The sequence below is a fragment of the Trachypithecus francoisi genome, unplaced genomic scaffold, assembly GCF_009764315.1.
Source record: "Trachypithecus francoisi isolate TF-2019V2 unplaced genomic scaffold, Tfra_2.0 Lachesis_group16, whole genome shotgun sequence".
In the NCBI taxonomy this organism is placed as follows: Eukaryota; Metazoa; Chordata; class Mammalia; order Primates; family Cercopithecidae; genus Trachypithecus; species Trachypithecus francoisi.
The window spans coordinates 84,823,107-84,934,970 of NW_022681461.1; the positions used below are offsets into that span (position 1 = coordinate 84,823,107).

General features: G+C 39.0%; 4 protein-coding genes and 3 pseudogenes across 13 annotated transcripts; 4 read left to right on the forward strand and 3 right to left on the reverse strand.

The window, feature by feature from the left end:
- The first annotated feature begins 20,828 nt into the window (after positions 1–20,828).
- On the forward strand, positions 20,829–36,209 carry ALDOB (aldolase, fructose-bisphosphate B). Of its 2 annotated transcripts, none has more exons than XM_033237944.1 (9): positions 20,829–20,942; positions 25,755–25,876; positions 26,687–26,898; positions 28,111–28,165; positions 29,139–29,299; positions 30,142–30,225; positions 31,145–31,319; positions 31,744–31,943; positions 35,171–36,209. In XM_033237944.1, exons 2-9 carry the CDS (start codon positions 25,765–25,767, stop codon positions 35,264–35,266), a joined length of 1,095 nt encoding a protein of 364 aa, XP_033093835.1. In that variant the 5' UTR covers positions 20,829–20,942; positions 25,755–25,764; the 3' UTR covers positions 35,267–36,209. The 2 variants fall into 2 exon arrangements, with proteins under 2 accessions (XP_033093835.1, XP_033093836.1); XM_033237945.1 differs by lacking the exon at positions 35,171–36,209 and adding an exon at positions 33,990–34,034 and having other exon boundaries at positions 20,830–20,942; positions 31,744–31,961.
- An 8,077-nt stretch (positions 36,210–44,286) lies between these two features.
- Positions 44,287–55,876, reverse strand: ZNF189 (zinc finger protein 189). 7 transcript variants are annotated; one of them, XM_033237952.1, is made up of 4 exons: positions 55,436–55,875; positions 55,153–55,224; positions 54,611–54,695; positions 44,287–47,015 (listed from the first exon to the last, which is right to left on the reverse strand). In XM_033237952.1, the coding sequence occupies exons 3-4, from the start codon at positions 54,642–54,644 to the stop codon at positions 45,295–45,297; spliced, it is 1,755 nt and encodes a 584-aa protein (XP_033093843.1). In that variant the 5' UTR covers positions 54,645–54,695; positions 55,153–55,224; positions 55,436–55,875; the 3' UTR covers positions 44,287–45,294. The 7 variants fall into 7 exon arrangements, with proteins under 7 accessions (XP_033093843.1, XP_033093842.1, XP_033093841.1 ...); XM_033237951.1 differs by having other exon boundaries at positions 54,611–54,692; positions 55,089–55,224; XM_033237950.1 differs by having other exon boundaries at positions 55,089–55,224.
- Positions 55,877–55,933: 57 nt separating this feature from the next.
- Positions 55,934–64,586, forward strand: MRPL50 (mitochondrial ribosomal protein L50). Its single transcript, XM_033237956.1, has 2 exons — positions 55,934–56,125; positions 63,691–64,586. Exons 1-2 carry the CDS (start codon positions 56,034–56,036, stop codon positions 64,073–64,075), a joined length of 477 nt encoding a protein of 158 aa, XP_033093847.1. The 5' UTR covers positions 55,934–56,033; the 3' UTR covers positions 64,076–64,586.
- A 2,778-nt stretch (positions 64,587–67,364) lies between these two features.
- BAAT (bile acid-CoA:amino acid N-acyltransferase) lies at positions 67,365–96,539 on the forward strand. 3 transcript variants are annotated; one of them, XM_033237955.1, is made up of 5 exons: positions 67,365–69,747; positions 87,372–87,888; positions 90,084–90,286; positions 95,753–95,897; positions 96,057–96,539. In XM_033237955.1, the coding sequence occupies exons 2-5, from the start codon at positions 87,423–87,425 to the stop codon at positions 96,338–96,340; spliced, it is 1,098 nt and encodes a 365-aa protein (XP_033093846.1). In that variant the 5' UTR covers positions 67,365–69,747; positions 87,372–87,422; the 3' UTR covers positions 96,341–96,539. The 3 variants fall into 3 exon arrangements, with proteins under 3 accessions (XP_033093846.1, XP_033093844.1, XP_033093845.1); XM_033237953.1 differs by having other exon boundaries at positions 95,753–96,539; XM_033237954.1 differs by having other exon boundaries at positions 67,365–69,474; positions 95,753–96,539.
- On the forward strand, positions 79,510–81,178 carry LOC117099266 (annotated as a pseudogene).
- A 442-nt stretch (positions 96,540–96,981) lies between the features above and the next one.
- Positions 96,982–103,893, reverse strand: LOC117099267 (annotated as a pseudogene).
- Positions 103,894–103,939: 46 nt separating this feature from the next.
- On the reverse strand, positions 103,940–111,356 carry LOC117099268 (annotated as a pseudogene).
- Between the last annotated feature and the right edge of the window lie 508 nt (positions 111,357–111,864).

Below are 111,864 nucleotides of genomic sequence, written 5' to 3' on the forward strand. Positions count from 1 at the left end.
AAAGTGTTTTCATTAGTCAGGATACAAAGTATATAAAAGGGACCCCAAAATACCACAGCTTAAACTAGGCCAAAATTTATTTCAATCTAATTTAACATCCAGTAGACAGGCAGTCCAGGGCTTCCGCCATCCAGAGCTGACTTTATGAGGGTTTCTCTTGTGCAGTCACATAGAGCCCTACAATCAGAAGGGTCTGATGTGTAGCTTGATGCTCTGCTGCTGCCATCTTGAAATTCTTCATAATTTCATCTTTGAATTTGTATTTTGTAAGTCAAATCCAATGGGACAATGAAGCATGAACATAAACAGAGGAATACACAGTAGGTGCATCTGTCCTTCCTTTGTGTGACACCTGTCATTCACAGTAGGTATATCATGTCATGCCACCATGTTTGAATGTAGTAACGGCAATGCTGTCTGACCACAGAATCCCAGTGGATCCACGATGCATGGGAGTTTAGGGAGACTCCAAGTGAGTACAAGTTAAGTGTGTTATGTCTATGACTAAAGAAGGGTCTGGGAGAGAGTATGACAGATCCCAAAAGGCCAAGCTTTCCATTCAAACTAGACTTGCTTCTGTTCCAGAAAGAAAGCAATGGCATTGTAAAAAACATGAACAACCAAGAAACCCCATCACATCCTTTATTACTTGTGCTACTTGCCTGTATCAGCCAGCCACTTCTTTGAAAATGATGACACAGAAAGAGAACAATAGAGTAACCTGTAGTTCCTTTTCCTGTCAGTCCTTTCTTACTCATCAGCAGGTGGAAGACAGAGAATGTTGATAGAATGTATTTTATCAAGCAGCGAAATAGAAACAGTTGATTTTTTTGTGTGTGCATTGTTCCTATTCTTCTGGTAAGAATGAACTACATATTCATGTATGAACCACAAAACGCAAACTGTAATTTTTGTGATTCTACATGAGTTAAATGTTCTTATATCTGCATTTAAAATGGGTGTGGCACAATATAAAAATGAAAATTTATACTGATTCAAACTTTTAGTTTCCTTTACTTAAAACGACATTAAAAAGTAACGAAAATCTGGTAAGAAATGAAAAGAGCTTGGAAGAAAGATAAACTTTGTATTTTATTACCTTTAATGGCACTTCCCCCTCTTTTTTGAACAAGAGGGCTTATATTTCCATTTTGCACTGAGCCCCACAAATTATGTAGCCAGCCCTGCTATATTTTCCACTTGTGGGTTCTGTGTCTGCTTCAGCTTTTGCTATCTTCTCACCAGTAAAGAGCTGGGGAAAAAACAACAATGATGGGCAATTGAAGCATAATTCTTTCTGTTTGTTTGTTTTTGTTTTTTGAGACAGTCTGGCTCTGTCGCCCAGGCTGGAGTGCAGTGGCACGATCTCTGTTCACTGCAACCTCGCCTCCTGGGTTCAAGTGATTCTCCTGACTTAGCCTCCTGAATAGCTGAGATTATAGGTGTGCACCATCACAGCGGACTAATTTTTGTATTTTTAGTAGAGATGGGGTTTCACCGTGTTGGTTAGGCTGGTCTTGAACTCCTGACCTCGTGATTCTCCCACCTCGGCCTCCCAAAGTGCTGGGAAAACAGGCATGAGCCACCGTGCCTGGCAAAGCATAATTCTTTAATGGACCCACATCATTACACTCACATCTCACTAACAAGACTTCAGTCACACAGGCACATCTAGTTGCCAGGCTGGCTATATAGAAATATTATTAACGATGTAGCTATGGACCCAGCTAAAACTCTACTACTTTAGAAGGGGAAAATGGACATTGGGGAACAATTTGCAGTTGGCCACAGAATTAATTCAATTTGATCTAATATTTCTAGTCTTTGAAGTGTATGAATGAGAAAAGCAGAGGTGTATAAAAAGCTTTACCTATAAGGTTATTCATTGCATCTTTATGTATAATAACAGCAAACAATTAGAAATAAGCAGACTTCCAATAACAGAAGTTGGTTTGTTACAAGAAAAACTTGGGATTTTAATGTCCCCTCTAAACTGAGAAGGAAGGAAGACACCAAAGAATGACTTGAACAAGTCCAGCTTAATGAGTAGCTGAGTTTATTAGGACTTATGCACAGGGCACTCCTGGGTGGTGGCAGGACAGCTCTAGAGATCCACACCACCTCCCATCTCTGAACTGCTTTTAAGCTAATTTCTGGCTCTTCGCCTGCTGTGTTTGAGCAATGAGACTGTTTTTCTTGGTAGGTTCTCAGATACTCTCCAGGATATTTGGGTTTTCAGGGACACTTGTTTGGTTCTCTGCTGAGCATCATGACTGTGAGTCACTGCCCAGCCTTCAGGGTTCAGGCAGCAGACATATACCCTCAAGTAACCTGGTGGGGGACTTGTCACACTACCAGTCAAATAAATAAAGGCATATCTATATCTTAGAATATTATAGACCTATTAAAAATTACATTGTCAGAGACGGTTTTCCTGTGATTATGTCATAGGAAAATGCTCAAGATGTAATGGAACACGAAAAAGCAGAATGCAAAACCCTACATATAATGCAATTTAGTGGCACTTTTTCAACTATGAGGGTGGTGTCTGGGTTTATCCAGGGATCAAAAGGACAAGACTACAGGCCTCACAGGGTAAATTTCTCATGGCATATGGTTTGAACTATAGCCCTGCAGCATCAGAAGCTGGATTTTATTTATAGGCTCAGAACAGATACATTTCTCAAAGTGAATCATCTTAACCAGGATCACAAGATAAAAACATAGATCCAGAAGACTAGTTATTCATTTACAATAAGGTGTAATAGTGACATAAACTGTGTGTGTGTGTGTGTGTGTGTATTAGTCCATTTTCACACTGCTGATAAAGACATACCCCAAACTGGGCAATTTACAGAAGAAAGAAGATTATTGGACTTATATTTCCACATGGCTGGGGAGGCCTCACAATTATGGCAGAAGGTAAAAGGACGTCTCACATGGCAGCAGACAAGAGAAGAGAGAACTTGTGCAGAGAAATTCCCCTTTTTAAAACCATCAGATCTTGTGAGACTTTAGTGAATAAGAACAGCAACAGCATAGGTAAAGAACAGCATAGGGAAGACTTGCCCCCATGATTCAATTACCTCCTACCAGGTCCCTCCCACAACACATGGAAATTCAAGATGAGACTTGGGTGGGGATGCAGCCAAACCGTATCATTCCACCATGGCCCCTCCCAAATCTCATGTCCTCACATTTCAAAACCAATCATGCCTTCCTAACAGTCCCACAAAGTCTTAACTCACTTCAGCATTAACTCAAAAGTCCACAGTTCAAAGTCTCATCTGAAACAAGGTAAGTCCCTTCTGCCTATGAGCCTGTAAAATCAAAACCAAGTTAGTTACTGCCCAGACACAATGGGGGTACAGGCATTGGGTAAATACAGCCATTCCAAATTGGCCAAACAATGGGGCTACAGGCCCCATGCAAGTCCAAAATCCAGTAGGTCAGTCAAATCTTAAAGTTCCAAAATGATCTCCTTTGACATCATGTCTCACATCTGGGTCACACTAATGTAAGAGATGGGTTCCCATGGTCTTCGGCAGCTCTGCCCCTGTAGCTTTGCAGGGTACAGCCTCCCTCCCGACTGCCTTCATGGGCTGGTATTGAATGTCTGCAGCTTTTCCAGGTACACTGTGCAAGCTGTCAGTGATCTACCATTCTGGGGTCTGGAGGACGGTGGCCATCTTTCTCACAGCTCCACTAGGTGGTGCCCCAGTAGGGACTCTGTGTAGAGACTCTGACCCCACATTTCCCTACTGCACTGCCCTAGCAGAGGTTTTCCATGAGGGCCCCACTCCTGCAGCAAACTTCTGCCTAGGAATCCAGGCATTTCTATACATCTTTTGAAATCTAGGCAGAGGTTCCCAAACCCCAGTTCTTCACTTCTGTGCACCTGCAGGCTCAACACCACATGGAAGCTGCCAAGGCTTGTGGCTTCCACAGTCTGAGGCAACAGCCCAAGCTGTACATTGGCCCCTTTTAACCATGGATGGAGTGGCTAGAATGCAGGGTACCAAGTCCCTAGGCTGCACAGGGCAGGAGGGCCCTGGACCCAGCCCATGAAACCATCTTTTCTTCCTAGGCCTCCCAACCTGTGATGGGAGGGGCTGCCGTGAAGCCCTCTGACATGCCCTGGAGACATTTTCCCTTTGTCTTGGTGATTAACATTTGGCTCCTCTTTACTTATGCAAATTTCTGCAGCTGGCTTGAATTTCTCCTCAGAAAATGGGATTTTCTTTTCTATCACATTATCAGGCTACAAATTTTCTGAACTTCTATGCTCTGCTTCCCTTTTAAAACTGAATGCCTTTAACATTACCCAAGTCACCTCTTGAATGCTTTGCTGCTTATAAATTTCTTCTGCCAGATACCCTAAATTATCTCTCTCAAGTTCAAAGTTCCACAAATCTCTAGGGCAGGGGCAAAATGCCGCCGGTTGCTTTGCTAAAACACAACAAGAGTCACCTTTGCTCTAGGACTCAAAAAGTTCTTCATCTCCATCTGAGACCAACTTAGCCTGGATTTCATTGTCCATATCGTTATCAGCATTTTTGTCAAAGCCATTCAACAAGTCTCTAGGGAGTTCCACACTTTCCCACATTTTCCTGTCTTCTTCTGAGCCCTCCAAAGTGTTCCAACGTCTGCCTGTTACCCAGTTCCAAAGTCATATTCACATTTTTGGGTATGTTTTCAGCAGCATCCCACTCTACTGGTATCAATTTGCTGTATTAGTCCATTTTCACACTGCTGATAAAGACATACCCAAGAGTGGGTAATTTATACAAGAAAGAGGTTTAATGGACTTACAGTTCCATGTGGCTGGAGAGGCCTCACAATCATGGCAGAAGGCAAGGAGAAGCAAGTCACATCTTACATGGATGGCAGAAGGCAAAGAAAGAGCTTGTGCAGGAAAACTCCCCCTTAGATAACCATCAGATATCATGAGACTTATTCACTACTACGAGAACAGCATGGGAAACACCTGTCCCCGTGATTCAATTACCTCCCACCAGGTCCTTCCCACATGTGGGAATTCAAGAGGAGATTTGGGTGGGGACACAGCCAAACCATATCTCTGTGTGTGTGTGTGTGTGTGTGTGTGTGCATATCTATGTATATATAATTATATACATCATCCCATATATATGACATAAATATATAGAGATGATAATACAGCATGGCCAAGGAAATTTCAGTCCAACAAAAAGATGGATGGTTTTATTCTTAAGGAATTATCCAAGAGGATTTTTTGAGAAAAGCAGCCAGAGTGAGACAACAACCACATTTCTTAGAGGATCTTAACTTCTCTCTGTAAAGAATTACAGACAAATGGAGGCATAGAGCTTCTATGTCCTCCAGCTGTTTTCAGGACTCCTGGTGCAGCTGGTGAGCAGAAATACTAGTGATGGATTCCATCTCCTGTGGAGAAGAGATGTGGTGTGGCACAAGGAACGAGTACTGAAATTAATCTGTTCTAAAGACTTGTCTTGGACACCTTTGGAAGAGAGGAAAGGGAGGGTGTGAGATAGTGAGAGACTCTGAAGTATTTACGGAGTGAAAAATCAAAGAAAAGTGGGTATAAAGAAGTGTTACTGTGCTTATGAATCTGATCTTTGTTAATGTCCCTTGAGAAACACAAATATGCTTTTAAATTATTTTTTCATTACTTCTGATTACATGTGTTCATGGCAGGACTGAATTCCATGGGACACTGGTTTATAATCAAGTAATATTCCAAGGATACAAATGATATAAAGAATTAATGATATCAAAATCTTAATATTAACAGTAAAAAAACAAAAAAATTATTTGTAATGGCCCCAAAGACTTTGATAATACTCAACATCTGTTCTTTTTTTTTCCTTTTGACAGACGAAACATTTAAGATATATATCCACTGAAAGAAAATTATTAAGTACCCTTAAGACGGCAGTCTTCAAGCTGGGAGTGGTGGCCCAACCCTGTAGTCTTAGCTACTCCAGAGCCTGACTCAAGAGGAACACTCAGGATCACTCCTGAGCCCAGGAGTTTGGGGCTGTAGTGCACAATTAACGTGTCTGTGAATAGCCACTGCACTCCAACCTGAGCAACATAGAAAGCCCCCATCTCTAAAAAAATAAAAATAAAAATAAAAACCTGCAACCTGCATTCTTTTCAAAAATAATTTTGAGAGACTATATACACTTTTGCACTTTAAATGAGTATCTATGCTTCATTATAAAGGTAAATAATTCCAAAGGATGTCATATCCAGTATGTTTTAACAATGGTCACCCTTTTAAGTACAAATCATGGAATCTTAAACAAGATAATGATTAAATACCCATTAAAGAAAATTACATGTTAAAGTTCAAAACATTTACATTATTCGGTTCCACATCCCTCACAGAACTTTATATAAATGTAATATATTTTTAGGCTTGGAAGTTTTATTGATAAACATATTATACTTTTCTACAACAAACTAAAAAACTTCCTTAGTTTTCTACAACCTTAGAGGTCTAACACTGCACAGTTCAACACTCTTGCCACTAGCAACACATGGCTAGTAGGTACTTGAAATGAGATTCAAGTGAATACGGTACTACATTTTAAAATTATATTTAAGTTTTAAAATTAAAATGGTTGTCTAATTTTCTCCATAGAGATCTTACCTATTTGCTAGGTTTATGTCTAAATATTTTATGCTGTTTGATGATTTTGGAAATGATTTTTATAAAGATGCATTTTCCGTTTGTCGTTGGAGATATTTATATATGTCTGAGCACTTGTTCTTTGCTTGGTAATATGTTGCTTTAATACACTAAGGTGACACATTTTATTGTACTTGTAAGGTTAGTTCAGCAGACTATGCTGTTGCCCAGAATTATGGTTACTTATGAACTATACTTTTTAGTAAGCTGCCTGGTTTTTATGTTGCTATTTCTCTTTTCTGGAACATCCGCCTGGGATTTGCACAGGACAATTGTGCTTGCTCTTGGAAGGTCACAAGGATTTGACTGTAACTCTGCTCACTGATGCGCAGCAAGTGTTGGCTCCCGCTGTCTCCAGGAGCCAACTCACTGGACACCGCTGCCTCTTCGGCCACCAGGTACCCGCGCGCCGCCTTGTGACGGGTTTAGTGCGGGCGTCGGGGACTAGAAAAGGGTCAGTCCGCTCCCTGTGGAACTCTCGGTTCTGTGCGCTTTGTTTCTCCTTCGCAGCCGCTTGTTCCTGACAGCCGGACACAGCGGTCGCCCTCTTCCCACGACAGAGACTTGGTCGAGATAGGGTCCCCGCCCTAGCCCTGCACCCCCGGCCCTAAACAGAGAGCCCACCTCCGCCCTGCATGCCCGACCCGGCTCTGACGGTGTCCCAGCCTCCAACCTGGACCGCCAGCATCTCCTGCAGGAGCCTCGCGCCGCTGCCTCGCACCGGCCGGAGCAGCTGCCTCTGCAGCGGTTCTGCTGTTATTAATGTTTTCAGATTGTCAGTCGCCTGCCTGCCTGCTCCCCCCCCCCCCCCCGCTTTCTTTCTTTCCTCTTTCTTTCTTTCTTTCTTTTCTTTTTCTTTTCTTTTCTTTTCTTCTTTCTTTCTTTCTTTCTTCTTTCTTTCTTTCCTTCTTTCTCTTGCTTGCTTGCTTTCTCTTTTTTCCTTCCTTCCTTCCTCCCTCCCTGCCTTCTTCTCTTTCTTTCCTTCCTTCCTTCCCGTTTTACTTTTTCTTTCAACTTTCTTCTTTCTTTCTTTCTTTTCTCTCTTCCCTTCCTTACTTCCCGTTTTACTTTTTCTTTCAACTTTCTTCTTTCTTTCTTCTTTGCTTGCCCTTTCTTTCTCTCCCTTCCTCTCTCCTTCCTTCCTCTCTTTTTTCTTTCTTTCTTTTTTTGTTCTTTCCTCTTTCTCTCTCTGTTTGTTTTGAGACAGTCTCACTCCATTGCCTAGACTGGAGTGCAGTGGCGTGAGCCCAGCTCACTGCAGCCACACCTCCCAGGCTCTTCCCTGCCTCAGCCTCCGAGTAGGTGGGGCTACAGGCATGTGCCACCACGCCTGGCTAATTTTTGCATTTTCAGTAGAGACAGGGTTTCATCATGTTGCCCAGATTTGTCTCAAACTTCTAGGCTCAAGCATTCCTATAATAAAAAAAAAAAAAAAAAAAAGATTTTCCAACAGCATTAATAGATTAAAAATATAATAAGAAAATGTCCAATTTAACATAACAGAAATCTTCTTAAAACAAACTTAAGACGTGCACAGGGCCAGTTGTCAAAAGAACTACAAACATTTAGTGAATTATAAAAATTAAGATGTGAATAGAGAAGCATATTATTTTTCTTGATGGTAAGTTTCACTAACATATCAATTATTTCCTAATTTGTTTATAAGTTTAGCATAATTTCAATCAAAATATCAAATTGGAAACTTCATGAAATCATTCTGAACTGTGTTTAGAAAATTAAGAGGTAGTGAGAGCAATAAATGTTGGAAGGAGATTGTGAGGAATCTATTCTTTCAGATGTCTAAATGCATCATAAAGCTACAATCAATAAAACAGTGTTAAGAATAGCACAACTATTCCTAATTTTCCAATCAGATGGGGATCTCTGAGCACTTCATAAAGAGCATAGCCTATAAAGAGATTATTGGACAATAGCTGTTCCTCCAAAATTATTCCAGTAGGAAAAGTGTAGGCACAAGTATACAAGGTTCTCATTCTTGATACCTCTGAGATCATTCAAACTAGATGGACTGCATCTTCTTCAAGCAATCCTCCCCTAATATTTGTTTGCAGTGATTGTTTGCTAAATCATTAGCGAACTGGAGGCCAAGTTTATAATCCTTTGCTGTGGAATAAAGATACATGTATATATACCTATATATATGTGTGATTCATATATAAGATACATATGTATATAAACAATCAAGATAGGTGAAAGACAGGTACTTTCAAAGGCCAAGGGACACACAGGCTACTTCCATACTTTTAAGTTTCCAGCAAGTATAATAAAAGCGAAGAAATGGCAAAACCAGAGTTACCGAAACTTGTGGTATAAATTGGATTTATACATTTAGTAAAGTAATGCTTTAAATCCATACATAAAGCAATAACTGTATGTAAAACTCATTTGGTGATAACATCCAAAATGAATTTTAGGCCTCATATGATTTGGATGTGTGACCCCTCCAAATTTCATGTTGAAATGTTATCTGCGATGCTGAAGGTGGGGCCAGGTGGGACATATTAAATCATGGGGTAGATCCCTCATGAATAGCTTAGCACCACTCCCTTGGTGATGAGTGAGTTCTCACTTGGTTAGTTCCCTCAAGATCTGGTTATTTCAGTCTGGGACCTCCCCCTGTTCTCTCTTGCTCCCGCTTGACATGTGATATGCTGGCTCCTCCTTTGCCTTCTATTATGACTAAAAAGTTTCCTGAGGCCTTCACCAGAAGCTAAGCTGATGTTGGTGCCATGCTTGTACAGCCTGCAGAACCATCAGCTGAAATAAACCTCTTTTCTTTATAAATTACCCAGTCTCAGATATTCCTTTGTGGCAATTCCTTTTAGCTGTGTCCCCACCCAAATCTCATCTTGAACTGTAGTTCCCATAATCCCAACGTGTCATGGGAAGGACTTGGTGGGAGGTAATAGATGGCGGTTACCCCCATGCTGCTGTTCTCATGATAGTGAGTGCATTCCCATGAGATCTGATAGTTTTATAAGGAGCTTTTCTCCCTTATGCTTGGCACTTGTCCTTGCTGCCGCCATGTGAAGAAGGACATGTTTGCTCTTCCTTCTGCCATGATTGTAAGTTTCCTGAGGCCTCCTCAGCCATGCTGAACTCTAAGTCAATTAAACCTCTTTTCTTTATAAATTACCCAGTCTTGGGTCTGTCTTTATTATCAGCGTGAACACAGACTAATACACAACCCAAACAGATTAACACAAAGCTTTCTTGAATGTGAAGCTCAGACTCTCCCCTAGCATTGGTCTGATGACAGTTAAGGAGCCAGACCATTCAGCCTCTACTCAGCAGACAACCACACACGTGTGGAAGCCGATACAAGTTTACTCCATTTCAAAAATTGTCTTTACTTTATTTCAAATGAGTGCCTAAAACACCAGATATTTATTGTCTGTATATTACTAACCAAGAAGCTCTAGTCTTGGCTAGATTTCCTACATGCCTATGATAAAAACATTGATACATACCTAATTTTAAGCAGTGTTATTCTTGGTTTTAGCAAGCAAATGTGTAAGTGTCTTTTCCTGTGTGGGCTTTGAGTTTTACAACCCAGTTTAAAGAGGGTGGATGTCTATTTAAAAAATAGCTTCAGATTCTAAATCACCTGTATCTTCCCTCGCCTTTCTTCCTGGCAATGATTAGCTAACAAGGCCAGTGTCTGTTCTGGTTTTGTCTAGCTCAAGAAAATGAAATTACATCATCTGGGTATAAAGGAACACTTATCCTTTGTTAATTCTTCTCTGGTGTTTTCTTGTCTATTTCACCCCCACAGTAACAGAGCAAAGGGGCAGGGGAGAAAACAGATACGTAGAAGGACTGCTCCTCATCACAGCTCAGCATCCAACTCCATCCTCCATTTCTTACAAACAAACACACCTGTGAGTTCTATCTCGGAGCAGAAACACTCTACACATTCCCAACTTGTTTGCAGTTTCCTTATTTTGATTCTCTCCTGCAGTCTCAGAGGAAAAGAGTCTGCCTTTTCTCTGAACTCATTTATAGCACTCCCTTTTGCCTCTCCTGTGGCCTCACAATACAACCTTGGAATATACTTAAAAGAGAAACTAAAATTGTGATGCAATACCAAAAGTGCCTTTTAAGGAAGATGGAACGTGTTAAAGGAAGAAAACGGTTTTTGTGAGCCAAGTTGTTGCTAGCAGAGCAGATAGCCCTGTCCAATAGGCCAGTGCATTGATCTGTTTGGAAATATAAAGTTTAAAGATGAGTTGAAGACTGCTGCCCAGGGGAGAAAAAGTAACTCAGATCTCCAAGTGAAATAGGTGAGGAGGAGAGATGAGAAAGGAGAGAAGAGAAGCAGAGTTTGAAGCAGTGAATGAAACACACCATACATGGTGTCTCATACATGGTGGGGTATTTTAAAGGACTTCTACAAATAAGGATGACTAATGCTCAATTTTATTTATTTTATTTCTTCTTTTTCTCTTCCTGTGATCACTTGACAGGATTAAGGCTCAATTTTCAATGGATCTATTGCCACCATGTAATTCCCATTTCTCTTTGTAAACTTTTAGTTATGTCTATATAAAGGCTTATTGAAAGTGAAATTTGTTTGTTTGTGTTGGGGTTTTATGGAAATCGAATAAAGGTAGCCAAGTTTCCCATTATGGCACTGGCAGGGCTGGTACAAGGGCCTGCTGTGATGAGCCAGGTACTTGACTGAACTGAGTCAGTGAAATGAGAAGCTCTGAGCCAAAGTGACTTTAATATCGTAACTCCCTTGGGAAGTTCCCCCAAATTAGGGGAAGGCATTGAACTTTCTGAAAGTTGTAGAATGAAGATTGGAGCCAGCCCTTTCTGGATCTAAAAAGGCAAGGAGAACCCAGCTGAGATCTGAGCTATACATACCTGTGTGTGATCCTGCCTTCTCTTCCCTATTACACCTGAGTCAAAAGCGACCCTCACTTTTGCAGAATCTCTATATGCAGCTTCCCTCCTAGGTCCAGGATGGATAAGGGAGTACATGCATCTTGAGAAAGAAGATGTCAGAGACCATGCCTTTGGGGTTGGAGGAGGGGAGAGGGCACTGGAGAAATGACTGGCAAATTCAGCTTCACACACTGTGAGCAAGAGGTAGCTGCTTGTTTCCTCTGACTACAGCATCCCAGGATATAATTATTGTATTTTCACTTATTCATTTATTTAACAGCTGTATGAGACATAATTGCAATATCATAAAATTCATCTATTTAAAGCGTGAAATCCAATGGTCTTCAGCAGATTTACGAAGTTGAGCAAGCATCTCCACTATCTAATTTTAGAAAAATGTCATTCCAAAAGAAACTCAGGGTACATTAGCGGTTACTCCCCATTTCCTCTGCCCTAACTGATCTAGGCAATACTAATATATTTCTTGTCTCTGTGGATTTGTATATTTTAGATATTGTATATAAATGGAATCATGCAATATGTGAGTTTTTGTGCCTGGATCTTCTCACTTAGCATAATGTGTTCAAGGTTCATCCATGTTGTATCTTGTATCAGTGCATCATTCCTCTTTATGACTTAATAATGTTCCATGGTATGGATATATCACATTTTGTTTATCCATTTGCCAGTTGATGAGCATTTGTGTTGTTTCCACTTTTGGGCTGTTATGGATGATACTGCTATGAATACTAGGGTGTGTGTTTACGTGGATGTATGTTTTTATATCTCTTTGGTAGATAGCCAGGAGTGGAATTCCTGGGTCATATGGTAAAAAAAACATAATTATTTTTTAATAAATGACTGCCTTTCCTTTCTTCCCATTTTTTAACTGACAGTTTTTCCATTCCTTCCTAGGATCAGAGGGTCTCTGTTCTTACTTGGCAAATGACCCAAAGAAGAGCCATTAAAAGAAGTGGCAAAAAGGGCAGGCCTGCCCTGGGACTGGGGTAGGAAATAAATTGAAAGAGCATGAATACCCTCCTTTTCTCCCCTCCAAGGAAGCCAGGACATCTGCTGCCTGGTCATGATCACTCGGCATACAGCCTCCTGCTGGAGTGCCAGCAATTGGGCGAATTTTCCTGGGCTCCTTGCCACAGAGATAACTTGTTCCAGCCTCTTATTTACACCTCCATCTGGCACCCCAGTGGGGGATCTAGCACGCCTAAGAGTCAGCTGTGCCACGGAGGACAGGCGTGCTCTGGGCAGGCCAGCCACGCACCTTGAATGATGTGGTGGAGGGGTGCTAACGAGGTCAGCTGTCTGCATGCCTGGCAGGTTGGGTCTTCCAGCTGCCCAATCTGCTTCTAACTCAGGAAACATGGGTGTAAGGCCTTATCTCTTTATTCATCTTCCCTCCTTCATTCCTTTTTACACTTTCCACAAATAATATTGCCATTTTCTCTATTTTCCTCAAACCTGCTTCTGCTTCTCTCCATCTTTTCCGAGTGTAAGTTATACCCACCTTTGGTTGATGTAACAGGGGATGAAGTCTTTATTTACAGCTCCCCACTGTCTTCTACAGGGTTACTCTTCTTGGATGTGAGTACACAACCTCTGAGATGAACTCAGGGTCCAGCTTCATTTTCTACATAATAAATGGAGAAATCTTTTGAGGGTGGAAGTGAGATGGGGAGATTCCAGATGAAGGACACAGGAGATAATGAGATTGAATACTGTGGGAGCAAAACTTTTGAAAGGACTTCTCTCTTTTTTTTTTTTTTTTTGAGATGGAGTCTCGCTCTATCGTCCAGGCTGGAGTGCAGTGGCCGGATTTCAACTCACTGCAAGCTCTGCCTCCCGGGTTTACGCCATTCTCCTGCCTCAGCCTCCCGAGTAGCTGGGACTACAGGCACCCGCCACCACGCCCAGCTAGTTTTTTGTATTTTTTAGTAGAGACGGGGTTTCACGGTGTTAGCCAGGATGGTCTCGATCTCCTGACCTCGTGATCCACCCGTCTCTTTTGCCTCCCAAAGTGCTGGGATTACAGGCTTGAGCCACCACGCCCGGTGAAAGGACTTCTCTTTAGTGACAGAGAGGGAGAAAGGGATGTGGAGAATGTGAAAAGGAGAAAGGCATAGTGACAGTGATCATCACAGGACCTGTTATTTATATGGAACTTACCTTTGCTAGGCATATGCTTAATGCTTTGATTCATTATTCAACCCAATCTTCCAGCAGTGTTGTAGGGTTTTATTATTATTTTTTTGCTGAGGAGGAAACTGAGGTTCAAAAAGGTTAGAGAACTTTTCCAAAGTAACCCAGCCTGAAAGCTCTGGGCTGGAATTTGAAACAAGTTTGATCTGACTTCAAAGTCCACATTCTTAATAACTAAATACTATTGACGCTCCAAGAAGGTTTATAGCTGGACCTTTTGAAGGGCAGAGAGTTGAATTTACAGGTGACTGGATTAATAACCTGGGAAGTGGAGTGGCTCCATTCTTCACTTTGTGTGAGAGCAGGTGGCACTGAGGTGGCCACTGACTGGCCTGCCACCTGCACACGCTACTGGCTGCTTGCCCCTTGCCAGTCTGGGACTTTTAGCCAGCTCTCCAGGAAAGTGTAGTTCTGGATTTGGTCAGGCTGGCATTCTTCATTCCTAAAGCGTGCTGAACTGTGATGCAGGAAATCCAAATAGCTGGGGAAAAAGAGGCAGGATTTCTTCCGTACATGCCAGCATTGTGAAGATTTCTAAAAGTCAAGAAATAATCCATACAAACAGCACTTCTCAACAGAAACATTTCTTATTATTTATTTATTTATTTTATTATTATTATTTTTTAGACGCAGTCTCATTCTGTCACCCAAGCTGGAGTGCAGTGGCCTATCTCTGCTCACTGCAACTTCTGCTTCCTGGGTTCAAGCGATTCTCCTGCCTCAGCCTTCCGAGAAGCTGGAACTACAGGCGTGCACTACCACACCCAGCTAATTTTTGCATTTTTAGTAGAGATGGGGTTTCACTATATTGGCCAGGCTGATCCACCCACCTTGGCCTCCCAGAGTGCTAGGATTACAGAAGTGAGCCACAGCACCCGGCCTGAAAACATTTTATCTTCTAATCTAAGTTTATTATATTACTGTTTAAAATTATTTTCTTTTTTCTAGAGTAACCATATATCTCAAAAACAGCAAAGACTATAGAATATCATAGCTAGAAGAGACCCCTGTTTTGCTGTATAGATAAGAGAGTTCAAAGCCCTGGGTGGCTTAAGAGTCATAGATCTGTGTTTCAGTCCCTACCCTGCTGCTTACTAATGGTGGGACCTTGGGGAAGATACCAGATCATCTCCCCCTTTCCAAAACCATGCCTACCCTGCTGAGGTAGTGAAGATTAAATGACACATTCTCGAGCCCAGAAAAGTCTCCCTAACAGTACGTGCTCAACTAATGGGAATACGCTCCAGTGGGCAATGTCATCAAGGCAAAGCTAGGGCTAAAACCTTGTTTTCTGATTCTCAAACTTGCATATGCATCCATGTGTGCATGTGTGCAAGCATGCGTATGTGCACACACAGGCATCAACTGTGTGTTTATAATGTTTTACACTTATGTAGGTCTTCATAGTTTTCAGAGCACTCATTTACATGATATTGTTTGACCATCGCAGCAACACAGTAAAATTAGGCAGTAGTGGTATTATCAGGCCACTTTACACATTAGGGAAGGGAGGCGGGGAGAAGCTGACTTTATTCCGCCCCATGGCCAGTCAACAGCAGAACCGGATGCAGCACCCAGACACCTCATGCCTCCTTATCTAGAGGTTTTTTCCTCCCTGGCACAAGGCCATCTCACCTTAATGCCAAAGAGTTTTATGAAAATTTTATGAAAGAGTTTATGAAAAATTGTTATAAGGAAGAGTGAAATAAATACTGTGTTGGAGGTCATAAATGACCTAGGTAATTGACAACCTGATTAGATAGGGAAAAACTGAACTTTGAGATGATTGAGCAAAAGGTAAACAGAAAACACTGACAAGGCAGTTAACAACCCAATTCAAAGAAATATAGGGAAATGGGGGGTTGGTGGACACTTCAGACCACTGTGTAACTCTTTCCTGTCAGCTAAATCCTCGTCACTGAGTGTGAAATTATTTCCTGTTCATTCTGCCTCTGCAACATCCAAACTGCACATCCAAATTTCCTCAGACAAGGAAATACTCCAGTTCTTCAACATACTTCAAGCATTAGCTTTACTCTTTATTCTCAAAGGGGTATTTTTAAGCCCCAGAATTTGGATGCTCTTGAATTTACTTACCCTGGATACTTGAATACACAAGGCACTCTAGTGTTCCTAGAATACACAGAGTTCAAATTTCTTAGTGATGAAGAGCATCTAAAAAAATTGCCACAAGGAAATGAAATGGGACCCATGGCTCTTTTATTCTCATATCTGCTGCAGTTGCTCCTGGACAACTGTTGCCTGTTGCTCCTGGACTTCATACTGGTGCTTTAAAACTATTTATACCGTCAGATTTGGAGCATCTTGAAAAACCTACCACATCTCTCACAAACTGACATCTAATACTCTGATTCTATGAATAGACTAAAAAATTATTGAATTGCACATTTTAAATGGGTGAATTGTATACTATGTGAATTCTATCTCAATAAAACCATGAAATAATTGAAAGCAGAGTCTAAATAAAGATATTTATACACCCATGTTCATAGCAGCGTTATTCACAATAGCTAAAAGGTAGAAGCAACCCACGTGCCCGTCAACAGATGAATGGATAAACAAAATGCAGTATACAAGAGAATATTATTCAGCTTTAAAAAGGAAGGAAATTCGGACACACACTACAACATGGATGAACCTTGAGGACATCGTACCAAGTGAAATAAGTCAGACACAAAAAGACAACAACTATATGATTTCACTTACGTGAGGTACATAGTGTAGTCAAATTGTTAGAGATAGAAAGCAGAATGGTGGTTGCTACGGGATGGTGGGGAGGATGAATGGAGAGCTGTTGTTTAATAGTATAGAGTTTTAATTTTGCAAGATGAAAAGAGTTCTGAAGATTGGTTGCCCAACAATGTGAATACACTTAATGCTACTAATCTGAACAGTTAAAAATGGCTAAGATGGTAAATTTTGCGTTGTGTGTTGCACCAGAATTTGCTGAAAGTAGGGAGGCTGTGTTTCTTGTGTACCATTGCAAGGCACTACAGCCTGGATGCCTGTGAAATTCCAAATGAACAATGATAGAAGAGCTTTCAGAACCTAGTTTAGTTTTAGAAGAAAGAAGTGTTCATACTCTACTTATTATTTATTTCAAAGTTCTCTGGGATGAGAATTATAAGCCAGTTACTCTAGACTTTTCTGAGATTGATACTAATATACACCCATATTGATACTCATATATCTACTGATTCATTTATTCCACAAAAGTTGATTGGGTGTCTAATGTATTCTAGGCATGGGGCTGGATAATGAGGAAGCATTGGTAAGGCATTACTACCCCAGACCCCCGTAGGTCTTACAGTCTGACAGATTGAATCAATTGACTTGGCCTTGTAAAAATTCTCAAATATTTGGGTTTTTCATAGGACTTTTCTTTCATGTTACTTCACACAGTCATCCATGAATGCTGCAATAACAACAGCAGCAGCAACAACAACAACAATCTCTGGGTGTTTTTATATACATTTTTGTATTTGGTTTGATTTGATTTGGTTTGATTCTCAACTTCAATCTTCTCTTCCTTTTAGAATGCAAATTTCTTGAGAATAGGCCAGTATTATTCACCTCATATCCTCTAAAAAGTCTCCATAGCTAACAAAATGCCTTATACACATAACAGCAAAACACTTTTAAGAACCATGCTGAGAAAACATAGCTCTATCTCTAGACCAAAGTAATAACTACTGATTTTGGGGTCCTGAAACTATTCCAACCACCAAAGCAGATTGCAATATGATAAGGAAATATCTGTACCACAGTTTGGAAAATATATTTTAAAATGCCAACCGCGATCCTTCCTGTTGCATTGTGTAATGCAGTCTCTTTTTATGGAAGTTATTTCTCTATACTATTGCTAATTCTGCAGTAAGTGTAACTCTATAATATGTGAGATTTATTTGGATGTACAAGTTTGCTTATAACTCAGACCTCATGCTGTGCATTAATAACACATTTATCTCATGGCCTGTGGATTGACTTTTATAGATATCACATTCAAACCAGAAGAAATATCTAGAGTTGGGCAGGCAGTAGAGAATAAGCAAGGCCGTTGTTAGAAGGATTGACTGTAACGATCATGAATAGTATTGTTGTCATACTGCCTATTAAAAGATCCTACAATCAAAGGCCTGTAAACCAGAGTTATGCATTCAGATCTAGCTATTTAATGAAAACCTATTCTGAACAAAATACCACTCATATATTATTTCATTCATGCTTCATAATACATTTCTGATGGAGGCATTCCTAGTTCATTTTACAGATGGGGAAACTGTGGACCAATGTTGAAGAATTTCCCAGTGTTTCACAGCCTCCAAGTCCAATGCTGTTTCCACGTATAATACTCAATTTTGAACATTTTATTGTGTTAGGAGACTTTAAAAAAAAGTAAAAATAAAAACAAAAGCCCTGCAAGCAGTGTGTGTTGGTCAAGAGTTGCTGTTTCTCTAAGGTGCAGTAAATCCTTAGCTTTGTTTTCCTGAACTTTGACTTTCGGTTGCACGTCAAGCCCCAGAGGTGGGCAAACGCTGATGCTACAGAAACAGCAGCAAGTGGCAGCATTTGGGGCAGGAGGACTCATGCTGTTCGGACATTCCTAGCCAGGCTGTTGTTCACGTGGAGCCATGCCCAGCTCACCAAGGACACCTACGTCTGCCGACGCAAGTCATTCCTCCCTGATTATGAAAGTGTAATGTCCAAGGTTATAAACTGCTGAGAAGGCAATAGGGAAAGAGCTAATTTATGAGTCTGTAGTTACCAAAATGTAAGCAGCTCTGCTTTACATCACTGTCTTGGAGTGAGACAGACTCTCCAGCTACCTGTAATGTGACTCTGGACAAGTTACTTGCCCTCTCTGAACGAGAGTTTCGTTATGCATAAAATGGGGATAATAAGCCTTTCTTCAGAGAGGCACTGATATTGGAGATAATTTATGAAAACAACCAGGTACATCATAGGCTCTCAAACAAAGGATAGCTATTATTGTTGTATAACAAGAACAATTAGTACTAGTAGCATCTCTCAGCAGGTAGAATGTTTTAGCTATGGTACTGATCACCCTCACCCTGACTCCCAAGAACTTTCATTACACCTACTCTCTATTCTTTCATCACCATCCACCTCTTGTTCCTCCATCCTCCTTTACCAAAAATCATAGAGGATCACATAGCCCCAGAGCTGGTAACATGGGTCTGATGAATCAGGTACCAGGAGCTTCAATGAGCTCAGCTGAAGTTGGGGAAACCAGGAAACATACCATCAGATAGTAAGTGGAGTCAAGGGAGCTGATAGGACCTTTCCCTGGTCTGTCCTTCTACTATCCTCAGGAGAGGCCTTGGTCAAAACTTCCCTAGCCAAATGAGCCTCAATATTGTGTTTCAAATACTTCAATTTCCTTCAATATTCACATTCAATGATGAATATTTACCACTCTTAGAAGCTGACTAAATCTAAACTCTTTTTAGATCACCTAGTTCTGTTTATTTTTTCCTTCATTTTGTTGACATTTCACCTTTTCATCCATAAATTCTAGTGTTACACTGTGCAACATCAAGCATCTTGGTTTTGTTTTCCATTTTATGAATTATTCCAAAAGAACGTGTTCATGAGAATTTACCCTTTTTTGACCTTACGGTCATTCCATCACTTTTAGATTTCCCTCATTTACTTGCCTCATTCTTCATTTGCCTCTGGAAGCATATAATATTTTTACTCTTCTCTGGAATTCAATTTGGATTTCATACTTAGGAAAAAACCCTGCAGAATGAACCCATATCCAGACAGTACCATATATAGGGGTGCTGATGGCTTAGTTCAATCTCTTTGAGTTTAATTCTAGTTTTTACCAAATTTGAAGACAAAAGTACAAAGATTGCAAGAGAATGGGAATAAAAGACAATGATTTCTGGGATCAAATACATCAGAAAGCCCAGCTAGGTTTTGGAGGACTGGAGAAGATAGGAGAGACAATGATTTTTAAAAACAGAATATTTTATTTCCCATCTGGACAAAATTAACACATGGGAAATTCAAGGATTCAGAATCAATTTATTTTATTGAAAGATTATTTAAATTTAACTATAAATTATATAATAAATTGTTGGAATTGGCTACTAATGATATATTGAGGAAAAATAATAAAAATATAGCATTGATTGGGCGCGGTGGCTCACACCTGTAATGCCAGCACTTTGGGACGCCGAGGCGGGTGGATCATGAGGTCAGGAGATCGAGACCATCCTGGCTAACATGGTAAAACCCAGTCTCTACCAAAAATACAAAAAATTAGCTGGGCGGGGTGGCGGGCGCCTGTAGTTCCAGCTACTCAGGACGCTGAAGCAGGAGAATGGCGTGAACCCGGGAGGCGGAGCTTGCAATGAGCTGAGATCGTGCCACTGCACTCCAGCCTGGGCAACAGAGAAAGATTCCATCTCAAAAACAAACAAACAAACAAGCAAACAAATATACATATATATATCATTGATTGTCTAATTTGGAAATAATGATTCTTGAATGCCTACTGCACACAAACCCTATACAAACTCACTTAATGGTACTATGAAATCAAGATCCCACTTTACAGAGAAGAAAATAAAGGCTCAGACAAGTAAAAAACAAAACCAAAAACCCTTCACCAAGTTCATGTGTTTTGTAAGTGTTACAGTTACGCTAACAGCCTTCCTACTATCATTTAATGGACCCTAGAGCTCCGTCATTGACTAGCTGCATGACTTAGGGGAATCTCCTAATCTTCCTTGCCTCAGTTTCCTCATCTGTGAAATGGAGAGTCTATATTAGGAACTCCATGGTCTAAAGACATTCCTTGCAGCTTTAACATTCTATGAGTATAAGGAGTGTATGGGCATGATTTCAAGGATTGGTTGTTTATGAGCCAATCGGAGGTGTTGAATAAACACCTCCCTACTTACTAGGTCAAGGTAGAAAGGGGAGGGCAAACATTGGGGAAAAAAAAAAAAAACAACTTTAATGAGAAGTCTATAAAAATTGTGTGTTACCAAAGATGTGTCTTATTTGGCAATTGCTGCCTCACTCACAGCTTTTGATATCTAGGAGGACTCTTCTCTCCCAAACTGTAAGTAAAAAAGCTTCCTTTGTATACCTGGACTGCACCAGTGAATAAGGGGTTAATAATAGCACTAAGCTTATAGAAGGGAAGATTGGTTTGCCTCTGTTTTCGGGAAAAACTTGACGGTGGCTGAAAACGTAATGGCTCTGCTTGGAGGGAAATCCTTGTTTTCCTCTCTCTAAGCATAAATGCTCATTCACACCTTTCCTGGCTTTTTGAGAGGTGGCAAAATGCCCAAGATTGATTGCCAGTTACATGTGTTACCTGAATGAGGCCCTTGTGAGTCTCTGATCTAGGAAAAACAACTTGAACACTCCTATCGTTAGGTTCTAATCAGTTTTTGAGATTCCTGTTCATTTCAACTCTCAACCCTCTTTTCATAACAACGACTTATTTTAGCGATTTATTTACATATCAATTGCCTTATGTCATTTTCTACATTCTCTTCCCACACCTACTGGTACTGACACTGAAGTTTCTTTGTCACAGAAACAAACTCTTAGAGTGTTTTACCCTTTGCCTTCACCCACTGCTCAAATGAGGAAATGCAACAGGGTTGGAAACTTCACAGAGCATAGTCGTCATTTGATTATGAATTTCCAAACCCTTCATGTCTGAAACTTTCCAGAACATTTCCTGCTGGCCCCAGACATTGTGAAGACCCTAAAGCTTAAGATAGTAGGAATCAAAAAGTTGTGTATTTTGATACATTTGCTCTACTCTCTGAAAAATAGGCATTTGTGAGAATATGTTGCCTTTTTAAAAAATAACTTCTCTTTAAACAGTTACCTGGGGCTCCATTAGACAATTTGGATGCACCAGAGCTTGAACTCTGCTGCCCTGCTATTCATCACTTTAGCTAAGGCACATCTGGGTAGCACCCAGGCCCAGGTTAGAGCCAGAGATACTGGGGCAGGGAATAGGGAAATGCTGAATAGCTAAGAAGTCCTTTGGCTTCAGTCCAAGTTTAGAGGAAAGAGCACCATTCAGGACTTGTTCTGGGCTGCTCCACCTGTGTTGAAGGGCACTGGAAATCAGGCTGTCCTAGGGCTGCCCTTGATCATTCCACTGCACTTGTCACTGGGACACTGGAGTGGATAATGAAGCTATGGGCATCTTTATGCATCATATACAAAAGTGTTGCATGCAATGCCTAGAAATCACAGGCTTTCAATAAATAAGCCTCCTCATATTTGCCTTAAAAATCCATTTGTCTTGCACATAGAGAAGCAAATGAACTTTCTGCTGCCTTCTATTGCTCCAGGAATTAAATATCCATGTTACAAATAATTATGTTTTCACAGAACGTCTTCAAGGAAGGTAGAAGGAACCATACTATAGGATTCTATCTGCTATTTTGCTGAAGGATTAGAAATAGAATTCCAAGTCATAAGCCAGTAGGATGTAACTTGCAATACTAGAACATCACAACTTAGAAGGCACATCAGACAGTCTCTCTGGCTTCAGTTTCCTCATCTCTAAAGTGACAGGGTTTACACAAATATCTCTGAGGTCATTTTTAGCTCTGTTTTTCTGTGGTTACCTTCTGTTGTTAATACAACTTTCCTCCAGATTTATATACATTTTACCTGTTACACATATGTAATAAAGTGTGTGATAAAAAATGTATACAATGAAATGTGGCTGGGTGCAGTGGCTTACGCCTGTAATCCCAGCACTTTGGGAGGCCAAGGTGGGAGGATCACATGAACTCAGGAGTTCAAGAAAACCCTGGGCAACATAGCAAGACTTTGTTTATACCAAAAAAAAAAAAAAAAAAAATAGCTGGGCATAGTGGCAGGTGCCTGCAGTTTTCAGCCGCTTGGTGTCTGAGGTGGGAAGATCTCTTGAGCCCAGGAGGATGAGGCTTCAGTGAGTCATGATCATGCCAATGCACTCCAGGCTAGGTAACAGAGCAAGACCCTGTCTCAGAAAACAAAAAAGAAAGAAAGAAAAAGAAAAGAAATGTGAGAATCTCTCCACCCTACCGCATTCTTCAGAGATAACTCCAGAGTTGTTACTCTTTCTTTCCATAGACACACAAACAGTATGGGTATATATCATTTTTTAATGAAAAAATAGGAGGATAGTATATATTGCATACTTCTCTGAAACTTGTTTTTCGTTTAATAATATAATGTGAACAACTTTCCATCACACTGAAAAAAGTTGGCTTGAGACCTCAGAGAGCAGAGGCTTAGGAGTACTGAAATTGTTCCGTGTCATTACCCATCCCAGGCTGGCCTCCTGTCTCCCTGTGGTGAACATTGGCCTGTGACTCTGTTTTATGATTAACAGAGAGGTGACATTTGTGCTAACGTGGTACAGACCTTTAATCCCGCTGTGAAAGTTTAACTCCCTGTAAACAGTATTAGTTTGAATTGACCTTTTCACTGTTATTCTGGTTGAGTCAGCACAGCCAGATTGAAGAAAATAGTTTAGAAATAGGTAGTAAATAGAAACATAGTGGCCCCTGAGGTGACTTTTTTTTTTTTTAACTAAAAAAAGAGAATTAGTAATACACTGCATTTTATAGTGCTTTGTAAAGCTTTGTCATGTTTATCATGCAATTTAACAAACATATTTTGAGCAACTACAGTGAGCAAGGTGTTCACAGCTTGTATTTGCATTACCTGGCAAAGAGACAACCAGAATAGTGATTATCACCATTTAATCCATAGTAAACTGAGACTTAGGAAGCTGCTTGACTTGCCTGAGGTTCCAGTTAGATTAGGCAGAGATGGTCCTTAAACCTAGTTCTGTCTGATCTACTAGCAGCAAGCCTCTACATGAATGTGTCAGATGTTTATGAATAAGTAATGTCCATGGTGTAATCACCCACAGCTTAAGGTACTCTGGGGTGTCATCAAGGATGTTAGGAATCATCCAAAGGCCATTTTTTTTTTTCATCAAACTCACTCTTTCCCTTGAATGGAAAGGAGTGCTGCTGCTTATCTCAACTTGATGCTTTATTAGCTATTTGTCCTTGGACAAGTAATTTACACTCTCTTATATTCTTTCCTAATCTCTTAAATGGGAGGGAAAAAGAGCCCAACCACCTTCTGGGATTATTTTGAAGAAAAATTATATAGTGCATGTAAAGCCATTAGCAGAGTGCTTGACAATACATGATCACTTGTTATTATTCTTATTGGGCTGATTTTTTCTTTTGTTTCATTAAGAAAACATCTTTCTTTTTTGGTAATTGTCAACTCCTTTGTGCAAATGCCTAAACTGAGAAGTTTGCACCTTGCTCTGAAGATCACCCCCAGGTTGGCTTTTTTCAGCATGATGATCTAGAGGCCAGGTCCAAAGCTAAAAATCTTTTACTCCAATATTGGAGGCTAATATATAAATAGGGCAAAGACACTCTGTTGGCGGCTGGAACTTAATGGGCCTTGGAAGGTCACCTTCTCTAGAAATCCTTACCCACTAGCTTGTCCTATTACCCCAGTAACAGCACTGTAGTTTCATTCTTTTGGATTAAGAAAAGAACCTCTGTTGAAATGGAGAGGCAACAATGAGGTCATCAGTTATACCTTCTCATGAATTAGTTCAGTGGCCACTGACTCTTTATATCAGGGGACAGAGTACTGACAGCCTACCCCAAAGGGATGCAGAAAGTGTGGAGAAATACATTTGTCCTGAGGATAGGACTGGATAGGGACTCTGCTTCATCCTAGCTGGGACCTTGAACAAGTCAGTTAGCTTCTCTAAGTCTTAGCTTGCTCATTAATTAATGAAGATAATACCTGCTATAATTACCTCATTGCCAGTGGATCAAATGAGACCTGAGGTGTCCCTGGGCTTCCCGGAAGTAATATGTAGACATGCACCCTGTGCTGAGTGTATTGGAGGGAGAGAAGATGAGAGAAAGGAGGAGACCCCGGGATTAGACAGGAGGGTACCCAAGATAATCTTCACTACCATTTTTCCTTTGGTAGCCCAACCTATGCAAAAAGCACTCTTTGTAACATCCAAAGTGAGGGCTCTTTGAGCTTGCATTTTCAAGATTAACCCAAAGTGGCAGCCAAACAGGGGCAACGATCCCCTTCAGAGCACCACCAGTATGGAGACTGCTTGGTTAGGGGGTCTTCAAGCCAGAGTCTCCCCTTGCTAAAGCGGTGAAGCTGGAGCAGGGACTGCCATACAACTTTAGCATCCTCATAGGCAGTGAGAAACCTGAGCCCAGAGGCACTTAGGAAACATCCTCTCTGGTCTGCCCCAAGTGGTTTCCTGGATGGTTGAATATAAGGAAAAAGAAACTTGCACCCAACCCTCTGTAGTCCGAGGTCAAAGGGAAGTTAGCTTCAAGACTATGTATAGATTTATCCTTTCAAACTTGTTGCCTGGAGAATAATCTGTTGGAACTACAGACTAACGGAGCAAAGTGGAGGATAACTGCAGAGGCCAAGAGGGTCATTGTCCTGGCCTCAAGCCATTATGGAAATACAGTGGCACCAGGAGTCCACAGAACAGAGAGACAGTCCATTACTGCAGTTCCCTCTATTAGTCGTATTTTAGTGGGTCACTAATTAGTTCGTTCAGTGTTTGGATTAGTGATTCCAAAGGTCTCCTGGAAAGCATGCTGTCTAGGATCACCATGAACATTCAGCATCCCACCTTCATTCGTTGTGGCTAATTGCAACTAATAAGTGACGGGGGAAAAACACACCTCATTTGTTTATCCAGCTGTGGAAATGGGCCAGAGGTGTCACAGCAGTCTGCATAGCATGTCTGCACCCCCAACTGTCTTGATCATGCAACCATCCGAGCCACCCATGGTTCTGTGCACAACTCTCCTACACTCTTTTCCAGACCTGTCGCGATGGCCCACCGATTTCCAGCCCTCACCCCAGAGCAGAAGAAGGAGCTCTCAGAAATTGCCCATAGCATTGTTGCCAATGGAAAGGGGATCCTGGCTGCAGATGAATCTGTAGGTGAGTGTAAAAAGGAGTCCCATCATATAACAACATATTATTTTTTCTACACTTAGCAAAAACAGCTTGATAATCATATTCTTTACGGAAGTAAAGGTTTATGTACACAGGAGTGGGAGCAGAAGACTCAGTAAGCATAGAACTTTTGAGTCCTGTAAGTAGTAGGCACATTCCTGAAAGCCAAGGAAAGAGGCTCAAGCCCTTCATTTTAAGGCCCTTTGCCAGGGGTCATTTGAATCCAGCCTTGTAGTAAGGCCAGAAACTTAGCAACTAGCGTAAAGTCAGATACACAGGCATCTGCTGCTAGTGAGAAGTCAGTTTAAAGTCAGTCCAGTCAGGAAGGGCAGGAAAGTATCTGCATCTGGAATAGGACAGGGCTTATGGATGGGAGAAACTCAGGATGGCACAAGGGAAACCTGTGGCAGAGTTGCACAATCTGCCATAAAACAACAGAACCCTGAGAATCAAGAGCATGCCCCATCCCTCCTTCTGTATGTACATCCAGAGAGACTGAGGACTGGAACAGGGAGGCTAAAGAGGCCTGAGGGCCTTACATATCCACCTGGACCTGATGGTGGCTTCCACCCTGACCTCTATATGCCCAGCCCACACACTCCCTAACCAGCAACCCGATAGCAACCAGGGTCTTCTCCCTGGAACACAAAAAATTGAGGCAAGAACTTTGACTATCTGAAAAAAGAAAGGGAGTGTTACTTTCCACTGTGGTGAGGGTCTCTGAGATGATGTGGAGAAGGCTGACCGGAAAGCCCTGGCTTGCTCCTTATGCTGCACTCGGCCCTCCCACCATAGGTACCATGGGGAACCGCCTGCAGAGGATCAAGGTGGAAAACACCGAAGAGAATCGCCGGCAGTTCCGAGAAATCCTCTTCTCTGTGGACAGTTCCATCAACCAGAGCATTGGGGGTGTGATCCTTTTCCATGAGACCCTCTACCAGAAGGACAGCCAGGGAAAGCTGTTCAGAAACATCCTCAAGGAAAAGGGGATCGTGGTGGGAATCAAGGTGAACACCTCCATTCACACCTCACATCTGCTTTGTCCTAGGAAAACTCCCAGCACACTGGCAAGAGTGGGGCCAACACTCTGGACATTCTCCTCATCTAATTTCTCTTCTCACCCTTTTCCATCATCGTCTTCCCACAGAGAACCAGATCTTCTTCTAGATTTTTCCTCCAGTGCCCTTTTCTTTCACTCAAGTTTTCTACACATTCTTAATCTCTTTGCATCTCAATCTCATTTCTTAAAATGGGAATCTACCTCATGATGTTCTTACAGGGATGAAATGACTAAAAGTTTCTAGGCTGGACATGGTTACTTATGGCTGTAATCCCAGTACTTTGGAAGCCAAAGGCAAGAGGGTCGCTTGAGCTCAGGAGTTTGAGACCAGACTGAGCAATACAGCGAGACCTTGTCTCTACTAAAAATAAAAAATAGCAGCCAGGTGTGTTGGTGCATACCTGTAGTCCCAGATACTCAGGAGGCTGAGGTGGAAAGATTGATCACCTGAGCACTGGAGGTTGAAGTTGGAGTGAGCTGTGGTCATACCACTGCATTCCAGCCTGGATGACAGAGTGAGACCCTATCTCAAAAAAAAAAAAGAAAGAAAAAGTTTATATTGCATAATTATTAATGGTAACTATTATAATTATTAAAGCATTTACTATTCTATCTTATAACTAGGTCTTCCAATAATGCCTAAACTTCTCAAAAGTGAAAACTAGTATCCATTGAATAAGAGTGTTTACCATTCCAAGTACTCATTTAATTCTCATAACTTCTGGTAGTAGACTCAATTATCACCCTTATTTAGAGATGAAGTGAGAAAACTGAACTACAAAGAGTAACGTAACTTGCCCACACAGCAAGGCAAGGTCAGAGCCAGTTTATGCAAATTCTTGAGCTCATGACTTTGACTTTTGCTATGTAGAGAATAGAGGTTGTATCCTTAATTCTCTTTACCTCCTGTACTAACACAATACCTGGTGTATGCAGGTGCTCAATAAATGTTAGAGTAGACACTCTCACATTGTACCTTCCAGGTAACTTCCCTTCTGCTATGGACTGAACTGGGTCCCCCACAATGACTAATACACTTTCCTAATTCAACTCCTTGGTCTGTAAAAGATGCAAACTATTAGTTAGTTCCAAGAGTTCTGCTTGTGTTTTCCTGACATCTGACACCTGTTAATTATTTGTTAATTATTTGTATCCACAGTTAGACCAAGGAGGTGCTCCCCTTGCAGGAACAAACAAAGAAACCACCATTCAAGGTAAGGATATTGCCCACTGAGATAAATCATGCCAGTATAAGCTAGAAATGAAGGCAAGTAAAGAAGGAAGCAAGGGAAAACAAAATACAACTATTACACTGGTCTTCGAGCCACACATACCTGATTTTCAATACCAGCTCCTCCATTTAACAACTGTGACCTTGGGCCAGTCACTGAAATATTCTGACCCTCAGTTCTCCTATCTCGAAATGGAGTAACTGTTGTGGGGATTAATTTACACAATGAATATAAGGTGCTTACCACAGTAGCTTGGATAAAGAAGATTATACTCTGCACCTGGAAGTATTACTTTTATAAAAATATTTAGCAGCAGTAGAATGGAAAGGTCGCACACTTTGAGGTCAGACACACCTGGGTTTGAATCCTGGTTCTATCACATGCTACCTAGATAATTTTGCAAGTAGACAAGCCCAAGTAGACAAACATTAACTCACAACATTGTGTTAGCTAAGCAGAATTTGAATCCCAGCTCTGTCACTCTTCAGCAGTTCAAACTTGATAAAGTCTCTTAACCATTAGGAGCCTCAGTTTCCACATTTGTAAAATGAGTATCATATTAACTATTGGTTTCTTCTATCTAGATATGGAGTAGATAATATGTATATCATACATATATAGTATGTATATATATAGTTTTGATATAGTATGTATATCAAAACACTATTTATAGTATGTATATATAGTTTTGTATGCATATACATAGTATATATAGTATGTACATATATAGTATGTATATATAGTTTTGATATAGCATATATATCAAAACACTATTTATTAGATCTAGGTCTTCTGGTTCAGTGTTGTGATTAATGCCGATATGCTTGGCTGTTTTCAGTCCTCAAGCTCAGTGGATTGAAAGCTTAGCCAAGGGAGAACTCCTTCACTTTATGAGAGACCCCATGAATCTGTTACAAAGGTGTGAAGAAGCCTTTCTCTCTTTCGTGACTTGCAGGGCTTGACGGCCTCTCAGAGCGCTGTGCTCAGTACAAGAAAGATGGCGCTGACTTTGGGAAATGGCGTGCTGTGCTGAGGATTGCCGACCAGTGTCCATCCAGCCTCGCTATCCAGGAAAACGCCAATGCCCTGGCTCGCTACGCCAGCATCTGTCAGCAGGTGCTCTGCCTTCCCCTTGGGCTGAAAAACAGTAGGCTAGAGTTTTCTTCAGAGCTTTTCTTTTCAATTATACTGTAACTACACATGGACCTCCTTTTTTGTCACCAGTATATCCTAGTGGCATTTTTCACAACGGTTGCTATAGCCAACTGTGGTAGGGAGAGATTTGGTTCCAGAAGCCAGTAGGAGTCCAACTAAGCTATGAGTTCAAAGGATAATGTCATCAACTGCTGCCCTCTGTCAAAGTTCCAAAAGCTGTCTTATAAGTGATAGGGCTTTTGAGGCCAGGGAACTTGGTTGTCTATACTCCGTAACATCCAAGACATGATCCTCTTAGATTCCTAGCTGAAGAGTGACAGCTCTGACCGAGTTCCAATCCAAATAATTCCATGGAGGATGGTGACCAGATGCTAAAGTTTCTAACACATACTGAAATGTCTCTGGGTCCAAGTTAAGTTTGATTTGCTTCTGTGAGTACTATGTTGGGGTTACTAGAGTTGTGGACAGCTGAGATTCCCAATTAGAGCTATAAACACTGCTTGAATTTCCTCACTAACCCACCTTAGAGACATCTTTCTTAATGACTTATGCTTAGATGCCCCAAAAAGGCAGTAGCTAGGTTCTGAGGCACCTAGAATAGTTTCTAGAAAGAGATACAGAAATTATGGGTTTGTATTTAGTTTTTACCCCATTCTGAAAAATTCTACTGCCTTTAAGTCACCTATATAGTATTTCTCTATAATGGCTTCAATTTATACCAATTGCAACTGTTGAATCTCCTCCTAAGGAAAGGATAACAGTGAGCACAGCTTCACTTTTGCTTCCCTAATTTTCCTTTTTAGAATGGACTGGTACCTATTGTTGAACCAGAGGTAATTCCTGATGGAGACCATGACCTGGAACACTGCCAGTATGTTACTGAGAAGGTAAGTTTTAAATTTGAAGTTCCCAATTCTAGCTAAAAAAATCTTCGTTTTAGGTAACAGCTGTTACTTAACATATAACAGCTGTTATATTTGAAGTAGTGTTTAGGATGGATAGCACTGAGAAGGTAGGGAGGTGCTCATAAGCCCTTCACTTTTTTGGTACATAGTATGCTCCATATAGAAAAAGCGCAGGAGTTGCAGTACCAAGACTTGCGTGGGAGAATCCACGTTTCCACTTGTGGGATCTTGGGCAAGTCATATTATCTCTTTTGACTTCAATTAGATTACATGTACACAAAGAAATTTTCAAATAAGACACATGGGAAGATGTAATTAGAGAGTACTTTATTCCATCTGACTTTCTAAATTAGCCACAGTATATCTGAAAGAGGGTGGTTCTATTCACACACTGTGAGAAAGTAGGAGAGTCATAATGTCATCTGACCTTAGTTTCCCTACTTGGAAAATTATGTGCACTGAAATGCAATCTAAAAGCACTTGCACCTCTAAAATGTATGCTTATATGACTACTCAGCTTCTGTAAACATGGACAGTGGAGGCCTGTTTAGATGACCCCAAATAACTGAAGCAATGCAGTCTCAATAAGGAATGACATTGACCATGGGAATAATAGAAAGAAAGGAATGAAGGGCTTCTAGGAAGCAGAGCCATGCCCGTCATTCATGCAGTGAATGAGAAGCTAGATTAGGGGTGATGAAGACAGGCCAGTTTGGTTGTGCTCAGTGGCTATGGATTGCAACACATTGGTCTGATGAGGCCTGGAGGCTGGCTCAGAAGCTTTTGCCAAGCAGCAAATGAGAATTCCTTCATCCTGCCTCCCTGCAGTGTAAATGTGCCAACGTCAGGTGACTCTAAGTCTAGCTTTGAGTTTCACCTGGTGGGACCTCTTGTCCTTCAGGTCCTGGCTGCTGTCTACAAGGCCCTGAATGACCATCATGTTTACCTGGAGGGCACCCTGCTAAAGCCCAACATGGTGACTGCTGGACATGCCTGCACCAAGAAGTATACTCCAGAGCAAGTGGCTATGGCCACCGTAACAGCTCTCCACCGTACCGTTCCTGCAGCTGTTCCTGGTAAGGCCTTCTTTCTTCTCTAACTCAAGGTCTTAGCCCTCATTCTTTGGAGAGCTACAAGCTTTGTGTTTGTCCAGAAATCTGCTTCTATTCATGAAACAAACCTCTGTTATCTCACAGGCAGCCAGCACTTCTCCTCACACTTCAGAATACCAAGCATCCCAAGTCTGCCCAGATGCCCACAATCCATGTATTTCTTCAACATTTCACTGCCTTCCTTATGTATTTCAAACTCTTCTCTCTAGCCCAACTAGCTTCAGCAAAAAAAAAAAAAAAAAAAAAAACTGATTTCTCTGACCCGGTTCAGGCAAATTAAGCAGAGAAAAGACTGAGACATTACTTTTCTGGTAGGTTCATTGCTTGCTTTCTCAAGCAGGGTACATAAGGTGGGACTAATAGAGTGAAATGGCTTCTCTCCTACCAGGCATCTGCTTTTTGTCTGGTGGCATGAGTGAAGAGGATGCTACTCTCAACCTCAATGCTATCAACCTTTGCCCTCTACCAAAGCCTTGGAAACTAAGTTTCTCTTATGGACGGGCCCTGCAGGCCAGTGCACTGGCTGCCTGGGGTGGCAAAGCTGCAAACAAGGAGGCAACCCAGGAGGCTTTTATGAAGCGGGCCGTGGTAAGATGCTGCTACCTCGTATCTACTTGATGGTGTTCACATTTGGGGCTTGACTTTCTGACATGGAGAAGCATTGTTTTCTTAGGGCCAAGAAGGTATCTACTTCTACTAGCGTCTATTAGGCATTTGAAAATGTGGCAGTAGAGGTCAGTATGAGGATTGAGGCTAGAGAGAGTTTTGAATTATCCACACTGGTAGTATAGTTGATGAGAGGAGACTGAAGGACAATTTCAACAGAAACACTTCAGAGAGAAGGAGATAAGAGGACCAAGAACTGAACCTAGGATATTTTTTATTTTGGGAAGATGAGGAAGAGAAGCAACCAAGAAAAGCAGCAATTATATCGTAGGGTGAACCAAGCATTCTGGGAACAAAGAGTGAAGAATTTTTCTTTCTTTCGTGTTTGTTTGTTTTGAGATGGAGTGTTACTGTGTCACCCAGGCTGGAGTACAGTGGCACAATCTCAGCTCACTGCAACCTCCACCTCCTGGATTCAAGCAATTCTTCTGCCTCAGCCTCCTGAGCAGCTGGGACTACAGGCAGGCACCACCATATCTGGCTAATTTCTGTATTTTTTAGTAGAGACGTGGTTTCACCATGTTGGCCAGGCTGGTCTCAAACTCCTGACCTCAGGTGATCTGCCCACCTCAACCTCCCAAAGTGCTGAGATTACAGATGTGAGCCACCACACCCAGCCAAGTAAAGAATTTCAAAGGGCTAATAATAACATGCTACAGAGAGATTCAAAACAAAGGCCAAGAAAAGACACTGAGATAGGCATTTAGGAGCATATCAGTGACCCTCACTGAAACAGCTTCAATAAAGAGGAAAGGGAAGGTGCCCATTCGATAAGCTTTTCAAAAAAAGACCCAGAAAGGTTGCCAGGAGAAATGGGGATCAATGAAATTTTTATTCAAATAATAACCAAAATTTAAAAAATACCCTTTATGAGCCAAGAACTGGAGTGAGCAAATCAGACATAGCCATGTCCTCCAGGAAGCTTGGAGTTTAGCCAAATAGGAGAGAGCTTGGCATGCTTAAATGTAAAGAAAGAGGCTGGGCGCAGTGGCTCAAGCCTGTAATCCCAGCACTTTGGGAGGCCGAGACGGGCGGATCACGAGGTCAGGAGATCGAGACCATCCTGGCTAACATGGTGAAACCCTGTCTCTACTAAAAAATACAAAAAACCAGCCGGGCGAGGTGGCGGGCGCCTGTAGTCCCAACTACTGGGGAGGCTGAGGCAGGAGAACGGCGTGAACCCGGGAGGCGGAGCTTGCAGTGAGCTGAGATCCGGCCACTGCACTCCAGACTGGGCGGCAGAGCGAGACTCCGTCTCAAAAAAAAAAAAAAAAAAATGTAAAGAAAGAGGAGCCAGAGGAGACAGTAAAGATGAGGAGACTGGGGATAATTGAGTGGAGAAGAACTTAGAGGAGCAGGACTGCATGAGACTCAATATTAAGCATAGGTGGCATAGCTGGTGTAAGACAAAAAGGAGGGAAGAGTCAGAAAAGAGAATGTGGTTGGAATCAGCTCTATATAAGTTAAGAGATGTAGCAGTTGATGACTGATTACAGTTGAGGGTATCTGCTGAGAATGAAGAAATGGAAATTTCAATACTGACAGTCGGAAAGGGTAGAAAAGCAGTTAAAGGGACTTGCTAGGAAATTGATCACACATTATGGCCAGACATGGTCAAGCATCAGATAAGGTGCAGCTGAAATAAGAGTGAGTGTGTGGTAGCTTCATTCCTGAATTTTCCTAACAGCTGTCTAAAGCATGCAGGAAGATTCAGATAAACCTGAATGCAAAATAGCAGGGTAGAAGAGTGAAAGTTTAATAGGAAGATAGAATAGTGACAAACTTTACCGATAGCCTCTGTTAGCTTGCTGATCATAGAGGAAGCTGGGCAAGGAACCAAGAGTAGTCAGAAGTGTGGTGATGAGGCCCTAAAGGGAAGGAAGGCCCCAGGGAATCTAAATAATCATCTCACAGGCATAAGAGAGGTATGAGATTTTCAAAGTAGTGCTTTACCTTGACTGCGGAAAGCAGAGTGCAGCGGTGCTGCTGCATGGCTGATGGATTGAGGAGACCTAGCTCACATGATGGAGGGATTGTGAAAGCGCAGGTCATAGGGACATCCACACAGAAGAAGGGAAGCTGAGTTTATCATCAAGGATGGTGCTTCTCAAGCTCCAGTGTGGATCTGAATCACCTGAAGGACTTGGTTTTGTTGTAATCTTTTATATTTACACATAATAATTGTATACATTTATGGGGCATCTGTGATTTTTTATATATGCATATAATGTTTAATGATCAAATCAGGATAATTAGGGTATTCACTCCAAATATTTATTATTTCTTTGAGTTGGGAACATTCTAAATCTTCTAGCTATTTTAAAATATGTAATAAATCGTTTACTATAATCACCTTATTGTTCTATCGAACACTAGAACTTATTCCTTCTCTCTAACTGTATTTTTGTACCCATTAGCAACCTCTTTTCATTTCCCCTACCCCCACTTGAAGCGCTTGTTAAAAATGCAGGTTATGGGTCTCACCCACTGAGTTTCTAATTCAGTAGGTCTGGGATAAGGCCAGGGAATTTCTATTTCTAACATGTTCCTAAGGGATGCTGGTAGACCATGAAACACACTTGGAGAACCATTGATGTAAAATGTAGAAATAAGTCCTGGAGACAACAGACAATAGCAACACTGGAAGAAGTGGTACCACTGAGTGACATTCAAATATTGTCATAAGTTTCATAATTCTGAATTTATCTTTAACTAGAATGTGTACAGGAAAGCAAATGATACTATGATAACTAAATAAAAATTACATATTCTTCTAGACCAATATAGGTCAAAAATGGAAATATTTTTAAAATAAACATGTTTTTCTTTTGGTATAGTGTACTATACTAGTGAGAAATTTCTCAACTTCAGTTTCCAGTACTGCTGCTGCAATATTGTTGGTACTGAACAGATTTCCCCAGTAACTGACACAAACCTCAACCTTACCAAAGAAATGCTCAGAAAACTGGGATAAATAGGGGAGACACTTTATAGAAGGGGGATGGTATCAGCAGCAATATTCAGCAACATCGCTGTAAAAAGAAGAAAATCTGAGTGAAGGTTTGGCTGGTTTCCCATGAGAAGTAGACAGGGTCAAGGTGGGGTCACATTTCCTCTAACTCGTCTCCTTTCTCTTATTTGTCTTCTAGGCTAACTGCCAGGCGGCCAAAGGACAGTACATTCACACGGGCTCTTCCGGGGCTGCTTCCACCCAGTCGCTCTTCACAGCCTGCTACACCTACTAGGGTTCAATGCTCGCCAGCCTAGCTCCAGCGCTTCTAGTAGGAGGGTTGAATGGGAGCAACTTTTCCTCCAATCCTGGAAATTTGACACAATTAGATTTGAACTGCTGGAAATACAACACTTGTTAAATCTTAAGTACAATGGGGGAAAAAAACCAAATCAGTTATTGAAACATAAAAATGAATACCAAGGACCTGATCAAATTTCACACAGCAGTTTCGTTGCAACACTTTCAGCTCCCCATGCTCCAGAATACCCACCCAAGAAAATAATAGGCTTTAAAACAGTATCAGCTCCTCATCCAAAGAACAACTGCTGATTGAAACACCTCATTAGCTGAGTGTAGAGAAGTTCATCTTATGAAACAGTCTTAGCAGTGGTAGGTTGGGAAGCAGATAGTTGCAACCAAAAAAGAAATAGATATTCTATAAACCTTCAGCTGCTATCAGGTTTCACTTTTCTGCTCTTGTTGTCCAAAGACTCAGTGTATTTCATTACTTTTGACTCTACTAGACATGACTGGGTTTCAACAGTAAAGGTCTTCAACTCTGGCTATTCATTGGAATTAAGTTGCAAAATTTTAAAAACTCAGATGCTCAGGCCACACCTCAGCTCAATTAAATCAGAAACTCTAGACCTAGAATCCTCTACCTATTAGATTTCTTAAAGTTCCCTCTGATTCCAATGTACAGTCAAGTTTGAGAACTACCAATCTAAATTTCCAGTTTGAGGGTATTTGAAAATTTAAAGCCATTCACAATATGAAGACAGCTAAAAATGTAGAATGATTTTGAGCAACTTGTGGAGTGTAATAAGATAATTCATGTGACTTCAATGCTTGGAGCATTCCTCTTCAAGTGGCCCAGATTTGGTGAAACAGGACTACCTTGTCATCTGCACGTCCAGGTACATTTCGTAGTTTTGCAGTAAATAATATTCACATAATGATACTGTATTGACTTTCAATTTTCAGAATTAACCTACAGTTAAAGCACTTAAGACAACCAGAGTTATAAAAGAGAATTTAAATATTATGACTTTGGACAGTGTAAAAGTAATGATTTAACTGACAGAAGCTGGGAAATATAAGGGGGAGGAGAAGTAGAGGAAAGCAAAGAGAGTCAGGAATACTACTTAAAACTGATGGGTTAAGAAGTAGTGCTTTAATTCTATTTAAGTAATAAAGGAAAAGGATATAAATCATTAAAATATATATATCTAAAATTAAAATATTGATGATAGTATGCTAAATTTCTTACCTTGAATAATACAAAGACAAATGGTATTGTATAGATTAACAAATGAAGTAACAGAGGCTTAACATATTATTTAGAGGAATAAGACAGAATTAGCCAAAGGAGCTTACTCTTAAGGAGAAAGACCTGGAAGTGGGGGCACAGGAGAGATGACTTTTCCTTATTACCTGCCCTCTACAGTATTTGAATGTTTATTTCCATGTACTTGTCATTACTTTTCTAAAAACAACTATATTCATACAAGCAACTCAAGCCTATATTAGAGATCTATTAAGCCAACGGTTTTCATTTTACAGATGATAAAACAAAGCCCAGAGAAGTAAAATTACTTACTGAGGGTCAAACATTTATGGTAGAGTTGAGAGATTAAAATTCAGGTCTTCTAAACTCAGGTCTCTTGCTCAAAAAATGGACACACAGCCAGAGATCTTACAGGGCAAGGTGACAGGCTGTGTTCAGTATCTCTGCCACCTGTGGCGTAGGTCTTGTACATTTCTCCTTGTACAATTCAGTCACTCATCAAGAATTTCATGTCCTACTATGTGCCAAGCTGTCCTAAAAGCTGGTAGGTAACACCTTGTGAGACAAAGTTTTTCTTCCAAATAATTTTTATCTAGATCTTACTCAGCATCGCTGAATTCTTTAGATATTTTAAGATGTATCAAAATAAACCTCTTAGATTCTTATCAGTTAAGCATGAATTTATAATCAAGGATGAGTTACTTGTATATTTTTGTCAAGGCTGAATTACATTTTACTGGGAATGAGGACTTATATAATGCATTTTCTTGGCTATCATCTGATATATTTTCCCTACTAAAGGACTACAGTTGTCTTTGAAATCTCAATCCCAGTAATTTCCTCCTTTCAGGATAATATGCAGACAAGTGTTTTACAAGGCTACAGACTTCAATTTCGCTGTGCTTTCTGAGTGAGTATTTAGTGGCCTTCCAGCTTTGGTTGCTTTGTCAGATTTATTTTAGTAGTTATTAAACACTTACTAAAACTAAAACCTGGTACTAGACATGAAAAATAGAGAAATTTCAGTTTTAGGGCACACCAGACAATTAAGCTTAAATAGCTAAGCAAGAAACACACAAACCACTGACTAGGGGTTGGTAAGTGGAAAGGAGAGTCAGGGTGTAGAATCAGATGTCTGGGTGTAGGAAAGGGAGATGACATTTAGGTTGGACATCACAGGAGAACAAAAGAAGGGAACTCACACACAGGATACTGCCTGTGTGTAAGAAAATACGTCCATAAGTCACTGGGAGAAGATGACATTTTGAAGCTATCAAGAACTAAGGCCACACACACACACAAATGACTAAGTTCTGGAAAGAAGAAAAAGAGGAATTTGTTTTTGCTCTGAAGAGGGAAGAGGGAAAGAAGGAAGGGAACGAGCAAGAAAATGAGGGAAGAGAGGAAGAAATGAGAAAGGAAGGAAAAGGAGGAGGCAGGAAAGAAGCTAGGGCAATATGTAATTGTGAGGAGGTGACAGGCTTTTGAGAAGGAGGATAGCTATTATTAAGCAATCTAAAGATACTGTCTTCTTGTGAGGAAAAACTGAGTTTCTCATTTGAGTCTACATCATGCTTTATAAAAACAAGATACTGAGATGATTCGTAATGATTCATAATGTGAATTAATTTAGGAGAAACAAAAAACAACCATGACAGTGAGAAGATAAGCTTCTAGAAACTTGCAGAAATCTTGGAGTGAGCTTCAGGCAAAGCAGAAATGGGAGTTCCAGATCATCTGATTTAGCCCTCCTGGAATGAAATACTCCAGCTGCCGTCTAGATGTTACTCACAGCGACACAGGAGAAAACTGGGGTCCAGCATGCTAAGGAAGTTTTCCAAGGTCACATAATCAGTTGGTGGTGAGATTTAGGCTAGTGTCATTTGCAAAGTCCTCTTAGGTGGGAGTACTCAGGGTTCTTCAAAGCACAGGTTCTGGAGTCAGATAGCATAGATTCAAATGCCGGCCCTGTCACCAGCATTTGTATAATGTGACCTTCGACACATTATACCTTTCTGTCGTTCAGTTTCTTCATCACCAAAATAAGAAAAAGTACATGATCACATATTGTTGAAAGAATTAAGTTAATACATCTCAATAACAAGTTCACAATCTCTTATTCACAATTCTGAAATCTAAAAACTCTGAAGACCAAAAGTTTTCTCGTAAGTTTTAGTAAATTATTTGGTGGCAAAACCTGACCTGAACCTATCTGTTATCTTTACTCCATTTGATGAGATGCAGCAATATTAACATGCTTGGTTGCAGGTGCTTCCTCAGACCCTGAAGAGGGAGTTATACAATATATAGCACAAGCAATATATTTACTCTCTAAAATCTGACAAAATTCTGATTTCCAAAGCACATATGGCCTCAAGGCTTTCAGATAAAGAATTGTGAACCTGCCCTTGGAACAATATTTGCTACATTTCTAGAGTAAAAGATAAATTGCCCATGCTCAATGTAGCCTGGAGGGCTCACACAATGCTACCAATGCCAAAGCCCATTTTGTAGAGAGGATGAATTGAGAGAGAGAAGGGATGCAAAGCTCAATACAGCCAGTCACAACTCTTTTTCTGCTGCTCATATAAACATGGTATTCTGGCTGGAAAGCAGTCTAAGCCTCTTGAAATAATCTAAAGCACTCAGTACTGGGCATCAATATGTATAACATACATAAAAATCAGCCAACAAGTACTCTTGCAGCACATACGGTATGCTCAGCACTGTAAAGATACTACATGGTCCTTCTATGCTTACCATGGAAATGAGGAAGACAAGCATACAGTCAGAAAACAAAGAAAATTGTACACAATAATGTGCTAAATTGCAGTGGCATAGGCTAGATGCTGAGATCAAAAGGGAAGGAATACTTTATGGAAGAGGAAGGATTAGCTGAAGGCACTGTATTATTAGTTACATGATCTTGGGAAACATAGTCTCTGTGAGCCTCAGTCTTCACATCTGTAAAAGAGGCTTGTTGTGAGGGCAATATTTTATGTACAGTGCCAGATACATAAGTAGTGAATAAATATTAGTTTTCCCTGTCAACTGGCTCTTGAAGAAAGGTAAAGGCTCATGAGTGAGAATGACCATGAAATATGTGTCCTTACTACAGTACAAACTATGTGTTGAGAGAATTATGGGAAATCAACCTGGAATGGTGAGGCTGATTTCCCATAATGGAGTGGCACATGGATGGGCAGAGGTATTTTAGAAAGTCTTGCCTTGAAGTGCTGAGAAATAGGGAACTGTGGATGACATTTAAGGAAAGAATAACATAAGAGCAACGCTAAAAATTACTTTCTAGAATGTAGAGGATCAGGAGAGAACCAGGAGCCAGCTAAGTGTCTATAATAGCAATCCATTGTAGCACCTGGCCTTTTGTTGGTGGAGTAGGTGAGTAGACGTGACATCTTTAGACTAGAGAAAACAACAAACAACTCCTTGTTTGTAGCATAGCCATTTACCATCTTAATAAAGTCTGTTTCATTGCAACCTGATAGGCAAGCGCTTGGGACAAATAAAAGCTCAAAATTCTCTACCTAGTTCTCAAAAAGACTTACATACACGCACAGACTCAGCTGGGCTGAGTAGTGTGGCAGATGAAAAATAGGGCATTTTCTAAACATAGCACTAATTCTTTTGGCAGTTCAGAATAGCTAGGGCTAGGCAGTAGCCCAGGGTCTCAGGTGTCAGAGAAATGTATTCTGCCCTCCTAAGATAATCAAGGTCAAGGCAGCCTCTGCAGCTACGTACAACTTTTCCTTCTCCTGCTCTGTTACTCTGTCCTGTTCAGAGTGCACTTCTGGGTTGCAGGGACACAATGACTGTCATGTTATGTGGGGACTTACCTCAGCCAGTGGACTAACATGAGAAACCTGTTCTTAGCACATGGCTCCCAGATAGGCAACAACACGGGCAAGACGCACACACCATGTTTTATTTGTGCGAATGAAATCACACAATCAAAACTGAGTGTTTTGTAAAGTTGGGTGATTTTTTTCCCCATCGTATGTAACACATGTGGTTTACTATGCATTCCTCAAGTCTTCAAGTCTCCTTGATGATAAAGCGCTGCTTGACGCAACTATCAAACTGACCTAACATCTCACAGGTATTCTTAAAAATTTTTTAAATACAAGTTAACTGATCTTGTCCCACTTGTGCAGTAAAACAAATGTCTCTCTTTTGTTTGTCTGTGCATTATGGTTATAGACGGCCTTAAATTCAAATAAACCAATCAACCCACCCCTACTACCCTACCCACCTGGGGCCATAAAACACTCCTCTCCCTCAACTGGCTATCTACTCAATTTTTTAAAATCTCCATCTACAGCCCTCTTTATAGTCACAGATGAATAATCTATTTTTATTCTCTAACTTTATAGAACAGTAAAATTAAGCAAGTAAAAAGAATAACCAATAAAGGATTGCCATTTATTTTAAGTAAAGACATAAATGTAACAGACTATCCTCCCAAATCACTATTATTTCAAAAAAGGACTTAGTTTTTTTTAGAAAAGAAAATACTTTCAGAACAAAGGTCTCTAATAATCAATTTATCTTTTTTTAACAAGGATATTATCATTATTTTTACCACTTGAATGTAGAATAATTTTTGTCAAGAATTGACCATATTTGGGAGCTGATGATCTACTCTCCAGACACTATTTAGCCCCCTGAAAACTGGCTCTTCCAAACTCCAGAATCTGTTCTTACAGAAACCCATTAATGACTAATTATCAAATCCAAAAGACATTCTTCAGCCCTTCCTCAGGCTCTCTGCAACATGCGTCTGGATCATTTTTCAACAGAAGTTATCATGACATGTTGGGTTTCCCATACTTCTGGTTGTTCCTGTTTCCTTTGCACCTTGCCTACCCACTAAACAGGTAGGCCCTAGGATTCCATCTCTGAACTTCTTTTCTTGCTGTATTCTTTCCTTAAAGCTTAATCCATGCATATCTAAACACTGGTGAATTCCTAAATCCATTTCTAGCCCAGTTCTTTTTCCTGAGCACCATATCGATATCCGCAATTGCCTCTGGACATCTTTACTATCTCACAGACAAGCAGACATTCAAAATATTAGTGATCTCCTCATTCCATACAAGGTACACTTTTTTGTCCTGTCTCACTGAATAAGAACACCAACCACCCAAACTGACTTCGAATCTTTACTCTTCCTTAGTTTTCTCATCCAATTAGCAACGAAATTTCACTGTTTATAAATATTTCTAAAATCCATCTCTTTCTCACATTCCCACTGCCTTAGTTGAAGCACCAGTCTCTTAACTGTACTACTTTAAAGACCTCTTGAGGTTTTTACACAGAAACAAGGCCCTGGCACAATATTTTGCAAATGCAATTTTCTGAGAATTAAGATCCACAAATCTAAGGAAGGTCAAGAACCATGGTCCTTGCACACTTACTAAGAACCAGGTGAAAATTTAAAAAACAAACAAAAACCAAAAACAAACAAAAAACCTGGTGCCAAATCTTTCCCTCCCACTCACTTACAGGTCGTCTTGACTTAAAATGGAACATAGGATTTTGGGGTTTAATATTTGCAAAGTTGTACAAGAGAAGTATTTGTAGTACTAGTAATGTTATTCTTAAGCTGAGTGCTGGTTAAATAGGTGGTTAGTAGTGAAAACTAAGAGCTGAACACTTCAAATATGTGCCCTTTTAACACACACAGCATACTTAAATACGAAATAGTACCACAGAATTTTAGGCAGAATAGTCTCCCTGGCATGAAAACTCTTGATCTGCCCTTATGGAAGGGCAGCCTTACCTCCTCTCATATTCCCAATTCATCAAGAAATCAGGAGTTCAATTTGTAGCTACCAGTTATCTCACAATTCCCCTGCCTTCAGATACTATTCATCTTCCCTGGTGCTCATCTTTTAGCCTCATCTTGAGCATCCTCCTCTTGATTTAACTTTTTCCTTCCCTTTTCTTCTAGATACTTCATTTCCCTCTCTAGAGCCCTCTGCATACTTTTTATAATTTTCTTGGGAAAAAGAAATGGACACTTAATTGTTTTTAAAAAATAAATTTTTATATAAAAATGGTCATACTGCCCAAAGTAATTTATAAATTCAATGCTATTCCCATCAAGCTACCATTGACTTTTATTACAAAACTAGAAAAAAACTACTTTAAATTTCATATGGAACCAAAAAAGACCCCACATAGCCAAGACAATCCTAAGCAAAAAGAACAAAGCTGGAGGCATCATACTACCTGACTTCAAACTATGCTACAAGGCTAAAGTAAACAAAACAGCACAGTACTGGTACCAAAACAGATACATAGACCAATGGAACAGAAGAGGCCTCAGAAATAACACCACACATCTACAACCATCTCATCTTTGACAAACCTGACAAAAACAAGCAATGAGTAAAGGATTCCCTATTTAATAAATGGTCCTGGGAAAACCAGCTAGCCATATGCAGAAAATGGAAACTGGACCCCTTTCTTACACCTTATACAAATATTAGCTCAAGATGGAATAAAGATTTAAATGTAAGACCTAAAACCATAAAAACCCTAGAAGAAAACTTAGGCAATACCATTTAGAACACAGGCATGGGCAAAGACTTCATGACTAAAACAGCAAAAGCAACTGCAACAAAAGCCAAAATTGACAAATGGGATTTAATGAAACTAAAGAGCTTCTGCACAGCAAAAGAAACTAGCATCAGAGTGAACAGGCAGCCTACAGAATGGAAGAAAATTTCTGCAACAGCACCATGCAAAATGGCACCATGGCACATGTATACCTATGTAACAAACCTGCACGTTCTGCACACGTATCCCAGAACTTAAAGTATAATTTTAAAAAAATGATTTTTCAGGTGGCTATGTTTTTTATAAGCAATGATTTGTACATGTAGTCAAGAATTGTTAACTGTTACTGGAGTTCTGAGTTGTCCAAGGATCTTAAAATTATGAAATTTCCATAAATTCCAGATTCATGTCCAAGGATATTAAAAATTATGTAGGAATACCTCATATAAACATGGGTCAAACTACTATGAGGGCAACAGCAGCCAGTGCTTCTGCTATGGAAGATAACCATACAAGAAACTGATGTGACTTCAAGAAAAAGCAAAGAATTGTGTTTCAGTGTACATGCAGTGAAAACATACATGATAGATTTTAAAAACTGAGAACAGGTCTAAGAACCTCATTAGTTGAGATCCTGATCTGGGAACTGGTGTAAAATAAGTACAACTGGGAAGATCCAGGGCAGGATAATTTTATAGACGAGTCAGGTGCAGTATGTTGTTTTTTATACTTTTCCTTGTACTACAGTTTTTAAATGTCAGCTGTATAGTAACTATGAGTATCTAATTTGAATAAGGGAGTGCACAAAGATATGTATCTTTCTATACATGTATCATAATCTCCACACTCACATGCAGGTACACACATAAAGAGATAGGAAGATGAAAGTCTAGAGGTAATTTTTAGAATGACTGAGGTACAGGAAAAAGGGAGGGGTCATTTGCTCAAACTACTAGGAAGCTGGAATTACAGAATTCTGGTAATTTGGAATTCTATACTCAGAAACTAAAGAACCTGGGCTTAATTGAGCTACTCCAGAAAAGGTTAACTAGTCACACACAGAACGAATGAGAGCAATTTCCTTCCTATCTTTGATTCTAATTTTAAAAATACAGTAATACGTTTCACAGAATTGGTTTTACACTCAAGTAACAACTCTTACACAAAGCAAAAAACAAAACAGGTTTTAATGGTTAAAACAGGTGAAGTAATAGGTTTATAATAACCATTAACTAAGGGAAGCCCTATAACAAGAAATAAGAATTTTTAATTGCATGCAAAACCTAGTTATCATAAAAACCAATGCAATACCAAAATATCTCAGCTTCCTAGCATAGACTCCAGGTCTTTTCATTTCCAATTCTTGGCAATCAAAATATGTACACTTTTATATGCACCTGGTTGTGGAGGAATAAGCTCATTCACATACGACTACAAATATCTTTCACAGGTAGGAGGGCACAAAAGAACGGTATCTTCCTCCACTTTTTTGGGTCCATCTTGAGAAACAAAAAAGGCACTCCCAAAGGTTCCTTGGTAACACCTGTTAGGTTTCTTAATTACTAACATAATCTTTACATGTAAGGTTAATGGTCCACTCATTTCATAGATCTGGGAACCATCAGGCATTGGAACTGCCTTTAACTCACATGCCAAACAACTGGCTTACTTCAACAAGGACAAAAACTGTATATTGATTTCAAAAACATTTGGGCTTTGTTTCCTTGACAACTTATATATGCTTAATCACTGGACTTTGGCATGCAGAGCCAAACATATCATGGAACTGAAAGAACCACAATATGAGATGGTGACAGAAGACTCTTTGAATCATTATTCTCAGTTTTCCAATATCAGCTGCTCCAGCTCCCTTATAGTAATCCTACTTTGTCCCTCAGAGCATCCATGCTCTGAACCTAGGTTTAATCTCTCTGCTGATTTATTAAAGATACTTAGATAAATTACTAAGTCTCTATGATCATCAAACAAAGAGTAAGGGAAGTCAGATGCTCATGGGCAGTTGTCCACTATTCACAGAATCTTTAGAAACCATTTGTCTGAGGCCAAGGAGAATTTGCTTTATCACCAAATTTGACCCACGTTGAGCCATACTAAAACTGCACTTGGGTAACTAGTCTCAAATCAAATTGAGCTTATGTATCGCTCTACATTTATTGCATCCATGCTGTGTGCAATTTCTGATGCTGAATAAGAGAAATGCGGCAATTAAAGGCTTCACCACAAGCATCACATTCATGGGTTTCTTGGGTTTTCACTTCTGCATGCATCTTCTGATGGTTGACAAGACTGCGCTGTTGACTGAAACTTTTGTCGCACTTCTCACACTTATAAGGTTTCTCTCCTGTGTGTATTCTCTGATGCTGAATAAGACCCGAGTTCCGGCTAAAGGCCTTTCCACATTCATCACATTTATGGGGTTTATTACCTGTGTGAACACCCTGATGTCGAATAAGATTACAAAGTTGACTAAAGCTTTTTCCACACTGTCTGCACAGATAGGGTCTCTCACCAGTGTGGATTCTCTGATGTTCAATAAGAAATGAGCTCCGGCTGAAGCTTTTCCCACAGACAGTACATAGATAGGGTTTTTCACCAGTGTGGATTCTTTGATGTTGTACAAGATGAGCACTAACACTAAAAGTTTTCCCACATTCATCACATTTATAAGATTTCTCCTTAGGGTAGACTTCCTGCTGTATAACAAGACTGCAATTTGGATCAAAACTTTCCTTAGTTTCATTGTATGGATAAGTCTTCTCCCTGGTGTGAATTCTCTGATGCTGAATAAGACCTGAGCTTCTACTAAAGGCTTTCCCACATTCCTCACATTTATGGGGCTTGTCTCCTGTGTGAATTCTCTGATGACGAGTAAGGTTGCAAAGTTGACTGAAACTTTTCCCACACTCTTTGCATTGATAAGGTCTTTCGCCAGTATGGATCCTCTGATGTTCAATAAGGAATGAGCTCCGACTGAAACTTTTTCCACACTCAATACAAAGAAAAGGCTTCTCGCCAGTGTGAATTTTTTGGTGTTGTATAAGGTATGTGCTTAATCGAAAGGCTTTCCCACATTCACCACATTTATGGGGTCTTTCCCCAGTGTGAATTCTTTGATGCTCAACAAGCAATGAATTTCGACTAAAGCTCTTCTTACATTTGGTACAGTGATAAGGTTTCTCACCAGTGTGAGTTCTTTGATGCTCAATAAGGTGTGATTTCCAACTGAAGGCTTTCCCACAGTCACTACATTTATGGGGTTTCTCACCTGTATGAATCCTTTGATGTTTAACAAGGCTCCTTCTCTGGCTGAAGCTCTGTTTACACTGATTACACTGATAGGGTCTTTCTCCAGTGTGGATTCTCTGATGTCTAATAAGGGTTGAGCTCACACTAAAGGTTTTTCCACAGTAATTACACTCATAGGGCCTTTCCCCAGTGTGAATTCTCTGATGTTCAATAACAAATGAACTGCGGCTAAAACTTTTCCCACATTCATTGCACTGAAAAGGTTTCTCACCAGTATGGACTCTTTGATGTTGAATGAAATGGGCCTTGCGGACAAAACCCTTTCCACATTCTTCACATTTATGGCATTTCTCTTCTGAGTTTGGTCTTTTACGGATAATGTTAGTGTTTTCTCTGAACATTCTCTGTTCCTGGGTCAAAGATTCCCTTGGTATTTCCCATAAGAAGATTCCTCTTTGTTTATCTAACCTACCAACAAGTTCAAAGGTTTCTCTACCCATAGGATCCTGGTCAATTTCACTTTTGATTCTTGTAACTATTACACCCTGTGGTTCCACTTCTTCCTCAATTTCTTCAATTTCTTGTTTTACGGTTGGCTCCTCATCCTTATCTCTGTTCAAAACATCTGGAATAATAAACAGGAAATACAAAGATCAATCAAGGTCTTTGAAGCAAAGAGAAACAAAGTAAAATGGGCAAACAAAGAAACAAATCAAGTCAAGGTGGGATTAATCAGTCTATCAAGGAAAACAGGGTAGGATGAAAAAAAATCCCCACTAAGTTCAGGAAAATTTAGGATGAAAAAACATTATTGGAGTATGATCAGACCAAATAATTAACAGAAAGGACTAGATGCTAATGGCCAGCCATAGTGGCTCATGCCTGTAATCCTAGCATTTTGGGAGAGTGTGGTGGGAGGATCACTTGAGCTCAGGAGTTTGAGACCAGCCTGGGCAACAGTGAGACTTCATCTCTACAAAAAAAAAAAAATGTTTTTAATTAGCCAGGCATGGTGGCGCACACCTGTAGTCCCAGCTACTCAGGTAGCTGAGGTGCAAGGATTGATCACTTAAATCCAACAGGTTGAGGCTGCAGCAAGCCATGTTTGCATCACTGCACACCAGCCTAGGCAATACAGTGAGACCTAATCTCAAAAAAATAAAAATAAAAATAAAAAAAGATGCTAAGAAGAATAAAAGACAAAGATGCAGGGGAAACAATAATTCATTTATTAACAAGCATTTACTCACTGCTCATCAAAAGCACTCCAGAAACATTGTAATCAGCCAGGATTCAGAGATAAGACATGAAGCCCCCCCACCTCCATCAAATGGAATGGATGTTAAGTAAAAAATGGGGAAAGAAAATAATATGATAAAGAAAATATTAAGTAAAAAGCAGTTCCTGTATAAAGAGACAAAATGGCTTTTAAAAACAATAATAAAGGGTTAGGTGACAGAGAGTCTATGATATCGGGATGCAGAATATAAGTATTAAGGAACATGGTCAGAGTTCGTGGGAGCAACAACCAAAAAGGGCAGTCTGTGGTAGCTTATGACTTCACCAACCACAAATCATACCTCAAGTACAAGTGATTCTAAACTCTCTAACAATATAAGACCCAAGGTTCACCATCCTGTTCCAACTGAGAGGCTGCATGACATCTGAGAAATGAAAAGCTTGGATGTGTTGAAGAAAAGACAGCCCAGTGGTCTATCATATAACAGAGCGGTATACAATACATTTAGGTCTGCTTCTGACATCTTCCTGATTTTCCATCTCTTGCTGGAATAGATATTAGATAATTCCACTAGAAGATTCAATAATGACCAAATTTATATTTGGCCCTAAACAAGCTCCTTTTTCATACATCCTCTTCTCTCTCAATTTTTTTGTGGAGTCATCTTTGAATTTTCTATTTGCTTACTTCAAACTAGTCATTATTTTATCCTAAAATAACCTTCTCCTATCCCTCTAAGAAACTACTAGAAATTTTATTTCTTCTAAGGCTACATATAGTGTCCCCTCTCAAATTTGTTTTCGGTGGGCTGTATTTTCTTTCACATAATGAAAAAAACATGAAAGAACTCCCTAAACTTTCTGTCTTCTACCTATAAAATTATCTGCCAATGGTATGTAAAGATATATCTGATTCTTATGCAAAGCTAATCCATCCACCCCTTATCGATTCCACTCACCTCTGGGCATTTGCTTAATTATCCTCTGCCTTTCCTCTTTCTTCAATATACACTCTCTATTGACACTTTTCTACCATTACATAAATACATCCAATTTTATCTTGAACTTGAAATCGTTCTCTTTATGAAAGCCAAATATTGAAACAAAATCTTAACACCGAGGTTTTCTATTTCTTAGGTTTTCCATGCCCAACCTCTTCCTATTCAATCTATTCTGCAACCTATGGCAAAATCTGGTTTCTGTTTCCAGCATCTAGAGAAACTTCCCATTAGATTACCAATGACTCAAATTAAAAAAAAAAAAAAATGGGCATTTTTTTTTTTGGACAGAGTTTTGCTCTTGTTGCCCAGGCTGGAGTGCAATGGAGCGATCTTGGCTCACTACAACCTCCACCTTCCGGGTTCAAGCGATTCTCCTACCTCAGCCTCCCAAATAGCTGGGATTACAGGCATGTGCCACCATGTCTGGCTAATTTTTTTTGCATTTTTAGTAGAGATGGCGTTTCACCATGTTGGCCAAGCTGGTCTCGAAGTCTGACCTCAGGTGATCCACCCACCTCAGCTTCCCAAAGTGCTCGGATTACAGGAGTGAGCCACCATGACCGGCCTAAAACGGGCATTTTTCAGTCCTTATGTTATTCAGCAGCATCTAACACTGTTGACCACCCCAATTTCTTGACATTATCTGTTTTTGGTTTCTACGCTATTACATTCTTTTATTTCATTCCCTACTTCTTTGGCCTTTTCTGATATATTTCCCTCATTTATTTCTTTTCCTTTGTCAACTGATTTTTGTTATTGTTACCCACATTTACATCCTTACTTGTTCTATATATATACCCTCCAGATATCTCCAGTTAAATGCCGCACAAAGGGCTCACAATTAACATGGTCATCATCACCTGCTCTCATGCCTTTCCCCACCTTTAATTATCTCCTGAAAGGCACCATCATCCATTACCCTACAGTCTCAAAGCAGAAATCATCCTGTATTTCTCCCTTCTTCTTATTGTTAATCAATCATCCAAATCCTGGATTTATCTTTAGCACTTACCTTTTAACCCTCACAATCATGTAGCTGCCTTACAATCTTTGGCTCCAGTCTTCAGACTACCAACACATTATATCTGCCTTACTGATTCGAGAAGAGATCTCTATAAAACAGAATTCTACCATGTCATCACCTGTAGATTTAGCAGCTCCCCATCACCTTTAGGATTGAATCAAGTTCTTTGCTCTGATACAACTCTTCATGACACAGTCTCTGAGCCTCAAGTCATGTTCCTACCTACTTTATCATACTTTATATAGGCAAATTGTTTGTGTTACACTCTTTCATGTCTTATCTTTACATATCTCATTTACTAAATGTCCCTCAACACTGTTTACCTGGCAAACTTTTGGTTGCACTTTAAGATTCAAAGCAATCTTTAAGTTTAAAGCAACAGTTCCTCTACAAAGCCTTTACTAAGTCCAGCGGACCTACAGATCTAGGTATTCTATTTTTTTATTACCAGCCCTCGTCCATAACTCTATTATTGCTATGATTTTTTTATACTGCATTTTTTTAACTGTTTATTATTTGCCTCTTCCACTGGATTGTAAATTCTTTGTGAGAAGGCAGTCTCTTCAGAATATTTGTTCAGTTACATTAGCTGGATTAGTGGATACTGTTCCATCAATTTCATTCAAATGAGTAAGACAAAATTTTCATTACTTGAAGATAATATGAATGTATACCTAAAATTCCTGAAATAGGCAAATGAAAATATAATCATAACAAGATTAAAAAGCTTGTTCTTAGTACAAAAAAAGTTAGTAAATATTATACAGAAATGATAAACTCTTCACAATAGTAACAAAAAAAATAAAATCTAGGAATAAACATAAGAAATGTGTAAGATCCATAAAAATATTCCATACAATTTTTCTGAAAGACAAAAGGATACAGTTAAACAGAGTTAACCACATGGCTAAAGAGATTCAATATTATAAGGATCTCAATTCCTTTCAATTTGTGAAACTAATCACATTCCAATCAAAAATCATTTATGAACCAATAAAAAAGTCAATACTTCTAAAGTTTAGAAGAAGGCAGACTAGTGAAGTACATCCTGAAAAAGATTATTAAAGAATGACTTATATTACCAGACATAAAATATAATATATTGTTAAAGCAAATAAAACAATGACACTGGCATAAAAATAAATAGGTCAACAGGATAGGCAGGTGAAGAAAACAAGTGTAAGGCTTCCACACAGAGCAGCCTTGAAATGACTATCCATTAGATCTGGGCTTGGTAATGCTTATGCAGTATCTTCCCATCCTGTGCTCACAGCCAATTTTTCTACATAGATAGTTGAATCAAAGTAGGTTTCACCAAAGAACCTCGAATTAAAACTGAAGTCACTAGTTATTCTGAAGGTAGCTAGAATTGTAACCTATCAAACCAGAAGCCAAAAGGACAGAAGTATGTGAACATACGAGGAAAGACTAAATTGTCAAGGAGAAAAAAAGAGATAAGACAGTGTTACAGACTGAATGTTTGTGTTCTCACCAAATTCATATGGTGAACCCCTAATCCACAATGTGATGGTATTTGGAGGTAGGGCCTTTGGGAAGTAATTAAATTTAGATGAGTTCATGATGGTGGGGCCCCCATGATGGGATTAGTATTCTTATAAAAAGAGGAACAAAGACCAGAATGTTTGCACTCTCTCTCTCTCTCTCCCCTCTTCCACCATGTGAAGACACAGTAAGAAGGTGGCAATCTGTAAGTCATTGCGGAGCCATTAAAATTGAAGATGTCAAAGATCTGAGAAATTAAGCTATCAACCGTATCATCGATATAGCGATTAAAGGTTTTTTTTTATTTTTAATAAGCTTGAACAAGAAAAGTATGAATGAAAAGCCAAAACTATAAAGCTAGATGAGAGTTGCATTATGAAAAGCAGTTAAGATGAAGTAGAATAGAATACTACATTGCAACAGTAGAGTAATAGTGATCTCTTATCAAGGGAGCTCGCACCAAGGGGATGGAGATAGGGTCTATTGAGGAGGATGAAAAGACGGTGAGAGGATAAATGATGAATGATGGAAAGCTGTATTTAAGCTGCAATAAAGAAGACAGCCTACAAGTACAAGATCATCTATGGGCACACTGTCACACCTCGTCCATATGGTATTTACATGCGGGCACTTACTTGGTTCTATCAACCAGAATACCATATGTATGGATAAGCTGGCAGTGACTGAGAGACAACATGGCATATTAAAACACACACACACACACACACACACACACATCAGCAGCTGATATGGCTGAAGACTAAAGTAGTGTGCAGGAAAAAACAGGTGAGGCAAGAAAGATAGGCAGAGGCTATACTTGGAAGGTCCTATATGATAAGAAATTAAGATTTTTATCCTTTAAGCTATCAGGAAACATCAGAAGTTTTACACAGTAAACTAATACAAAATCACTTTGGTGGCAGTAGAGAGATTATATTTTAAAAAAGGAGACTAGTGGCAAGGGGGTAGTTTAGGGGTTAATGCAATAATCCAGTTAAGAGATACTAAGTCTGAAATTAACTGTACTTAGTCATACAAATATTTAAGAAGCATATAATATAGGCCTGGCTCTGTGCTAAGTGCTGGAGAAATCAAATGAAACAGGTATATTTACTATCCTCACAGTAATCAGTGAGGTTAGAAAAGTAACACATATAGAATGATTGTAGTATAGTATAATAAAGTCAATAGCAGGAGTATATACAAAGTAAAACAATGAAAGGAGTGCTTAACTCTGGAGAGAAGGCCCTTGATTTTATTGGATTGAAACTTGCCAGGTTTGAGTTACTCATGTGGTCTTCAAAAGATGACTAGGAATTTGAAACTCAACAGAGAAGACGATGACAACAATATAAGTCAACATTTATATTGTTCTTACTACATGTTAGTGTGTTAAGTGTTTTACATATATTAATTTAGTTAATGCTCACAGTAACTCTATGAGGTAGGTGCTATTATTATTTCCATTTTATAAAAAAAAATAAACTGAGGCAAAGAGAGGTTAAATCACTATAGTCACCAGACTAAGTAAGTGGTAGAGCCAGGATTTAAACCTAGGCAGTTAGGCTCCACATTACCACATTACCTTTCTTAGGTGGAAATAAAGATTTGGGCCAGGCACAGTGGCTCATGCCTACAATTCCAGCACTTTGGGAGGCCAAGGTGGGTGGATCACCTGAGATCAGGAGCTCGAGACTAGCCCGGCCAAGACAGTGAAACCCCTTCTTTACTAAAAATACAAAAATTAGCTGGGTGTGGTGGTGCACACCTGTTTATCTCAGCTACTCAGGAGGCTGAGGCAGGAGAATCTCTTGAACCCAGGAGGTGGAGGCTGCAGTGAGCTGAGGTCACACCACTGCACTACAGCCTGGGCAATAGAATGAGGCTACGTCCTAAAAAAAAATTGGGACTTTTCTTCAGAGTGGTAGCTGATGGCCTGAGTGTAGGTAAGGTCCCCCAGGAAAGAGTACAGACTGAGGGGAAGTCTAAGAATGCAAGCCAATGGAGGGAAACAATAAAGACTTTCACATGTTCATAGAGCGGTAGAATAAAATAAGGTGAGATGATGAGAGCAGCTTTAAGTGTGCAGATAAGAGGCACAGAAGTTGAGAGTTCATGCTTATTGACCCCTAGTTTCTCTGAGAAACAGGTAAACTTCACTATTGAATGATGGATAAGCTTTTGGAATATCACTAAAAAGAACAGGGCAGTGAGCATATCAAGGACAAAAAATATTGCTAAGATATAAAAACCCCAGTGGAGACTAGAAGAAAAAGGCCATACTTATATACAGGACATCAATCTTTTTGGTTAGAGAATTTCTCCTGCTATGTTTAGCAATTCGGGTAGGAAAGAGGGAAAGGTGCATTTTATAACAAACACAGGATTTGAAGTTTGCAGAATGGGTAGAGAATAATGACAGGCTGGCAGGTGAGCTTGCTGGTCATTAGATAGGGAGACAAGCCCAGAGAGGATGGACACCTTGGTGAAAAAACAGAGACATCAAGGGACAGGAAACATCGTTAATAATGAGTGGGTTTAGGTGGAAAGGAGTAGTAAAGATAGAGAAGTTGTAGTATGCTCCACAAGGGGAGAAAGCCTCTGTTTTGGTTACCCTCGTCTAGTTAGTAAATAAACTTCCATTGCCGAATAACTGGTCAGAGAATAGGGTATTGGGATTTACGATTTGCCTGTTATGACAAAATTGCTATGATCAATGATGTAAGGTGCTGGGTGAAAATGGAAAGCAGGGTCCCTGAAGTAAGACCCGCTGAGGCTGAAGTATTAACTAGGTCATCCATGGCATGAGTTAAAATAGATATGAAACATGTGACAAAGTTATGTGTGAAGGACCAAACAAAAAGTTGACAGATAGTGAAAAGGAATTGAGTGGAAAAAGCAAGACTGCTGAGACCTCAAAGAAGGAGAGATTTTGTTTGAAGGTGGAAAACTAATGCTTTGAGGACAGCATTTAAAAGCTGAGTGAACAATAACTTCCCCCTTCCAACACTGAGACAAAGGATGGGGAAGGAGGCGGATGTGGGCGAATAAGCGGCCCCCACTTGAAAAACTGCCAGAGAAACGTTGTCCTTGGGAAAGTGCCAGATTTCAGTTAAGGCCAGGAGGTAAGGAACATTATGTGAAGACGAACAGGGGCTCCAGAAGGCAGAGTGAAAAGGGGTGGGAGGAAAGCTGTGGGAGGATGAGCCAGGACGGAAAGTACAGAACAATATGGGAATGAGATTAGGAAGACAGGAAGCCCGAAAGGCTTGCAGTTTGGTCACTTCAAGGAAGCTAGGGAGGAGAGGTATGGAAACAATGAATGGCTAAAAGGTTTGAATCAGAACTTTGGAACTAAGCAGTTTTGGTACTGGTTTCCGTCCAAATATTCTGTTAGTCTGATTTCTCTCTACCTTCTTAGATATTTTAATTAGAGAAACAGCAGATTCTTACCCAGTGAGACCAGGTTTCCATAATTCTCCATCATGACATCTTTATACAGGCTTCTCTGAGCTGGGTCCAGATAATCCCACTCCTCCTGGGTAAAAAACACAGCCACATCCTCAAATGTCAGCAACCCCTGAAATAGTATGATTTCTGTAGTCAGTTCCTGTTGTCTCAAGGACAATTCTACCACTAAAAGTGGCAGAGGCAATCACTTATCGGGGCCAAATAGGCTGGGAGGAACATGATAATTGAAAGTTTCATATGTTGCCCAATTCTGGGAACGAACTGTAACTGACAGACATCTCAAACTAGAAAGGACCTATGGATAAGGCTTTTCTGATGTATTATGCCCTAACAGTTTAATTTTAGTAAACTGCCCCAAGGCCTCTCCAAGCTTCCCTCACCTCACTGCCTACTTCAATTTTCCATTTGCACTGGTTTCTGACTATTCAATTCAATTCCTTGAGGTTCTCTAAGCGTGTACCTTGGGGTCCAGGCACTGTGCCAGGAACAGAAGACACAAGGGAAGGTCAAAAATGGTGCTTCACCTGAAGAACTCACAAATGAGAGAGCTAGTCTGGAGCATTATTTATTTTCTCTGGCCGATTTATCAAGTCTCTCTAGAAAAAGAAAAAGAAAAAAAAAAGGGGGGAGCCAGTGGGCAGTTTGTTCGCGAACCGCAACCCAGTGCACTAGTGGGGAGTTCCTTGCAAGGCGCTGGCCCTAAAGAGGCGGTCAGGAGGTTGGTGGGGGGCCCAGGGAGAAAGCAGTGGTGCGGCCTAGCTGGGGTAGTGACGAGACAACCGGGATCCCCGAGGGGTGCTTACTTACCTTTGACTCCGGCGGGGGGCTCGGGGAAGCCATCTCCCAGGCAGAGAATAGGGGCAGGAATTGGGGGCGGCCTCACGGAAAGGAGCCTTTAGTGAGGCCTACCCGGCTGCTGGAAATTAGGCTCGACGAAGACAAGGATCCCTGGCTGGGTCTGGCCAGTGCCTGCCTCGGCCCCCAGGCGGTCACGACCCCAACAGCGTATCAGACGCGATCCCTGGCTGTCCCCCAACCCCGAACCCCAACCCCTACTCCTGCCTGGTTACGCAGCCTTTCAGGCCTTGCTAGAGCCTCCTCCCCGCTGCCAGTTCCTCCTCCTTTCAGCCAAGTAGCGCTATGACCGCCCGCCCCCGGACCAGAAGGCGTCACCCAGATCGTTCTCGGGGCCCCCCTCAACTACATCTCCCGTCATGCTCGGAAAGAGCGCCGCGATCCAGGCGCCGCCAGCAACAGCTACCGGACTACATTTCCCAGCGTACACAGCGGGAGGGAGCCTACAGGAAAAAGAAAGCTCTTGCCACTGGGATTATATCCGATTGGCTGATCTGGGCACGTCACTGCTGGCTGAGGGCTGCGCTCAGTCCCGTGGATCTCATCGAAGATGGCGGCACGGTGTCTGTCCGGTATTACCAGGCGAGTCTTCATGTGGACAGTCCCAGGGACACCACGTAGAGAATTTTGGTCTCGATTCAGGTAAAGCTGAAGGGTGGACGGTGAGTCACGTTCAAGGAAAGTTAAGGAGGATGAGGGATGAATTCAAAAGAGGTTGTTAACGCTATCGTGGTCCCGCGCCTGATCAGAGCAAGAACAAGGAGGTACGGTTAGGGTCCCGAGTTGAGAAGCATTCATTGAGTGGTGGGACCCAGTCTTTTCCCCTCTCGGCCTTAGTTTTCTCATCTTATAACGGAAATACCACCCGCTTTCCCTTTCACTTCATTTATTCGTTTATTGAGCAAATAGAATTAACCTCGTGTGCGAGACACTGAGTGTGTTGTCTGCAAACACATGAAAGCGCTTGGTAAACTAAACTCATTTGCCGGCTGTGTTTCTTCACAAGCAAGGTTCAGTAATGAAGTACCGCCTCCTCATTTTGTTTGTTCATTCATTCAGTAATTCAACAGATTTCTCAGGACCAGCATTACTCTAAGCGCCTAGGATACAGCAGGAAAAACAAAATCCCTTCTCATCCTGGAGGTACTCCAACATATGAGGAAACAGGCCCACAGGAGGGAAGTGATTTTCCCAAAGTCACAAAGCAAGTTAATTGCAAAGCTGGATGTAGAACATAGGTCTCCTAACTCCCCATCTACTACTTTTTCCGCTGCACGGCTGCACCGTGTGTAATTGTTTGAAGGTAAATCTAATTTGACTTAGATAGTGTTTAGGAAATCAAAACATATGGTATTAACCCTAAGGAACATTGTATGCCCTCTTAGGTTTCAAACAAAAACTACTACAATTAGGAAATATTTTTTTCATCAGTTCATATATTAGCTTTCCCTCTTCTTTGGTTAATATTTGTTATTATCTCTAAAATATCTTCCAAGTTTGTTTTATTCATTCACTCAACAAATATTTTTTAGATTGTTTACTATAGCCAGGCTATATCTTAAGTGTTACAAGAATACAGTGGTTACTAAAACAGACCAAATTTTTGTTCTCGTTGGGCAAATGTTCTAATGGAGGAAGAAATGAACAAATGTGTAATATAATTTCAGGAAGTGGTAAATTATGAAGAAAACTAGAGGAAATAAGAGATTACTGAGAATGATTATATTTTCTTTACTATTTTAAAAATTTTATGTATTTAAGATATACAAGTTGATGTTGATTATTAGTCAAGCTAATTATCATATTCATCTCTTTACATACTTTTTTGTTTTGTTTTGTTTTGTTTTGTTTTAGAGAAAGGAGTTCTCACTGTGTTGCCCAGGCTGGTCTTGAACTCCTGGGCTTAATCTTCCCGCCTCGGCCTCCCAAATTGCTGGGATTACAGGGGTGAACCACCATGCCTGGCCAGTTAGAATTTTTGTGTGTGTGGTGAAAACACTTAAAAGAGTTTTCTCTCAGAAGATTTCAAGTATACAGTACAGTATTATTAATGGTCATCACCATGGTGTACGTTAGATCTCTGGAACTTACTCATTCTACGTAATTTAAATTTTATCTTTGTCCAACATCTCTCCATTTCCATCACCCCTGCGAACCACCATCCTACTCTCTGTTTCTGTGAATTTGACTTTTTTTTTGTTTTGGAGATGGAGTCTCGCTCTGTCTCCAGGCTGGACTGCAGTGGTGCCATCTCAGCTCACAGCAACTTCTGCCTCCCAGGTTCAAACGATTCTCCTGCCTTAGCCTCCCAAGTAGCGGGGACTACAGGCACCCGCTACCACACCCTGCTAATTTTTGTATTTTTAGTAGAGACGGTTTCTCCATGTTGGCCAGGATGGTCTCGATCTCTTGACCTCATGATCCACCTACCTCAGCCTCCCAAAGTGCTTACTGGGATTACAGGCATGAGCCACCGCACCCGGCCTAATTTGACTTTTTTAGATACTACATATAAGTGAGATCATGTGGTATTTTTCTGTCTGGCTTATTTCTCGTAGCATAATATTTTCTAGGTTTATCCATGTGTTACATATATCCTTTTTTAAGGCTGAATAAAATGCCATTTTATGTGTATGTATGTATGCACGCACATAATATATACATATATTCATAGACACATATACATATATACACACATAATGGCATTTTATTCAGCCTTAAATACTGTATATGTATGTGTGTGTATACATATATACATATACATATATACACACATGCTGCAATGAAGATGAGAGTGCAGATATCTCTTTGAGATACTGCTTTCATTTCTTTTGGATATATACCCAGTGGTAAGATCGCTAGATCTTAGGATAGTTAGGATAGTTCTGTTTATAACTTTTTGAGGAACCTCAATTCAGTTTTTTATAATGGTTCTGCCAATTTTCATTCCCATCAGCAGTATATAAGGATGCCTTTTTTTCCATGTCCTTACCGCACTTGTCTTTTTGGTAATGACCATCCTAATGGGTATGACATGATGTTTATTTGTAATTTTTTTTGAATGTTTATGGATACCTAATAATTGTGCATATTTATGGGGTACACATGCTATTTTGATGCAAGCATACAATATGTAATGGCCAAATGTGAATAGTTGACATATCCATCACGTTATTTGTTTGTTTTGGGAGCATTCTAAATCTTCACTTCTAGTTATTTTGAAATACAAATAAATTATTACTAACTATGGTCACCCAATTGTGAAATCAAACACTAGAACTTACTCTTTCTAGCTGTATGTCTCTTCTCTAACTGTATTACCCTTTTTAACTGTATTTCTAACCAATCTGTCTTCATACCCCACCTCCTCACTACCCTTCCCAGCCTCTGGTAACCATCAATTTATTACTACCTCCATGAGGTCATTTTTTTTTTTTCTGGTTCCCACATAGGAGTGAGAATATGCGATATCTGTCTGTCTGCACCTGGCTTATTTCACTTAACAGTGTCCTCCAATTTCATCCATGTTACCGCAAGTGACAGGATTTCATCCTTTTTTAATGGCTGAATAATATTCCATTGAGTATATGTACAGTTTTTTTTAATATCCATTCATCCATTGGTAGAAACTTAGTTTGATTCCATATCTTGGCTATTGTGAATAGTGCTGTAATAAACATGGAGTGCAGATATCTCTGTTAGACTGATTAACTTTCTTTTGGACATATACCAAGCAGTGGGATTGCTGGATCATATGGTAATTCTGTTTTTAGTTTTTTTGGGAAATTTCCATACTTCTCTCCATAGCAGTTGTGCTAATTTAGATTACCACCAATAGTGTACTAGTATTCCACTTTCTCCATATCCTTGCCAGCATTTGTTATTTTTTGTCTTTTAAATAATAGTTGTTTTAACTGAGGTGAGGTGATACCTCATTGTGGTTTTGAGTTGCATTTCCCTAATGATTAGAGATCTTTTTTTTATATACCTGTTGGTCTTTTGTATATCTTCTTTGAGAAATACGTATTCAGATCTTTTGCTATTTTTAAATCAGTTTTGTTGTTGTTGTTGTTGTTATTGAGTTGTTTGGGTTCCTTATATATTCTGGTTATTAATCCCTTGTCAGATAGTTTGCTAATTTTTCTCCTGTCCTCTAGGTGGTCTGTTCACTTCGTTTATTGTTGCCTTTGCTATACACAAGCTTTTTAGCTTGATGTAATCCCATTTGTTGATTTTTGTTCTTGTTGCCTGTGCTTTTGAGGTCTTACTCAAAAGGTCATTGCCTAGACCAAAGTCCTGAAGCATCTCCCCAATGTTTTCTTCTACACAGAAGCTTTTTAGTTTAGTGTAATCCCATTTGTCTTTTGTTCTTGTTGCCTGTGCTTTTGCGGTCTTCCTCAAGAGGTCGTTGCCCAGACCAATGTCCTGAAACATCTCCCCAATGTTTTCTTCTAGTAGTGTTACAGTTTTCTAACTGCCCAATGGGTTCACTTTGTCTAGACAGAGCTGATGTATCAAGGCAGAGGAATTGCAGTGGAGAAAGTAGTTCACACAGAGTCGGCTGTGCAGGACACTGGACTTTTATTATTAGTCAAATCTGTCTCCCCGAAAACTCAGGGATCAGAGGTTTTAAAGATAATTTGGCAGGTGGGGGCCCAGGAAATGGGGAGTGTTGATTGGTTGGGTTGGAAATGAAATCACAGGGGGACTAAGTGAGTTCTTGCCAACTTATGTTCCTGGGTGGGATCACAGAACTGGTTGAGCCAGATTACTGGCTTCGGTGGTGTCAGCTAATCCATTGAGTGCAGGGTCTGCAAAATATCTCAAGCACTGACCTTGGATTTTACAATAGCAGTGTTATCCCCAGGAGCAATTTGGGGAGGATCAGACTCTTGCAGCTGGAGTCTGTATGACCCGTAACCATAATTTCTAATCTTGTAGCTAATTTGTTAGTCCTACAAAAGCAAACTGGTTCCTGGGCAAGAAGAAGGTCTTTTCAGAAAAAGGCTATTATCAATTTTGTTTCAGAGTCAAACCATAAACTGAATTCCTTCCCACGGTTAGTTTGGCCTATGTCCAGGAATGAACAAGGACAGCTTAAAGGTTAGAAGCAAGGTGGAACCAGTTAGGTGTGATTTTTTTTTTTTCTTAGCATTACTTTGGCTATTCAAGGCATTTTGTGGTTTCATACTAATCTTAAGATTTTTTTTTCTATTTCTGTGAAGAATGTCATTGGTATTTTGGTAAAGATTACATTGACAGTATATTGCTTTGGGTAGCATAAGCATTTCAACAACATTAATTTTCCCAATCCATGAACATGGGATATCTCCATTTTTTGTGTGTCCCATTCAATTTTTTTATCAGTGTTTTATAGTTTTTATTGTAGAGACCTTTTACTTCTTTGTTGAAGTCTATTCCTAGATTTGTGTGTGTGTGTGTGTGTGGCTATTGTTAATGGAATTGATTTCTTGATTTCTTTTTCAGATTGTTTACTATTGGCATATGGAAATGCTACTGATTTTGTATGTTGATTTTTGTATTCTGAAAACTTTACTGAATTTATTATTTCTAAGAGCTTTTTGGTGGATATTTAGGTTTTTCTAAATATACATATATCAAGATATGTAAGATTATATATCTTACATATGATATGTAAGATCATATATCAAATAAGAACAATTTGACTTCTTTTCAATTTTGATGTACTTTATTTCTTTCTCTTATCTAATTGCTATGGCTAGGACTTCAAGTTCTGTTTTGAATACAAGTGATGAAAGTGAACATCCTTGTCTTGTTCAAGATCTTAGAGGAAAGGCTTTCAGTTTTTTCCCATTCAATGATGCTAGCTTGTTTTGTGTCCTTGTTTGGTGGGTTTGTCATGCGTGACTTTTATTATGTTGAGGTATGTTCCTTCAGTATCCAGTTTATTGACAGTTTCTTATCATGAAAGGATTTTGAATTCTATGAAATGCTTTTTCAGCATCTATTGAAATGATCACATGATTCTTGTTCTTGATTCTGTCAATGTGATGTATCGAGTTTGTTGATTTGCATATGTTGAACCATTCTTGCATTCTGGGTTGAATGTTGAGGATTTTTGCATCTGTGCTCATCAGGAATATTGACCTGTAGTTTTCCTTTTTTATTTTGTCTTTGTCTGGTTTTGGTATCAGGGTAATGCTGGTCTTGTAGAATGTGTTTTCCTTTTTTATTTTGTCTTTGTCTGGTTTTGGCATCAGGATAATGCTAGCCTTGTAGAATGTGTTTGGAAGTATTTTCTCCTCTTCAATGTTTTGGAATAGCTTTGGTAGAATTCTTATTGGTTCGCATTAGTTCTTCTTTAAATGCTTGGTGGAGTTCAGTAGTGAAGCCATCAGGTCTTAAGCTTTTCTTTGATGGGAGACTTTTATTACAGCTTCTATCTCATTATTTCTGTTGGGTTTTCTGTTTCTTCAAGATTCAGTCCTGCTAAGTTGTCTGTGCCTAGGAATTAATCCATCTCTTCTAGGTTTTCCAATCTATTGGTGTATAGTTGCTTGTGATAATCTCTAGTTAGCCTTTAAATTTTTGTGATATCAGTGTAATCTCCTTTTTTGCCTCTAATTTTATTTATTTGTGTCTTTTCTCTGTTTTTCTTATTCTAGATAAAGGTTTGTTGATTTTAACTTTTCAATAAACCAACTTTTTAATTCATTGATCTTTTTTATTGCTTTTTTTAGTCTATTTCATTTTTTTCTACACTGATCCTCTTTCTTTCCTTCTACTAATTTTGGGTTTGTTTTGTCTTTTTCTAATTTAAGGTGCATCTTTAGATTGTTTATTTGAAGTTTTTCTTTTTTCATGTAGGTGTTTATTACTATAAGCTTCCCTCTTATTACTGCTTTTGCTTGGTCTAGTGTTTAGGTTCTCCAATATTGGTTGCATAGATTTTGATGTGCTGTGTTTTCATTTTTATTGCTTCAAGACATTTTAAAATTTCCTTCCTAATTTCATCATTGACTCCTTGGTCATTTGGGAGCATGTTATTTTTTATGTAGTTGTATAGTTTCCAGAGTTCTTGTTATTGATGTCTAGTTGTATTTCATTGTTGTTAGAAAAGTCCTTGATATGATTTTGAGTTTTATGAGTTTGTTAAAACTTGTTTTGTGTTCTAAGATACAGTCTACCCTGGAGAATGTACCATGTACTCATGAGAAGACTATTCTGCAGCAGTTGGGTGAAATGTTCTCTAAGTGTCAAGTCCATTTGGTGTAGAATTTAATTCCAGTGTTTCTTTGTTAATTTTGTCTAGATGATCTGTCTATTGAGAGTGGGTGTTGAAATCCACAACTATTAATGTATTGTAGTCTATCTCTTCCTTTAGATTTATTCATATTTGTGTTATATGTTTAGGTTCTCCAATATTGGTTGCATATATAATTGTTATATGCATTTGCTGAATTGACTCTTTATGATTATGTAATGACCTCTTAATCTCTTTTATAGTTTTTGACTTGAAATTTATTTTATCTGATGTAAGTGTAGCTACTCCTGTTCTTTTTGGTTTCTGTTTGCATGGAATATCTTTTTCCATCTCTTCACTTTCTGTGAAGTAGAATATAAGTAAAATTAAAAGTCAGGTAGGATGTGATGCACTCTGAGAGCAGTATAAAGTGCTGAAGAGATCATATGAAATTACAATTATATTTGATTCTGGAAATTACATAAAGCCTCTTGGAAGAGAACAATTTTATCCTAAGACTTACAGAATAAGCAAGATTTACATAGGTGAAAATAAAAGACACATTTTAAGGTATAACTTGAGCCAACACATTGTGTCAGGAAAGTGGGAGTGTGCTTGGGACACAGGATATAGAGTATCACATGGAGTATATGTAGGTAATCAGTGAAAGGTAAGACCAGAAAGGTAGATTGGGGTGGGATCTTGGAGGATGGGGTATCCCAGACAGAATGATTTACCTTACTTCTTCACCTATTCTTAGGAATTCTTACAGTATGTAAAATGTATACTTAGTTTTTTTCTGTCTCTCCCAACTCAATTCAGCTATGAACGTTCCAAGGGCAGGGGCCTATCATATTCTTTACTACTGACTACGGTCCCCACCGGTAGTCAGTATGCCATTGTTGATTTTGATTGGTAGGCAATACTTGGTCTGGTGTTTGTCAACTTCATTAATGGATTTGTGTGTTTTTGATCATTCCAGAAAAGAGAAAGAGCCAGTGGTTGCTGAGACAGTAGAAGAGAAAAAGGAACCTATCCTAGTGTGTCCACCCTTACGAAGCCAAGCATACACACCACCTGAAGATCTCCAGAGTCGTTTGGAATCTTACGTTAAAGAAGTTTTTGGTTCATCTCTTCCTAGTAATTGGCAAGACATCTCCCTGGAAGATAGTCGTCTAAAGTTCAATCTTTTGGCACATTTAGCTGATGACTTGGGTCATGTAGTCCCTAACTCCAGACTCCACCAGATGTGCAGGGTTAGAGATGTTCTTGATTTCTATAATGTCCCTATTCAAGATAGATCTAAATTTGATGAACTCATTGCCAGTAATCTGCCTCCAAATTTGAAAATCACTTGGAGTTACTAAGCAATTTGGAAGAGAAACACATCAAAATCATTGTTTTTCCCTGAGCAAGGGGGCCGCTCATTAGACCTTTTGATACTTTACCATGTGAAATACTACCAGAACTGTTCTCTAAACCCACTTTTTCTGTAGAGGAATGTATCATCTCTTTTTTTCTTATATTATGAATGGACAAATAACGGACTTTCTATTTTCATATTTGCTGAAACCATTTTTTAAATGAAATTAGGTAATTATTAATTTATGAAAAGTTTTGAGAGGGCACTGTCATTAACTTGGGTTTAAGACAGGAGGACATTGCAAGTTCACACCCTTCATAGGCATAAAGTAGTTGCAAGAAAATATTTTCATCCTGTTAGGATTCATATTTAAGATAGAGTTATTATGCATTGCACATATACAAATAAACTTTTATTAGAGAGATACCTATGAAAGAAACATAAAAGTATGTTATGTATTACTGACAGTTCTAGATTAATTTCTTTTAGAATTAAAGTAGATTTGTTAAAGTGTATTGTGTGTTGTAAATTTTTTAAGTGAAATTTGCTGGTGTTCTGCCTTGCCATTTCTTTCCAATAAGTATAACTTTGAAAAAATTAGAGTATGTGCCAGCTATTGAGTGCTGTGACTCTTCCTCATAAGAGATGTGCCAGATTCTATGTCTTATTGCGTATTCTCTTCAGAGGAGATGATGCTGATTTTAAACCTTTTGTTCTATAACTTTTAAAAAGTGATGTTGAGTATTGACTAGAGTGGCAAGTCTTTGTATTTTAATGGACTTAATTTGTGGAAATTACTTAAATAGCAGGTTATCAGATGGTTCTGAATGACAAAGTTGTTAAATTCAGGATTATTGTTTTCAAGCTTTAGATATGGCTGGAGAGTAATGAGACAGAAAGAATGTCTTATATTGTTTTGACTGCTGACAATTCCTAAAGAAAAGTGATAGAAAGGTTTTTAACAAAAGAAATTGCATTCTCTCTTTCCCAGGGTGACTCCTTTGAAGAGGGCAAAGTTCAGTTGGGAATATAAATTCTGGAATCTTTGTTAAGAAAATTAGTTGACGGTGTAGACATTCTCTACAAATATCATCTGCAGGCACTTCATTCAGGAACTTCAGGTGTCAGAATGCCTGGAGCTCTGGAGCTCAGACATTAGAGTTGATCCCTTGATATCCCTTTGGGATTAGTTCTAGGACACCTACTTGGATACCAAAGTCCACAGATGCCCAAGCCCCTTGTATGAAATGATGTAGTATTTGCATATTATGTATGCACATCCTTCCATATACTTTAAATCATCTTTAGATTACTTATAATACTGAATACAATGTAAATAGTATTTACAATTGTGAATACAATGTAAATAGTATTTACAATTGTGAATACAATGTAAATAGTATTTACAATTGTGAATACAATGTAAATAGTATTTACAATTGTGAATACAATGTTAATAGTTATGTAAATATGTAAATTGTGAACACAATGTAGTTATGTAAATATGTAAATTTTAAAGTTATGTAAATATGTAGCTATGTAAATAGCTATATAAATAGTATTTACAATTGTGAATACAAATAGCTATGTAAATAGTGAATACAATGTAAATAGCTATGTAAATAGTTGTTATGCTGATTATTTAGGGAATAATCAGAAGGAAAAAAGTATACATATTCAGTACAGATGTAGTCATCTTCCCCTCCCATCTTCCCCCAACATTTTTGATCCACAATTGGTTGAATCCACAGATGGGGAACACACAGATACAGAAGACCTACTGTGTATCCTTCTGCTTCTGCTGTGTAAAAGATTCAGCAAGGAATCATTGGAATTTTATGTACAAGATTTCATTATCTCATTTTCTATACAATTTTTCCTTCTGATCCAGAGACACAGAAAACAAAGGGCAGGATGGAAATAAGGGATGAAGAGGTCTATATGGAAAAACAGTTACAACTGGAGAGGTAACTGCAAAAACCAAGCAGCTTCATGTGATTGTTAGGACAGAAGAAATTTCTCCTTTGTAGCCTAAAGCAATATTCTGAAAATGTAATGTGCATATTAATCATTTGGGATCTTTTATTTATTCATTTTTTCATGTGGGGGATCTTTTAAAAATGCAAATTCTGATTCAATAAGTCTGGAGTAGGTCCTGAGCTTCTGCATAGTTCAAAAGCTGATTATATTTTGAGAACATGAATCTAGGTGCTCGTAATGAGGTGGGAGACAAGTACTGCCACCTGAAACAACAGCCCTGGTAAATTTAGCCAACAAGGAGGGTAAACACATCCCAACAGGAAAGGTAAGCTGCATGTCCATCAGTACCTCTAGAGGGCATCACTGGTTTATAGTTCAATACAGTGAATATGTCAGAATAATGGCCTTTAGTTTTCCTGAAAGATTAAATTAGGCTTGCTGACTTGTTTAATGAGATAATCAAACATATATTGTAATTTTAAAGGGTTTACATTTTTAAAAATTTAATGATTGCTACATTAAAAAGGTATCAGTTAACTAATTTTACTTAGTTGGAACTTCTGTAAGCTTAGTAGGTATGCTACATAAAGCCTGCTAATAGAGATTCAGACTCAATAGAATGGTTTTACATATGTAATATATGTTTTAAACAGCATAAAATAGACTCCTCCCTCTCTTAACATGTCATTTTTCTGATTACAAAAGTAGCACATTGTTTTTAGAAAATTGGGGAAGAAAAAAGCAAAAACAAGAATGAAAAAACAAACCTCTTTTGCCTCTCATAATTACCTAACATTTTGGTATATTTTCAAATGAAAAAAATTTTTTTCCTGTATTTTACAATTCCTATGGCATCATGCTCCCCTTCACATTAGAAGCATTTCCCCATATTTTTAAATAGACAAGAATAACAAATTTGATTAATAGCATATTATTATGTAATTAGATGTCATGCAATTATTTAACCAATGTTCAATTGGCTATTTAAATTGTTCCCAGTGTTTTGCTTTTCTGTTCTTCCTAATCCTGCTTTTCTAGTTCTTAGAGAATTGGTCTGCCATAAATCTTTCTATTCAGAAGTAGAAACTAATCTACTGTGAATTTCTTGACCCTAAACCTAGGAATGAACAATTTGGTCCTGCTTCTTTGATTCATAATCCCATTAGCACATATTCTGTGAATCCTAAAACACAAAGTGACAAGGACCTTGAAATTTTCACTAGGTTGTTTCACAGTGCAAAAATCCTAAAGCTTTTACTTAAAAGGTTTCCAAATTTAAAAATAGTAAACTCTGATCCCATAGAATTCCAAAGTTAATCTTAGCTGTACAGTAACAGACTGGAACAACCATCAAAGTTCTGCTTTCCATCATGAAATACCAAATTCAAAATATGTAACACCAATGTAACAATAATATACTATCCGTATTCAAATTTCACCAGTGCCCTGTAATGGCCTTTATAGCAATTTCACCTCCAATCTAGGATCCAATCCTGGTTTATTTAGTTGGTCATTATTATGTTTCTTGGTCTCATTTATTCTTCAGTAACTTTTTTCAAGTAATTGATTTCATATAAGTTACCAAGTTAGTTAGCATAAAATTGTTCATAATATTCCCTAATTAATGTCAATTGGATCTATAATAACAAGCCCACTTTCATTTTGAGTTGTTATTTGTGTCCTATCTTGTTTTTAATCGGTCTAGGTTGTAGTTTATCCATTTTTAGCTTTGACTTCCTTAAAAATTATTATTCATCATTCAGTTTGAAATATTTCCTAATTTCCAGTGTGATTTCTTTTTGACTCATGACTTATTTTCTATCTATCTATATATATATACACACAGATATATATATAAAAATATGTTTGATTTTCAAATATTTGGGAGTTTTCTAGATAGCTTACTGTTACTAATTTCTAATTTTATTGAGAATATATGATTTCAGTATTTTTACGTGTATCAAGATTTTATGGTCTAACTTATGGCCTATCTTGTTGAACATGCCATGTACATTTGAAGTTGTTGAGGCGATTAGGGTAAGGTCATTATAGTGTTCAAATCTATGCCTTTACTGATTTTTTTCAAGTTTTCTACCAATTGTTAAAAGAGGGATTTAAACACCTCCACTCATGGTTATGAAATTGTCTGTTTTTCCTATTTTTTTCTGTCAATTTTTGCCCCATATATGTTGAAATCCATTATTTGGATTTATGATTTTTATGACCTTGTCATATAGATATATGATATTTATAATCTTTCATTACTACTTTAGGTTTCTTATGCTTACTGTTGCATGGTATGTATTTTTTTCACTTATTTACTTGCATTCTGTTAATGTAAACTACATTAATAATTTTTCACCACAATCCAGACTCTCAGTAATCCTTTCCTTGCTTTTGTTTAAATATTTACTCCAAAAGTGTGGCCTATAGTTTTAGTTCAGCAAATATAAATTTTTAAGATTTATTTATGTGTATTTATGACTAGTTTCTAACAACATTATGTTTATAAGATTCATCCAGGTCATTGCATGTCGTTGTAATTTGTTTATTTTTGTTCTCTAGAAGAGGAATTGCTGGGTCAAACGTTATTCATATTGTCACATTTATTAGACATTGTCAAATTGCTTTCCGAAGTGGTGGTACCAATTTATATTCCCTTAGTATGGCTTGAGTCTGAGTGATTCGCTTCCTAACTAACTCTTATTTTTGGAATTTTTCATTTTTGCCAACCTTATAGGTATGAAATATACCCCATGATTTTAATTTGCATTTCTTTGATAATAAATGAGTTAAGCCTTTTCCCATATACTTATGCTTGTGTCTGGTTGTCTGTTAAGTACCTGTTTAAGACTTTTTCTCATATTCACCTGAGATTTTTGGACATTACATTTTTAGGAATATTTTATGTATCCTAGTTAATAATTCTTAATCAATTGTAGCATAAGTCTTGCAAGGTAGCAGCTTGTAGTTTTCACGTATTTTATGGAGTATTTGGCTGATCAGACTTCCTTAAAATTAAGTTGAATTTACCAGTAGTTTCCTTTAAGTTCGTACTTTTTAAATGCTCTTATCACCTCAAAAAAGATCCAAAACTTTTATAGAGATAGTCCTTTTATTGTCGTGTAAAATCCTATTAACACTCCATTCTATAGCTATTTCAAGAAACTGTGTGAATTAGTTGAGGAGGATTAGTAGGAGATTTGGTGCTCCCCAAATTCTGAAAGTGGGGCTTGAGTATTTTATTACTCATTACTGTGATCACATTTGTATTTTTCAGCTTTTGTTGTCTCAGGAAAGAAAACATTTGCAAATGCAGATCCCTTCAGAAGTTACCTTGGGTATTTTATTGCAGAAGAAAAATATGCCCTAATGGTACCAATAGGGGTCAAACAACTTCTATAAAGAAAATTACTAAAATATGTGAGTAAAATGTAGTGGCAGTCCCTAAGAGGGAGGGATTTAGAGAGAACAGAAAATGAAGAGGGAAAATAGTGATACATTTATTGGGTTCAATAACTGTTAAAAATTAATAGGAAACTAGAGCAAGAGGTATGTGGTAACCTAGCACTTAAGTTAGCTCTGTTATACTTCCAAAGGCATATTTGAGGTTTTGGCCTTCTGGGCAACTTTTGGTAGAGTGTCTGTCATTTTTCCTTTACTGCTGGTAAAGAAGACTCAAGAGGAAGAATCCAGGTACTTTGTATTTTAATCAGGACTATTTCTTTTGGGCCGATTGGAAATAAGTTAAAATCTCAGCTCTTGAATTAAATCAGTTTATTTACTTCAGTGTTTGGAATTTTAGCAGTTCATGAAGACAACTAGTCTTTCTGCTCATTTCATAATCACAGCTATAGAGTTGCCAGGAGTGTTCAGATAAGTGTGTCTTTTCATTTTGATTTGCTTAGAAAGGATGTCAGTAGGGACTTGCTATTATGACGATATTGAGCTAGAATTTATATTTTTGAGGAAAATGAAAGGCTATCAGAAGTCATTTGTTAAAATTTCTTTATTCTGTCTTCCCAATCCTTATCAATATTTCTCCCTCTTTTAAAAGACTATTGCCTAGAATTTTAAAGAATAAGCCCTCCTATTCTGGGAAACTGTATTGTGGTCCTATTTATATTTTGTTTGAAGGGTAATTTTCTTTTAATGTAAGACTAATGCAATGTTAGAATTAGATTCTGTGAAAATAGTTCTTGAATCTTTGAATATACATTATACCTATTTATGCAATTCAGGAATGATTTCTGGTAGTGAAATGTAATGTTAAAAAATACCCAAAAAAGCGAGTATAAGTTGAGCTAAAGTTAATGACTTTCTAATTGACTTATTTCTGTTTGGGCACACTGGTCAATTGATGCATGTGATATTTGAATAGAAATAAATTTAATGGATAATATTGTTGGGGTGGCGAATATCTGAGTTACTGGTGGCAAATCTGTATGGGTCTGCAGCAGTCTCATTTCTTGCCTCCTCAAAAGAAAGAATTCAACTGAGGGGCACAGGGCAGTAAAAGAGACCGAAGCAAGTTTCAGAGCAGGAGCAGAAGTTTATTAAAAAGCTTTAGAGCGGGAAAGAAAGGAAAACACAGTTGGGAGAGACCCAAGCAGGCATCTTGGAGGTCAAGTGCCTTGTTTAACCTTGAACCTAGGATTTTATATGCTGGCCTACTTCTGGCATCTTGCACCCCTTTCCCTTCATCCTTCCCGTAAGGGTTAAAGGGAACCACCCACATGCGTGGTGCCCTGCTTATGCTTGGGATGTGAGCACGCACAGTGTGTTTACTGGAGTTTCATACATGCTCATCTGAGGCTTTCTTTCGAATTCTGGTGGAATGCCCCTGGAAGGTCATACTCTGCCATTTTGCCTCTTAATGCACATGTTCGAGCTCATTCGCCCAGTTCCTGAAAGCTGCCAATTACCAATTTCAGGTGTTTTTATCTATTGAGAAACTGCCTTTCCCTGGTGCTGACTGTGACCAATTGTTATTTTAGAGAAGCAGAGTGACCATCACCTGATAGTCACCTCACATTCTGGTGGGTGGGGGGAACTCTCTCCTGCCTGACTCGTGCTTGACTAGCTACCTACTGTAACAATATGTAGAAGAAATACTATACCTTAAGCTTATTTAGAGTAGGAACTGCATCTTATCTGTCAGTGACTATGACATGTAGACCCTTGATAAATTCTTTTTGAAATACTAATCAATTTGACTAAGAGTTGGAAATGTAGATTCCATTTCTGACTCTTATGTATTTCTGTATGACCTTAAGTACTCAATTTCTTGATTACAAGAAAAGAAATGAAATATGGCACTTGGAAGCTATAGTATCACTTATTTTTAAGCTTCTCAGGAAACAGATGCAATGTTTACTCACCACTGAATTATCATTCTCAGCACCTCTCTCTCTGTAGGCTCATTCTTGTCAGCATGTATTTATGTCTGTGTCTGTCTCATCTCTCATCTATATATACACATATATATGCAACACAAACACTGTTGCATATATTTTCTTTTACTTTCAATCTGTCTTTTTTTGACAATGTGTTTCTGAAAAACAACCACTTGCTTTTTCAACTAGTTTGACAATCTGTCTTCTTTTTTATTTCTATGTATGTATTTATTTTAGAGATAGGATTTCAGTTCTTTCTCCCAGAGTGGAGTCAGCTCTTTCACCAAGTGGCATGATCACAGCTCACTGCATCCTCAACCTCTCAGACTCAAGCAATTCTTCTGCCTGGACCTCTCAAGCAGCTGGGACTACAAGTGTGCCCCACCACACCCAACTAATTTTTACTTTTTTTTTTTTTTTGTAGAGATGGGATCTCACTATGTTGCCCAGGCTTGTCTCAACCTCCTGGAATCAAGTGATCCTCACACCTCAGCCTCTCAAAGTGCTAGGATTACAGGCATGAGTCACTATGCCTGGCCTGTGTCTTCTAACTGGAGTGTTTGATCTGTTTATATTTAATGTAATTATTGATACGTTTGGGTTTAAAACTCCCATCTTGGTAGTTGTTTTCCATTTATCCCATTTATTATTTGCTCCTTTATTCCTCCTTTCCTGTTGTGGCAGATTGCATTTCCCAAAGATGTATACACAAATGCACATACAAATACACAAGGCCAGGTGTGTGTGGCTTTGCCTGTAATCCCAGCACTTTTGGGAGGCTGAGGCAGGCGGATCATTTGAGGTCAGGAGTTCGAGGCCAGCCTGACCAACATGCTGAAACCTCATCTCTACCAAAAAAATAGAAAAAAAATTAGCCAGGCATGGTGGGGGCACCTGTAATCCCAGCTACTCGGGAGGCTGAGGCAGGAGAATCACTTGAACTGGGAAGCGGAGATTGCAGTGAGTCGAGATTGCACCACTGCACTCCAGCCTGAGCGACAGAGCAAGACTCCATCTTAAAAAGCAAATACACATACACATTTCATCCGCTTAAAAAAAAGGTACAATGTGATTGACATTTCTCCTACTGTTAATAGGTATCAGTGTTTTCTCCACTTGAATTTTGATGGGAGCTTGTGACTGCTATTAAATGGCAGAGATTATGCTATGTGATTTCCAACGCTAGGATATAAAAAGGATACAGCTTCTACCTAGCTTTTTCTCTCTTGTGTTGCTTGCCCTTCCAACCCAGCCACCATGCTGTGAGTAAGCTTGCTCTGTGGTAAGTGAGCAGGTCTATGCAAACCTACCCCCAAAGGCCAAGGGAGCTGAGACACTGAACAAAGAGTGACCAAACAGTTTCTCAGAGAGAAACATTTAATAGGGGCTTACAAACAGAAGCTATGTCTCAGGCAGCTGTGAGACAAAGGATTCCCTCACTGTTACTCCCCAGACCCAGGGTTGATATACCATAGGGAAAGGATAATCATGCTTCAGCAGGAATATGTAGGAATTTGCCTAAGGGTAGGATTTATGGTAAGTGCTCTTATATAAGAGATACTAGATAAGGCAGAAATCTTAGAGGCATTCCTAGAAGTGGGGTTAATCGGATGTTAACATGGCAGATTAGAATCCAAGATGGAGTTGCTATAACCTCCACACTCCAGCTTTCTAATCAGGCTCTTAGAATCTCACACACTCTCCTCTTCTTCAATGGTCCTTGAGTTTAGAGGAAGGGTGCTTGATATCGTATAGTTTAGCAGCAGTGTATTGGCAATGGGAAACAGATCAGGCCCAGTGGGATTTCAGATGAGGAAAAATGCATAGGCTTTCTTGAAGCATCTCTAGTCTTTGCAGTACCATGATTTTTATTTTCTCGGATGAATTAAAACAATGAGAGATAAATGACATTAATATTCACACAAGGACTACAGTCAAAAAGAGAATTTGTATGCCAGAGCAAAAAAAGAAAAAAACTATTCCATTAGGGAGTCAACTAAAAACAACATGAAGAAAATTAAAACTGGGTTTGTCTTTAGAGACTTCTTGTAGCCAAAAAATAATTTAGGATTTAGTCCAAATTGTAGGCAAGTAATAAAAACAATGGTTAAGACTAGAATCTAGGCCGGGTGTGGTAGCTCACGCCTGTAATCTCAGCACTTTGGGAGGCCGAGGCAGGCAGATCACGAGGTCAGGAGATCAAGACCATCCCGGCTAACATGGTGAAACCCCGTCTCTACTAAAAATACAAAAAATTAGCTGGGCATAGTGGTGGGCGCCTGTTGTCCCAGCTACTCGGGAGGCTGAGGCAGGAGAATGGCGTGAACCTGGGAGGCAGAGCTTGCAGTGAGCTGAGATCGTGCACTGCACTCCAGCCTGAGCAAAAGAGTAAGACTCTGTTTCAAAAAAACAAAAACCTAACCATGAGTGTACAATAGTTTTTTTCTGAAACGTAATTTTTTTTCTAAGTTTCTCTATTTCTACCAAGGCTAAATTATTGTAGGACCAATTTATTTGCAAAATGAATTTTAGTCTTACTATACTTGACCTGATTATTTGCATAAAGCGCAGCAAGAATAGTGATTGGCCATATAAGTTCTTTTAAAATTGGCTTTTTTGGAACTTTTAAATAAAGAATCTCAGATTTTTTAAAGCCTTGAGGCTAACAAAGCCAGGGATTTGCCATCAGGCTGCAATAGCTGTATAAATTGAGTGAATTCTTCTAAAGATTTCCAAATAACTAGAGGTTCCTGGGATCACGCCTGTAATCCCAGCACTTTGGGAGGCTGAGGCAGGCGGATCACCTGAGATCAGGAGTTGGAGACCAGTCTGGCCAACATGGCAAAACCTTGTCTCTACTAAAATATAAAAATTAGTCGGGTGTGGTGGCAGGCACCTGTAATCCCAGCTACTCAGGAGGCTGAGGCAGGAGAAGCACTGTAACCTGGGAGGCGGAGATTGCAGTGAGCAGAGATTGTTCCCTTGTACTCTAGCCTGAGCAAGAGCGAAACTCCATCTCAAAAACAACAACAACAAAGTGACATTCTTTACTTACCACAGGTCAGGAACCTTATAAAGGACTGTAGAGAAGGTACTAGGCCAGTCTTTCTAAGGGTTTTTGGTGTTTTTTTTTTATATCAGCTTTATAAAATCAACCTCAATTTCTCAAAGAAGTCAGATCATATTTGAAAATATGCCATTTCAGTCAAAGCCTTGGCAGAATAACCAGTTTCTCCAGTGTGTCCTCATATAAAAGGAAACATATTCTTACTGAATTTATGTAAATAACTATATTGCCATAAAATAAGAATACTCACAAATAGTTCCCAAATTTTAGAGAATTCAGGTAGAAAGGTAAATTTTTCTCACAAAAGTATATTTTACTCAATTGTTACAAACTCTAAGTAGCTCAGAAAAAGAAAGGTGTATTAGCCAGGTTCTTTGGAGGGACAGAACTAACAGGATATATGTATGTATAAAAGGGAGTTTATTAAGGAGAATTGACTTACACGATCACAAGATGAAGTCCCACAATAGGCCCTCTGCAAGTTGAGGGACAAAGAAGCCAGTAGTCGATCAGTTGAAGTTCCAAAACCTCAAAAGTAGAGAAGCCAAGAGTGCAGCCTTCAGTCTGTGGCCAAAGGCCCAAGAGCCCCTGGCAAACCACTGGTGTAAGTTCAAGAGTCCAAAAGCTGAAGAACTTGGAGTCTGATGTTCAAGGACAGGAAGCATCCAGCATGGGAGAAAGATGGCCAGAAGACTCAGCACGTCAGCTTCTCCCACCTTCTCCCTGCTTTATTCTAGCCCTGCTGGCAGCTGACTGGATGGTGCTCACCCACATTGAGGGTGGGTCTGCCTCTCTCAATCCACTGACTGAAATGTTAATCTTTGGCAACACTATCACAGACACACCCAGGAACAATACCTTACATCTTTCAATCCAATCACGTTGACAGTGAATAGTAACCATCACACAAGGTTTTCTTGACTCTTTAATCAGACAGAGTAGCAGCCTTCCAAACAGGGTGTGATCAATTAACCTTGGTACTGCCATTTACAAATCAAGCAGCTGTTTGTAAGGCAAGTGAGAGCTATTTATTGGACACTGTAGAATCCAGCAGTTCCTCACACAGTTCCAGAGTCATTCCTAGGGAGAAAGAGGCTCCCTGCACATGAATGTCTCCTTGCACTTCCCAGGTAGACTGATCCTATATAAACCACTTCTATTTTATTATGGAACTCTTTTGGGTACTACTGTCCCCATTAGAATGTTTCTCTGACATCACCCCAGACACCATGAGGATTTTAGCTTTCAAAACCATTTGTGGTGTCTCACTCCTGTAATCCCAACACTTTAGGAGGCCAAGGCAGGTGCATCACTTAAGCCCAGGAATTTGAGACCAGCCTGGCCAACATGGCAAAACCTCATCTCTACCAAAAATACAAAAATTGGCCAGGTGTGGTGGCGCATGCCTGTAGTCCCAGCTAGTCAGGAGGCTGAGGCAGGAGGATTGCTTGAACCCATGAGGCAGAGGTTGCAGTGAGCAAAGATTGCACCACTGGATTCCAGTCTGGTGGACAGAGTGAGACCCTGTCTCAAAAACAGACAAACAAAAACAAACATTTTATGTCCTTTAGTCATAGGAGTAACTTCAGTTAACATCCCATAGCAAGGTAGTAAATGCCTTTCAAGTGGAAATTCTCTAGTCCAGAGTCCTGATAGTTGCTGCCGGGATGTATTCACAGGCTTTTGCTATAAGCTACAATAAACATTCTACAAAGGGCTATCAAATAGAGAATTTGTCCCTGGCAGCATTCTAACTTCTACTCTACCCTCTCTGGACTTGAAAATCTTATTGGTTCCCATTTAGTGCGTCCAATTAATATTGCTCAAAGGGTGGATTTATATGCCTTCTCTTTACAGTACTAGGTAGAGGAAATATTCTCCAGTTACATATAATCTCTCTTCCCATAAAACATCTAGGTAAAGGAGACACAACTTTCTTACATAAAGCCTATTTAAACATTTCAACTTTTTTTTTTTTTTAAGTTCTGGGATACATGTGCTGAACCTGCAGGTTTGTTACATAGGTGTACATGTGCCATGGTGGTTTGCCACACCTATCAACACGTCATCTAGGATTTAAGCCCTGCATGCATTAGGTATTTGTCCTAATGCTCTCCCTCCCCTTACCTCCCACCCCCCGATAGGCCCTAGTGTGTGATGTTCCCCTCCCTGTGTTCATGTGTTCTCACTGTTCAACTCCCACTTGTGAGTGAGAACATGTGGCGTTTGATTTTCTGTTCCTATGTTAGTTTGTTGAGGATGATAGTTTCCATCTTCATCCATGTCCGTGCAAAGGATAGGAACTCATTCTTTTTTATGGCTGCATAGTATTCCATGGTGAAAATGTGCCACATTTTCTCTATACTATCTAACATTGATGGGCATTTGGGTTGGTTCCAAGTCTTTGCTATTGTAAATAGTGCTGCAATAAACATATGTGTGCATGTATCTTTACAGTAGAATGATTTATAATCCTTTGGGTATATATCTAGTAATGGTATTGCTGGGTCAAATGGTATTTCTGGTTCTAGATCCTTGAGGAATCGCCATACTGTCTTCTACAATGGTTGAAGTAATTTACACTCCCACCAACAGTGTATGATAGTTCCTATTTCTTCACATCCTCTCCAGCATCTGTTGTTTCTTGATTTTTTAATGATCACCATTCTAACTGGCATGAGATATGATCTCATTGTGGTTTTGATTTGCATTTCTCTAATGACCAGTGATGATGAGCTTTTAATTTTTATATGTCTGTTGGCTGCATAAATGTCTTCTTTTGAGAAGTGTCTGTTCATATCCCTCACCTGCTTTTTGATGAGGCAGTTTGTTTTTTTCTTGTAAATTTGTTTAAGTTCCTTGTAGATTCTGGATGTTAGCCCTTTGCCAGATGGATAGATTGCAAAAATTTTCTTTCGTTCTGTAGGCTGCCTGTTCACTCTGATGATAGTTTCTTTTGCTGAGCAGAAGCTCTTTAGTTTAATTAGATCCCATCTGTCAATTTTGGCTTCTGCTGAAATTGCTTTTGGTGTTTTAGTCATGAAGTCTTTGCCTGTGCCTATGTCCTGAATGGTATTGCCTAGGTTTTCTTCTAGGGTTTTTATGGTTTTAGGTTTTACATTTAAGTCTTTAATCCATCTTGAATTAATTTTTGTATAAGGTGTAAGGAAGAGGTCCAGTGTCCATTTTCTGCATATGGCTAGCCAGTTTTCCCAGGACCATTTATTAAATAGGGAATCCTTTCCCTATTGCTTGTTTTTATCAGGTTTATCGAAGATCAGATGGTCGTAGATGTGTGGTGTTATTTCTGAGGCCTCTATTCTGTTGCATTGGTCTATAGCTCTGTTTTGGTACCAGTACCATGCTGTTTTCGTTAATGTAGCCTTGTAGTATAGTTTGAAGTCAAGTAGTGTGATACCTCCAGCTTTGTTCTTTTTGCTTAGGATTGTCTTGGCTATATGGGCTGTTTTTTGGTTTCATATGAAATTAAAAGTAGTTTTTTCTAGTTCTGCAAAGAAAGTGAATGGAAGCTTGATGGGAATAGCACTGACTTTATAAATTACTTTGGGCAGTATGGCCATTTTCACAATATCAATTCTTCCTATCCATGAGCATGGATTTTTTTTCCCATTTATTTATGTCCTCTCTTCTTTCCTTGAGCAGTGGTTTGTAGTTCTCCTTGAAGAGATCCTTCACATCCCTTGTAAGTTGTATTCTATTTGTTTTATTCTCTTTGTAGCAATTGTGATTGGGAGTTCATTCATGATTTGGCTCTCTGCTTGTCTCATATTGGTGTATAGTAATGCTTGTGATTTTTGCACATTGATTTTGTATCCTGAGACTTTGCTCAAGTTGTTTATCAGCTTAAGGAGTTTTTAGGCTGAGATGATGGGGTTTTCTAAATGTAGAATCATGTCATCTGCAAACAGGGACAATTTGTCTTCCTCTCTTCCTATTTGAATACCCCTTATTTCTTTCTCTTGCCTCATTGCCCTGGCCAGAACTTCCAGTACTATGTTGAATAGGAGTGGTGACACAGGACATCCTTGTCTTGTGCTGGTTTTCAAAGGGAATGCTTCCAACTTTTGCCCATTCAGTATGATATTGGCTATGGATTTATCATAAATAGCTCTTATTATTTTGAGATATATTCCATCAGTACCCAGTTTATTGAGGGTTTTTAGCATGAAGGGGTGTTGTAAACATTTTAGGTTTTATAGTCTTATCAGTCCTTATATTTTATGCTCTAGTCTCAGGAACTTCTGTACTCCACCCCCAGACCATTTTACCCTCTCTTGTGAAAAAAGCTTTGAGTTCCCAGCAAGGGGTTGAGCCAAGAGATGTGGGCCTTTTTGTCAATCTTTATCTGATTAGCCTGTCTCCACATTGCTCCAGGACGTTATTAATCAGCTTTCTCATTGTAATTTTTGCCTTCTGATTTTTGAAACTTCCCCAATCTGGTGTAAATACAGGAAACTGGTTTGGTGCTCTTTAATGCTGGGGAACCAGTAGGGGCTCCCTTTGGTCCACTCAATATTTGATAGTGTTGTATTAAGACTCACAAGGTAAACAAAACTTTTATTATCTCTCATTAATACTATCCGAAAATCTTGTTCAAAAGAGAAAACTAAATTTTACTTTGTATTAGAGTATTATCAATACTAAAGCTAATTTTAATAAAACCTTATGAATGATTTCATTGACTCTCACTCAGCTTTTGACCACACAAGAATTCCATAAACCTTTTATATATCCAAAGGAATATAAATAAATCATTCTACCATAAAGACACATGCATATGAATGTTCATTGCAGCACTATTCACAATAACTTTTCACAATTTCAAAGACATGGAATCTACCTCATGCCCATTAATGCCCTCTTACAAAATTGTTTTCTATTTTTCTCTTTCTCCAACTTTTAGATCTATTTAGTTTTATCTACATCGTTTTTTTCCATTGATTTTGAAACAATCTTTAAAATACCACTAAACCAGGCCAGCATGCCTACATGCTCCCTAGGTGCTGCTAGTCTGTGTGCATGAGTGGGAGGTGGCAGGCCTCCAACTTCAGCCTTCTCTGCTGACTGTTCTAGTGAGTTGTTGCCAGCCATGAACCATTTTGGTACCTGGTTGGTGGGAGGCACGGTGACCTCGTTGCTGCCACTGAAAGCCTGTAACAATAAAAATCTCAGCAAAATTGGCATGTCTTTGGATGATATCATCAAACTAAATTGAAAGGAAGGAAAGAAGCAGACTTTCCTAACTGGAGCCTGGCAATTCAGGATGAGTGTATGATGGAGAATCCAATAGAATTCTGGATTTGGCAAGACTAGTCTGAGCCACAGAGGAAGAGTAATGCCTGGAAAGAGATAGCTTTATGGAGTTATCACTGGCCTTGCATCTAGGAAAGCAACTGGAATTCACAAAGAAATTAGTCCTATGTATCATCCATCTCTAAGTGACAGGAATATAGAACGCTATTTTCTAGTGTTAAAAAGGAAGGGAAGGCTGGGTGCGGTGGCTCAAGCCTGTAATCCCAGCACTTTGTGAGGCCAAGACGGGTGGATCACTAGGTCAGGAGATCGAGACAATCCTGGCTAACACGGTGAAACCCCCTCTCTACTGAAAAATACAAAAAACTAGCCGGGTGAGGTGGCGGGCGCCTGTAGTCCCAGCTACTCGGGAGGCTGAGGCAGGAGAATGGCGTAAACCCCGGAGGCGGAGCTTGCAGTGAGCTGAGATCCGGCCACTGCACTCCAGCCTGGGCGACAGAGCCAGACTCTGTCTCAAAAAAAAAAAAGGAAGGGAAACCTTCTGAGACTAATAGGAAGTGCAGAAAAACCAGTTGCAGTTCTCAAGAGACCTAACCAGCTAAACAGAAAAAAATAACATTCCAGACAATTTTACCAAGAGTGGAAATAAATTAAACCATCACAAACACAAGCGTTAGGCAAATTTTCTTTTCAGAAGAGACCTAAAGGTTCAGGCCCAGTTGAACACAAGAGCAATTGCTGGTTAATGTAGTAGGAAAGAGAACTCATCAATGGCAGACTTTTGTTGCAGGACTTCTTTTTAGTTCAGCTAAAGATATGGTCCTTGTCCCATGGCCACAAAAATTTAGGCTCACAGACAATTTCCAGAGTGAGAAAAATGGAACTTATTGGGCAAAAAAGAGAAAAGAGGGAACAGTGACCTTCCGCAAAGCCAGAATCGCCACTAGTGCGCTCCATGCCTGGTCATTTGAATCCAAGGCTCCATCCAGGAAGAGGAGGGGCCAGGTTCCTCCCTACTGCAGATGGTAGGAACTTCTGTGGCACCTGGGTGTGCATTACTCCCAGTGCATAGGCGGTTGGAGTTTTTCCATGGACTCCTCACCTGGCTGTCTCACTTTCAACACCAACAGAGGAATTTTGACTCTGTCTATGGACAATCCTGGAGCAGTGCAATGCCCAGTAACACAGAAATCAGGATTAATTCATACTGCTGTATCTTCATTTTTAACAAAATGGAAGCAATGTGAAATAAAGAAAGTTCCTAAAGTGGTCCCCTACAATTGACATAAACAGTGCTGGAAAAAAGACAGAGATGACTTTGAATGAGAAGTTTAGGATCCTGAAGGAACAAAGAGCTGCTCTGACAGCAAAGAAGGAAGCTGTTGTGTAACTATTAGTCTGTTCTCACAGTGCTAATGAAGACATACCTGAGAGTAGGTAATTTATAAAGGAAAGAGGTTTAATGGACTCAAAAGTTTCACGTGACTGGAGAGGCCTCAAAATCATGGCAGAAGACAAAGGAGAAGCAAAGGCATGTCTTACATGGTGGCTTACATGGTGGAGAGCTTGTGCAGGGGAACTCCCATTTATAAAACCATCACATCTTGTGAGACTTATTCACTACCATGAGAACAGTATGGAGGGAACCACGCCCATGATTCAATTATTTCCACCTGGCCCTGCCCTTAACATGTGGGGATTATTACAATTCAAGGTTGAGACTTGGTTGGGGACACAGCCAAACCATATCAGTAATCACAGGATTGATCCCATATCAAAGGGACTTTTGAGTGATGACTCTGAAAAATTGAATTGCTTGAAGAGTTCATCATAGAAATTCAAGAAACTTTGCTTCAAAATATTCACAAGGCCAACTCATTTTTATTTTTGAAGTTTTTTTTTTTAATAAAACAGGTATAATATAATGCCCTGAGAGAATAACAGGGAATATACCTGTTCTTAAAGATTTCATTGTTGGCTCAGATAGAACAATTATCTATTTGACTTCTTTGGTTCCTCTTGTAGCAGAAGGAAGATAGAAAGATAGAAATTGATTATTTTTATGATAGTGGTATTTAGGATCTCATTGCCTTTGCCAATTTTTAGACTTTATCATGACAAATCTTGGTCTTCTGAGATATGAGTAGGTCCCTTTGTTGCTGTCATTTATCCTTTAATAGTGTGGATGTAATAAATACAGTTGCCTTGTCTTCATTAGAGAGATTTTTAAAAATATTGGAATTCTAGTTTGGAGTTTTAAGATTTATGGAAATGTATGAAACTTGGTTCGCCGGGCGCGGTGGCTCAAGCCTGTAATCCCAGCACTTTGGGAGGCCTAGACGGGCGGATCACGAGGTCAGGAGATCGAGACCATCCTGGCTAATACGGTGAAACCCCGTCTCTACTAAAAAATACAAAAAACTAGCCGGGCGACGAGGCGGGCGCCTGTAGTCCCAGCTACTCGGGAGGCTGAGACAGGAGAATGGCGTGAACCCGGGAGGCGGAGCTTGCAGTGAGCTGAGAGCCGGCCACTGCACTCCAGCCTGGGCGGCAGAGCAAGACTCCGTCTCAAAAAAAAAAAAAAGAAAAGAAACTTGGTTCATTTTTCAGGTACGTTTTAGGCTAATGCCCCAGAATTATGAATTTTTAGTGCTGAACTTATAACAAGAACTGTGGCTCTAGGCATTAGTCTCAGATTAAAATGTTGGTGCTTGAAGGCTGAAAATCCGTATTTACAAAGTTATCTGATAGGGCCTTGGAGGAGAGGATTCAGTTTAAAAATCTGACAGTTTGTATTTAGTAAATGAAAGCATGAGAGGAAGTAGCAAGTTGAAAGACGGTAACTGAGATGAAAAACTTCAAAACTTAGGTCATAAGTGTACTGTTTGGATTTAGTGCACTTGAGTCTAGTGTCCACAAATAATTCTTCAAACGGTATTTAGAAGAATTATAATTATTAAATGAATTGAGTCCCTCGGACATTTTGGTAGTAAAATTAATAGCCATAAAGTCCTAAACTTTATTTGAAAAGTTACTTCTCATTTGAAAAGTTAAAATTTATGAGCTTTGCTAAATTAATTTATAGCTCCAAAACCAAAAATATACTTGTATATGTCACAAATAACAGATGCAAAATATATAACAGAATTACATTGTACCTTGTTGTTTACCTCTCACTGATTTCTTGTATGGTATGAAGTTCAGTAATGATGGGGAGAAAAGGGCTCCACCCCTACCCCCCAGACCTCTGAAGGGCAGGAGGAGTAAGTCTGTTTGCCAAGATAGTGCTGAGTCCTCAGATGTTGTACACTATAAATTATAGTATAATGACAAATTCAGCAAAATGTTCCAGCTATAAGTTACAAGTTTGGTCATTTTGAAGCTTGACATTTGAGTTGCTATAATGTTAAAAACATCCAAGTAGGTGATAGTTTCTCTAGAGTATATTACTAATGTTGACTTTTCCTGTAAAACAAAACATCGTTATCATTCAGCCTGCCTTGCATTGTATACTAGACTTAATTGTTGTCACTTCTTGGGATACTTAATGGTTTCTGCTAGCCCTGGAAAGCTATCAGTAACAATTTCACGCTTATATCAAAGAATTAAGTCTGATCCTTAATATCTGATATTTTCCCAGTACTTCTAGTGATAAGGGATTTTTGGAAGTCACAGAATTTAAAAATAAATTCTAGTCTTTCCTTAGCTATTTGATACTCATCCCTGTTCCTGCAAAAGACATGATCACATTATTTTTTTATGGCTACGGGGACAAATAGGCCAAGTACTCACTGCAAAGCATTTTTGTAAGTATGCTTGCTTATATTTAGTCCAGAAACAATGCATTCTAGATTGGTTTAGAATTACTGGTAGCTTATTTTACAGCAAGGAAAAGCAGCTGAGCAAGAATTTGCTGTCTTTTGAACAGTTTGTGAAATATGATATAAGGGTGTTTTCATTTTCCTATTCCCTTAAATATAATTGTACAGAGCTACTATTAATGCCATTTTTTGAGAAAACCTTAAAAATATCCCCAAATATTGAAATTAAGGGCATCAAATAACAAATTATCTTTGGTATATTAAACTATTTCCCTTCATGGATCTGTAATTTAAGTATAAAATATTGCCTTTGGTACAATTAAGACTTGTGTACATGTTGTATATAAACAAAGCAATATGCTTTCTTGGAGGAAAATTTTCTTTCTCTGAAATTTTTTTCATGGTTGTAGTCATCCTTGTTCAGTTCGTAAAAGTTTTGTTTGTGTTTTTTTAAACAGGATGCAACTTAAAATTGTCTTTGCATCAAGGTATATGCAAAACTTTGTTGCAGTGCATCACAAAATGAAAGTTTGCATTTAATGAGGAGATGCTTTACACTGTACTTTCTGCTCTTTTTTGGAAAAGTTGCATTTAGATCTATTCTGAAGCTGTTAACTTTTAACAAATAAAATGTTACTGGTTTCCACAATGAAATACCATCTCATACCAGTCAGAATGGCTATCATTAAAAGTCAAAAAATAATAGATGCTGGCAATGTGGTGGGCAAAAGGAAACACTTATACACTGTTGATGGGATTGTAAATTAGTTCAACCATTGTGGAAAGCATTATAATGACTCCTCAAGAGCTAAAAGCAGAACTATCATTCGAACCAGCAATCCCATTACTGGGTATCTGAAGGAATGTAAATACATCATTCTACCATAAAGACACATGCATGTGAATGTTCATTGCAGCACTATTCACAATAGCTTTTCACAATTCAAAGACATGGAATCTACCTAATGCCCATTAATGACAGCCAGATAAAGAAAATGTGGTACATATCTACCATGGAATACTATGCAGCCATAAAAAAGAATGAGATCATGTCTTTTGTGGGAACATGGATGAAGCTGGGGGCTATAATACTTAGCAAACTAACACAAGAACAGAAAACCAAATACCACATGTTTTCACTTACAAGTGGGAGTTGAATAATGAAAACTCATGAACACAAAGAAGGGAGCAATAGACACTGGGGTCTACTTGAGGGTAAATGTTTGCTAGGCAGAGTAGAATGACTACACTTAACACAATGTATTGTGTATTTCAAAACAGGTAGAAAGGAGAACTTTAAATGTTCCCAACACATAGAAATGATAAATACTCAAGTTAATAAATTCCCTAAAGACCCTGACTTGATCATTACACATTCTATGCATGTAACAAAATATCACATGTACGTCATAAATAGGTATAAATATTATGTGGGAATAAAAATGTATTTACCAGGCGCGGTGGCTCACGCCTGTAATCCCAGCACTTTGGGAGGCCAAGGTGGGTGGATCACGAGGTCAGGAGATTGAAACCATCCTGGCTAACACAGTGAAACCCCGTCTCTACTAAAAATAAAAAAAATTAGCTGGGTGTGGTGGCGGGCGCCCGTAGTCCCAGCTACTCAGGAGGCTGAGGCAGGAAAATGGCGTGAACCTGGGAGGCGGAGACTGCAGTGAGCCGAGATGGCGCCACTGCACTCTAGTCTGGGCCACAGAGCCAGAGTCCATCTCAAAAAAAAAAAAAGTATCCTGAATATTATGTATAAAAGTAATGATTGAAATAAATAATGTTTACCTCCAGCAAAGAGCATACATTTACTCTGTCAGAATGTTAGAATTAGGGTCTGAATCATTCTGATGTGCAGTTGAGCTGGGTTTTGGCTTTGTTGCAGGTTTATTTGATTCAGTGCAAAACTGGCTTCAGATATTTTTGAGTGTATGGGATTATGCCTTTCTCATCAGAATGGTCTTGGGACTCAGCATTGCTGAATGTCTGGAGAGATTTTTGTGTATTATGGCCATGTTGCTAGCCTTTCAAACTGTGAAAGATTCTGATTCACAATCTTTCTGTAATAAGGGTCACTGGGGAGCTTGCTTTGCTTTGCAGTCCTGCTCCTGGATCTCTGGGTCTGGGGAAATCTCTCTCTACTCTGCTCCTCTGACCCCATTCATTGAAAGGCAGCTGCCTTATTTTACATGAAGGCCTGCAATGCCTCAGATTTCTCTCAGCTTGCACCCCTGATCTCGGTCTGAGCACATGGTGAAGCTCTACAGAAAGTTGGCAGATAGAGAAAGACTTACTCTGTAGCTACAGTTTCTTGGAATTCTAGTTTATCAAACCAATCCACACATATCCGTTAAAAGTGCATTATATTTTCTGTTGATTTCTCCTTATTTTTTTTTCTGCTGGGTTTATTTTTTGCTGCTTTATCATAATTGAAAATCAGCATGTAGGAGAGAAAATTTTCTGTTTCCTATGGAGCAGCTTGTCACTTGCTGGAGTTCAATTCACGTAGATTCTTTGCATTCTCAGTAATCTAATGAGTTACAAACAAAACAAAAATAAAGACAAAAAAAAAAAAAAAATCACCCAACAAACCGAAAACTAATTTTGTAGCTTATGCAGATAGTTTTGTTTGTTAGAGTGAGAACAGTGGTAACTCTTGTGGCTTTCTTCACACTAATCAAAAGGAGATGGGCTTTTCTTAATTTTTAAAAGGTTACAAAAAGCTCAGCAAGACTTCTATGTACCTGAAGGGCTTGTCAGCTTCTAGTTTTGCTTTCCTTTGGGTAAATCCTAAGTACAAAGCTATGGATGTTTTTTCTCTAGGGAGCAATACACACACCACCCCTTTTGTTCTTTCCAAAGATTTTATTCTCATTCTTTTGAGAAGATCCTTCTGGGTTGTTTTTTTTTAACTTTTATTTTAGAATCAGGGGGTATTATGTGCAGGATTGTTACATAGGTATATTGTGTGATAATGCTGAGGTTTGGGGTATGACTGAACCTGTCACCATGGTATTAAGTAAAGTACCCAATAGGTAGTTTTTCAGCCCTTGCCCCAATCCCTCTCTCCATCCTCTTGCAGTCCCCAGTGTCTAATGTTCCCATTGTCCACGTGTACCCAATGTTTAGCTCCCACTTATAAGTGAGAACATGAGGTATTTGGTTATCTGTTTCTGCATTAGTTCACTTAGGAAATGGCCTTTAGCTGCATCCATGTTGCTGCAAAGGACATGGTTTCATTTTTCATGGCTGTATAGTATTCCTCTTCCATGATCCCTCTATTTTTTTATGTTCTGTTGCAGGTAAACTCTTGGGTGCAAGGCATTCTGTTTCCAGGACTTGGGGAAGGGATTAGCGTGAAGTTAAATGTCTCATATATATAGATGTTCAATAAATAACCATGTTTTCAAATCTAAATCTCATTTTTATCCTCTGTTGTACTTGATTTTTTTAAAGGTTCTGTATGACAGGTTGTGTTATCTTCCTAGATGTATTGATATCGTTCATGCATATTTTGACTGCTGCTTCTTTAACACTGGTTCATTATTGTTATAAAATTTGTCAGCTTGCTTACTGTCTTCTAGAAATTCGTTGAAAGCTCCCAGGTGTCTTGTACTAGAAGATTATATCAGGAAATTTCTAAAGAACTAGAGGGTTAGAACTGACTCCTAAGTGGCCTGAATGCTGATTTAATTCATCTTTCATCAACCCTTATCTCTACTTTATTTTACTGCCCCTCTTTCTTTATTTTTTGAGGTTTTGCTGAAGATATTCCTGAAGAATCATTCCAGGTGCCACACTAAAAAAATGATCCAGTTGACAGCTACCCCTGTGAGTGCACTTGTTGATGAGCCAGTGCATATCCAAGCTACAGGCCTGACGCCCTTTCAGATGGTGAGTTTTCAGGCATCACTGGAAGATGAAAGTGGAAACATGTTTTATTCTCAAGCCCACTATAGGGCCAATGAATTTGGTGAGGTGGACCTGAAGCGTGCTGCTTCACTTGGAGGGGATTATATGGGAGTCCACCCCATGGGTCTCTTCTGGTCTCTGAAACCTGAAAAGCTATTAACAAGACTGTTGAAAAAAGATGTGATGAATAAGCCTTTCCAGGTCCAATTAAAACTTTATGACTTAGAGTTAATAGTGAACAATAAAGCTGCCAGTGCTCCAAAGGCCAGCCTGACTTTGGAGAGGTGGTATGTGGCACCTGGTGTCACACGAATTCAGGTTCGAGAAGGCCGCCTTCGAGGAGCTCTCTTCCTTCCTCCAGGTGAGTAGAATTACTCTGGTTATTGTTATTCTTGTTTTTCCACTTTAAATGCATTATCTCTCTAGAAATTTAACTTGAATATGGATAATACCTAGAGCACTGCTTCCTGCCTTACAATCAATGTTAACCTTGGGTCAGAACAAGAATGTGGTAATATTCCACTCCAGCTCAAGTTTCATCTCAACAATTCTGAAACTTGTCTAAGAATGTGACTACATATAGTTTGTGGAGTCCCTACATTATGGACTTTACATAGCTTTGGATTTGCTAAATTTTTCTGGATTGAAGTCTGGCTATATGAAGACTCTCATCTTGATGTAATGGAAACCATATCCCAGATCCTTGTGCAGGCTCTGTCAGGTTGAGTTTCAGTTTAGGCATTGGTTATTACCTTGTTGCCACAACAAGCTGGAGATAAGATGGACTGAAAGATTACAGCAAATATAGAGGATGCAAGAAACTTTGTGCCCTCTAGCTTCATAAATATTACGTATTTATAGACTATTCCATGAATCTAATAATATAGCATGCTTCCTAATGGCTATAAAACTTATCAGAACACTCATAGTTTCCCACAGAAATCTCCAAATACTGATAAATAAGTGGTTTAAACATCTTTTGGTACATTTCTCAGAGTTTATTATGGGGCCAGATAAAGCAAAGTTAATTTCTCAGAAGAAAAGAAGCAATAAAAGCTTTCCTTTCCAAATTCACCATAACCCATGCACTTGTTCAGATAAATTTGAATTTTTAAAATACCCAGTAAATAGCATGTAGACCACTTTATGATGGCTAGGGACCAAGAATTAAATGGCACAAATTGCTGTACCTCTATTATCCCACCCCAGTTAAAAATCTGTTTATTGGTACAGGCCTTCCATCTTGGGATGATGTACTAGTTTAGGGTGTGCTGTTTAGGAATCCTCTTGAACATTGCACATGCTGGGTCTCCTGCTCCACGTGTGTTTTCTACAGGGGAAACAAAAGAGAGCTGAGTTGTGTGAGGTTATAAGGAGGTTGAGTCGGATCACAAATGTTTCTTGACTGTAACATTCTTCCAAGAGAAAAGACTCAGTACTTTTAAGTGTTCCCCCATTCTTGTCAATCAGATGGTAAAAACATCCTTATTCATTTATGCAAATGATAATTTAAAACTAAGATATATTCAATATCACTTTATTTCTTCTTTATTCATTGTAATTAATTATAGTAAGTTAAAAAAAATTCCCAATACTTCTTTAAATCAAGCCACTCCTTTCAAACATGCATGGGATCAGTCTGTCTTAGTTAAAATCACTTATAAAAGAACAGAATATCCCCAATAAGTGCATCATAAGTTTCTTTCAGTGTGTGGGCTCTGCTTTATTTTGGAAAAAAGCTGCCTATACGGAGTGAGTGTAGGATGATACTCTGACCGTCCCTACTTTTTCCCATGTGTCAGCCTGCAGAAAATAAACATGGTGTTATTGAATAAAAGGGCTCATCATTGACATATGCTTAGGTGTAAGATTTCATCACTGTATAGTCAAATGAGTGTAGCAGAGCAGTGTTAAGTCAGGATTTTAGCTAATACAATCATTTCAAAAAATTTTTTTGAACCATATATTTCTTTGAGAACCAAATTAAATCTGTGGAACCTCTCGTAAGATTCATCTATATATATGTGTGTGTGTATATGTGTGTATATATATATATATACACACATATACACACCATATTTTGCATATATTGTAATTTCAGGATCTCCACGGATTTCCTAAAACTTATCTGTATCTGTATACTTCTTTCTAGGTAAAGAAGCCCCAGCCTAATTTCTATGCCTTTCTTTACAATAAGAGTATAGAAACTGCCACGAATTCCCATTTCCTGGGCTGCAGACAGTAAATATGTCAATGAATGTAGTTCCTAGTCAAACATCTAGATATTGTATTCCATTGTATAGTCAATGGGCCTTAATTCTGCCCCAGGGAGAAGGCTAAAAGTGTTGGAATTGTATTTGAAAATTTAAATGTTAATTTCAAAATTACATTTGAATGTAATTTTGCATTTCTGCTTTGTCTTCTCATGCTTTTATTATCTTTATTTATTTTATCTTTTATTATCTTATCATTTGCATTTCTGCTTTGTATTTTCAAGTTTTTCTTATCTTTTCCACACCTTCTCTTCGTGTACAATTCTGTTTTGTTATTTTTCAGGAGAGGGTCGCTTCCCAGGGGTAATTGATTTGTTTGGTGGTTTGGGTGGGCTGCTTGAATTTCGGGCCAGCCTCCTAGCTAGTCGTGGCTTTGCCTCCTTGGCCTTGGCTTACTTTAACTATGAAGACCTGCCCGCCAAACCAGAAATAACAGATTTGGAATATTTTGAGGAGGCTGCCAATTTTCTCCTGAGACATCCGAAGGTAATTTTTGCCTTTTCAGTAGGTTTGAATGCCTGGGGTTTTTTGTTTTTTTTTTTTGTTAAGAGACCGGGTCTTGCTTTGTCACCCAGGCTGGAGTGCAGTGGCATGATCTGACACTTGGCCAGAAGCCAGTGCCTTTTGATACTACGATGGGCACAGGCTAACTTCCTATGCATTTTGTCTTTCTGAGCAAAAGACACTGGATGAGAAATAAGTAATGTGAATTATAAATAACCTGGGCATGAATAGAATTTCAAGTTCACTGAGAATCATACTTGGAAGTTAAGAGAAGTCATAGGATATTATGGTTATTTTTTAAAAAGGGACTGGCTGGGTGTGATGGCTCAAGCCTGTAATTCTAGCACTCTGGGAGACCAAGATGAGAGGATTAATAGAGGCCAACAGTTCAAGACCAGCCTGGGCAACATAGCCAAACTCTTTCTCTATAAATACTAAAAAAAATAGCTGGATGTGGTAGTAGTGGGCACCTGTAGTCCCAGCTACTCAGCAGGGGCTGAGGAGGAAAGATCGCTTGAGCCCGAGAGGTTGAGGCTGCAGTGAGCCATGTTCCTGCCACTGCACTCCAGCCTGGGTGACATAGCGAGACTGTCTCAAAAAAAAAAGGGGGGGGGATAATGCATGCAAAATACATATCATAGAACCTGGCAATACTAAGCACTCAAAGATGAACAAATGTTAGACAAAACTTTCTATGATCTGACTTCTGCATACTTCTTAAGCCTTATCTTATAGCTCTAATTATTAACTAGCTATCATTTTTCTCATCACTATACTTAACTGGACAGATAATCTGTATTTCTTTGAGGAATGAGTCTGAATTTTTAGTTACTTGTGAGCCCTTATACGTAACACTATAGTGCTTTCCAATCCATATGCCTTTTAAAATTTTAAAACGTGCTTTCCTACTATGATATGGGATAGAGTTGGAGTTTATTAAATCTTGTTAATTTCCCAATATTTTTTCTTTCCTTTCCTTTTTTTTTTTTTTTTTGACAGAGTCTTGCTCTATCACCTAGGCTAGAGGCAGTGGCACAATCTCAGCTCACCGCAACCTCCACCTCCCAGGTTCAAGCGATTTTCCTACCTCAGCCTCCTGAGTAGCTGGGACTATTAAGTGTGCGCCACCACACCTGGCTACTTTTTGTATTTTTAGTAGAGACAGGGTTTTGCCATTTTGGGAAGGCTGGTCTCTAACTCCTGACCTTAAGCAATCCACCTGCCTTGGCCTCTTATTTTTCTTAGTAAGAATTGAAATAAAATTAAATCTCCATACTACATGGTTTTTTATATAAGGATCACCAAAATATAATCAGGTTTGCAGAAATAAGATAAGCAACAATTACTGACAATCTACTGACGTATTGAACATTTTAAATGGCTATTTTTTGTTTGTTTGTTTGTTTTTTTGAGACGGAGTCTCGCTCTGTCCCCGGGGCTGGAGGGCAGTGGCCGGATCTCAGCTCGCTGCAAGCTCCGCTTCCCGGGTTTACGCCATTCTCCTGCCTCAGCCTCCCGAGTAGCTGGGACTACAGGCGCCCGCTACCTCGCCCGGCTAGTTTTTTGTATTTTTTAGTAGAGACGGGGTTTCACCGAGTTAGCCAGGATGGTCTCGATCTCCTGACCTCGTGATCCACCCATCTCGGCCTCCCAAAGTGCTGGGATTACAGGCTTGAGCCACCGCGCCGGCTTAAATGGCTATTTTTGATGCATATAATGGAACTGCCCTTGAACTGTCAGTCAATCTTATCATTGTGAGCCTTCTTTTTGGCTTAGATGAGAAGTGGAGAGGTTATGTGATTCTCTTTTTTCACTCTTTGCCTCGTTCCCCTTATATCCGCTACATGACTTTTTCATCACTGTCGTTGCCAATGTCACATAGATAGCTAGTTAATGATTAATCCAGGCCTGGAAACCAGATTTTTTTCCCCCAGACTCTGAGAAATTCCATTAAACCTACTTCACATTGTCTCTTCTGCAGGATGATAGAACAGAGATCTTTCTTGCAGGTCATATTTCTCTATGTATTGATTTTAAGTAACTTCTAAGAACTCAAAATTTCCTGATCCCAAATTTTGTGGTAGAAGTTGTAACAAGAGTTACTGTTTTGACAAGGGCCAGAAACATTAAAAAGCCTGCACAGATTTGAGTCATGCTTTTTTGTTCATTCGTGTTACACTTGCTTTTAGTTTATCTTCCATGGCCAAATCCATTCTGAGTTCCCATCTTTCCTTACCATAACCGTCACTCTCTATCTTTTATATTAAGCTATAGGATTGGGGGAGAAAGGTAGGTCAAAGGGTACAAAGTTTCTGTTAGACAAGAAGACTAAGATCTGGTGATCTATTGCACAGCATGGTGATTATAGTTAATAATAATGTATTGTATACTTCCAAATTGCTAAAAGATTAGATTTTAAATGTTCTTACCACAAAGAAATGGTAAGTTTGTGAGGTAATGGATATGTTAATCAGCCTGATTTGTTCATTCCACCACGTATATATGCACTGAAATATCACATTGTGCCTCATAGATATGTATCATTATCATTTGTCAATTAAAAATAAAAATTAGGCCTGGCACAGTGGCTCATGCCTGTAATCCCAGCACTTTGGGAGGCCGAGGTGGGCAGATCACCTAACCAGGCAATTAACAAGGTTTAATAAACTCCAACTCTATCCCATATCATAGTAGTAGATCAGCCTGGCCAACATGGAGAAACCCCATCTCCACTAAAGATACAAAAATTTGCCGGGTGTGGTGGTGGGCTCCTGTAGTTCCAGCTTGGGAGGCTGAGGCAGGAGAATTGCTTGAACCTGAGAGGCGGAGGTTGCAGTGAGCTGAGATTGCGCCACTGCACTCCAGCCTGGATGACAGAATGAGACTCAGTCTCAAAAAATAAAAATAAAAATAAATAATAAATTAAAATTTAAAAAATACAGAATTTTAGAGCTTGAAAGGAACTTTTAATGATTCAAGCCACCCCTCTTAAATATACAGGGTAGGAACTAAAGAGTATATATGACTCATTCCATTTGTGTATTTTTTTTCCCCTCTTACCCTAAGAATTTCTCACATTTTCATCAGCTTGTCGTGAGTTGTATATTGATTGATGTGTTTCTAAGTAGTAGGGAAAATATCCCAAACGTTGGTTTATAAAATGCCTGTAAAATATAGAAGATCAATTAAAATAAATACAGGAAGTCAACAAAGGTTTTAGAAAAGTGATGTTTCTCTCTGGGACTCTGTCCTTGCCAGGAGCCAGTGCTCAAGGAGAATCAGAGCTTTATTTTGTGGCACAAAGAACGATTTTCTTTAATTCCTCCTTAGAATTCTCAACCAAATTGGTAACTGGGAGCAATACACTCAATACTCAAAAATAACTCTTGAACATGTGGTTTGCTTTTCATTTTTACTGGTGTTACCTTAGTTCAGGACATTATAATTTCCTGCTTATATCAGTGCATTAAGCTATGGCTTTTCTGCCTCCATTTATGCAAGTCACAGTTGTAAAATGTGCCTTCCTAGAACACAACTATTTTACTCACTTGCTTAAGAGTCTCCCTATTTATTATGGGATAAAGACCAGGCTTTCTAGCATGTTAGCCAAAACTTCCTATGATCTGACTTCTGTGTACTTATTTAGATAGTTATGCCCATCTTTAAAATTTGTCCTAATTCTCCTCCTTAGTTAGGAAAAAAACTGAAGATGCTTAATCTATCTTTCAAAGCTATGCACCATAAAGTTGGTGTTTTCTGTTCCAGACTTATTATGTTATTTCCCACCTTATATTCTAAATTAAAATAATGAAGAACTACTTGTGGTTCCTCTAAATGCCTTGCTCTTCATTGCCTCTCAGTTTTCGCATGTATTTCTCCCATGGTGAATACATTAGGAATGTTTTGGCTACATTTCCCAGAAAAGTGGCTGATGGTGGCTTAAACAACGTCAACATAAGGCATCTTATTCTCTTACATAACAGGTTTGGTGATAGATAGTTCAAACTTTGGCTTAGAAACTCAGTGTAGTTTTTGATCAAGGAGATTAGATTGACATTTCTGCCATTTTCTAGTCTTACTCTGAAGATCACAGAATGACCCTGGCAGTTTCAGGAATTAAGTCAACAGGCCAGCATACTAGTCTGAAAAGAATGATCATAAACATAGGCTTTCTCTTCATGATTCTGTGTCATTTTGCATGGCAGGGGAGAAAGTCCTTAGGTAGAATATGTTGGCCTTAGAAGAAAGGCTGAGAAAGGGAAATAGATTAGGATCCCTCAGAATTTATCCATTGGGGCTGGATATATTGCTATACCACACAAAATCAAGGTCATATTAGCTTTGAAATTGTGGGGAATGGCTCCGGTGTAGGCAACTAACATTGTCTACTATACTCAGCATAGAATAGCATTCCTTCTCGTTGACTTTATTTTTATTTTTATTTCTTGACACAGGATCTCACTTTATTTCCCAGGCTGGGGTACAGTAGCACAGTCATGGCTCACTAAAGCCTTGAACTCCTGGGCTCAAGTGATCCTTCCACCTCAACCTCCTGAGTAGCTGGGCCTACAGGCACACACCACCATATCCAACTAATTTTTTAGTTTTGTAGAGTTGGGGTCTCACTATGTTGCCCAGGCTTGGCTTTCATTTTTTGATATGAAGACTCATTTTGTTTTGTGGCCAATTCCTCTAAGAGCCTTTCTTTGATCCTGCCTTTATTCTCTGCTAATCTGGGTTGGCAGTCTAGCCTATATGCAGTCTTATGTCATAGAATTTATGATGCTCCAATCATCTGTTGTGTTTCTTTTTTCCTCCTATCTCTTCATCTGGCAGTGAGTTCCTTAATGACAAGAGATTATTAGTTTTCTCTCTGTGACTCCCAGTGCTTGCCTTAGGGTAGATGATTTAAGGATGCTTATTTGATGACTGGCAATGAGGGAGGAAGCTGAGCCAAGCCTCCTTTATGACATTTTTCTCCACAATGAGAAAACTTTTGGAAAAACCAAAGCAAATCTCGTATCCTCTGTTCAACTCTATCCTATGATCTCACTTTCTTTCTCAGTCTCTTGCTACAGGGTGCCCTTTCCTCTGAAGGGAGCTCAGAACTGGTGCAAGAAAGTTTACCAATCATCTACACCCTGACCCACATTATTCACAATGGCCACCTGCCATTTCTTACGGCATTTGTATTTCTTTAGGGCATTTTAAACTCAGAACCTAACACAATGCTGAATCCATAATATATAGTCAGTAAAGCGTGACGTATTTTTGGAGTATTTCTTTTGAATACATATTATATATTCCAGAAATCTATATCTAGGGATGTGGGCAGGATTAATACTTGCTTTGTTCTCATTAGCCATTGAAGTTCTTTGGTTGTTTGAGATTGTGGAGTTTTCCTAAATGAAGGATAGAATAATTTCTCATTTCTATTATTTTTTTCAGGTCTTTGGCCCAGGCGTTGGGGTAGTCTCTGTATGTCAAGGAGTACAGATTGGACTATCTATGGCTGTTAATCTAAAGCAAGTCACAGCCACGGTACTTATTAATGGAACCAACTTTCCTTTTGGCATTCCACAGGTGTATCGTGGTAAGATCTATCAGCCCTTTCCCTATTCTGCACAATTAATATCCACCAGTGCCTTGGGGTTACTAGAGCTCTATCGCATTTATGAGACAACTGAAGTTGGGGCCAGTCAATATTTGTTTCCTGTTGAAGAGGCCCAGGGGCATTTCCTCTTCATTGTAGGAGAAGGCGATAAGATTATCAACAGCAAAGCACATGCTGAACAAGCCATAGGACAGCTGAGGAGACATGGAAAGAACAACTGGACCCTGCTATCTTACCCTGGGGCAGGCCACCTGATAGAACCTCCCTATTCTCCTCTGTGCTGTGCCTCAATGACCCGCGATTTGAAGTTACACTGGGGAGGAGAGGTGATCCCACACGCAGCTGCACAGGAACATTCTTGGAAGGAGATCCAGAGATTTCTCAGGAAGCACCTCATTCCAGATATGACCAGTCCACTCTAAGAAGACTAGATATTCCTAGAAAATAAAGAAGCAAATCTCTTTACCAGGACCTTCTCTCAATTTTCATGGCGGAATGTCTCCCCCAACTGCCATATACATTTTGTATTAATTTTAATGATTAAAAAGAGCATAGGGTAAAAACCTGATATTTCACTTATACTGCATAACAAGCTACCAAACTGGACATGGTGGATAAATCTCGCCATGTGAGATGCCTCCTCGCCATTTACCTGCTGCCATGCTTGTAAACTTCCTGAGGCCTCCCCAGAAGCCAAACAGATGCAAGCATCATGCTTCTGTAAAGCCTGCAGGACCATGATCCAATTAAATCTCTTTTCTTTATAAATTACCCAGTCTCAGGTATTTCTCTATAGCAACACAAGAACAACCTAACACGAATGATTCACCATTTTCCCAAGTTTTTTGTTTTGGCCAAGATTCTGGCAATAATCCATATTTGAAATCATTTGAAGGACCTGGTATCAATCGATACTTGAAATCATTTGAAATATCTGGCATCAACTCATACTTGAAGTCACTTGAAGTGCCAGGCATCAAACCATATTTATTATAAAATATGTGAAGTTCTAACATCACCTCCATCTTGATTAGACCCAGCTTCAGCTAATACATTTTTATCATCATCCAGCCCTGAAAGTAGAGCAACATCCAAATCTGATTCTTCCAAGATTTCTACTCAAATATGAGTAGCATATTTACCCTACTGAAAAGGCAATAGGTGGCTGCATCATTGAGTAATCTTCCAAATTTGTTTCATTATTAGATGATGTATTATAAAGAAATCTCTTTGTAGTTTGGTTTTTCCTAGGTGTTTCCCAGTTTCTTGAATTCCCTGGGAGCCCATATTATTCCCAGCAAACACTTGTTTGACCTTTGGATTTGTTTTCAGCCGTTTCAGGAGATACATTCTGGACCCAACCATTGTCATTCACTTGGTAGTTTTCTGTTTGGCCCTTGTTGACATTACAGCCATCATTTTCAATTTTTATATTACTTGTCAAATTGGTAAGATTTCATGTTTCCCCCAAATTGGCAAGTTTTTGATCCCATGATGAAGACAGACCATCTCTATTAACTGAGATTGGTTAGTTTGTTTGTTTTTTAGACAGTCTTGCCTGTCACCCAGGCTGGAGGGTAGAGGCAGGATCCTGGCTCACTGCAACTTCTGTTTCCCAGATTCAAGCAATTCTCATGCCTCCTGAGTAGCTGGGATTACAGGCATGAGCCACCCCCCTTGGGTAATTTTGTATTTTCAGTAGAGACAGGGTTTTGCCATGTATGCCAGGCAGATCTTGAACTCCTGGCCTCAAGTGATCCATGTGCATTCGCCTCCCAAAGTGCTGGGATTACAGGCATGAGCCACCATGCCCAGCCTGGTTTTCTATTATTATAGTTAACAACTGCAGACCCTGGAACTTCTGATTTAAAGCTTATATTTAATCTTTAATAAATTTAGGCATCTTTAATAAAATTTCAGCAAGTTTGAAATTTTACTTGTTTGAAGATAGGTCACTATCATTATTTTGGCTTGTGAGCACCAGGTTACCAGAATACAAGAAGTCCACAAAGACTAAAAAATTTTGACTGCAGCAATACCTAAGTGGGTAGTAGTATTTTGGTTAGGGCTTTCTTAGCTTTTAACGCTATATAAAGTCTTAAAGAAATGGCTGCCAGCAACCAGGATGTTCTTAGGAGCCTTACAGATTTTCTGCTTACTAGAGCACTGACACCACAAAGGATACCTTTCTTTTTTTGTTCATTTTGTTGTCACAGAAGTTGACAGCAGTATCACTTCTCATTCGGTCTACTAGTAAAGTCACAGTACCCCTCCTCTGATGGTATTGCTGACTCCTCGGCATTATCTCCAGGGAGTTTGTACTCAACAGATGTGGTACCACAGGAGAAGGGTTTTCTTGTTGTTGTGGGTCCCCCAAGAAAGCTCATCATGCCCCACTTGGGGAAGGTTCAGACTTTCATCATCCATGGGGGTCATTTGGCAGCAACCTCAAGACATAAGGCCAGTATCCTTGGAATATTGCAGCAAGGGAAAGTACTTGAGCTACAAGGTCTTCGAGGAGCACTGCAGCTTCTGCACTAGAGACTTGGACTGCATGAGCAGGAAGTTTTGGACAGTCTCTCCTTCACCAGCTCCTACACTGCTGCCCTTCACAGAGGAATGTCTTTGATGTTTTACTGTAAGAAGGAAGTCACAGCAAGAGAAGGGCAAGAGGACTGAGAATGGTCGCCTTAACTTTAAAAGGGAAAAATCGTTTCCACTTAACCCAATATCATACCCTGAGAGTCCTATATTTGTGGAAATAAACTTAGAGTGCTACTTGACCTAAAATATTCCAATTTGCAATCATAGCAATACGCAAGGGAAAAAAAGCTACCACCAATAAACTACAGAATGCCCTGGCTTATAAAACAGACATGAAATGAATCAGAGGTTGACGTTTGTTGATGTCTTTTTTTTTTTTTTTTTTTTTTTTTGAGGCGGAGTCTCGCTCTGCCGCCCAGGCTGGAGTGCAGTGGCCGGATCTCAGCTCACTGCAAGCTCCGCCTCCCGGGTTCACGCCATTCTCCTGCCTCAGCCTCCCAAGTAGCTGGGACTACAGGCGCCCGCCATCTCGCCCGGCTAGTTTTTTGTATTTTTTGCTAGAGACGGGGTTTCACCATGTTAGCCAGGATGGTCTCGATCTGCTGACCTCGTGATCCACCCGTCTCGGCCTCCCAAAGTGTGTTGATGTCTTAAAATAAAATTACATATGCTTAGATCTCTCATATTTTAAAATAGTAATGCAGTTGTTATTGGAAAACTAGATCTGGGAAAATAATCTATTAGTTTAAGGCAATATGGAAGTTGATATGGAAATAAGATCATAGAATGGGTCTACAATCAATAATTCAGCAAAAGCTAATAAAATTAAATGAACTTATTTTTGCACTTAAAAATCTCCAACATTTTGGCATTCTCAGCAACGAGAAAGGAACCATATGAAATCCACAGAATTGCATCTTGGGGACACAGCCATGATGAGGGAATTGTGTGTCTCTAGAGTAGGAGCTGGCAAACTCTTTCTGTAAAGTATTAGATAGCAAATATTTTCAGTACTGCAAGCCATAGGGTCCCTGTTACCATTACTCAGCTCTGCCGTGATAGCACAGCAACACCTATGGATAGTGTGTAATGAATGACTGTGTTTCAATTAAACTTGATTTATGGACACTAAAATTTGCATATAGTCTTTGCATCACAAAATAATAATTTTCTTTTTATTTTTTCTCCAAGTATTTACAAATGTAAAAACCATTCTTAACCCACAAGCAGTACAAAAATAGGCTGTAGGTTATTTGGCTTGCAGGACATAATTTTATGGTCCTGGGCATAGTGAAATCCAAATAACTTTGTCCAAGGTCAACTTTGAGGGGTTTCTCTAAGGGGCAAGTCACAGCCCAAATATTTCTGAGCGACTAAATTGCAATGTATGGAAGTGGAAGGTGATTGGTGGATAATTAAGGTGAAGATGGATGACTAGAAATATATTTTGAATCGTTTTGTAGGTAGGTGGGGAGCCAGTGAAGAATTAGAGTAGTGGAAGTAACTTGAGGACACTTTGGTTGTGTGTGCCTAAACTCTTTTCCTTCTATCTCCTTTCTGATACTCCCTCTGCTTAGAGCAAAATCATTCCATTTGGTTGAGTGAGACTAATAGCCTCCCTCCTCTCTCAGTTATATAAGTGGTCATATTTCATAGATCCACTCAATAGAAACATCTCCTTTGACTATATGAGTAATAATCATGTAATGGCTAACACCAGCAGTCCAAAGTTATATAATAGTTGTAATAATGGGTGTAATTTTCTTATTTACTGTTTTGGACTTTAGGAGGAATGTTTTTGCCTATATAGTATGATGTTGGTGTTTGGCCTCATGTATATCACTTGATTTATAGTCTATGAAAAAATTTTTTAAACTAAGAATTTTTGAATTGTTTTTCAAGTGCCTTTTTAGCATCATCAGAAATAATTCTATGTTTTTTCTCTGGATAACTAAATGGAATAAATTATTTTTTAGTATTTAGTCATCTTTGCATTTGAGAAATGCAACTCCTTTGGTCATGATGTATTCTTAATTAACATTAATAAATGGGATTAAACTGTGGTTTCCTTTTTCATGATATTTTTGGGTTAGATATTATACCAATGTACTTCTTTCATAAACAGAATCTTAAAAAATTTCTTTTTAAATATAATAGTTTAATTACAATAAAAATGATCTTCTTTTTAGAAAGTTTAGTAGTACGATCCTGGATATGTAATTACTCCTGGTAATTTTTTAAAAGACAACCTGGATTTTTATTGATATCTAGTATAATATAGTATAATATATTTTATTGATATCTAGTATAATATATCTATATTATAGTGGATATTTCCAGTCTAAACCAGTTCTTTATATTTTTTAGCCTTTCACATACCAGGAAAATAAAAAAAGATTTAAAATTAAATTACATGATAAAATTTTAAAAAAATCCTTAATCTGGCACATTAATGTTGCCAGAGTTAAAATAAAAAAGGACATGACCTGACACTTTTCAAAAGAAGATATACATATGGTCAACAAGCATATAAAAAGAAGTTCAACATCACTGATCATTAGAGAAATGCAAATCAGAACCACAGTGAGATACTATCTTACACCAGTCAGAATGGCTACTATTAAAAAGTCAAAAAATAACAGATGCTAGTGAGGTTGCAGAGAAAAGGGAATGCTTATACACTGTTGGTGGGAGTATAAAATTCAACCATTGTGGAAAGCAGTGTGGCAATTCCTTAAGGAGCTAAAAATACAACTACCACTTGACCTAGCAATCCCATTACTAGGATTCCATTACCAAAGGAACAGAAATTGTTCTATCATGAAGATACATGCATGCATATGCTCATTGCAGCACTATTCACAACAGCAAAGACATGGAATCATCCTAAATGCCCACCAATGGTAGACTGAATAAAGAAAATGTGGTACATATACACGATGGAATACTACGCAGCCGCAAAAAAAGAACAAGATCGTGTTCTTTGCAGGAACGCGGATCGAGTTGGAATAAACGAACACAGGAACAGGAAACCAAATACTACACGTTTTCCCTTATATGTGCGAGCTAAATGATGAGAACACATGGACAAAAAGCGGGGAACAACAGACACTGGGGCCTATTTGAGAGTGGAGGGTGGGAGGAAGGAGAGGAACAGAAAAAGTAGCTATTGGGTACGATGCTTAGTACATGGGTGACAAAATAATCTGTACAATAAATCCCTGTCACATGAGTTTACCTGTGTAACAAACTTGCACACTTACCCTTGAATCCAAAATAAAAATAAAAAAATTTAAGCAAAAAAAGGAATCCATATAAATTTTTGCTTAATTAAAAAATATGAACAAAATTTTGTAAAAGATGCTGACTTTTTTATTGTGATAAAATAGATACATCATAAAATAGACATAAAATTTTTAGTTGTATGATATATATGCTATATAGTGGCATTAAGTACATTCACATTGATATGCTATCATTACAACTGCCTATCTCCAGAATTTTTTCATCTTTCCAAACTAAAACTTTATATTCATTAAACAGTAACATTTTCCCCTTATCCTAGTTCCTGGAAAACACCTTTTTATTTTCTGTTTTTGTGAATTTATTCTAGGTTCCTCATATAAGTAGAATCCTTACTTGCCCTTTTGTGTCTGGCTTATTTCACTTAATGTAATGTCTTCAAAGTTTATCCATTTTGTAGCATGTGTCAGAATTTTCTTTTCTTTTTTTACAGCTGAATGATATTCCATTGCATGTGTATACACCCATCATTTTATTTAGTAATTCATCTGTTGATGGACATTTGGGTTTTTTCTACCTTTTGACTATTTTGAATAATACTGCTATGAACATTGATATATAAAGATGTGTTTAAGCCCTGCTTTTCAATACTTTTGGATATATACCCACAGTGGAATTATTGGATCACATGGTAATTCTATGTTTGACTTTTTGGTGGACCATCATACTGTTTTTCATAATGGCTATAAAGATGTGTTTAAGCCCTGCTTTTCAATACTTTTGGATATATACCCACAGTGGAATTATTGGATCACATGGTAATTCTATGTTTGACTTTTTGGTGGACCATCATACTGTTTTTCATAATGGCTCCACCATTTTACATTTCCAACAGCCATACACAAGGGTTCCAATTTCTCTGCATTCTCATCAACACTTGTTTTTTTCTTTTTCTTTTTTTGATAATAGTCATTGTGTTGGGGCATACCTTAGGTGGCTTTATTCAGCCAAGGTAATCCTTGAAGATGGCTGACAGCTGAGCGCTGTTTCCCAGCAGTGCTTTCAACAGCTGGATTACAAATCCTTGATTTCTGAAGGAAGATTTCAGTACAGCATCAGTGTGTCCACCATAATGGCTTACTGAGTTCTGCCACTTATGGGTTCCACTCTCTATTTCTGATAGTTCTCTTTCTGCGTCGCCTGGAGATTGATTTCCTCACAGATGCTTCCTCTTCTCATAGTGCTGTCTCTTTCTGGGAGTGAATATCTGCAATTTGTTAGATTTATCCTGTCTTCTAGTTTCACCGAAAGTGTGCCTTTTTTTGTAACTCTAGTTTTTAGGAAGAGCGGGGTAATTTAGAACTAAGCTGCCACAATATTTCTATTAGAGCTAAAAGTCAGGAAAATTCTTATAATTATCTTTGATTTTTTCCAACTCCTTCAAATGACTCTTCACAATAGATTGTTTTCAGAAACTTCTGATGACATTTGGTAATTAAAAAGATAAAAAGAATCCAATATATTATGATTAAGGTGTTCGTTCACCTTGCTAGATTTACAATGGCCATACTCATGTTGTTTTGTATGGAGAACACTGACTGATATACATTCTATTTATAAGTATAAATTCAGGTTGTTCAAATAAGTAGATCAATTTGCATTATATGTTAATTTGCATGTCCAGTCCAAGTCATGAATACTGTTGTAGAGATGAACAATTTCATCACCTCTTTCAAGTTTTTGTTCAAATCTTGAATTATTATTATCTTTCTTAGAGGAGGACAACACATTTAGTTTTATTTCAATAAAATCACAATGCTTTCTTTTCCAACTGCAGCAAAGTGCATATAAAATTTTCTGTTACAGATCCACTTTTAAAAGGTTTCCTATGACATTGCAGCAAGCCTTTTTTTCCAAACAGAGGAAAAATCCCAAATTCTTTCTCAAATAAAAATACATTATAATCAATGGTAAATACATAAAATTACAGTAAGCCAGACACTTAAAAGGATGGCCAAGAGATCTTCCAGCAGTTTATTAGAAAGAATGTAGACATAAAAAAAAAAAAAAAATCTCTACTGTCATTAACATAAATTGAGGTTTTCAGCCTTGGTACAAGCAGAATAATTTTAAAAAAGGAAATTAAAAATCCAAAATGCACTAACATTTTTTTTCACTCACTTGCCATACTTCTAGTGCAAATATAAATCTGGTCTAAAGCTGCAGACTCTCAAGCAATGATGCACAGCTTCCTTCATCCTCCATTCTAAGAGAATTAAAAGCTTATGGGCCAAACAATACCAAATGTACAGGTTTCAGAAATCATCTAAGTTAAGTCATTTACTAGTTTTAGCTAAGATAGATCTGGCACACTGACATGTGATCACTTACATACAATAGTGTGAAGTGAAGTTTTTGAACACTAAATGTTAGTAGTATAGCTTGAAGTATATACCAGAAGAAGAACAGCAGGGTTATCAATTTAACGTATCAGCCAATTTGCTTCATCTGCTTTTAAGTCCATATTCTATACCCTAAATGTAGTTATCTTTCCCTAAGCTGAGAGCTTCCTATCACATCAGTATCTTCATTATGAAGAAAAGGAGACTTAGATGATGTTTTCTTTATCACAACCGCTGCATCAATTGCCTAGGACTGCAACAGCTTCATGGAAGTCCAGGAAATGTTCTTGCATAAGGTTACTGCCTTAGCTGACTTCAAACTGCCCCATACGAAACGTACATATTCACCCTCAGTGAAGGCTTTAAAAACACAAACAAGTTGACAAATGGGTTAAACTAGGCAAATATAGCAAGTGCCTTCAGAGCTGTTAACTCAGGAATTCTCTCAATTACAAAATCGAGCAGAGAAGTTGCTTTTCTTTTTCAAAGTCCAGGTGATGACACTATTCCTTACTCCAGATCTGGCATTTTTTCATCACTATCTTGTAAATCGACATCTGCGCCACTGATTTCTGGTAAACCACATCCTCCTTGCCATTCATGTTGTTCATCATTGTTGGGAACAGGCCCCCAAATCTGGCCCCAAAACTGGCCATAAAAAAAATCTCTGCAGTACTGTGACATGTTCGTGATGGCCATGATGCCCACACTGAAGGTTGTGGGTTTACTGGAATGAAGGCAAGGAACATCTGGCCCACCCAGGGCAGAAAACTGCTTAAAGGCATTCCTAAGCCACAAACAATAACATGAGCGATCTGTGTCTTAAGGACATGTTCCTGCTGCAGATAACTAATCAGAGCCCATCATTTTGTTTCCCTTAAGGAACACTTTTAGTTAATCTATAATCTGTAGAAACTGCTTGTCACTGGCTTGCTGTCAATAAATATGTGGGTAAATCTCTGTTCGGGGCTCTCAGCTTTGAAGGCTGTGAGTCCCTTGATTTCCCACTCCACATGCTATATTTCTGTGTGTGTGTCTTTAATTCCTCTACTCACCACTGGGTTAGGGTCTCCATGACCTATCTGGTCTCAGCACATTATCTCAGAGAAATGATCAAAACTAGACATGTCTTCATCTGAATCATCTTCCCAGCTTTTCCAATTACTGAAGTCCACACTAAGACAATTAAGCTTTGCCCTTTCTTTTGTTAACTTTGGCTCATGACTGGCCAGATTCTCCTTTTCATAAACAACATAAAATTGATCTGTCTATTCTTTGATGCTTGGAATCATTTGGATCAACACAGTGAAAAGGATCAATTCTATTTCAATGTTTAAAATTGTCACTTCCTCCAAGACAGCTGAATGTAAGTTTGGATTTTTCAAAATTTACATTAACATCTTTGCTATCTTCAACACAAAATTTAATGACGACATTGTCCCTTTGATGGCATCACTTTGCAGAAGCAGGTTGCTTTGTGAACTGGGCAGGGAGACAGGCACACAGGTGGGTGGGCCTCTCTGGAGGCTGCTGCTAGGGAGTTGACTCTTCTCTGGTCGTTACTCAGTGGTTTCCTCCCTGGTTGAGGCCTCTTCTTTCGCAGCTGCAGCCTGACCTGGGTCCCCAGAATGTACCTAGCAGAGATAGCAGCTCTTTCTGTTGGAGACAAGACGAAAGTGTAGGAAAAGGGGCAGGAGGACAAAGAAGGTCAAATCTTGAATTATTAATAAAGATTACTTTGCTCTCCTTTTCAATGTTGTATTCACTTCCTCCCACCCTTACCACCTTTCCTTTTACACTGCTCTATTATCACCTTATACAATACCCTATAACTTATGATCATCGTTTATTGTCTGTGGTCCATTACTAGAATATAAGCTCCGTGAGGGCAGAAATTGTTGTTGTGTCCAGTGCTATATCCTCAGTGCACACTATATATTTGCTGAATGAATGAACAGCAAAATAACACTAACTACCATTTACTATGTAAATGAAATGTGCTTTGTATGTCATCTCTCAATCTTCACTGCAGACTAATGAAGTCATTTAATATTAAAGTTCTTTCAGCAACTTGAATAGAGGAATGAGAACTTTTGATATGAAAATAGATAAACTTCAGCATAAAATAACAAACGTTTACTATCATTCCCTTCTCTTCACAAGGCTGAGAAAAAAATAAAAAATTCAGTACATTTTTCATTACCTAGTTAGGAATTTCACTAAAATCTTCCTGTAGTTGGGCATCTATCCATATAAATATATTTCTTTCATATAGGCAATAAATATATTTCATTTCCATTGCAATAGCCTGAACATGTAGGATAAACATTCTTTCACATACTAAATAATTGTCAACTCCTGTAAGTAACATTCCAATGTATTTCTGAAAAGAAACTCAATTCATATGAAAATTTATTATGTGAGAATTTATACTACTCTTCTTATCATCTATATTTTACATATCATTTTGATATAGAGTGGGTGAGCTCCAAAGTAGGGCTCAGCCTGCAAGGGTTCTTGGCTTCACCTAGGAAATAATTCAAGGGCAACCTGGTGGTGGGGTACAAGAAAATAGATTTATTTAAGTGGAAGTATTACAGCTCCAGCAGTGTTACGGCTCTGGTGGTGTTACAGTTCTGTGACTGCTCCTGTAGTGCGGGGCTACCCCATAGGTAGTGTGCTGAGAGTAGCAGCTCAGGGCAGTTTTTGCAGTCATATTTATACGTACTTTTAGTTACATGTAGATTAAGGGGTGGTTTATGCAGAAATTGCCAGGAAAAGGGTGACAACTTTTGGGTCATGAGTTCATTGCCATGGAAAGGAGTGGCAACTACCAGGTGTTGCCATGGCCATGGTAAGCTGTCATGGCACGCTGTTAGGCATGTCTTATGGAAAACTGCTTCTGCCTTATCCCTGTTTTAGCTAGTCCTCAATTTTGTCTGGTGTCCGAGCCCCACCTCTGGAGTTGAGTCCAGCCTTCTACCTCAATTTGAACTTCAAAACAATCATTTTAGAAATGTTAACTCCCAAAGGTTTAAAATATTTACAGGCTCACCTGAGCACCATCCTTATATATCATGCAGGCAACTTGCTAATTATTAGTCTTATTTTAAAATATCAATGAAATCAGGAGATTGACACTAGCTTTGAAGTACTGTTCAGAAAAAGAAATCAGACCAAAAAACCCAGAATAATATGATATATACTAGTTATACATGTGCTATTACTTTATCATGAAAATATGTACAATAAGCGTTTCTTTTAAAGTGTATACTACTCTGTATTATTTACATTTTCGTGTGTAAGTGCTACTATTTAAAACAACAATAGTAGTTAATAGTGGCAATCAATAGTAATTAATAGAGGACTAATTAAATAATATGTGTTTTATTTAAAAACATGTTTTCTAAATAATTTTTTATTTTAGAATAGTTTTAGATTTACAGAAAAATTGTGACAGGCACGTTTCTTTATTTTAGACAATCCCCCTCCTTACATATCACATACATTACCCCCATCCTTACAAGGTTATGAAATAATACATGGTTGTCCCTGTTACTTAGCATTCAAGAGATGTCATTTAGCACCTCAGTTTCAGGTCCCACATAGCTTATCTTATGTTAATGAAACAAAAGGAAATAGTTTTCCAGTACTGGGAAGGTTTGTGCTATATCAGTGTTGATGTAGGAGAATTTATCTTTGGATTTCCTCTGTGAAAAACAAGGCCAAATAATTACCATTGATTCCTCTCAGACAGCACAAATGCAACAGATTCTTGGGTAACAAAATGTTCTTCCCAATAATGTAATGTGTATTTTTTTTTCTCTCTTTTTGTTTGAATTTGTGATCCTGGAGGTATTCAGGATTAGCATAATATTTGCAATAATTGCATGTGGCAGTTAAAGAACATTTTGCGTATGGTTTATATTAATCTTAGATCTGTATCTGTGTTGAGACAAATAGGTGTAAAGTGTGATGTCACTTCTTTGCATAAGTGTATGATGTTGATATCACTTGGAAAGTGAAAATCACAATTGATAGAGATTTATATAATGAAATTAAATATTTTATAATATTTTCTGCAATTATAATACTTTATTATTTACAAACTTTCAATATTTTATCTTGATATGTATATTCATGTTTTATTTCTGAATTTAAGTATTACTATAAAAATGTTTTGACCATTCAGTTTCTATACCCTCTGCAGAACAAAATTTCTCCAAATTGAAATAACTAAGAAACACCCTAACAACTATTATGACTGAAAGAGAGATGTTTCCTTACAAATTACTGTCAACAGAACAGAAATTATGTGAAAATAGATTATAACAAACAACGTAATCAGTGATTTTGCTAAAATGAAACAGAATAAATATATAATAATTTATAAATTATGAATGTTTTTATTTTATACTCACTTGAAACATTACTGGTCTATCAAAAGAACACTTAGATATGTACTATAATTATGTTCAGGAATTTTTTGGTATTTGTTGACTTCTAGTCACTGAAAAATTATAGTTTTACAAATATTTTTTATTTTGTCATCATGAAGTCATATTTAAAGATAAGAGCCTAGAGCATATTTTATTGAACAGCTTTTCTTGATTTCTTAATTTTAAATAATTATTTATTTATTAAGAGACAGGATCTAGCTCTGTTGTCCAACTGGAGTGCAGTGGTATGATCATCAGTCCTGTAGCCTTGAACTCCTTGGCTTGAGTGATTGTCCCTCTCATCTCAGCCTCCTGAGTAGGTGGGACTAAAAGCATAGGTGATCTGACTAGCTAATTATTATTTTTTTTTATTTTTGGCTCTTTTGACTACTGTCATCCATGTAAGATGTGACTTGACTTGCTCCTCCTTGCCTTCCGCCATAATTGTGAAACCTCCCCAGCCACACTGAACTAGAAGGGGTTTTGCCACATTGTCCAGGCTGGTCTCGAACTCCTGGGCTCAAGCAGTCTGCCAGCTTCAGCCTCCCAAAGTGTTGGGACTACAGGTATGAGCCATCGTAGACAGCTAATATTTGAACTGAGTGTGGGTTGGCACAGGAAGAGTGGGGAAGAACTGGAGTGAGCCACTGGCTTCAGGTGGGATGCTCAAGTTTTAGTGAGGAATGGGGTCCATCTGCAGACTCCTCTTCAGACTGCCAGTCATGCTCAGGGATCATATCCTCTCTTAACAGGGGTTCCTCACATAGCAGTCAAGTGGGAAACTGGAGATTTGCTTGGAAAATACCCTCATCTGTGTCCCTGCTCTAAGCCTCCTGTTTCTGGTAAGATGGCACGCAGGGAAAAGGATTGATTCTTTCTGTTGACCGGCCTAGAGTGGTACTGCTATGAGTCAAGGGGAAAGGTGTAAGAGCATTTACCAAGATATCTTCCTGAGAGCCCTCTGATGTTACCGTCACCTGACCCTTCTCTAAATAGCCTTTATTTAACTATTTCTCTCAGCCTATAGGACTTGCCCAATGATATGGTTTGGCTCTGTGTCCCCACCCAAATCTGCAGAGGTGGGGCCCTCATGGAGAACCTCTGCTAGGGCAATGTGGAAGGGAAATGTGGGGTCAGAGCCCCCACACAAAGCTGGGGCACTGGCTAGTGGAACTGTGAGAAGAGGGCCTCCAGATCTCAGAGTGGTAGATCCACTGACAGCCTGCACTGTATGCCTGGAAAAGACTCAGCACACTCCACACTAGTCTGTGAAAGCAGCCACGAGGGAGGCTGTACCCTGCAAAGCCACAGGGCCAGTGCTGCCCAAGACAGTGGGAATCGACCTCTTGCATCAGTGTGACCCAAACGTAAGACATGGAGTCAAAGGAGATCATTTTGGAACTTTAAGATTTGACTACCCTGCTGAATTTCGGACTTGCATGGGGCCTGTAGCACCTTTGTTTTGGCCAATTTCTCCCATTTGGAATGGCTGTATTTACCTAATGCCTGTACCCCCACTGTATCTAGGAATAACTAGCTTGCTTTTGATTTTACAGGCTTACAGGCAGAAGGGACTTGTCTTATCTCAGATGAGACTTTGGACTTGGACTTTTGGGTTAATGCTGAAATGACTTGAGACTTGGGTGGACTGTTAGGAAGCATGATTTGTCTTGAAATGTGAAGATATGAGATTTGAGAGGGACCAGGGGCAGAATGATATAGTATGGCTCTGTGTCCTTACCCAAATATCATCTAGTAGCTCCCATAATTCCCACGTGTTGTGGGAGATGATTGAATTATGGAGGCGGGTCTTTCCCATGCTGTCCTCGTGATAGTGAATAAGTCTCATGAGATCTGACAGTATTATAAGGGGGAGTTTCCCTGCACAAGCTCTCTTCCTCCTGCCATCCATGTAAGATGTGACTTGCTCCTCCTTGCCTTCCACCATGATTGTGAGGCCTTCCCAGCTGTGTAGAATTAAACCTTTTTCTTTTGTTAAGAAAAAAAGTTTTAGAGATGGGGTCTTACTATGTTGCCCAGTCTGGTCTCAAACTCCTGGCATCAAGCAATCCTTCTACCTCAGCCTCCCAAGTAACTGGGATTAGAGGCATGAGTCACTGTGCCTGGCTTTTCATTTTAAATATTTATAATATTGTATGTAGGTTTTCATTTTTTATTCTTGCTGTAGGTCCCACAAATGTAAGGGATAGGCTTGTATATCACATATGCCCATTACTATGATCTTAGTATTAATGCCCCCAAAATTTATATGTTTAAAAACCTAATCCCCAAGGTGATGACATTAAGAGGTAGGGCCTTTTCGGAAGTGATTAAGCCATATGGGCAAAGCCCTCATAGGATCAGTGCCCTTAAGAAAGAGGTTGAAGACAATCTGCTGAGCTTGACTGTGCGGGCGTAGGGCCCCATGGCTTCCCCCTGCACCTCTAGGCCACCGAAGTCTGCATCTGCCCTCTGGAGTTCAACCCTCACTTATGATACCCTAGGAGTGACCAGTGCTCCTGGAGGCAGCTGATACATACCTTGCACCTGACTGGGGTGCCTATAGGGCTGGTTGAAGGATATGAGGAGGATGAACAGTTTCTGAGGAAGATGCACCATGTGCTGCTGGATGTGTTGGAGGCACCCTGCAGTGCCCAGAATCTGGACGTGTGTTCTGCCTCAGCCACAGGATTCCCAACATGCTGCTGAATGATGAGGAAACTGAGAGTGTATTGTGCCAAGCGCCAGTTTTCCTTCTTATGATTGTGTATATTTTTGTTGATGTATATCCCGTTTCCTAATTCTGCCATGTGTATCCCCAACCCTTGGCCTAATGGCACACCAAACACACCGTGTTCTTGAGCTCGATAGTAATGTTTTTTCTCATTAAAGGTTCAAACAAAGAAAAAAAGTAAATAAAAAAATAAAAATAAAAAGAGGTTGAAGGGGAGGTGCCTTGCCACCTTCACCATGTGAGGATGCAGAAACAAGATGCTATCTATGGAGCAGAGAGTAGCCCTTACCAGAGACCATATCTGCTAGTTCCTTGATCTTAGACCTTCCAGTCTCCAGAACTGTGAGAAATACATTTCTATTGTAAATTACCCAGTCTAAGGTATTTTGTTACAGCAGCAGAGACCGACAAAGACAGAAATAGGCACAGAGAGATAGGGCGATGTGTTCATAGCAAAACCTAAAAATGTGAAAGCAGCTTTGGAACTGAATAATAAATAAAGGATGGAAAGAATTACAGGTCCACTGCCATGAAAGGAGCCTTAGGGGCAACTCAGGCGAGGGCTCAGAAGAAGGTGAGGTTGA

Coding starts and splice junctions, on each gene's coding strand:
- ALDOB (XM_033237944.1), top strand. CDS start 25,765: ATGGCCCACCGATTTCCAGCCCTCACCCCAGAGCAGAAGAAGGAGCTC. Junction 31,320..31,743: donor CGTTCCTGCAGCTGTTCCTG/GTAAGGCCTTCT, acceptor CTCTCCTACCAG/GCATCTGCTTTTTGTCTGGT. Junction 31,944..35,170: donor CTTTTATGAAGCGGGCCGTG/GTAAGATGCTGC, acceptor TTTGTCTTCTAG/GCTAACTGCCAGGCGGCCAA.
- ZNF189 (XM_033237946.1), bottom strand. CDS start 55,468: ATGGCTTCCCCGAGCCCCCCGCCGGAGTCAAAG. Junction 54,738..55,435: donor GCCCCCCGCCGGAGTCAAAG/GTAAGTAAGCAC, acceptor ATACTATTTCAG/GGGTTGCTGACATTTGAGGA. Junction 47,016..54,610: donor TGGAAACCTGGTCTCACTGG/GTAAGAATCTGC, acceptor TTATTATTCCAG/ATGTTTTGAACAGAGATAAG.
- MRPL50 (XM_033237956.1), top strand. CDS start 56,034: ATGGCGGCACGGTGTCTGTCCGGTATTACCAGGCGAGTCTTCATGTGG. Junction 56,126..63,690: donor GAATTTTGGTCTCGATTCAG/GTAAAGCTGAAG, acceptor TGATCATTCCAG/AAAAGAGAAAGAGCCAGTGG.
- BAAT (XM_033237953.1), top strand. CDS start 87,423: ATGATCCAGTTGACAGCTACCCCTGTGAGTGCACTTGTTGATGAGCCA. Junction 87,889..90,083: donor AGCTCTCTTCCTTCCTCCAG/GTGAGTAGAATT, acceptor GTTATTTTTCAG/GAGAGGGTCGCTTCCCAGGG. Junction 90,287..95,752: donor TTCTCCTGAGACATCCGAAG/GTAATTTTTGCC, acceptor TATTTTTTTCAG/GTCTTTGGCCCAGGCGTTGG.